This window comes from Eumetopias jubatus, unplaced genomic scaffold (genome assembly GCF_037043125.1).
Source record: "Eumetopias jubatus isolate StellerSeaLion01/CBP00866 unplaced genomic scaffold, mEumJub1_p1.0 scaffold_8, whole genome shotgun sequence".
NCBI lineage: Eukaryota > Metazoa > Chordata > Mammalia > Carnivora > Otariidae > Eumetopias > Eumetopias jubatus.
In genome coordinates this window covers 133,408,633-133,550,110 of record NW_028274814.1, presented here as the reverse complement: position 1 = coordinate 133,550,110, position 141,478 = coordinate 133,408,633, and the positions used below count along the sequence as shown (strand labels likewise).

Below are 141,478 nucleotides of genomic sequence, written 5' to 3'. Positions count from 1 at the left end.
CCCTCTCAGCTCCACACTGACTGAGCCAGTGCCAGGTATCAGCGGGAGAGACCCTGTAATTAATTTTTAAATTTGCTATTATCATGCATTTAGGCAGCGGGCTGACGTTCCGCTTGGTTTTGACCTTTAAAAATGTTACAAGCAATATCAGCTTTTCTCCAAAGTGAAGGACACTGACCCAGAGGCTATAAAAACCACAACCTCTTAAGCTGGCAAACTTCCTTTTAAAGTTTTCTCATTTCCCTTTATTTTACTTGTCATCGGTATAAAAGAAACCCACAGACACACACACCCTTTGTTTTTTTTTTTTTTTTCTAGAAATAAAGTGTACGTTTCCATCCTTCCTCTTTTACTCCCAAAGTAGCTGTCACACTTTTTTGTGTGTGTGGTGAAATATACGTAACACAAAATTCACCATTTTAGCCATTTTTAAATGTATAGTTCAGTGGCATTAAGTATATTCATACTGATGCAGGCTGCCTGGGTCCAAGGACCCAGAGGGGGTCCCACAGGACCAGCCAAGAGGGTCTTTGGCTTTGCACAGGATAGAAATTAAATGTGTGCCTAGAGGAAGTAAGAGTAGAGTTAACTGAAGACAGAGAGAGTGCAGATACCGAGTGTCTGGGAGACTCAGAAAGGAAAGAAGAGAGAGTCTCGTCTCTGCACGGGGACTAGGGTTTGTACTGAGGACGGTGGTCCAGTGCCCTGTGTTCTCAGGCATCCAGGAACAAAGATGCGTGTTTAGGTGTCCCCATAAGTCACTTACGCCCGGAGCCAGGGGTCTTGGTGAGTCAGCGGTCTTGGAAAACATTCATGACAACGCCACCTGGTCACTGCTTGGGTGTTATCTATTGTGCTGGAAGTCTCGGACGAAGTCATTAAACCCTTGACTTTTACGAGTAGGACATGCACTGTCTGTTCTGGAAGGCATGTGTGAGGCGGGGGTGCAGGTCCCAGCAAGAAGAGGCAGCAAAAAATGCAGTCTTTCATGGGGTCCCCTCCGTTTCCCTATCTCAATATTGTGGTGTGACCACCGTCCACCTACAGAGCTTTCCCATCTTCCCAAACCGAAAGTCAGAGCTCACTAAATGAGACTGCCCCACCCCCTCCCCCAGCCGCTGGCGACCGTCATTCTACTTTCTGTCTCTGTGATGTTGATTAGCCCGGGGACCTCCTATAAGTGAAATCATGCGCTATTTGTCTTTTTCCGATGAGCTTCTTTCACTGAGTACCGTGTCCTCAAGTTTCATCCATGTTGTAGCTCGCATCAGAGTTTCCTTCTTTTTAAGGCTGAATAATATGCTATTGTATGGATATCTCACTCATTTTTAAACAGTAAGAGACTCTCAATGTCTAGGGTTTATGCACTGTTTTTCAGTTTAGAAAAGTGTTTTTTCCACACGTTATTTCATTTGATCCCCAACAACATTTGGACATCAGCACAAACACCCCGTGTGGCACGTGGGGCTGCCCTAGGCCGCCACCCCGAGTGGAGGAACAGACTCGAGCCCCCCAGAGCCCTGGTCTCCTCCTGCCTCCGCCCCAAGACACCCTGGTCTCCAGTGCTAAACACAGGACTTACTCTCCTGTTCAGGCTGATGTCCACTTTCCATTTTACTTCATTCCCCGCCTAATCGGCTTCCAGCAACGGCTCAGACAAGATCAGGGTAGTGATATAGTCTCATTTCCAAAAAACCCACTTTGAGACAGAGACGGAAAAAAAAAAAAAAACCCACCCCAATCCCAGTCTCCCCACTGTGAAGCACCACGTCTGACTCCTTCTGGCCTTTTTATAGGAGATCAGAATGACCGTGAGGGAAACATGACAGAAGGAAACTTCTTACTTACATATAAACACTCAGGTGAGACCGTAAAGCTGGAGCAGAAGCACCTCAGGCCTGCACCAGAGAAAGCCAGCAAAGTGACAGAGGCCTTTGTTGGCCCAGCACCTAGGGTGGGCCGGGGCCTTTCTATCCAGCGTCCCCACTGGAAGGGAAAGTCCGCCCCATCTTAAAGGCAGACACACAGGCAGGAAACCACACGGATGAGTATGGCTGTTAAGTTCCCGTTTTCCTTCCTCAACACAAGGCCCCCTCTGCCATCCAGCAGGAGGAGGTGGGACAGAGAAAGGAAAATGAGACCACTCTAGAAGTCTAGCTTTGGGGTGGGGGTCAAGTGCAGCTGGAACCTGTGACAAAGCTCCTTTTACTGCTGCCTCCACGGGAGAGAGCCTGGGGACCCCTCCTCGGAGACAAGATGCTGAATGGCATCCCACTCCGGGCTCTCTCCTGGACCACTTTCAGGCAGGAACGTATTGACGGTCGTCCCGAGCACAGTGATATGTCTTCACCGAATTGAAATAAACCAGGGGTATTTCCTGAGTGCTTCTGCTAAGTGCCAGGCTCAAGGCTCCGCACCAAGGACACCAAGACGAAGGTGACCTGTCTGTGACCTTGAGGCACAGACTGAAGCCAGTTCCTTCCTGATAGCACGCGGTGGGCTGCTCTAGAAGCAGCCGTGCCAAGCTGGGATGGAGTGACTAATTCTGCCAGGGACAGGGGCTTGCAAGTCCCAAGCAGAGCTGCTGTTTGAGCTGAGTGCTCCAGGCTGGGCTCCACCAGGTGAGACGAGGGCCAGCCCAGGACGGAGGGCACGGGGGTGCAATTGATGCGCAGAGCGTCTACAGGAAGGGGCCAGCTGGTGAGTGATAGGAGATGTTCTGGAAAGGCAGGCCCGTGCATCATCTGCAAGACGCTTTAAGACAACAGACTCAGAAGTTTGGACTCCCTCTTGCAGGCACTGGGGAGCCAGCACTGGTCTGGAATGAGGGGGAGTTAAGGGCATGTCGGCACCTGCTGGGCAGCCACGGGGGAGTGGGGAAGGAGGTGACGTTAGGGGCAGCAGCTGGGAAGGCAGGTCACTCACCCCCACCCCCAGCCCCACCGAGGCGGAGAGGGCGGGGCGGGAGAGGAGATGGAAGATTGTCACCGAGTGCTTCTGGGGCACAGATGTGTCCTCGGTGGCGGCTTCAGGCCCCCAGCGCAGCGTGTTTGTTAACAGCCTTAGCGTGCCGGGGCTGCAAAGGCTCGGTGCACTCCAGCTGATTGAGGGCTGGCTCTTTATTGCCCGTAAAATACCAGCCGGGGCTGCACGGTGGGGAATCAGGAGGCTTTCAGATGAAGCAGAAAGGCCTGGCCGGCTGGGCCCAACCTTGCAGGAAAGCTTCAGGGTGTCACTTGAGGGGTGCAGAGCAATTCTCTGCCTGACCCGCCTGCAGGGTAGCCTGAAATGTCATCCTGCGAGCCTCATTCCTCTGACATTAGGTATTTCCTTGCCAAGAACGAAGCATTAGAGGTGGCATTCAACTTGGCCCCCCTCTTGTCCTCCTTAAGCTCTCGGAGCCTCGGTTTTTATAAGGAATTTGCCATTTTCCTTCATAGTGATAAGACCTAGGTCCTCCAAGGTTGGCATCAAAAGGACTTGTCTGGGGCAGGGGCAGCTCTTTACCACATTTCACCTTGGGGACGGTTGGTTCCCTGATCCTACCGCCACAGGCTCACTGACCTCAGTGCATTCCCCCCTTTTAATGCTCCAAGGAGAGGCGGACACTTGCCCCTTTGCCCAAAGCCTGAGCAGGTGTGACAACTGGAAAATAATGGAAGTATAATGTGTGACGTGCCTCGCACAGACCAGGTTACGCCACACAGATTCATCTCTGGGTTGTAGACCCTGTTCTATTTGACCGAGTTCCTAAAGAAAAGAGGCTCAGTGACATTCTTCAGCCAATTCATATGGATCCCAAAATCTGATGGCCTGCATCTCTTTCCAGTTCTGGGTATAACGACTTCATGTGGGCAGCTTAAAATCGGCCATAAAATTATTTGCACCATGGAAATTGGCCAACACTACAAATCATGATTTTTTTCTCCCCCAAGAGCTTAAACACACATCAAGCTGTGTGTTTAAGACTTTTACACTTTGTACTTCACATCCCTTACTGTATATATTACTCACCTCAATTAAAAGGTAAAGATCGTGCACCTGTGTGTGTGTGTGTGTGCGTGTGTGTGTGCGTGCGCGCACATGCGCACACACCAGGAAGTTCTCTCCACCTTCCTAGGATCCCATCTCAGCCCACCTCCTAGGAGCTCACACCTTCCTAAAAGTACAAACTCAAGAAAGTCCGCCTCCTAAGCTCCAGTTTTCTGAGGATATACACTGCTCCAAATCATTTGCCTTTAGAAACACCCTCTCCATTCCGGAGACACGGACTCTCCCTTCCCTTTACCCAGAAAGGATGAATTTGTTCCACAAAGCTCAGTAGAATGCCACTGTCAACACAGGAAGAACAACCACGTGTGGACACAGGATGCACGGAGAAGGCTTTTTATAGGGATAATTGGCTATGCTAATAAAATTTGAGGTATAAACGGAACCCTGTGTGTAGAAGGGTTCTGTGGTCCTTGGTAGGTGCCCAATAAATGTTTATAAAAACCAAGCAAGCAAGCCCACACATTTGTCAAGGACTCAGGGGTGCAAGGCCCCATGCCGGGTTGGGACAAGGGTAGCTAGGGACAGGGCACAGGAACGAGCCAGTACCAGCACCAGTGCCAACAGGGGCTCTTAGCCCTAAGCAGAGAAGCTGACTCTGCGTTAGTAAGCAAAAACAGTCGTGTTGAAAGGGCACAGTTGGGAGGGCTGGAGCTTCCAGAAACACACCCACACTACTCCACACCATACCATTGGACTGGTCCAACATGGAGCTTGCTGTCAGTGATCCTGAGATCCTGCAGTCACACACAGCCACTTCTGCAGCAAAAACAACTGACAGCAGAGAGAAGGGCCCCCAAGTCAAAGTGTGCTCTGCACCCCAGCTGCAAGGGAAGCAGGAAAGGTGAATTTCCAGTTCTTTCAGCTCCTTTAGGGGAGATGGTCTTCTCACCCTCTACTCCATCGAGATTCAAGAGTGCAGAATGCGGGGCACCTGTGTGGCTCAGCTGGTGAAGTGTCTGCCATCGGCTCAGGTCATGACCCTGGGGTCCTGGGATCGAGCTTCACTCTGCTTCGGACAGTCTGCTTCTCCCTCTGCCATCCCCCCCCCTTGTGTTCGCTCTCACTCGCTCACTCTCTCTCTCAAATAAATAAATAAATTTTTTTTTTTTTTTTTTTAAAAGAGTGCAGAGGGGCACCTGGGTGGCTCAGATGGTTAAGCGTCTGCCTTCGGCTCAGGTCATGATCCCAGTGTCCTGGGATCGAGTCCCGCATCGGGGTCCCTGCTAGGCGGGGAGCATGCTTCTCCCTCTGCCTCTGCCTCTTTCTCTCTCTCTCTCTCTCTCTCTCTCTCTGACTTTCATGAATAAATAAATAAAACATTAAAAAAAAAAGAGTGCAGAATTCTGTAGCCATAGGCCTGGGTTTGGGTGGCCCAAGTGAATAAAGATGTCCACCACACCAGCCCTGCCTTCCTTGGCCTTCAGGCCTGCGGGGGCACCAAGCCCTGCACCATAGTCCCCCGGGGCCAGATTGTGCAAAGGGGGGCTCGTGTTCCTGTTCACTGCTCTCCCCTCCCCACCTTCAAACGCAGGATCTAGGATGCACAGAATATGAGCTGGCTGCTGAACAAGGGGGTTCAATCAAGAGGCTGCCCAGACTGATTCTGGATCCTAAGAGGGGGCACCTGCCCCACAGAGAGCGGGGCCAGCCTGCACCAGTCACTTGCACTCATTTGTCCGAAATCCTGGGTGCCGGGCCCTGGAGCTGGGGGGATGGGCACTGTTTCTCGAAGTCACAGCAATCGGACTGGGCCCAGAAGGAAGGTGGGATGTGGGGGGAGACAGGCAGACTGAGTGGATGAGGGGGGACAAGAGGGGAAGACTGGGTGGTGGCCCAGGGCTGGGGAGCCAGAGGCGGTCCTGTCTCCACCAGAAACCGGGTTGGGGACCACCGTCACATCGGTCTGCCTGCCTCCGGGAGCCTGGGCTTGTGGCTTGCCCTGCTCTGCACACACCGGTCATAACAATGACGAGGACTCCATGGTCACTGAGTGCTTCTAGGCTGCTGGGCGCTGTGAGGCCAGTACGTCACCCAGTGATCGGCTCTTCTCACCCATGTTTAATAGATAAGGAAACTGAGGCGGAGGGCTCACTTCACTAGGAAGTCCCAGGCTCAGGATCTGAATGCCTTTCTTCCATCCCAGAGCTGGATGCTCTGGGGCAGGCAGGCCTGGCGTGTGCCGTGGAGGTCCAGATGGGTTCTGGGTGTGGGGGGAGAGTGGGGGTGGGGGAGCGTAGAGAGGCTGGCGTGGCAGGACCCCAGCCACAGGACTTCCCAGGCTGCGGTGATGTCTGGGTCAGCTCCTGGGACTCACACGAGAGAAGGCGGCCAAGCCTTGGGAGGAGCTTGTAAAACGGGGATAATGGCCTCACAAGCTGTTTCTTCGGTTACAAGAAGCGATTCGTATAAAACGCCCGGCAGAGTTTCAAGATGTATGAAAACACTATAGCTACTTAAGAAATATTAGTTGAGGGCGCCTGGGTGGCTCATTTGGTTAAAAGACTGCCTTCGGCTCAGGTCATGATCCTGGAGTCCCGGGATCGAGTCCCACATCGGGCTCCCTGCTCAGCGGGGAGTCTGCTTCTCCCTCTGACCCTCTTCCTTCTCATGCTCTCTCTCATTCTCTCTCTCTCAAATAAATAAATCTTTTTAAAAAACAATAAAAAGAGAAATGTTACTTGAATGTGGTAAATCTAACCAAGTCCACCCAACAAAAATAAATAAGTACCGCATATTTCTGCTTAACTATGCCCAAGCCTCTCAGGGCCGTGGGGGTGGCCACGGGCAGGGAGAAGGGGGAGACCGTCCCGCATGTTTGCACAGGTAACGCACTGAAGCCCTGAACAGAATGTACTCATGTTTATCCTGCTTTGCAGTTACCTTTATTAAAAATCATGAATTCACCAATTTCTTCTGAATAAATCTAGTCCTGCGAGCTCAGGCTCTGACCCCACTCCATAGCAAATGCCCCGATCAGGCGTGCAATTCCCAAGCCCACCTCTTCGATCGTGTCTGCTGGACACGGAGGCAAATGGCCACAGCGAACCCGTGGCCCAGGGTGGGGTGGGGGTAAGAGTTTCCCAGGGAGAGAACTCCCAGGCCTTCCCCCCAGGCCCCTCCCTTGCTTCCTTTGGACCCCTCCTTTCTCAAGGGCACCTAGCGGTCAAGTTCATAATGCCCCCCGGCCTCTGCGTGGTAAAGACACATTTAGAGGAAACAGCAAATCTTTTCTGCAAAGGCACCACCTCCCAGGCCACATGTGGTCCGGACAGTCCCTTAGGGCTCAGTCCCCCAGACACAGATGCCACCAAGCAGGCCTCGGCGAGGAGTCACCATTACCGTCCCTAACCAGAGCTGGCATCTAGCTTTAGCATGCCCTGTGCCACTGAGTCACAGAGGGCAGGGTAGGCTGAGGCCTCCACTGGGTGAAGCGAATATAAGCTCTGGGTCCCAGCGTCCCCCAGGACCCGTGCGGCCGGCCCTGGGGTCCTGCACCACCCAAGTGCAGAACCAGGGCTAGCCACGGTTCAAGCAGCAGTGAGCTCCAGCCCCTAGGGGAATGATCAGAGACAAGACACGGCCCTGCACCTGCTCGCTCTGGTGTCCACCGTGTGGGGGAGGGGGGCCCTCAGCATCTCCGAAAACTAGCACAGACCGGAATCAGACGGTCCTGGCTTCCAAGTCCCCTCTTCTGCTGCTGCCCATTGTGTCAGGTAGACCCCAGGCTCCACTCCCTCGACCCTCAGCTTCCTCGTCTGTACAACGGGGATCCTAGCAGGGCTGGTGACCCGCCACCTTCGGAGGAGTCAGTGAGCTGACGTGTGCACAAGGCACACAGTGTGCGCGGGATTCTATCCTGACTGCTCGCAGTCATGTGATTATTTCTGCAGCCTGCTGGTCCGTGTGCCTGCATGTGCAAGGCCAGCAGCCTGCTCCTTCCCTCCAGAAGGGTACCAAACAAGCTTCGTTTGTTGTTCTATTCCATTTTTAATAACTGCTTTCCAACAGAGGCAGAAATAAAAAGAGGAAAAGCAAGAGGGTTTCCAGTAAGAATTCCTTCCCAGCCTCCCAGCCTCTTCCCCACAACCCTCTCTGCACCCGTGTGAGGTCACACCCACCCCGCCCGCCCCCACTTTTCCTTACACAAGCTGTTTGTCGTTTCGCAAAGCAGATGGCAGCCCTCTCCCTCCAGGGCGCAGACCCACTTCATCGTCTCCAAAGGTGCCTGCCCACTGCACTGTGGGAGCGCGCCACACCTTGTGTAGTGTTTCAATCCCATCGTGATGGAAATTTAGGTGACTTCTATGCTGTAGTAAATGGCTTTGTGTATTTGTGCAAGTAATTCCTTGGAATAAAATCTTAGAAGTGGAATTGCTGGGTCAAAGGTCACATGGGCTCCCTGCTCCCCAAGAGTCAGCCCACAGCCCAATGGCTCCACCCGGCCTGTCCACTCTCCTGTCTCCAGGAGCCCTAGTGAGGGCCTCATCAGCAAGCCCACCCATGTGCTGATGCTCGTTCATTCGTTCATTCATTCATTCATTCATTCATTCGTGATCTCCTCCGTGTTGGTGCTAGGGATTCATAGAAGGCCTGGTCCAGCCTTTGGGAGCTGCGGTCTTAGGTTAAGACTTCTGTGAAATCCCCTGGGAGACACACACACACACACACACACACACACACACACACACACACACACTCTCACACACGGCCTCTGTCGCTCCTGGGCTCCCACGATGAACTGTCTGCATGTCTTTTTGTGCCGAAGACGCACCTACACACCTTCCAAACAGATCTGCTCTGCGCCTCGTGGCAAAACGGGTCCTCCCTCCATTCCAGGAGACAAGGCCTTGTCCACCCCGATCACACTGGGGCTACAGGGACTCCCGTCCCGGGAATCTGGAGACAATGAGATGGCAGGCAGCCGGTGCTGGTCCTGGGGTCTAGAGGTGGAGCTGAGAAGCCGAGCCACATGCAAGGCTCAGTCACAGGAGAGCAGAAACGGCATTGTCTGTCGCATGAGCACGGAGCTGGCATGCGGAGAGGGGCAGGAGCTGAGCGCAGATATCCCAGAAGAAGCCAGGAGAGACGCCCTCTCTCGTTGCAATTAACTCCCGGGATATCACCCCCGCCCCCCGATCCTGACAACAAACTCACTTTATTTAAACTGGGTCAAGAGAGGTTTGCTCCTTCCGATCCAACACACTGACTATGACGCTTCCCTCACCCGGCTGTGGGCTCCTGGGGTGGAGACCAGGCTGTCCCCTTCTGCTCATCCCTCTGGTGCTGACAGCTGTCCCCACAGGAGCATCACCCGGACCCTGTGAGGAAGCGCCGAGCCCATTGTCCCCTGGAAATCAGGACACTGAGGCCAAGAAACGACAGGATCAGGTTTCACCTTGGGTCTTGACTCTGAGTCCATTGTGGCCAACACCGATGTTACTGACTCGAATCCCGTGTCCCCTCCACTCGTATGGAGTTGCCTCGAAGCCCCAGTCCAACCCCCTGGACGAGGTGTGCACCCTGGTTCCCTCTGTGTCCTAGCAGTGGGGAGGTTCGGGGTTGCACCAGTAGCATTTCTGAGAAATGGAAGGAACACAGGAAGGACCACGCTGCCGTCCCCTGCTGGGACCTTGAGGCCGAGGGGTAATGAAGAAGAGGCAACCCCCGGCCTCACTGGGGAATGCGGTTTATCATCCTTCTGCGGCTCTGCAGTGTGGGAACAGGGAACAGCATGTCTTAGAGGGGCACATTGTGGCTGAGGTTTATATCAGTTAGAAAATAAACAAGTTTTCTCCCAACATGATATTTCACAGCCTTGTCCCCACCCAACACTGCGAGGAGCGCAGGGATACCTCCAGGGAAGATGGCAGCATTCGAGGCACATATGTGACCCTTGTGCTCAGGGATGACATCTGGATCCTTGTCTTCATCGCTCATGGGCTCTGAGAATTTGGGGGCTACTTGCTCAGGGGTGGGGGTTCCAGATGGCTCTGCATTCTGGTGCCCCTGGGGCCTCTCCCAGGCCCCCTGATGAGAACATGTGATGAAAACTAAGATGATGAGACTCTCAGGCGGGTGTGCTGAGGGACAGGGACTCTCGGAGCTGAGTGGTCCTCTTTGGTGGGTAAGAAGATGCCAGCTGAGAGCAGCCATAACCAAGTGGGATCTCGGAGGAAGGGCTGCTAGCCAAGGTGGGCTTCAGTCCCCTTTTCCTTGAGCACAGGGCCTGGCATCACCCCCTTATTCCCTCAGGACAGCTGGTCTCCAAGGAGGGAGGCAGCAGAGCAGGTCCCTGGGGGCCCTCTGGAACGTCCACCTTTCTTCAGGGTCCCAGCTGGTGCTGGACAAACCTCTCACACTGGTTTGGAGGCTCCGTCTGGATGGAAGTTAGGGTCTGTCTGGCAGCAGGGGCCCCAGGAGTTGTGGGGTCAGGGGGGCCTCGTGGGCTGGTATTTGGGTAGAGCTAGCATTCCTGGGGAGATGCGACACGGGGGACGGATCCAGAACAAGCAATTACAAAACAGTGTGCTGAGAGCTGGTGGAGTTTTGTAGTTTCTGGAGGGCTTCCTGGAGGAGGAAATGCCACAGACACTTCTCGTAAAACTAGTTGGCGCTCATCCAGGAAAGCCCAGGAATTTGGGGAGGGGAGGGCATCCAGGCCAAGGGACTGGCATAAGCAAAGGTGGGAAGAAGAACAACATGAGCCCGCCGCGTGGGGTACTGTGGCTAGCGTGAGTTTTCAAAACCGGGAGCAGAGAGAAGGTTGGAAGAATGGGCAGAGGGCAGCTGATGTCAGGGAGGAAGGATACCAGAGACATTCAGGGGCCAGGAGGCAAAATTCTCAGGGCTTGAAGCTCAGTTCCCTTTGGCTCAGGGTCTGAGCACAGACAAGTAGAGGTCGGGGCAGGTCCCAGAACAGAGGTGGGCTTCAGCCTGCAGGTGAAGCAGCACTGAAAGTCAAGGGCAGGAGGCCTGGGGAGAGCAGGTAGACAGCCAGGCAGGCCATCACACTCAGAGCCTGGGGCAGGGAGAGGTCCCCATGGCTATTAAACCTGGTTACTGATAGAAGAGCATGTAGAACCTTCTCTAATGATGGCTACAGGCTGTCCCCAGAGGCCTTGCTTCTGGAAGGTAGGGTGTCGCCAGTCAGTGCCGGGTAACAGAAATGCCATTAACATAGAGCTGTAGTCCCAAGAATCTGCTTTCATATTCCAAAGACAGAAGATAAATGGCCCTTATCATTTTTATGTAACTGGTGTCACCGACAAAGCAGCGCTTGGAACCACCTGAGCTGCCTTTGTACTGTTTATTAGGCACTTCAAGACCTTCCTCCAGGAAGAAGACGAACCTGGGCTGAGAAATGACTCCTCCTTTAACGTGGTTCAACTCCACAGGATCCAGGTGGAGATGCTCTCGGCTCCAGTTAAAACTGCCAGGCAAGTCTGAGCGCCGGGCGCCTGGGCCTGGCTGGGGTGGCAGTATCGGTGCCCCCGCCTGCAGGAAGCAGCGTCCCCAACTCGCTCAGTGGCTCAGCAGGCAGCCAGTTGCTCCCCGGAAGGGAAGGGGTGGGCAGGAGCGGAAGGGGCGCAGGCTGAGAGGATCAGTCTCACCCCAGGGGCAGGATGATGATCTGATGATGACCACTGTCCAACAGCGGCGACGCAGGATGCCGAGGCCAGGAGAGAAGCCGGGCCCAGCCCTAGCTGCCGCCCCATTGGCAGACTGGGCCCCTCCACCCAGCACCCTCCCCTCCTTTCCGGAGGCAGGCAGGGGGTGGGTGGGCAGGAGCCTGATCTTGGCTGGGTGAGGCTAATGGCGGGGGGGGGGGGCGGAATCTTAAAGCCACCCCAAACTGGGCAGGGTGGCTTCAGGCTCAAGCCTGGCATATTTGGGGACCTCTGCGAAGGTCAGAACAGGAGTTGCCAAGCTATTTCCATGTTCCAGACAACTTAATCAGGACGCAACCCATTCTCTTCATTACAGACCTAGGTCCTGGTCCATCGTTCAAACTAATGAGAAATCTTATTTGGACGTGTTAGGCTTCCCCCATCCACCCCTCACATTTTTTCATCACTTTCCCCCAAAGCCTTGCCTGAATGCAAATCTACCGGGGGCGGTGGGATGGGGGGGCCCCCCGCTTAGCATGCCCATCAGCTATGTTGAGTGCTTTACCCCCAGATCCGCTTAGAACTCCGGGGAGCCCAAGCTTGCCCCAGGAACCCAGGGCTGAGACCCGCTCTGGAGGCAGAGTTGACGCTGTACTTCTTTCTCACTCCCTGTCCCTTGAACACTAATTTTCACGGGCAAATAAAAATCCCATGAATGAATAGTTCACATTCCAAAGGCTGCTGTCAGCCAGCAAGAAAATTGCAAAGGTTGTTCTGAAGCAGAAGGCCAGGAAGGGGAGGGTGGGGGGTGGGGGGGCTGGGGGCTGGGGGAGGGGGAGGGGACGCAGGCCCTGGCGGCTGGTCTGGGAGGGGCCTGGAGGCGGGCAGGACCGGAGGCCGGATCCGACTGTCCAAGGAGACAGCAATCAAAGCAAGTTGTGCCAGGGGCCCATAGAGACCTTCCCAGGAAAGCCGTTTTTGCCTAAGGAGGACGTTTGTGTTTTTCAGCCCGATGGTCTCAGGAGGACCCAGGGAGACAGTCCGTGCCAGTCCTCGGAAAGCACAGGGCATATCTGAGCACCTACTAAGGGCTAAACCGGACCCAGTGTTTGACGTAACTTTCGCTCCCTGGACACTCAGCCATCTCGCTGCAAAATGGGGAGAACTGCCTCCCGGGGCTTCATGAAGACCAAGTGAAACAGCAAAGGGCTCGCAAGCTGTTCAGGGAGCTGGCAGGTGGGAGGAGGCCCTGCATGGGGCCCTGCAGCCCGTGCTCCCCAGGCCCCCGCACCTCCTCCCAGGCGTCCCCAGCTAGCACAGCCTGTGCCCACTCGGGCTGGGCACTGAGTCAGAGCCTGAGTCACAGGCTGTTTCGTCCAGTGAGGAAGCTCTCCTTGGCACACGCCGTCCGGTTACTCAGCAGGTGACCCTGCGTGGGGGCAGCAGCTGGTGATTAGCTTAGGGAAGCTCAAATGGTTCACCCAGGACAGCTATGAGTCCCAAGGGGCAGCACACTTCCCCGGGCTCCGGGGTGCATCTCAGAGATTTCTGGAAACATGGCAAGGAGGCAAGGTCGGCCTCCCAGTGCTTTCCCCACGGGTCAGTCCATCAGGGACCCTGAACAGCTGGGCTCTGGAGTCAACCTGCTCCATGTTTGAATGCCTGCCCCGCTATACACCTGCCGTGGTGCCTGGCTTGCCCCCCACCCCACGGGTGGGGAACAGACACCTGCCCTCAGGGGAGAGGGAGCCCCACGCTGCACTGCAGCTCGGCCTCAGACAAGTGTCTTTCGTGGGGGCCCCGGCAGCCCACCGATGCCCAAGAATTAACCCTCCCGGCTCTGGTGGGGATTAGGTGGCCCAGAGAGAGGGGGGCCATCGCACAGCCAATGAGGACTTCAGGGAAATGGTCTGGGGCTAACTCCCATGAGCCCCCCTCTCCCCCCGCCAGGGCCGAGCTCCTCTCCCACGTGTGCCTCCCATACCCGGTCAGATCCTCCCGCATCCAAGAAAGCAGGCCCACCTCTTCCTGCCAGAGCTGGCTTCCAGCCTCGACAGATTTCCCAGCCAAGGTATCGTTTCTGAAACACAGCTGCTTCAACCCATTACTCCTCATTACTCCCCTGAACTGTGCTCTGCAAAGCTTCTCCTCCTCCACAGTTGTGCCCTTCAGAGGTTGGCAAAGGGACTCATTTCTTGCTCCGATAGGGGTCCCGCAGCCAGGAGCCTGGGGGCTGCTTCTCCTGGAACCGGGACATCTTAAGCTCATTGGAATCAGTTGCCTGTGATGTTCCGCTGAATCCCCCTGCCTGGCAGCTGCCAGCTTTAGTGAAGAGGAGGAGCAAGAAGAACTTCCTCGGGACTCTACAGCACACCCCAGGGGCATGGCCTTCAGTGTGGAGACTGGAGCAGGGGGGCATCGGGAGTCTGGAAGCATGCCAGGGCCAAAGAGCCCATGTTTAGAGATAGCGCCTAGGCGGTAGTCCCTGGGGAGCCCGACGTGTCCTGCACAAGGGGCTGTAGGACCGACTGAAGTCCGGCGCCAGGCCTGGCACCCAGGCAGCACTCAGGAAGGCCTACTACCTACTGAGAGGTAGAGGAGACGTAGTAACTCTGGTGAAGAGAGAAGATGGTGTGTGTGTGTGTGTGTGTGTGTGTGTGTGTGTGTTGGTTGTGTGTCACTGACTTCTTGGGGGGATTTCTTTAAGGTTCATAAAGTCAGTTAGGTATCCAACTAAAATTGACTCAGCATCTGCTCTGTTCTGAGCAGGTAACAGTGAAAACACAGTCCTTGCTTGATGAGGTAGGCATGCCAGAAGGCTTCCCGGAGGAGGCATGTTAACTCTGCAACAGACTGAAGAGACTCGGGGACCGTTACGCTAGAGCAGTGGTCCTCAAACTTTGGTCTGGGACAAGCAGCACCCGGGAACTTGTTGGAAATGCAGCCTCTCAGAACACATCAGCCACTCTGGGGTGGGTCCTTGGCCACTCCGCCAGCGACAAGCCCTCCAGGTGATTTGGTGAGAACCACTGGGCTGGGGTGCATTCCCACACCAAAGTCCTGGGAATTCTCTCCTTTGGCTATGAGTTTGGGGCCTAGAAGCACTTTCCAGGTGAACTATCCAGGTGCTCTATCATCCTGCAGGCTGACAGCGTGCATTTTGGGAGCAGGCAAAGCAGAAACATTTGTGAATGAATTCGATATTCCGTATTTCTTCAAAAAGCATCAGGATAATCATCATGGGAAATACCAAAATCTCGTTGACATTTTATCCATTGTACCCCCTCACTTGGACATTACTCTATAAATCACTGCCCCTTTGCTCCCCGTTCTTGCCTCTGGGACCCCCCCCCTTCCTCCAGGAGTCACTAGGCTTTAGAAGGGACTCTCGCGAGGGGCCCTGAGAGCTGCACTCGCTTGCCTTTGCCTGAAGGTGTCTTCCTCCCGGTCCTGAAAGATGTTTTTACTTGATGCGGATCTCAGTGGCCAACTGTTCGGTTTGTTTTCGTCTTTGGCGATATTACGTTCCAGCTTCTGTCTGCCATTTAAGTGTGGTTCATATTGTCTGTTCTCTCCGGCTTCTTGACAAGTCTTCTCCTTGCTGTCCTGCAACCCGTGATGGATCCAATTGTGGAATTTTTTCTTTACCCCTTGCTTGGGATTTATTATGCTTCCTGGATTGAAATTCACATCTTTTATCAATTCGGGAACATTCTCAGCTATGACCTCTTTGAATCATGACTCTCGTCCATTCTCTTCTCGTTCCGGAACTCCAGATAGATGGGCCCCATTTCTTTTTTTTTTTTTTAAGATTTTATTTATTCATTTGAGACACAGAGATACAGAGAGAGAGAGAGAGAGAGCATGAGCAGGGGGCAAGACAGAGGGAGAGGGAGAAGCAGGCTCCCCTCTGAGCCAGGAGCCTGATGTGGGGCTCGATCCCAGGACCCTGGGATCAGGACCTGAGCCGAAGGCAGCCACTTAACCATCTGAGCCACCCAGGTGCCCCAGGCCCCATTTCCTTTTGCTCTAACCTCCCACCTCCTAGCCTGCGATTCCTATTTTCTGTATCGTTTTCTTCTGTCCTGCTTTACGCATTCTGGCCACTGCCTCCGCCCCATCTTGTCGCCCCTGATTCCCTCCTGAGCTGGGTTTATTTGCTGCCGTCCAACCCATCTGTCCCTTGGGTTTTATGTCTCAGTTATTGCATTTTTCATTTCTAGAAGTTCAACTTGGCTCTTTCTCATCTCTCTCTGATAACTTTTATAGTCTTTTTTTCCCTTGTCCATGGTCTCAATCCTTCTTTCTTTAAATATTTTTGATTTGCTGATTTTTATTCTAGTCGGGATCATTCAAACATCTGAAGTCTTTTGATCTAGTTTTGCAGGTGTGGTTTGGGCTGACCGTGACTCATCGTGGATTGTCTGCCCCTGGGTTTTTGCAATGGGAGACCGCGAGCCTGCTGCTGTGCTTCAGGGACCCAGGGGGACCCAGAAGAGGGGAAGGTGCCCCAGCCGTGTGCAGGGGTGTCTGCCAACCCAACGCCACTTTAGGGTCATTCATTGGCTCAGGGTTTTCTGGACCACTCAGTGGACAAGTTTGGACCCCAATCCGCAGTGAAGGTCAACCTGAGTTGACACACTCTTAGGAAGGAAGGTATCTTTATCTATCGCAGACGCCAGGACCAATGAGTGTCCTTGTCTTTCTTTGTAGTTTGGTTTTTAGAGTAACGGTCCCAGCTTGAGGTGAGGGTCTCACTTCCTACTCTCAATCTTTTATGAGCTCAAGACCAAATAAGGTCTTCAGTTCCCTGGGTTGCGGTTAAAACCCAAGGTTCTAGGCTCCTGTTCCGGGCAAATACCTTGGGGCCCCGAGAGGTCAACATTTGCTTCCTATTCTGGTATCGGCTCACCGGTCATTTCTGGCTTTTAGGAACTTCCCTTCCTTCCTTGCAAACTTAGCTATGCATTGAATAAGGTTTGTGGTAACTGTTCCTGCATTTTAGGTGTTTTATAGCCAGAGAGTGTCCCTTCCCCCCACCCCCTCGCCCCCAGCAGATCAGACTGTAGCAGAACTCTTCACCAAACCATTTCTTCTTCCCTTGGGGCTCACAGCTAGACCTTATCCCCAGCCCCCCGCCTTGCAGCTAAGCACGGTCCCCTGACCGTTTCAGGGCAGGCCCCCGAAAACTTCCCACACGATCCTCAGGGTGAGGATGGCAGAGCCCCACATGGATGCGCCCGCATCCCGAGTCACTGCTGGAAGAACCCGTGCACCGTTGCAGACACTACATGAGCGGGGACTGAGGCGTTTACCCACCGTAGCTGTCAGCATTATTCACACCAGTCCACCACGGTGCCAGAATTCAAGTGCCACTTATAATTGTTCTGCAGTTTGCCATTACACACATCATCTTTTCAGGGCTTAGGGACTTCAAGGGTTTTTACCTGGCCCAGCTCCCAGGAGGCAGGACTGCCTGTCGCAGAGCAGGGGGAGGGGGAGTGGCTCTCTGGCATTGCAAATGGGATGATGGCCTGATCCTCCTTCCTTTGCCTGCCTTGTCAGCACTTCGGCCCAGGCCCTGTGCTGGCCACCAAGTCCCCAGACCACTTAGATGTGGCCCGGCTCTCAAGGAAGCCCTAGGTATTGAGGACATAGCGGCGAACACAGGCGACCCCAGGACAAGGGGATGACAGATGCAGTGGGGCTGAGAGCAGGGGCTGTGGTCACTCAGGCAGCAGCCCATTCAGGCTGAGCTTCCAGAGCCTGTCGGGCTGGACCAGCGGTACCAACAAGCACGCTGGGGACAGAGAACAAGATGGGCCTTGCTTTGGGTGCACGCGAGGGAGACTCTAGGGGCAGCCCAGCCCACCTCCACCAGCGCTCCGAGGCCTGCCCTATGCTGGAAAAACTCATCTCTACCGACATACCTTGTGTGGCAGCTGCTGGAGTCTTCGGGCCACCCGCTGTGCAGACATGCCCTCAAGAGGCCACGAACCTCGAATCACGGCAGAGTGTTCTTCCGGGAACAAGAACTGGCAGCAGGTGACATTCCCGGGCCAGGGTCTACAGCGACACAGCAGGCCAAAGGACTGGCATTGGGACCCCTACGCTGGGCGGGGCACGGCCTGCAGGAACGAGGAGGGGTCTCTGCTGGGAGCTGACAGGCACACTGCCCTCTCTCACTTGCTGCCCGGCCTCCTCGACCGGACCACGGTCTCGAGAGCTGCTCTGCCCCCCAGACTCTGAGGGGCTGTCCCTGTCCTTCGGCTCATCGTCACTCACTTGCTCGGGGGATTTCGACACCTATACCACGGCAACTCGGAGGGTCCCAGAGAAGAGGGCCAGGAGGAAAGCTGTGGGAGCCAGACGAGGGTGTGGCTGATCCCACAGACAGGTTCAGGGCCGGTGTCCGGGAGTTTGCACACTCGAAAACAGAAAGGAGGGGCGGGAGAGCCCGCTCAGGCCGGGAGGACAGCACAGGCAAAGGCAGGGAGCTGGGACAGGCCCCAGTGAGTCTGGGGAGTGGTCAGGGCCTCCAGGCACGGTGGGGGGCAAGGGAGGGTGAAGCTGAGGGGAGAAGCTGAGAATTCTGCACTGTGTTCTGGAACGTTTCACCCACCCCCACACCCATCCTGGGTCTGACTCCCACCCACCCAAAATTAAATATCTGAGCAGCCCCCACACCCATGGGAACTGTAGGAATGGAAGGTGGAGGAAGGCAGAGGCAGCCTGCCCGACCTCTCTCCAGAAAGAGCCCAGCTGAGAGGGGCAGAGCAGAGAGGTTCTGCACGCCTGCCCCAAGCATCACCAACTGCCTCAGGACATGGACCATTAGTGGATTGTGCCTGACCAGCATCCACCCCACAGCGACCCACCCGGGAGGCCAGGTTCTGGGGAAACAAGGTGCCACTTAAAAACCCATCGTTTCCTTCTCCCCTCCTGTCCTGCCCCATGTTCCACGCGCAGGACGTAAATCCCAGAGGGCGGAGGAGGCCTGAGCTGTGGGCGGGAATCGTGGACCCAGCTCCATCCATTGCTGCCGATGGCGGCCCCTGGGGCTCAGGGTGCAGAGTCCTTGCCACACCCCGATTCCCTACAGCCTGCACCAGCCCTCTGACCTGGATGGGGACCTACTTTGGTCACTGCCGGACACTCCAGAGAAAAACTGCTCCTCCTCCGGTTACCCCAGTTTGGAGTAGAGCCTCTGGGTTTTTAGAATTGAAGAGCAGTGGGAAAGCTGTGAACACAGGTTAGCCCATGAATTAGACTGTTACGGATACTCGGAAGCCCACAGACACCTGGGAAGGATGGTTTCTTTTCATTTACATTCTCCTTAGGTCCCGCAGAACCAGCCAGAAAGAACAAAGCCCTTAGCATTGGCTCATCGGGGCTGGGAGTCCTGGTGGTAGGCCCCGGGCAGGTCACGCTGCCTCTCTGAGCCTCCACCTCCTTGACCACAGAAGTGGGAACCATGACACCCACTTCTCCAAGCTGACGTGAGGGCGAAGGGCTGAAAAGCCCCAGGTACACCAGAAATGCATGACCAGCTTCCAGTCCCTGGGTCAGCCCCTGCAGGTGGGCCTCTTATCCCTTCCTCTGTCCCTGCCTGGAGAAGCGTGTGGGGACATGGGACACGCAACAACGAACGTTATTTTGGGGGCGTGGGGGGTGGGGAGGAATTTCAAGTGGGGGGAAACAGCCCAGTCATGGGCCATGCTGTTGTCCTCTCCCGATTCTCTGAACTGGCTGAAACATGGGCTTAAATGCATATTTGTGGGGACTGGTGCACTCAGGGAAGTGTTTCCTGTGCCTCATTGATACTTTTAAGAGCAGGAGCCCAGAGGTCTTCTTCTCAGGCCAGGGCTGCGGACGGCCTGAGCAGCCCTCGCCCCTGTGAAAGAAAGGACAGAGGCGAGGCCCCCATGGAACCCAGTGGGCGGTGAGGCATCTTCACCTCCACATGCGGGACCCTACCACATGGGAGTGAGGCACCCAGGAGCCCCGGGCAGGCATCTGAGCCACTGACCCGGAAGAGAGGAGTCCAGCCTCTCAGGGAGGGCAGGCTGAGCCAAACGGCGCCTCCCGGCCACCCCTGCTGTGCACCTACTCTGGTGGAGGAAGCAGGGTACAGAGGTGAAGTCCACGTGCCCAAGTGTCCACAAGCTTCTCGCAGCTACAACGCGGAGCCTGCGTAAGATAGCACCTTGAAAAACTTAGCCGCTGTTACCTGATTTCATCCACAAGGCAGTTTGCATCTCCACATCAGAGACTGGGAAACAGAGGCACAGAGAGAAAGGACACCCCCAGGCTGACACAATTCTACCCTTCTGAGCACTCAGACCTGGGCAAATCCCAGCTCTGCCGCTTGCTCACTGAGGGACCCTGATGGAGTGGCTCCCCCATGCCTCGGTTTCCCCATCTGTAAGTTCGGAAGCATCATTGTTTTCTTGCACACTGGCTATAAGAATGAAATGAAGTCATGCCCATGAAAGAGCCCCATCGGGTACCTCGTACAAAACCAACCTTGATTAGAGTTACTATCGAGCCACACGCTATTATTCAAATGTTCTCCCATGAAGCACTTTGTATTTGCTAAACAAGTGATTTTTTTCCAACATTTTACTATGAAAATTTCACACACACAGCAAAGTCGAAGAATTTTTAGGGAACGCCCATATACTATAAGGGTAGAATTCTACCATTTACATTGAATCATCCTTGCTTTATCAATATCTACCCATGGATCTACCTTATTTTTTGATGCATTTCAAAGCAAATTAAAGACATCAGTCCAGTTCCCCCTAAATCCTTTAGCATCTACTGTTTTGGATGTGAAATTTACATATAATGAAATGCACAAATCTTGAAAGTCATTTGAATGTTGACAAAGGCACATACCCGTGTCGCATAAACCCGCGTCAGAACAGAAGACATTACCATCATCCCAGAAAGATCCCTCATGACCCTTGTCAATCAGTCCCACCTCTACTCCCAGGAGGCAACCACTGTTCTGATTTTTTTCCACATTAGAGTAATTTGCCTGTAGTAGAATTTCCCATACTAGAAGACACGACTTCGTAACGCAGTGCAGTATGTACCTGGATCCATTACCAATGGCTACATGACAAATTACTGCGAAGTTCAGCCGCTTAAAACAACACATTTATGATTTCACTGTTTCTGAAGGCTTGACTTGGTCCTCCGGTCCCTATAGCCGCAACCGGCTTATTGGCTGGGGCTGCAGGCTCACTTCCAGGCTCGATGGAGGGAGACCTGCTTCCAAGCTCACTCAAGTGGCTGTTGGCAGGCTCAGTTCCCCGAGGCTTGTTGCACTGGGGGCCTCATCCCCCCCTGGGATGATGGCCAGAGGAAGGCACCTTTCAATTCCTTGTCGGGCGGCCTCTCCATAGGGCAGCTCACAACACGGCAGCCGGTTCTCATCAGGGGAAGTAAGTGGTGTGGGACAAGAGGGGACCTGCTCGGTGGAAGCCAGAAGCTCTTTGTGACCACCTCTCAGAATGACATCCCCCGGAGTGAGCCCTGCCACCCAGCTGAACTAGCTCAGGTGGGAGAGCATTTGGCTGAAGAAGTGACCTCCCGTTACATTTGCTATTCATTGGGAAGAAGTCATTGGGTCCAGCCCACACTCGAGGGGAGGGCATTACACACCCTGGGGACCAGGAGGCAGGGTCTTTGTGAACCAGCCGACAAGCTGCCTTCAGCACTCTCAGGAGGGACACCACGGCCCGCCCAATGCCAGCCAGATGGGCCTTCGTGGCAGCCCTCTCCAAACGCACATCTGGCTCAGGGAGGTGACCCCGGTGCCCCACTTGGGTCTGTGTCCCTCACCGAGGCCCCTGTAGGAAGTTGCTCCTCCCTCACCCAAAGCTGACCAGGGCCTGGAGGTCCTGACCTGTGCCTCTGCCTTCCTCCCAGGAAGAATGCTTATGGGGACCACCCCAATCGGGGTGCCCTGGGGTGGGGGTGAGGAGCTGACCCCCTCCTACTTTTAGCTGGCAAGTCCTGATGGCTCTATTTGTCCAGGAGACTGCTCGTCCTTTTCAGCACCGGCACGGGGGCTGTCCCTTCATTGGCCCAGGGTGGGTGACTCTGGGCCATGGTCGCTCAGTGGGCTGATGGCAGGAGGGACTCTCATCCCAAGTGCCCTTACCTTCACAGGAGATACAGGAGGCAAGACACAAATGCCCCATATGAGGACAAAGAGCCCAGAACTAGGTCTGGTCTGTGACTCGCCCCCGGCCTAGCTGGAGAGGAGCGCAGGCTCCCTGCCGGGGACTGCGGGCTCAGAGAGCCTGGACTGGGGGCTTGGCCCGAGGTGCGCTTTCTGTTACTGTAAATAGGACAGAAGTGGCCAGGGAAGGCAGCAGAGGATCAGAGGGCCAGCCAGAGAGACAGATGGACAGAGAGACACAGACAGAGAGGGAGGAGCGAACAGCAGAGACACCACAAGGACAAGGGCGGGAAGAGACTGAAATGAAGTGGACAGAGAATGTCAGCTGCAGCCCCTGGGGGGGGACCTCCCTCCAGCACCCGGCTCCTGCTGCCACATCCTCCAGCGGCTTACGTCTTGGCCTGAAGATAAGGAGACCCCAGAAGCCACCAGCCTGGCCCCCTGCCCTGCCACGGGCAGCAGGAGCTGGCTCGGGGTCCCCAGGCAGCTGCGCGGGGTGGGGGGGCTGATGAGACCTGAGCCCCTGGGAAGAGGGCACAGCCCGGCGGGAGCTGCCACCCGCCTCAAGATGGACGTGTCAGCATGACGGGTGTGGAGGGAGGTGTCTCGGCCCAGGAGCTCAGAGACATGAAGTACCACCTCTCTGTTCTCCCAGAATCGACCCAGTCATTTTGCGGCTGTCCCCCATGCCAGGTGGATCCTCTGCCCCTTGACTGCGGGCCCGTGGCCTCAGCCTTTCTAGACGGGTGGTTCTTGGCCAGGAGGATGCTCCCCATGGCCACTCCCCTTGGGCCCCAGTCCCCACCCGCGTGGAGCTCAGCACTCACCTGCTGGAGGGGCCAAGCGTGCCTCCTGCCTCCCCTCTGCCTTCCTCCCTCCCCAAAAACTCACCGAGCTCCCCTTTGGGCTTTTGGAAATAAAAGCCAGGAAGTGTGAAGCACCGTCAGGGAAAGCCACACACCTCCCCTGAGGCAGGAGAGTGCCAAAAAGACAGGGAGGAGAATGGAAAGGGGGGAAGGAAGCCAAAAACCCCATTGGTGAGCTCTCCTAGTATTTGCCCGGCCTCACATCCAAGCTAGGAGCTCCGCGGGGTACAAAATGGTGCAGTGGCTGCGGAAACAGCAGGGCAGCTCCTCAAACGACTGGACGTGGACTGACCACGCGATCCCACTCCTGGCCGCGCACCCAAAACCCTGAACGCGGGGACTCGAGCCGACGTCTGCGCGCCCGTGAGCACGGCAGCCTGACTCCTCGCAGCCGAAGGTGGAAACACTCAGGTGTCCCTCAGCAAAGAAGCAGAACCTGGCCCGGGCCGGCCCGTGATCACTCAGCCGTAAAACGGAAGTAAACGGGCACGTGGTCCAACCACGGGTGGACCTGGAGGACGTGATGCTCGGTGAAGTAAGCCAGTTGCAAAAGGACGAACCGCAGGTGCTTGCACTTCTGTGTGGTTCCTGGAGGCATCAAGTTCATAGAGACAGAAAGCAGAGTGGGGGCGGGGGAGGGGGCATGGCGTTGCTGTCTGCCGGGGACCGGTTCACTTTGGGAGAATGAACAGTTTTGGAGATAGATGGTGGTGCCCGTTGCACAACATCGTTTGAGTGCTAATGAGTGTAAACTCAAACATGGTTACAATGGTAAGTTTTAGGTGTATTTTACCACAATACAAAAATATACGTGGCTCATTTAAAAACACAGGGAGGAGCTGAGTGAGAGCGGAGCGTGGGGACAGCCTGGAGTGGCAGGATCAGAGGGTGTTTCCCGGCGCAGAGACCCGAGGGGCCCTGGCAGGGGGACAGTGAGCAGCCTTCCAGGGCGACCAGGGCAGGCGTGTGGGCGGGGTGCGGCCCACCTCTACCGCCCACGGCCCGGGCGGGTCTCTTCCCCGCTCTGATAGGCTTGCCAGATTCAGCCAATAAAAGTTCAAATTTCAGATAAACAACAGATTACTTTTTAGCGTATGTCCCCAGTATGGCACACTTTCACTAAAAAAATTATTCGCAGCTTAAAATTTAACTGTGAAATTCAAATTTAACCATGAGTCCTACATCATCTGTCCACCCTCCTGCCTGAAGGGTCGCTGACGCCTCCGCATGGCTATGTCCCTCTCCTCCTTCAGGCCTTGGCTCACTGGACTCTTTCCCCAAGGGACCACCCCTGACCACCCGGGTGGAAGGACCCCCCCCCCCCAGGCCCTCCCTGTCACACACATCACCTGCTCCGTTGCCTTCCTGGCACTGGCTGGGCTCTGAGACAGCCTCGCTCGTGTGTCTGTTTGCTCTTTATGATACGTCCCCCGCGCTGAGACGCTGGCTCACGGGGGCCAGGACCTGCCACTACACCCCGGCACCTGACGCGGGCCTCGCACGTAGCAGGTGCTCAACAAATACCTTCTGAAGGTGGCCTGGGGGCACTGTGGGTTTGCCGTGCTTGCCCACCCCGCCACCTCCCACTGTCGGCGACCTGGCCACTGTCCTCTGAGGCTCAGGGCTGCCTCTGTCCAGGAAACAGCCTCGTCAGCCGCCCTTCCTCACAGGACCAACCTCCTGCCCATACAGTCCCGAGGCAGCCACGTTCCCATGGCAACGGCAATCCGAGGTCACACAGCGCTGGAAACCAGAGGAGGCCTCCCTCCTGGAACGCCACCACCGAGTCAGAATCTAATTTTCATTACAGCCATAAGAGTTGTTTTGCATAATGGTACATACATTAATACCTAACATGCCAGTGCCTGTTTGGTTAAAATTCATGAATTCAGGTCGAAGTAAAAAGGCTGATGGCTGAAGTTTTTCATTCCCTTAAAGTGTTCTTAGGTGGTTGTTGTTTTTAAGTCATTCTCTCTCCTTGGCAGCAACTTGCTTTTAATCCCATTACTAACGGGTAAGGGAGAAGAAAACAAAGCAGCGCTTGGCTCCCCAGGGCCCCAGCGGCTCTGGAGGGAGGCGGGGCCATACAGGTGACGGTCACCCCTGGCACCACCTCCCCGTGTGACCCAGAGCACACCATTCTGTCTCTCTGTGCCTCAGTTGCCTCTGGTAGAGAATGAGGGAAGGGTTTAGCTGGTTTTCAAAATCTCTTCTGCTCCTAAAACATAAGCACATAGCTGACATTTGCTGCGGCTCAGCCTGGCACCAAGCTCTGGGCCGGGAGGAGGGGCTGTGGTCACTCCCTGCGGCTGGGGCTCAGTCAGGAAACAGACAAAGCCATGGAGCAGCAGGGGAGGCTTCCTGGAAGAAGTGACATTTGAAATGAGGCCTGGAGTAAGTGAGAGTTAGCCAGGGGAAGGGGAGAAAGGGAACAGGTGAGGCTAGCAGGTGGGCCTGGTCCTACAGAGCACTGGGTAGAGGCTCAGGTGTTCAGGGCCAAGGCAGCGTTTAGACAGACTTGGGACAGAGAGAGTAAAGCGGGTGCTCACTCAGCCAAGGGGCGACCACCACGAGGCCTGTGTCCCCCAACACTGGTCACACGAGCAGTGGGGCCCGGGCACCATGGGCGGGGCCCACGTGGAAGGAACGACAGGCAGGGCCACACTGGCCCCAGCGCCCAGCTGGCTCAGGACCCACGAGCTACTGTTAGTCACCTTGGCATCCTCACAAGGATTAGCGGGGGGAACGAAGCCAGGGCGTGCCGGAGGCCTCTGGTCTGTCAGCTGAGCGGGGCCCTACACACCTGCCTCTCCCGACCCAGACCTGGGCCCGCCCTCTGGCAGGCAGCAGGGCAGGGTGACAGGCAGAGAGAGAGGCCTGGGCTGGGGGTAGAGGTGTGGGGTGGGCAGCACACGGGTGGTCCTCAGAGGGAGGGAAAGTCCTGGAAAAGGACAGCAGAGGGCAGGATACGTGGAGTCTGAGGTGCCAGGTGGGGGAGTCCAGCAGCTCTGTCTCAAGAGGCTGGGAGAGGAGGAGCTGGAACCAGGGGATCTCCCCAGGAGCCAGGGCTCCACGGGGAGCTCTTGGCCCCAGATCCCCAGCTGGGCGGCGAAACCAGGCGTCACAGGTGAGGAAGGAGGCTCAGGTGGGTAGCTGGCTGGCCCAGGGCCACGTGGTTCAGACAGGCCTGGGCCACACTTGGACTCGGGCCCTGGCCTGCTCTGTAGAGGGCCTGCCCTGCCCCGCTTTCTCATGTGAAAATGGGGGTACGATCCCTGTCTGGGTGAGGCGGGCGGCCCAGGAGCTGGGGCCAGGCCTGCTGTCATGGATCTGGGCACCGCAGCAGGTACACACGCTGGGTGTGCACGAGCCTCCAGCTCTAGCCTCTCTCCTGACGCCCCACTGCTTTGTCTACAGGAAGGCAGACGCCCCCCACCCCGCCACCCCAGTAGAAAGGCCTCTAAGGCATCCCCCTGAGACACCCGGAGCAGGAAAGCCCAGGGCTCTGAGCAGGATGGCACTCGCCTGGAGCAGAGTGTCCGCGTCCCTCTGAGGAACCTGGATGGTGATTTCCTGATTAGCTCCAAGAGTGGCAGCAGCCGCCAGAAAGGGATCACTAGACAAAGACGAGGAGCACAGCGGTGAGAGGACAAAGGGTGGCCTTGGCTCGGAGTGGGCGGGGCCTCAGGGATGGAGGTGCGGCCCGGGAGCTCATACCTGATCCCGAGGTACCCCATGTCCCTGCCCAGCCGCACCCCTGAGGAGGAGAGAAAGGACACATAAGGGGGCAAAGGTGACGAGAGTCCCAGACGAGACTGGGGGGGATGGGCAGGCCCTCCAGCCACCAGCTGGGCTGTTCTGCTCTCACAGCCCGCTGATGCCCAGTGTCTGGACCTCTCTGGGCTTCTTGCCTCACGTAGGAGGGCAGCAATGACAGCGGCCCTTCCCAGGGACAAAAGCCCAGGCCCCGTGTATTCCCTCCTCCCAGCAAGCTCACAGCAATCTTCCTCGGGCATTTTGTCCCTTTCCTGCTCTTAGGCAGGTGCATCATCCCCAACCCTGGATCCCAGAGTTCAGGCCTGGCCGATCAGAGCGTGGCATCTCAGTGGCACATACCCAAGTCAACTGATGAGAGTCCATGGACTTGGCCGGACTGTCAGGGAGGGAAGCTTTCATTCATGGGGGGATGGGTAGACGGACCCTAAGCCTGGGTTGCCAGAGGCCACTAGGAGAGGAGGGGAGTAAATGTAGAAGGAAGCAGATCCAAGAGGTGAAGAGAGACTGTGTCCTAGTAACATAGTTGGAGCACTTGACCCAACTACACCTAAAGCCAACACCATCTCTTGAACCACTAAATTGTTTCCTTGTTTTTTTCTTTCCTCTCTTTTCCTTCTTTCTCTCTCTCTCTCTGGCTCTTTTTTTCTTTTATTCTTAAGCTCATTCAAGTTGGGCTTTTGTCCTTTGCAGCCAAGAGAGTCCTAATAATACCCACTATGTGAATTCTGTTAGCAGCGCCAAAAGTGAGTCAATTATTACTCCTGTGTGACCCTCCCACACAGGCCCAGCATCTTAGCTACCGAACCCGAGTGTGAGAGCCAGGGTCTGCCTCTTCCCCAGCCCAGCAGACCCCAGCCCTGAGAAGATCCTCCATGGGGTATTTTTCTAGGTCCCAGACACCCTAAGCCCCACAGCTGGAGCATGATGGAGAACCTCTCACCAACCCATCCCGGGAAACCCCCAGCTCAGCCCCCACCCTGTAAAAGAAAGAACAGCACAGGCACATGGAAAATTTCTGAAATAGGCTTCTGGGTTTTTATTCCAAACCACATGGTGGCAGCTACCACTTGGTTTCTCCATGCCCGGGCCATCTGGGCCAGCAGGGACCAGCGCCGTCAGCAACTAGGAGAGAAGTTCATTCACACACCACAGAAACTGTACAGCCACTCTGAGTGCGATAGTCACGGCGGTGGGGTTGGGCTGAGGACTTCCTGGAGGTGGCAGCCTCTGCCTCCTCCCCAGGCCCTAGCCAAGCCCAGGCTCCACCAAGAACACCGATTATTGCACAAAGACAAAGAGAGTATGTGTATCTGGGCTAAAGAGCGGCTTCTAAGACCCTAAGCCCTTACACAGCGCAGCAAAAAGGGCCGGAGGTGGCCCTAGAAACAAAGGTTCCAGGGGAAGGATCTAGGAGGAAGACAGGCCAACGGGCTGGTACTGTGCACACTTCATCCTTTAGGGAGCTGCCAGGTACAGAGAAGTCTGGGCAGGGGACAGGAAGAGGGTCCGGCCAGGGCAGGCCACGGCCCCATCAGGTCTTGGGTCCATCTGTGCAGATGCCGAGGTGCCTGCCAACCACCACTCCATACGGCACTGCAAACAGATGGATTGGGGTGTCCCGCACCGAGTTCCCCACTCTCCCTGGGGCCACATCTGTGTGAGTTAGGGTACGTTTGTGCTTTTGCGATGAACGGGTCACAGGATCAGGAGGGCAGAGGGGCCATTCAGCCAACCCTCATCCATTTTGGCTTGTCCTAGCCAGCCGACCACGGCTTCCCTCACCCCCTAACTCCTGTAGCTCCCAGAAACAAAGCCCAGTGCCTGGGAACAGCATCTGGAGCCCCCCTCCCTCGGCCACAGCCCCTCCCACCCCTGAGCAAGCTTCCCTCTACCTTCAGCTGTTCCCACCTCTAGACACACCCTGCTCTGTCCTGCTCGGCTCTGCTGGGGCCAGTCCCTTTGCCTAGACCGCCCTTCCCATGCGTCTGCTCATTCTGGGGCCACAAGGTTGAGGATAAAGGGATGGCTTCATGTGGGACACACCAGGGTGTGTTCCCTGCCCAGGCACCTGTCACCTGGTGACACCGGAACATCACTTCCCTGGTCTGTGCCTGGAACAGCATTGCACACTGCTCGGGGCTACCGAGCACATTAAGAGGACACCCAGGCCCAGAAAATGGACACTGTTGACAGGTGTCAGAAGCCAACCCCTTGAACCCCAATCTGTCCTCTACTCGGTCTTTCCAAGTCCCATGCCCCTCTTCTGGGTTCCAGCACACACGTCCCCCCAGGAACGTGCTGACGAGCACACCTAACGTGCACGCAGCTTCCGCTCCAGCCACCACGCCTCGGGCCCAGGGCCGTACTGGGAGGGACGGTGAGGCAGAGCTACCGTTGCCCTCCTCTTCCCTGGATAAGCACCCCCATCCCAAAACAGCACGGCAAGGGAAGCCAGCACAAGGCTCGCGGGAGCAGGCAGCTTGGGACCCAACCGGGCTGAAGAGCCGCCAGGACCATTAGAGGACAGGACCCCAGGTCCAGCTGCTCCCTGAGAGGGGGGCTCTGACAACCCTCCTGGCTGCCAACCCAGGAGGGGGCTCAGGGCTCGGGCATCACCCTGGTATCCACGCAGCGGCCCACCATCTGCACTTCTAGAGGAGGAGAGCCAAGCTCCAGAGGCCCAAGGGCTGACAGGTCTGACCACCACGCTGGCCCAGCTCCACGGTGCCGGCAGACTCACACACAGCTTTCGCCTTCTGAACCCACCCCTTCTGACCACAGGGTGCACTTTTTCATACCCCACATACCCAGGTTCTGGCCCCCTGCAGAACTCCAGGGCACTGAGGCATCCTGAGCTGGCCACTTCAACCCCTCCAGGCCTCAATTTCCTCCTGTGGGAAGTGGGCCTGCTCACCCTTCCCCACTCCCCGCACCAGCTCCAGAGGGCAGGGCTCTGCAGACCACAAAGCCTGAGTCACTCGCTGCCTCCTCCCTCTGCCGCAGTGCCCAGGCCCCAAAAGCCCAGAAGGTACCCGGAGCCCATGCAAGCAGCCAACCCCCCCCAGGACCACTCGCCAGCCTAGCCCGAAGGCAAGTTCTTTAAGGTCAGGGTTTGGGACCCAGGACAAGGCCCCCTCTGCAGGGCCCCACTGAAGCCATCTGAGAAGATCTCACAAAGGCAAAGGGCCCAGTTATTGCTGAAAGTGTAGCGCCTCCCAAACTTGCAGGATTCCCCACCCTAGGACTCCACCTGCCTGCAGACCGCCTCTACCACTTCTTTAGAGTGACCTGAAATCCGCTCACTTTTGAAGACTTCCCCTTGACCTAAGCAATGTCCGTGAAATCATGGGTTCAATGTACTGTTTATTTCCTAATAAATACTGAAATAAATGCATAACTATTCAAAGAAAAAATTCCCATCTGTGAACCCATTTGGGAAGCACTGCTAGAGTGAAACCTGATCTGCAGCTTGGGAAAGTGGTGGCAGTAGGGGAGCGAGGTTGGTCCCAGGGCTAGGCAGGTACCCCCACCCCTGCTTAGAATCAATTATTGAGTCTGCTTTCCCCTGAATTCCACTGGAGGGGGCAGAGCTTCTCAGGGGCCACGGGGGAGCACGAACTCCCGGAATGACCATGGCTCAGGGCCCACCTGGAGGATAGATAAAGGGTGTAAGTAACCACCACCACTGCATTAGCCCAGGGCGCCCACGGAGCAGCCTGACCAGCACGGACCAGGCAGGTACTCTTGACTTCCAAGCATCTGCATGCCCTGCTCCGTACCCTTTACCCTTCCTCTCTCCTGCTGCCTCCATGCCTGCCCTCAGCCTCCCTAGGGGGCAAAGCCATGGCAGACCCCCCCTACCCCTGGAAGTGCCCTGCCTACTGGCTGAGCCCCCTGCCCAGCCTTGGAGCTGCCCTCCACCCCCACCCCTGCCCTAAGAAATTACAACTATTCACCCCTGATTTTCCTAAAGAAAGACATCTAACTGGTTGACTAAGAGTGTGCTCTGGGGCATCTACAAAAGACTGTTCACAACAACTAGACAGTCAGGAACAAGACAGACACCCCAAAACGTGGGGGGAGGATCTTAGCGGTGTTTTGGGGGAAAAAAAAACACACCCTGAATTTCACCTCTTCTGAGCCTGTCTCCCCAGCCACAGGAACTTCAGAGGCCTGAGAGCATCTCACAAGGTACTCCCAGCCCAGGGGAGATACCAAGAAGCTCAGCTGCTGACACCCCAGTTGGACCACCTGCCCTGGGGTAGGTAGGTCTGGCCTGGGTCCTAAGCATCAGGCAAAAGCCCTGTCGGGGAGCCAGCCCGCACCCCCCCACACCCCCCCCAACTTTAGCACTTTCTGGAAATCATAAGCTCTCAGTAAAAAAAATAAATATATATGTCTGTCTCTCTATATATATGCATATATATATGTATATGTATATGCACGGGAAGGACCACGGCTGGGGGCCACGGCCGGGGGCCACGGCCGAGCCTCGGCTAACCCAGACCCTGCTCAAGCCCACCCTCTCGGCGGCCCGGCGCTGGCTGGCCCCCTGCGCGACGCCCAGGTTGTGGCCAAAGTATTGCTGCCTGCCCGCCTGGCTCCTGAGGTAAAAGAAGGTGAGACGGGGCGTCCGGCTGGGCCCCTGCAGCCTTCATCTCTTCCTCTTGCTCGCCGCGTCCCCCGGCTGCAGCTCTCCCGGGGCCGGCTGCGGCTCGGGCGCCGAGGGGGAGCCGCCCGCGTCCTTGCTGAGCTCCGCGGCCCAGGAGGGGCTCCGGGCCAGGCCGCGGGGCCGGGCGGGGGCGCGCGGGCGGCCGGGGCCGGGGCCGGCGGCCAGGCTGCTGGTGCTGCTGAACCTGCGGGCGGGCGTGAGCCCCGGCGGCGGGGGCGGCGGGCCGAACAGGGACGTGAGCGACAGGCTGCTGAGCGTCTCCGAGTGCTCGCTGCCCGCGCCCCCGCCGCCCGCGCCGCCCCGGCCGCCCGCGCCCTCCTCGTCCGAGGGGTCCATGGAGTCGTGGTGGGTGCAGCCCGGGCTGGTGGAGCCCCCGCTGCTGTGGCTGCGCTGGTGCGCCCGCAGTCCGCGCAGGCTGAACAGGCCCCGGCCCCGCAGGCTGAGGCGGCGGCGGGCTGCGGGCGACAGGCCGGCTCGGGGGCCCAGGGAGGGGGCGGGGGGCCCCAGGGCGCGCCGGGGACTGTCGCTCAGGGTCAGGCTGTCCTCCAGCGTGGTCTGCAGGCTGCCCGCCGAGCTGCTGCGGCTGGCCTCCAGCGACGTGTCGCTCCCTGTGGCCTGGGGTGGGGGAGGGGGGCAGCGGTCGGGTGGGTGTCCCCTGGTCCCGGTCCCACCGCTGGGGCAGGCTGTCCCTCCCAGAGACACGGGCAGGCACATGCAGCTCCTCCGATTCCTCAGGAACTCCCTTCAGAATACACCCAGGACCGCACTGCTTCTCCCCTCCACTACGCCACCACCCGGCCGAGCTTCTGGGTGGCCCACACGGTGGTCACTGGCAGTGGCCTCCTCCTGCGCTCCCGGCCCTATCCCGCTCCCCGGTGGTCTCACTTCAACACTCACACGGTGGCCTGAGGACCCCATTCCAGCCCTCTGGGACGGTTCTTCCCACCAGCCTCCCTCCCCCTTGTCCCCCTCCCCCCAGGGCCCCCCAGCCCTGGCCACTGCTGCCTGGAAATCTCTTCCCCAGACATCCACGTACCTCACCCCTCACTGCCTTCCCAGAGCCTGGAACTGCTCCCCGCATAGCCCCTTCCCGGGGCAATGTTCTCCCTACCATGTATCACTCTCAAATAGACTGCTTTTTATGGATTTATTTTGGCTTACCATCTCTCCTCTCACACCCCTGCAACACATACACTGAACAGTACATTGTAAGCCGTGAGACAGGGACTTTGTACTCTGTTGCCCGCTGTAGCCTCCGAGCCTCGCACACAGCCTGGCACATAGGTGGGACCAGCAGTTGGACTAGCTCTGGGCCCAGCTCTGCTTCTGCCATAACGGTGGGAGCTGGGGTAGCTCCTGCTTCTCCCTGAGCCCTGGTCCCCACCCACAGCGTGGGGCTGTTGGCTCTGCGTGGCCTTTCTGCTCTGCACTCCGTGCCCTCTGCATGCCCAGGAGGCAGCCCTGACCAGTGCAGTACAGGGGGCCCTGTAGGCCAGACCTCCCATCCGCCAGACCTGCCCCTCCATCTCTACCTGGACATCAAAGGCCCCACTCAGATGTTCCCCAGCAGGAAAGCTCCTGGAGACGGGGAGGTGCCCATACCTGCCGGAGGAGGCTGCAGTTGACACTCGGCGACCGCAGGGATGCCCAGGAGCCCTGCAGGGCGATCTTGGGGAGGGTCCCAGTGCCAGGGCCCTTCTCCTGCCCTTTCTGGCTGGCAGACACGGCAGGATGGAAGAACTCCGCAGGCATGGGCAGGAGTGGGCTGGAGGCATCCGGGGAGAAGGGCCTTGGGGGTGCAGCTGGGGAGGGAGAAGAGGGGGCTGGGGAGGGGGCTCGGGCTGATGGGCCCCTGGCAGGTACGTTCAAGCCAGCAAGCACAGGGCTTCCTAACAAATTGGTTGTGAAACCGTGGCTAAGTCTCCCTCTCTGAGAGTTGGCATCTCCATTGCGAAAGCCAGAAAGAAATACTGAGCCAGCCACTCTGATTCCTGGCCACTGGGCAAAGACAAGCTTTTGGGGCCAGTGGACCCAGGCTCAAGGACCCCTGGGTTCCTTCCTCTTTGAAACAGGGACCCCAGGCTGGATAGCTTGAATGTCCCCAGCGGGGGGAGGAGGGGTTCCTGTTCTATGTCGTCTTATTATTTAAGGAATACACAAATGAATGGTTAACTAAAGAGGATGGGATTTTATTCAGTCAGAATGGCTCTTGGGTCCTGCGCCCTGACTCTGGTCCAGGAAGTCCGGGGTCTTGGCACCTCAGCCACCAAGGCCATTGGCTTTAGGGAGAGTCCTTAGAAAAGCCACTCCACCCCCAGCACCTGGAAGGGCCTCAATGCCAGGCCTTCCAGAAAGTACCTGGGGTGGGCTCAGGGTCTTGGGAGGTCTCTCTACTGCTAAGCTCATCTCTCTGCTCTCTTCCCCAGCCAGTGCTATGGAACCAGATTCCCATCACCCTCCAAGAGGACTGGAAGTGAAGGTGAGCCCGAGTGATGAACAAGGAAACTAGGTCCTCTGTCCTCTGCCCACAGCCCAGCCACAGCCCAAGGCACAAACATAGGGTGCTGAGGGTAGGGCCGAAGGATAAATTTCAGGACATTTTACAACAGGCTTTCTGTTGTTCAGAATCACCTTGTATGAAGATCTGTGGGATAAACACCTCTCAAATTCAGCTCTAGAAAAATACAATAATCTGGCAGTTTTTCTTCTGCTTAATGAGAGGTCTGTGTGACCTGTTTCCCTTTTCACTGCAGCTCCCAGGAGTTCAGCATGAATCTCCCAATAGACCAGCTTGCTAGATAATTATTATCTCACCTCTTGGTATTATCTGGCTCTTGATCTTTTATCATTGTTATATCAGACCTGAGAGTTCCATCTTTTATTGTCCGGTAACCATCTGGTTCTTTCTGGACTCAATACAATTGTCTGGGCAGAGACACTAAGAAAAACACTCAGCCAGCCCCTCTGAAACAGCCGCCAGAGATCGGGGCTGTGGGGAGCTGGTGGGGGCTCCCCCCTCACCTCGGTTGCTCTCCTGTTTCAGCCAGGACCGGACGGGGTTGGACGGGACCGCCTCACTCTCCCACAGGACAGTCTCAGGATCCGATGAGGCGGCCGTGTTGGACAAAGGGAAGAAGCATTCGCCCACCTCTCCTGGGTGCATGGGCTCAGTTGTGTCTGGCTCACCCTGCAGGAAAGGGAGGCGGGTTAGGGTGGTGGGCTTTACGTCCCTGCTCCACAGCCCTTTGCTCGGGCCACTCTCATTGTCCAAGATGGCCCTCTCCTCGCCTCTTCCACCTAGCCAACAATGGTCATCTTCCAAAACCCAGGTGAAAGGGCCCCACCTCCAGGAAGCCCTCTCTGGTGTCCCAGGCAGGTTGCAGTTTCCTGCTCACTCCTCGCCTGGCCCTGAGATCCCAAGGGTCTTCCTTGTCTCTGTAGCCAAGTGCCTGGTACAGACCCCAGGCCCAGCGCGAAAGTCAAGTCCAGGTTGGTGAAGGTATCAGAAGATAGGTGGAGCGGCGACAGGGGCTTCCCTGTGAGCAGGATGGTGGGCAGGTCCCTTCCCTTTGCTGAGCCACACACCATTCACAAACATAAATGAGAGAGTAAGCCCTCCTTCCTGGGTCTGGCACCCCGAAGCTCCCTGGCAGTCCTTCCAGCACTCCCTGGGCCCAGCCTTTCCTCAGCCCTGCAGCCCAAGGTGACCCCTGCCCAGCAGACTCCTCCAGAGCTGCCTCAGGGACCCCTTCCAAGGCAGATGGACCCCCTATGACTTGCTCTCTGAGTCTAGAATAAAACCCAACTACACCCGCTGAGGCCCAACCAGGCCCCAGAAACGGGGCATGCCAACCTCCTGTGTGGAAGAGCACGGGGGTGCAGGGAGAGGCAGGAAGGGGCTGGGAGGGGGGTAACAGGAGCTACCAGCTGTTAGGGGAGGGGATGCAGAGGGCAGGGAGGGGATTGATGGAGGACAGCCCCGGGGGACGGTGGTGCCAGACCCAGGCTGCCCTGCAGTCTAGGGGAAAGAGGCTCTCACAGGCAGGGCCACCGCATTCCTACCTCAGGCCAGGCAGTGCCCTCCCCCTCCACAGCTCCTCTTGGCCTTGAGGTCACTAGCCCAGTGGCAGACACAGTCTGCCATGTGCCCAGACTGCCTTAAGTCTGCCACGTGAACACAGTGGCCCTTCCGGGTCTCCAGGCCTCCTGAGACGGCCCACCTCAGGGGCAGAGCTTGGGGACCAGCCCCAGGGCTGGCACCCCTGTTCTGCCATTCCAGCTGTGTGAGGTGAGCAAGCCGCTTCATGCCTCAGAGCCCGCATTTACTCAGGTGCTAAATGGGGCCAAATCATCCCTGATGCCAACAGCGGGGAGACAGACACACTGAGTGCAAGTAACTGGCACACAGTAGGTGCTTGCATCTAGTGCCACTCTCCTCCATTCTCTTCAGCCTCGAGCCCCCCCGCCCCGCCCCGCCCCACCATGAGTTTGTCCTGCGTGGGACAACCCCCATCAGATGGATAAAAAATATCCAAAGAAACAAGGAGTGGCTGAGGCCACTGAATGCCACGACTGGGGCCCTGGCAGGGCCTGTTGCTGTGTGACTTCAGGTCAATCACTCCACCTCTCTGAGCCCCACTGCCCTCATCTGACCAACAGGAAAGAAGAGCCTGCCACACAGCAGGTGCCGCTTAAATTTTGGTGCACTGTGAAGAAGCAGTGTCAGCCTACAAGGACAGCCCCACTAGCCCACTGGGACCGCTCACCCTGCTGTCTTTGCGGCCGAGTGGGCAGGCTGTGGGGTCCTCAAGACTCAGGTCATCACCCAGCAGGATGGAGGAGGACTTGTCTGAGTTCAGGGAGAAGGCCTCCGTCTCGGCCAGCTGCACCTGCAGGGAGAGGTGGCCACCCCAGGTCACCCCGGGGGCTGGGATGGGGCAGGCCTGGTCCTCCAGAAAGACACAGGCAGGTGGTTAGAGGGGCACAGATCTGCTGAGCACGGACACTATGCCACCACGCCCAGGGGGCCCCGTCTGGGCAGGGGGTGCGGGACGCACGATGGTGTCACAGTCAGCAGGGTGCTAGGCTGGGGCTGGGCCCGAGGGCAGCCTCATTGCCGTGGACTATGACCTCCCAAGCTGGCCCACTTGCCCCCAGGCCCAGCACTCCTCGAAGCTAATCAGCCTTGGTCAAGTTGGCCCAGGCTCTTCCCTTGGGCTGGCCCCTACCAGGCTTCACGCGGCCCCCGCCACGAGGTGCCAGCTCCCTCCAAGGCTGCCATTACCTCTTGCTTGTCGTGGTGACACTTCTCACAGCCGGCAGGCGAGGAGTAGTGATGGAAGATGGAGCCAGACAGGTTGTCGATGATGGTCAGCTCCCCCTCCAAGGAGTCCTTGATGATTAAAGAGACGCTGTCCAGCCACAGGTTCTCCTAGGCGGACGGGGACGGGGTGGGGACAGGCGGGATTATCGGCCGGGTCCGGGGGGGACTGCGGGGTGGGCGGGGCCCAACCCCCTCGTCACAGGGTCACCCCTTCAACCTGCAACGGAGCTGCGCAGGGCGGGGCCCAAAACGACCCGGGTCTCCGCCTGAGGCCTCGGAGGCCCAGCTGCCCCTCCAGCCCCGTGGTGCCGCCCTCTGCACCCCTGCCCACCTGGGCCGGAGAGTAGCAGCGCCGGCACAGGCGGCCCTCGGCGTCGCCCCCGCCGCCCGCCCCGCCCGGGCCCCGGCCAGGTGCCCCCGGGGAGCTGGCGGGCGGCCGCGGGCTGGGACCCAGACCGTGGGCCATCTCGAGCTCCAGCTCGGCGTCCATCTCGGCGTCCTCCTGGGCCTCCTTGTTGCTGTCGTCCAGGTGCTTCATGAGCACGGCCACCACCACGTTGATGAGCACGAACTGGGCCGTGAGCACGAAGCTGACGAAGTACAGCGGCGACACAAACTGCAGGCTGCTCAGGCAGCTGCGCTCATCGTGGGTGCAGTCCCGCAACGTGTCCTGCGCGCCCGGGGCCGAGGCTCAGTGAGGGGCTCGTCTGCGGAGCCCCGCCCTGCCCCGGCCCGGCTGTGCGCCACACAGAGCCAGGGAGCCTCCGCCTGCGCGAGGAGGAGCGGGGCCTGCAACCCCTGGCCCTGGGCTGTGGGCCCCAAGTTCCCCTCTGACCCTAGGCGGGTCCCCAAGAATCCGAGCACTGATTCCAGAGCGGCAGTTAGGGGTCGACAGAGGACGCTTTCTGGGCTCATCTCCACCTCGCTGGGCTTCAGAGCCCCAGGCAGGTCCCTCGGCTTCCCGCTGCCCTGCACTCCCCTCCGGTGTGCAGCAGAGCGCTGGGCGGGAGCCCTAGCCGTCAGGACCCTGGCCCCCAGAACACAGCCTGCTTGCTCCCTCCCCAGCCTGCCCACGGGTACCTTCATGATCCCATTCCAGTTGTCGCCGGTGGAGACCTGGAAGAGCGTGAGGAAGGCCATGCCGAAATTCTCAAAAGTGGCATGCCGGCTCATGCCCTCACATGGGTTCTCATCATTGCAGACTGAAAGGCGAGAAGAGGTCAGCCCTGTCCCACTGCAGAGTCCCCTGCCCGGCCCGCCCTGCACCAGGGCCTCCCAGCCTCATCTCAGGATCCCCAATCCTTGGAGGTGCGTGTGGACTGTGCTCAGCCCACAGATGGAGAAACTGAGGCTCAGGGAGGGGCACACAAGCCAGCGCTCAGACTCTGGCAAGCCTGGCTCCTCCCCTCACTCGTGTATCAGGTCCTGAGAGAAAGGATGCAGGGGTGAGGGCCAGCCCCCAAGGGAGCCTGGCTTTCTGAAACCAACCCTGTGCAGGGCTGGCTCAGCATGGGCTGCGTTGCCCTCAGCCTGTGCCCTGCCCGCTCTGCTCGCTGGGGTGGTGCTGGCTCAGGATGGGCACTGGCACATGGGGCCAGAGGGGGGGCATCCTGGGGAAGTCAGACAGCTGAGGTCCGCTGCACAGGCCTACCATATGCAGGTGGATCCGAGCTAGCATCTCTCAAAAGCTACTACCTATCCCGGGGGAGGGCGCCGATGGCTAAGGGTCACCCCTCCGTCACCACACGGGCCTGCTGTGGGGGCATCTCCCCAATACAGAGACCCTGATGTGACACTCTGCTGATGTCTCCAGCCTCCCCACCCCGCTAAGGCCCTCCTCCAGGCCCGGTCCACCCCCTCGCCAGCCCAGGCCTGCTTGGGGAGTCACTCACCCAGCTTGCCAAACAGCTCCACGCCCAGGGCGGCGTAGATAAAGAAGAGCAGCATGAAGAGAAGACCCAGGTTGCCCACCTGTGGGGAAAAGCGGGTGGGGCCAGCCTGAGGGTCAGGCTTTGTGCCCAGGGCTGCTGCTACCCCGCAGCGGCCCCCGGGGGGAGGCCAGGTCCAGCACGTGGCACAGAATAACAAAATGCGGGCAGAGCCTTTCCCCTGAGCCGCCGGTTTCAAGCACTTCTGATTCATGAGCTCGCTCACTCCACACGACGATCTATGAACTACGTGTTACCCCATTCTCAAGATGAGAAAGACACACACTGAGTGGTGAAGTGACTTGCCCGAGGTCACACAGCTAGTAAGTGGGAGGACTGGGATTCAAACGCAGCAGGCTGACCCCATGAGCACAATCGCTCCTCCACACAAGCGTGTAGTAGACCACATCCCACAAACGAATGCAGAGAGCGAGGGATGGGGCTCTCGGCAACAGTGCTGCTTCCTCCACAAAGCCTGCCTGGATCCCTCCGGGACGCAGTCTGACAGTGGGAGCATAACCCGTGGGTCCCTGTCACTGTCCTCTGCTGGGCTGAGACGTCCTTGAAAGGAGGCACATGGCTGGATTAAGTCGGATCTGCCTCCTCCGGCCAGCGCGCCCTGGCCATGGAGGGAAGTGAGCAGAGGAATCACACAGGATTGTGAGCCCCGGAAGCTTCCTGCAAACCCAGCCACCCCCATCCCACTGCTCTTGTGGGAACAAAATGTCCCAGATTATAAACCTATTTCAAATTCATCCATACGCAGAAGACCACCTGTAACTCATGCTATGGATAAGATAAGGCTCAAGCATATTCTTGCCCTAGAAATGGAGTAACTCCTGGAACCCTCAGAAGGCCTGCATGAACAGATTCAGCTGAGGGTTTGCATTAATTGTTGAAAAGTAAACCATGTTAACCACAACTTCCTAATGCTTCTCTGCTCTAGAGGAGGATTTCCTTCTGAGCTGTCGTACATTCATACCAATAGTGTCTGACTAATTAAAAGATGCTCTGGTCATTAACGGTACAAGCACTTACTGAGCACCTACAAAACCAGGGAGTGAGCAGAGCCCTGGCCCTCAGGTCAGCTTCCCACCCTCTGCAGGGCCGGTGAGCAGTGCTTCTTAACCAGGGTGGACCTCACCTTCCCCATCAGTCCCTTCTTCCACCCTCAGCATCTCCCAGAGCCTGCACATCTGCAGCAGCCTCCTCGTTGGCCTCCCTGCCTCCAACCTCTCCTGCAAGCCACTCCTAAAAGGCAGCTCTGCTTGAGGCCTTCCTTTCCACTGATGATGCCCGCTGCCTACAGGATAAAGCCCGAGTTTGCTGTCCTGACATCAAAGCCCTTTGTGACCTAGCCCCGTGGACTCCCTCCCAGCCTAACCTTCCCACCCCAGACTCCAGCCATGCAGAAATCAGACTCCATTCGCATATTCTGTTCCCTCTGCAGGGAAGACCCTTTCTCTGTCTCCACCTGGTAAATGCCTCTGCCCCACCCTCAAAGCCCAGGTCACAAGTCACCTCCTCTGGGAAGCCTTCCTTGTTGCCTCCTCCCTCTGCAGGGGGCAGATCCTGGTGGGAAGTGTCATTTTCATAGCACTTCACACAGAATGGAGAAAATGTCCGATGTCCATATGACAGCTAACAGATTCTGAGGGTAAGTCCCCCATGCTACATAGTACTTGGCATGCACATCTCTTGAAGTGCTGATGTGACTGTAATTACTATCCTGTTTCCTTCTTGAAGCTGGGACCTCCTGGGCATCTCCGTGTGACAGATTCCTCCGAAGGGATTTCATGTTAGGAAGAACCCCATCTTTTTGAATGAACACCCCTGCTTGCTTTCCCTCCAGACCTGATGAGAGCCGTGTCGCTTTCCCTTTGTAAGGAGGCTGCTGGGACGCTCGCAGCAAGAGTGGACCTCGCTAGCATCCTTAGCCCGTGTCCCCGAGAGAATTAGCTTTGTTGCCACCTTCCCAGGGCTGTTAATCTTTTATCCTCATTTTTATCGTGCTGGATTCATGCCCTTTATTTTAAGATGCCTAAAATTCCTGGAGACTAGATGAGTCATCATGAATAAATGAATGTGTATGAGACTCGCCTCAGAGCAGAGGCCACCCTGAGGGGAGGGAGAAGGGGAGCCCTAAGGGGTCAGGACAGTGGGGGAGGGGAGGACTGAGATTGCGGATTTCCCAGGAGGATGAAAGATGCACCCTCTACGGCCCGATCCTCTCTCCCTTCCACTGGCCAGTGGGATGGGGGTGGGGAGTGGGGTGCTTTCCTACTTCCTAGGGTTTCCACCCAGGTCAGGGTGTCATGCTATCCCCACTAAACAGGTCACATCTGAACCTCCCACTCACATTACCACCTCCTTCTGCCGAGCCACCTCGAGTCCCCTGTCTTCTTCCCTGATTTCCCCAAGGAGTGTCAGGACCCCTCCCCTCCTCCCCACATTGCCCGGAGGCATCTGGCCTTCCCACTAGCCTGGAGACTCCTGAGGGCTGGATAGGGGTCCTCAGAGCCCAGCTCAGAGCCAGCTCAGAGAGCAGGCACTGTGAGCACTTAAAGTCGGGAAGAAAGAGGCAGAGGGGGCCCTTTCCCTCTGTCACAGCCCCGGGCTCAAACCATGTCTCTGGAAACAGGATTCAGCCCCGGCTCTGGGCAGGCTGGAGAAGGGACGTCAGGGCCTGTGAGACACCAGTGACAGCCAGGCAGGCCGCCAGAAGGAAGAGCTCTTACCTGGGGCAGAGCTTGCACCACCGTGTCCAGGAGGGCCCGCATCCCCGTGGCCATTTTCAACAGCTTCAGCACTGTGGGCGAGACCCAGCCCGGCCCACTCAGCCCAGGGCAGTTGGTGTGTGCGCGTGCGTAAGTGAGGAGGAAAAGGGAGAAGCCGGAGGAGTGTGTGAGCAAAGGGGACAGCTCTGTGATGCCACACCGTAAGAACGTGGGTGCTGCTGAACAAGGGTGTGCACAAAGACATGCATGCACAAGGTGCGGGTGTCCGAGAGGAGGGCACACGCACACAGTGGGACCAAAGTGTGTCCGTGAGCACATAATTCACCGTGATAAGACCAAGGTACCTGAGTGCCCACATCTCTCCCTTCCCTCTGGCTAAATAAAGAGGGCCCCAGTGTTCTGAGCTGAATTTCTCCACACCCTCCCCACCTGGGAACCTAGAGGCTTCAAGCTGTTGCAGGTGGAGGAGCAAGAGAGCAAGAGGCACCCGAGCCAGCACTGAGGCGGGAGGTTTGTGAAAGGAGTGCAGGCCCACCTTCAGGGTGAGGGGGGAGCTTCTGGGGGAAGCGAAGGTTATAAGAAGCATTGAAGACTGTGTGTCCCAGCCAATGTTGGACACATGCCCGTTAGGAACTAGAGTTACTTCCCGGTGTCTTCCCAGCTGCCCTGAGTTCCTTTCATCCCAACCTGAGACTGGTCCACATGGGTCATGGTGTTACAAGGAGGCGGGGGAGCAATGTGCTGTACAGAGCGGTCTGTGGACAGGGGCGCATCAATGTGTACACATGGGGCAAGCGTGTGTGGCTGGTGTGTGCTCCTCCTGGATGCTGTTCTCCCTACTCAGCAGGAAACCCATCATGCCTACATGCCTACATGCCTCTCCCCCTTGCCTGCCCCCCACCCCATTCCTGGAGTCCCACCCTTGCCCCTCACCCCGGGCGATGCGCAAAACCCGCATGATGCGGATGATGGTGGGGTTGATGGGCAGTGCTGCGTTGATCTCAATCTCCTCCAGCGTGATGCCCATGACCGACAGCAGCACAATGGCCAGGTCCAGCTGGTTCCACCTGCTCAGCCAGGGAGAGGAGGGCAGGAGTGGGAGGCAGGGTGAGGGGCACTCTGGTTTAGGAATGCCTAGGTTGGGAGGAGCTTCCCAGCTCTCCACCCTCCTGCTGTGGCCCACGGGGATGTGTGGTCACCCTCCCTACTAGCCCCCCACCAGACCCCACTGGCTCTGGCTCCCTCTCTGCCCCCCACAGCCTCCAATCCCTCACGCAAGAGGCTGACCAGGCTAAATAAACATCTCTGGCCTCCTACAGGGGAGGAGGAATAAGCTATGACTTCTAGATTGGAATCCTGAGCCAGCTGCTGCCTCCGTGTGGCCTTGGGCTAGTCCATCTTCTCTGAACATGCCCTGTTTTGCCTGTGGATTACAGAGGACCCGTGAGAGATGAGCTGAAGAGACATGGGAGTGTGCCCTGCATCCATCAGGTGCGACCATAATCACTTCTTGTTCAGAGCTGTAGGCAGCACCTGGGGGCCCCTGGCTGTCAGTGCCCACTTATTGGGTCCCCTCCTCCAGCTGTTCTAGGCTTCCCCAGGGGTCAGGACTGCTTCCCCATCCTGCAGCCCACTCCATGCTGTCCTAGCCCAGCCAAGCTGCTCACCGATCCTTGAAGAAGCGCCTCAGCCCAAACGCTACCAGCTTCAGCACAGCCTCCAGCACAAACACAGTGGTGAACATGTAGTTGCAGTACTTGAGGGCTGTCTCCAGGGACTATGGAGGGCAAAGAGAAGCAAGATCCAGACCCCATGACCTGCTCCCCACTTTCCTCCACTCAGAAAGTCTCTGCCTTTTAAGGGGAGAATTTAGTCCATTTACATTTAGTGCAATGGCTTCTATATCTGCTTTTGTTCCCTCCATTTTAATTAACGTGTACTATTTGTTTTACATTGCTATTTCTTCTTCCTTATTTCTGCTGATTTGGTCCAGTTACCCCTCTTTGGAGGCAGTATGAAGTAATGGTTAGGGGTCACGGTTAAGAACCAGGCTGCTTAGCTATGAATCCTGGCCCAGCACCTAGTCCCTATTCACTATGTGACCTTGGCCAAGTCACTTGACCTCTCTGAGATTTAGTTCCCAAATCTATAAATGGGGGATGATAACAGTACCTACGTCAAAGTGTTGCTGTACAAAGTAAGTGAGGTAATAGTCCGGCGCTGGGCACACAAGAAATACTTGGTATTGTTACTCTACTTCTTCATGTTAATTTGGAAGTTCTACAATTACTGTTCATTCTGCTAATGGTTGCCTTCCTTTTCCCTGCATTTATAATATACCTCTCCTGTCATTTAAAATTAAGATGCCAATTCCTCACCTGCAGGCTCAGCTTCACCCTTCGTCTCCCCAGCTCCAATATGTTGAGGCTTTTAGAATGCACTTGTCCCTAGATGCTCCTCACATGCCCCTCACAAGTGCTGCTGGCAACTCACTTGAGAATTGGTCATTCTTCCCCATGCCAGTGTTTGCCTCCAATGGTCCTGCCACAGGAATGCCCCTCCCCCAGGCTCCATGCACGCAGGCAGTAGTGGAGGCCACCTGGTAGGCCTTGAATGCAAATCTGAGTTCCAGTCCTGGCTCTGCTACTTGTAGGCTGAGTAATCTGGGCAGCATATTTCCTCTGAGCCTCAGTTTCTTCCTCTACAAAATCTGTAGAAAGGCTCCTCCCCCACCTTTGGTTGCTGTGAGCATTAGAGTTAATATCTGTAGTGTGTCTTTCGGAGTCACGTCACACACACCACTGCCACTGGAACCCATGTTCAAGGCTGGGCCCAAATGTCACCTCCCCACTCACTGGGAACAAGTGACATTTCCCTTTTCTCTCATTTGTCCTACCGGGCCATGAGCTTCCTGGGCACAGGGACCCGAATGGGGGTGCTGCTCAGACCCTCCTGCCTCACCCTTTCCCCGGGGTCCTGCCTGAGGACCCAACCCTACCATGTGACCTCAGGCTGGGGCTGGGCCCGGGGCTCACCGTGGGCTGATTGTAATGCTCCAGGGACATGGTGACCACATTGAGGCAGATGATGAAGGTGATGAAGATGTCCAGGTAGTGGCTGGTACACATGGAATGGATGAGCAGCCGGGTGGGACAATAGGTGGCATAGTAGGGCAGCCGCTGGGCCTCTGCAGGGTAATGCGGGGGGGAGAGGGGGATGGCACAAACCACAGAGGGTTGGGGCCCAGGTGGGGGAACAGAGCACAAGGAGGGAATAGCACAGGGGAGGGAGGAAGCAAGGGGAGAGATGTCAGAACACCCCAGGCCCTGAGAGTCAGATTTAGGTCTCCTCTGCCCAGCCGGGGGGAGGGGGGGGCAGGGCACACAAGGGAATGGGGTAGGAGGTGGGGGAGGGCAGGACAATGACTGTCCCCATCTACCCCAAACACGCCCAAGGCAGGGGCTCTGGGTCTGCTGGGGGGAAGACAGGGGGTCCCACAGCTCAGGCCTCCACATCCAGGCCTTTGCCCTCAGCTGAACTGAGCCACCAGGGGGTCACCAGTGGACTTGGTGGACAGCAACAGGCGATCAGGTCACCTGGACAGGGAGATTCTGCCCAGGATCGACCCTCTGTTCCCTTCCAGGCCCAGAGGCCCAGAGGCTGGGGGCAGACCCAGGCTGGGCCGTGGCACCAGGAGGACCAGGCGCAGACAGGACGGGCAGCCGGGAAGGCCCCTCCCTCCGCAGCCGCCCACTCACTCCGGCGCTTCTTCTCCAGACGCCTCAGTCGCTTCTCCTCTCGCCGCCGAGCCTCCTCGGCCTCCTGGTGCTGCCGGCACTTGTGGAAGTTCTCCACCACGACGCCCACAAACATGTTGAGCACGAAAAAGCTGACGATGAGCAGGAAGGAGATGAAGTAGAGCAGCATCCAGGGGTTGTGGTTGGGCACAGGCTGCGGGGAGCAGATGGGGCTGAGGCAGGCGGGGTGGGGCACCCCCGTGCTGAGCCTCGGGGAACCCCCTCCCTAAGCCCACCCCAGCTGTAACACCCTCCCTGACTCCCACTGCCCTCAGCTAAACTCCAGCCCTTGCCCTGGCACACACAGGGGCCTGACGACCTTCCAGCCCTGCTGAGCCCCTCCACAACCTCCTGCCCTCAACTCAGGACTCCCTGAACATGGCGCTCTCTCATCTCGGGGGCCTGCTCTGCTGTCCCTCTGCCAACTGGCTCAGCCCCTCTCCTGTTCCTGCCCTTGGTTCTAGACGCACAAGGCTCTGACCTTCCATGCAGAAACCAGTTTAACATGCTCTCGCTGCACAGCAGGGGGATTTGCAAAGCAAATGGCACATGGTTTATGCTACCTAAGAGCGGCTTAGTGGCGGAAGATTCAGGCTAGGATGGTGAGGCGTGGGCCATGGCTGACAGGGAGAGATCCCGGGGGCTCTGGGTCCTGCTGATGCCAGTTTTAGACAACTGGGCCCCAGAGACACCATGTCCCTCCCCAACTGCCCTCTGCCCTGGCCCCAGCCCACCCCCACCTGTTGGTCCACAGCGACAGCGTCCAGTCCATTGTACATGATGTTCACCCAGCCGTCCTTAGAGGCCAGGACAAAGAGGGACATCAGGGCCTGGAAGACACAGGAAGGGGAGGGCCTGCAGTGGTAGGTGCAAGCAGCTCTCCATCTTTCTGCCTTCAGGAGACAGAGAGACAAAGAGGCCTTCCCTGAGAATGACAACAAACCATTCCTGAGGACCTACTACGTGCCTGCCATATATTCTGCAGACACTGCTGCAAGTGAATGAGCACTAGACCAGGAGTCCTGGGTTCAGCTCTGAAAATTAATTTGAGAAAATTCATGAGCTCTTGTCCCCTCGCCCACAGAATGTAGCTAATGCTTAAGTGCCTGCAGGCCAGGTCTACTAACACTTTAAACTAGAAGGTTGCTGACAAACATGAGGGGCCCTGCCGTCCTCACCCCAAGCAGGCCTCTAGCACCTGAAAACAGGAGCTTACGTGAGAAGTCAGGAGCCCTGGGCACCGCCCAAGCTCTGCCACTCACTGGCTGGGTGACGTGGGGCAAGTTCCTCAACTTCTCTGGGCCCCAGCTTCCTTGTCTGTAAACGGCAATAATTACCCTCACTAATGTGAGACTTTAGCTGGAAGGAATGCCCAGGAGACACCAGCCAAGGCTCTTACACAGATGGCAGGCCAAAGCACGCTCATGTCCCCTCAACAGGACTACGGGCTGGTCCTGCAGCAACAGCAGAGTGCCTCGCACATTGTAGGTACTCAATAAAGGTTTTCTGAGCTGGACAGCACCATCACTGTTCTTGCAGAGCCCCGACCACCAGCACGTTGACCAGAGGTCACACACCCCATTCCAGAAGCTCCCCCATACTTCCAACACACTTGCTCATTTGTTGTGGCCCAGGGCCCTGGGCAGGGAAATGGGGTTCTGGGATGGGTCTCCTGCCCCACAAGGGCCCCTACTTCCCATCCCCCAAGGTACAGACTCCTCCTCTTCCCTTCCAGGTGGGAATGGTTCTAAGGGCTGCCTGGAAAGGACTCAGGCCCAGGAGGAGGTCGGAGCAAGGGACACAGAGGGAGCCCTCGTGGCCAGGGAGGGACACGAAGACTTCACATGCCAAGGGGCAAATGTGTCTGTGGGCCCTGGGATCACAGAGACCTGAAGTGCAGAGCCTGGGCCAGGGAAGCACATAGCTGCTATCATTTCCCATTTACAGATGAGGGCACTGAACCGCAGACACTGGAACTTTCCTGAGTGGCCCAGCAAGCAGCCAAAGACTCTGGGCCGTGCTGTAACTCCCCCATGTGCGCGCTGAGGACACCTTACTTCTGGCTCCAGGGGTGTCAGCCTGGCATCAAGCATGCCCAGAACGGGAAAGGGCTAGGGATGCTCCATGGGAACAGGGCCCGGGGCCTGGCACTGAGCTCAGGGAGTCGGGAACAAGCTCGTGAACTGTCCCCACAGGCTTTCCCTCAGCTTCCTGGAATATCTTCTTTTAAAAAACCTCTGTTTTATCAACCATTGAGTTGTTAACAACTTGAAAGGCACTGCTTCTGGAAAATCTGCAGGGGCTAGGGGAGCTCCTGTGTCCCAGTTCCTGACCCCCTTTCCCTGTCCACTCGCTGCTTCTCTATGGCCCCATATCTCCTCTCCCAGAGGGCATGACGAATGGGATCCCCTGGTCATGTGAGATGAGAGTTTCAATGGCATCTAGCCAGAGGGTTCCCGGCAGAGGAGCAGGGCACAGGCCCTGGGTCCCATAGACCTGGATCCTGTTCCCTCCTTGTGTGACCTGGGGAAGGCACTTCCCATCTGATTATACCTAGCCACATGGCTGGGCCCTCAAGAAATAGTAGTTGTTGGGGTGCGGGGGGTATAAAGCTCTTTGGAGGCAGCCCACTGTGGGCTCTCATCTGCGGCACTACCCAATGGGTCTCCCCAGTAGGGCCTACCCAGTAGGCCCCCAGGAGAGGGGACCAAGGGCAAGGCAGGAACTGGGCAGGAGGCCTGCCTGCCCACTGAGATGGAGAGCAGAATAGATGGGTGCTGGGAGAGGAAACCCACCCTGGGCCAGGGGCTTGCTACACTCTGTTACCACTGCCTGCCTGGTAGGCCGTCACATTCCCATTTTACAGATGAGGAAACTGAGGCTCTGAGGGCCCACACCTACAGTAAGTGGCACAGAGTTGGGATTCACAACCAGGTCTGGCTGTCTCTAAAACTCCTGTCAGGGTCCCTGGGGTGGGGGTGGGGGAACCAGTGTTCACTGAAACACCTCCTAAGCACCACATACTCCTGAGATACTCTGCACTCAGGATCTCTAAGCCTGTGAGGTGAGTTCCACCCCTACCCATTTTGCAGAAAACAAAACCAAGGCCTAGAAAGGAGAAATCACAGGGTCAGTCCTGGCAGAGCAGGACCAGAGCCTGATCTGTGATCCCGGGCTGTCGGCACTGAAGAGCTTGTACCCCCATCCACTGGTGGGGGGAGGTGCGGGGGGGGGTCAGGGCAGGGGTGCACGGACGGCACTCACCTGGCCCAGGTTGTCAAAGTTGTACTTGTGGTGGACCCAGCGGTAGTTGGCGGCCACGCAGTCAGAGCGGTTGGTGATGTTGCGGGTGTCCACACCCAGACAGTGGTAGAACTTGCCCTTGAAGAGCTGGGGTGGGGGGAGGACCACAGGGTTAGTGGACCGTCTGCCAGTGCTCCGGGGGTAAAGGGATGCAAGTCAGAAAAGGGACCCGCCCCGCAGGGGGCCCTTCCTCTGTGCATAACCTGGACCAAGCACTCGACCACACCATCTCACCAAGTGCCCCAACATGAGGTAGGGCTACTCTCAGCCCATCTCACAGATGAGGAGACTGAGGCCCAGTGGTATTAGGTAATTTTCCCCAAAGTCATATGAGGTTTAGGAAGGGGCAGAGTCACTGTCTGTCTGATTTCTGGGCTCTTCCGCAGACCTCAGTCCTGGGGATGTAGACAGGGACTCCACGGGGGAAAGTTGCCCGAGAGAGAAGTAAAGGGACCCTCTCTAGGGATCCAGGCACTCTGCCTGGAAGGGACAGGGCCACTGTCCACATGGAGTCCACATCTAGCCCCTCCTGCCCAGGCGGCTGTTACAGATCTCTCAGCAGCCCCAAAGGACGCCTGTGCCCGGAGCTCCACTGCAGCTCCAGCCCCAAACACAGGACCAGGTGAGGAGACTGCGAGCCTCAGCTCAGGACTCAGACAAGGAAGAGGAAGGTCTCAGTTGCAGCTCAGACCCTAGAGGGCCCAGGGCATTCTGGCCATCCCCCTGTCACACGCTTTTATGATGTGCCTCATGGCTCCTCCCTGTCCAGCCCTAAGGTCCCATCTTATTCCTGGGCTCCAAGCCAAAATCCGAGTTAGCTCAAGGTCCTGCCTGTGTCAGAGACTCTCCATCATCTTCACCCCCAGAGAAACTGGCCCCGACTTCTTAACTGCCCTTCCAGCTCTCTCCCACCTTGGCCCAGCCCACCGTCTGGCTCCTGTCTCTGGGCCAGTCATGGCTCCTGAGCTCGCATCCACACATGTGCCCACCCTCCCCTGAAACACCTTCCACCCGCCCTGACCTGTGGAATCACTTCTCCTTCAAGGCCCAGTGCCCAGGCCACTTCCTCCAGGATGCTTTTCCTCTTGCCCCCAGCCCAGCCCTGTGTTTCTATGTAGCTTGGAGCCCCATGGTCCCATTTACCCAGGCTTCTTTGCGCTCAGACGTTTAAGTCTGTGTCTGCCCCTCTCCCTGGACTGGGAGCTCGCGGCTGGCAGGACCGTGGGTGCTCTACCAGGGCCACCTGAGCCCCCAGGTTGGTCAACACAAGGTCGGGAGAGTTGAACAGGAATGTGGAGCCTTTTACCCGACCACGAAGCTCACCCCAGTGCCTGCCCAGCCTGAGCACCCCTCACCTGCACCCCCAGGATGCCGAAGATGATGAAGAAGGCACAGCAGATGAGGACGATGTTGCCGATGGGCTTGAGGGAAGAGATGAGGGTCTCCACTACCAGCTTCAGACCAGGCGCTCGGCTGATGACACTGGAGACAGACAGGGGCCAGAGGCACCATGAGCCCACACCATGTCTGGAGACGGCACCCACTTTGCCCAGAATCACCAGGGCAGAGAACCCCAAACCCCAGATCTATATGCACAGCAGTGCACTATGCCCTAACCCCAGACCCTTGGGGTCCACACCTCACCATCATCTGGAGACTGAGGGCCAGAGATGGCAATGAGCCACCCGGGGACACACAGAAAGTGGGTAGCAGTCCTAGGGGGCCCCCTTCAGCCTGGCCTTTCCAGCACCCTCCTCCCACCAGGGTTTCCAGGCTCCTCCCCCAGGAGCAGCATCAGCAGCCTGGTCGCTGTCCCCACTAATCTGGCATGTGCTATCAGAGGGCTGAGTGGATAAGGAGGGCCAGAGTGAGGGATCCACTTAGACCCCAGGAGCTCACTAGACAGTGCAGGGATTCCCGACATCCGCGGGGGAGTCCTCACCGCAGGGGGCGTAGGGTGCGCAGGAGCCGCAAGACCCGAAGGACCCCTAGGATCTTGGCTCCCCCGGCTGAGGCCACGGAAACCACGATGTCGATGATGGACACAAAGACTAGAAAGCCGTCCAGCACGTTCCAGCTACTGCGCAGGTAGGCCTGCTCACCGAAGTACAGGCCCAGCGAGACCACCTGGGGGCGGGGCGATGGGCGGGGTCAGCCGGACTCGGCGATTGGAGACGGGGCGGGGTGTGGCCAGCCTCAGCGAGGGGGCGGAGCGAGGTCAGGTGGGGCTGGTGGGGACCTGTCAGGCAGAGGGCTGGGCGGATGGTCTGGCAGGGAGACACGTGCCCCACCGCCCCCTGAAACACAGGCCCAGCGGGCCACCCGGTTCCCTACTCCCCGCACTTCTGGCAAACTCAATTCAAAGCCAAGCGCTCTGGGAAGCATCCGGGAAGGAATCCTTCCCCTGAGTCCCCCACCTCCAGCAGGTACCTGCATTACATCCTAAATGTTTCCCCACATTAGCCTTTCTCGCGGGATGTGAGCTCCTGGGAGTGAGGACGTGGTTGACCCCCTCTGGGTCCCCGGAGCCCAACCTAAGGGCTGGCACCTAACAGGGATGGGCCTCCTGGGCCCCCGGTGGAATGTGGTTGATGGGCAGGTGAGTGACAAGCTTTCGGAGAGGGGCCCAAGCCAGGGGTCCCAAGCTGGGGGTGGGAGAGGGTCCCGGGTAAAGCCTGGAGTTACCTTCAGGGTCATCTCGCCTACAAAGATGGCTGTGAAGATGTAGTTCGACACTGTAAGGAAGATACGTTCCTGGAAGAAGAGAGCTCTCGTGGGCCCAGGGACTCCCAGAGCTGCCCCGTCACCCGGTCAGCCTCTCGCCTTCAGCCAGGGGACACCCTGCTGCTACTTCACAGTCTTGGGAGGCATCCGCCTCCCCAGAGCTCCTACCACACCTCCCTCCATGGTGCTTGGGGTTGGGCCTGGCTGAGCTCTCCTAGCCCCCTGAGCCCGGCACAATGTCCCAGTGCAGGCCCTGGTGGCCTGCCCCTCTGCCTTGTCCCTTGCCCTGCCCGAAGGCTGCAGCCACTCACGGTGCTGCCAGCCTCGATCTGAGGCCTCTCCAGGGCGATGGTGATGCAGTTGAGAAAGATGAAGGCCAGGACGACATAGTCGAAGAGCTTGTGGGCAATGATGGTCTGACACAGGACTCGGAACCTGGGCGGGGTAGGGAGGGCACCCCATGAGTGTGGGACCCAGACACACATGGGGACTGAGATGGCTAGAGGAGCTGACATCTCTCTTCTCTGGCCACACAATAGGTGGTGATTTCATGTCTGCTCGCCTAAGCACACGGCAAAAACTGGCACCACAGGATAAAGGGCATCGACCTTGCCGTGGCAGTCAAGGCCTTCCAAACACTGGTGCAAATCTCTGAGCCCTAACCTCCAGCCACTCGGACACACACTCCCTGATACCCTCCACTTCTGCCCCTGGGGCCTTCCCTCAGGCTGCTCCCTCTACCTGGACCAGTCTCCACCTCTTCACAACCCATGCTTCACCTACTAGAATGCTATCTGCCTCCAAAACCCAGCACACAGGCCTCCTCCTCCTCCAGGGGGCCTACTGATGCCCCCTCCAGATGGGAGCACCCCAGGCTACTTGAGGATTTGTCCAACCTGGTGCCAGCACAGGAATGGCCTAGACTTGGAATCTAGAACACGTAGATCCTCCCCCTCCCTGCAGACCCTCCACCACTGGACCAGGAAGGTCCTCTGGGGTATAGAAGACCCTCCACCAATAGCCTTGACTGGCTTGGCAGAAATCTCTCCCTCCCAGACATGCCAACCCCCTACTCTAACCTCACACCAAGCCTGGACTTGCCCACCTGTTCTCGGGGGAGAAGAGGTAGACAGACCAGTCCTCGCGGACCTCGCACCAGGTAGGCTTATAGACGTCGATCATCTTGCGGACCCGGAAGCACAGGGTCTGGCAAGGCAAGGATGGAGTGCGGATGTGGGTCAGCGCTGCGCAGAGCTGCCCATCTCCGCCCACTCCGGCCATATACCAAACTGGGGCCACCTGATGAACTGCGAACTCTTCCAGCGAGACTAGGACCCTCGCCCCACCCAGTGCAAGCGCGGAGAGAGGGCCTCTCCACCCGCGGCGGGGGGGGGGGGGTGTCCCTCGCTGGGGCGAGCAGTGCCGGCCCCGCCCCCTGCGCGCTCTCCTTAAGGCCGGTCCCGCGCTAGCCCCGCCCCTCAGGCCCGCCCCCTCTGCCCCCGCCCCGCCCCGCCCCGCCCCCCCCCCCCCCCCCCCGGCTCTGGCCCCTAGGCCCTCCCCCACTCACGTAGTCGATCTCCTCCTCGTCCTCTCCGCGATCCCGGTGGTCGTCCATCTTGGTAAAGACATCCTTGGCGATGCTGGGCATCCTGCCATTGCAGTCTTCGTGCCCGGGGGCCGGGCCCACCGCCCGCCAGGCCGCTCGGGGGTGGGCGCCCACCGCAGGCACCAGCTCGGCCAGGTCCATCGGGTCTCTGGTGTCGAGGGACAGCGTCCGGCGGTGGTGGCGGTGCCGGTGCGCCGGGTGGGGACCGTGGTGCGCGTGGTGGGCGTGCGGAGCGTGCAGCGGCGCGGCCCGCAGGGGCCCCTCGTCCCTGGCGCCCTCGCAGGCCCGGGTGCCGCCGCCACGCTCCGCCGAGAGCAGGGACTCGTGCTCGGCCGACAGCGGCTTGTGCTTCAGGCTGTTCCAGCTGGAGCGGCGGCTGGCCCAGGCCCCGCTGCGGCCCCACGGTCCGTAGTAGGAGCTCCGGGAGCTGGACTGGAAGGAAGCCACCACACACACAAGCCGCTGTGGTGACTGAAGGCAGCCCGCACACCCGCTGAGGCCCTAAGCGGGCCACCAGCCTGGCTAGTGGGTGACAGAGCAGGCTAGGCCCCAGGGGTCCTCTCCCTGCCCCGCTCTCACTCTTTGACATGTGGGCACCTCTAGGGTGTGGCTACATCTCCTCCTGCCACCTCACTTCCCTTGAGGAAGCTACAGCAACTTAGGGTGGTCTTCCTATTTCACAGGTAAGGAAAAAGGTTGAGAGAGGGATGTAACTTGCTCGTGGTCACACAGCTCGAAAATGGCAGAGGCCAGATTTGAGCTCTGGTATGCCTGACCCCAAAGCCCAGCTCTTTACCTACACATTGTGGCCAAGGTAAAACCCATTTCTTTGTAAGGGACCTATTGCACTCACTACTCATTCATTCATTCACTCATTCATTCTTTGTTGCCACATCCTACTCTGGCACTGGGCATCCACGAACGCAACAGACAGGGTCCTGGCCGGGTTCTAGCTGGAGAGTCTGGTCCCCTAAACCTGGGTACCAGCCTGAGGCTGGACTGACAGGCACTTCTCCCCAGGGTCCCTCACCACATGCCCCAGCAGGGAGCACCCATCCAGAGCACCCCACAAGGACTCACCAGGGAGCGCTGGTCATAGCTCATCCTGCCCAGTGACATGACACTGCTCTTGCGAGAGCCCAGGGCCACCAAGACAGGGTCCGGCTGCAGCGAGAGGCGGGGGGCAGGTGCTGCAGCCCCGGTGGGGCCCAGATGTCCGCCCAGCGGGAGATTGGGGTCCAGGTGCCCATTGGGGGTCATGGGGATTGGGCAGAGCTTGGGATCTGGAGGGGTGAGACGGACACAGAAGGGGGGCAAACAAAGAAAAGAAGTCATGAGACACAGAAACAGGGATGGGAACAGAAATAAGAGTCTTTCTGGGGAAACCTCCTCCACCTTCTGGGTTGGACCCCATGTCATGTGCCTCTCCTCCACCCTTCCTGGAGAGCGCTCAGCTTTTTTTTTTTTTTTTTAGGTTTTTTTATTTTTGTTCAGTATAGTTTAGATACAGTGTTATATTAGTTTCAGGTGTACAACAGAACAACTCGACAATTCTATACATTGTTCCTCAGCACTCATCATCTCAGCTTTCTTTTGGGGGCGGATCCCTTGTCTCCTGTGTTGAGCGCCAGCCCCGAGCTGCACCCAGCCTGGGAACCTCACTCCTGGACCCACTTCAGGAAGCAAGGCAAAGACGGTCCAGCCCAGTTACCAAGGAGGACACCGGCCCTGGGTGTGGGGAGGCTTGTTCCAAGCTGCCCAGTGGTGCCAACAGGACCAGAACCCAGGTGTCCTGAGGCCTGAGGCTCTTCCCAGCAGGCCACACTGTGGAGGGGTGAGGGTGAACTGCAGCTCCCTCTGTGGCTAGAATGCAGGAGGGCTCTGAATGTCACCGACCTCTTTTGGGGGATTTGCCAGTTTCCATTATGAATGTAAGCAAACCACAGAGAATTAGCAGTCTGGGAGCCCGGGCTTGAGGGGAAACCCAGTGCTGTGCCCCTCGCCCGCCCGGATCTCTGGGGAAGGGTTGTGGTCCCCTAGGTGCCAGTGGAGACTCGTTTACCTCCACCGCCATCCAGGCCCTCCTGTAGCTTTTCAAACTCCTCCATGTTGGATGAGCTCTGGTCCTCGTCCGAGTAGGAGCGATTGGCGTCACCCTGGGAGACCATCCCTCTTGTTGGAATGCAGATTGGCTCAGCCCTTCTCTCCCTCTTGAATTTTTCACCCCCATTTTACAGATAGGGAAACTGAGGCTCAGAAAAGGAAAGCAAGAAGCGAACGAGGACCTGGGCCATAAACCCACATTGGCCTGACTGAAGGTATCCCCTAAGCCTCAGAGAAGGGAGGAGGCAGGATCTAGACCTTGGGGGGCTTTAGAATTTCAGAAATGGCGAGACCTAGTCCCACACCCTGGGGGGAGAGGCAGGGATCCGAGATACAGCCTCCGTTTGCATGCTTCCTGTGATAGGAAGCTCACCACCTAATTGGCAACCTCCTCCTTGGGACCTTGTTACCGGCTAGATGTTTGAGTTGCAGTCCTCCCCTATCCAGAATCCCCCACACCCAGTCTGGCGCAGACCCCATGGGGGTGCTTCCTCTGCCAGGGCTGCAGTCACCTCTGCCTGGAAGCCCTCCACCAGGATGGCCACCAGGAGGTTGAAGAGCACATAGTTGCCGAAGGTCATGAGGGCGACAAAGTAGAGGGAAGCCCAGGGGGAGGTGGAGGCCATGCCATTGTAGAGGACAACGTTCCAGTCCTCCTGGGTGAGGATCTGTGGGGGAATCGGGAGCACAGCTCAGCCCTGGGGTATCCCCAAGCCCCAGCCCAGCCCGAGGACAGATGGAATCCACCAGGTGGCAGAGCTGCATGTGTGAGGAAACAGTCTCAGAGGAGAATCCCAAGGTGCCCAAGCCTTGGGGTGGGAGTTGGAGGGGCAGGGATGGGCACCAGGCATTCACTCCAGCTCCCAGAGCCGGTGCAATGCCAGCCCGACCCCGCACCCGGACCTGTCTGCTGGGGTCCGGAACTGAGGGGCCTCCTTGGCAGGGCACCCCCCTTCTCTGGATCCTCTGAAGGGCCACCTCCGAAAAGCAATGCAAGCAGTGGTCCTGGGAGAAACCCCTTCCCCTGACACACAGAAAGACATGCTGTCGCTCACCTGGAACACTGTGACAATGGCCCAGAGCAGGGAGTCAAAGTTCTTCCTGTCGGGGACGGTGTCTCCCGTGTCTGTGCGGAGGCTGAATTTGCAGCCAAAGATGTGCATCCCGAGGATGCTGTGGGAGGAATGGAGGCAGCTCAGGGACCCACCCACCTTGTTTCATTCTCAGAACCACCCGGTAGGATGGCAGGGGGCAGCACTGGTTCCATTTTACAGAAGCGAACGCTGAGACTCAGAGGGCAAGTACTCGCCCCGAGCCATTGGGGATTAAGTGGTGGTGTCAGGATTCACACCCAGGTCCAGAGTGTTCCCTGGAGAAGCTCGACCTGCCATGCTCCCCCAGGCTCCGGCACGCGTGGTGCCCGCGGTGGGCAGGGCTCACCTGAAGATGAAGATGAAGAGCATGAGCAGCATGCAGAAGGTGGCCACGTTGTCCATGGTCTTCATGAGCACCACCAACTGGCGCCGCAGCGCGGGCATGAAGCGCACCAGCTTCAGCACCCGCAACAGCCGGAAGGTCCGCAACACCGACAGGCCGCCGTCCGCCTGCCCCACAATCTCCCAGATGCTGGGAGGGGGCAAGCGGGGGAAGGGGGTAGAGAGAGGCAGGAGGGTTTGACAGAGGGCGGGGAGGAGAGGAGGGCAAAGGGAGGCCAGGGAGGACGGAGAGACGGACAGCTTCCATTCATTCATTCGTTCATCCCACGAATAACATGTTTCACGGGTCACTGCTGTGCCGGGGCATGCTCTAAGTCAGGGGCTCCTGACCTGGAGTCCATGGACACCCGCCACGAGAAGTCTATGGCTAGAATTCAGGTCTACCCGCTGACCTCTTTTTGAGATTTAACATTCTTTCGGTTATGAATGTAAATAAGCCACAGAGAACTAGCAGTCCCTATGACTTTCTGACCAGTCAAAATCGCGGATAGTTTTATATAACTGTTGATGTACATATCTCCAAATATTACTTATACTCATCCTTTCTTGGGAACGATGGTAGTCACAAGACCTGCCGCTAGATCTTGCTATTTCATGCGTTAATCTAGAAGTGCATATATTACTGAATGACAGATGTTTAAATATTTGATAACCGTGCTTGGGTGTAATTGATTTCCTTTGTGCTCTTACACGCTTTGTTTCCCGGCCGGGGTCGGTGCCTTAGATCCCCCTCCATCCCCCCCCAACCCTGGGACTTCTGGGCCCGAAGCCTGCGGTGGGGGGGTGGGGAGGGCAGGGGGCAGCACCTGATGATAACAATGATGCTGTCAAAGATGTTGTAAGGGTTGCGCAGGTAGTCAAAGAGCCCAAAGGCAGCCAGCTTCAGGAGCATCTCCAGGGCGAACATGCTGGTGAAGACCACGTTGCAGATCTCCAGGATGTTGGTCAGCTCCTCGGGCTGTGGAGGTGTTAGGACACAGGACAGGGACCTCGTCAGGCCAGAGCACAGTCATGAATCCTCTCTGGATGCCCATGGGCTCCAGGGCCCCCAGGGAGGTGGGTCAGAGTCCTCGCTGGAGCACAATGGCCTTGAGAACCTTACAACGCAGCTGCATCTCTGCTGCCCTAAGAATCCACTAAGATGGTGGGACCCCACCGGGCTGACCTTCCACACATTTGGAAATGACGCTGGTACCGTGTGCCCTCAGGGAGCTATCGTGACACCCATTTTACAGATCAGGACACAGCCTCAGAAGCTGACTTAAGGTCCCGTGGCCTGATGCAGAGCAAGGCAAGAAGACAGGCCAGTCATTGCTAGAAAGTCCCTGTTTGCCCATGACCCCATTTAGGAAGCACTTACCCCATGCTGGACCTGTCCTTTGAACTTTACAGTTCATCTTAATCCCACACAAGACCCCATTCTGCAGAGGAGGAAGCAGGTTCAGAGAAGGCCATCTCCCTGCCTTCGGCTGTGGAGCAGGTAAGGGCCAAAGCAGGATGTGAACTCAGGCAGCCCGGTTCCAAGGCTTCCGCCCTTCACCCAGGCATGTGCAGACCTCCCTCCTGAGCCTTCCCCACTCTCCCCTTCCCCGGCAATGGTCAGCTCCGCATTGTGGGTGGCTGGAGAGCACCGTGCCATGCGAAGAGAAGAAAAGGACCGTGCACCACAACGGCTCTTTCCTGTACTCGAGCACCCTGGTCGATGGGGCTTACTCCACACGCTTCTCAGCGGAAGGCACCAAAGCCCAGGGAGGGCAGGGGTTAGAGTCACCAGCTGGTCAGAAGGAGACTAATACCCCTGGCCAGAGAGCCACCCTCTGACCCCAGACATGATTACCTCCTGGTTTTTAGCAGCAGGTGACACCCTACAAATGGAGCCTTGTGAGCAACGCTGGTATATAAAACAGACCACATTCTGGGCCATGACTAGGACACAGGGTTCCAGGGGCACCCCTCCCCACCTCAGTTTCTTCATCCATAAAACGAGGGAGTAAAATAAGATGACATTCATTCCGGACCTCTCCACCAAAGCACCATGCAGGGCTCCAGCCCCTCTTGCATGAGCCCGCTAGCACTGTGAAGTGTCTGGTTTCTGCTCCTCACAATCTGCAAGGCACTGCTGGTGTCTCCATTCCACAGGGAAGGACACGGAGGCTCCAACAAGTGAACTGACTTGCTCTGAGCCACCCAGCCAGGATGCAGCTGAGCCACGCAATCAGTCTCCAAACTGCTCTCTGTGGACACACACACACACACACACACACACACACACACACACACAGCCCACCGTGCCTTCACCCGTTCCCAGGGTTCATGCACGCCACAGGTCCGCTGAGCAGTCACTACAGGCCGGGTGTGCGCTACCCGGGGCAGCCAGTGGTGAATGCATCAGGACATTGCCCCTGACCCCAGGAGGTGCGGGCTCTGGTGGCAAAGCCCCACACCCAAGCTGACCAACACTCGGCCGGTGCTAAAAACAGAAAAAAGTTGAGGGTGCTTTGAGGGAACAGCAATCCTGCAGTCAGGAGCAGCTTCCTGGAGGAAGTAACCTCTCAGCAGAGACCCCAAAGCTGAGAAGGGGAGCCCAGTGACGGGAGCGGGGGGAGAGAAGGCGTCTAGGCCGAGGGAGCAGCCAGAGCAAGAGTGGGGAGGTGAGAGAGCCGCCATCTGTCGGCGCCCCCAACCCCAGCCCAGCCCCTCCACCAGGCGACAGGGAGCCTCTGGGGACTGTGATTCCATTTGGGTTAAAAGAAGAGGACAAAAAAAAAAAAAAAATGCAACCGCCCGCTTCCAACTAGTGCCTGGGAAACCTAATAAACCTGCCAGGTCCTCTCAAGCCCAGAGAAAAGGAGAAGGCCCCATTTCCATCCGTAATTACATTTGACTCACAAAAGGGCCCTGAAAGAGGAGTGGGACCCTAAGAGGTGACCTCGGTGGGGAGGGGCTGGGCCCAGAGGCTGCTCTGAGCCACCAATTTCCCAGCCCACCAAAACGACAGGGGCGGCAGAAATGGAAAACAGGGCCGCTGACGGCAATGACCATCACCCCGCTCTGGGCCACACATGCGGCGCACACACTCCTGCCCCGCAACCGATGCGGAGCTGCCGCTCTCCCTCCGGAAAGGTCACCTCTGGTCCCCCACCCCCCAACTCACAGCAGCCGTTTCTCTAGTCAAGCGCACACCTGCTAATCTTTCTCTAATGGACCATCCATCACTCCCGCCAGCTTTTTTCTGGGAGAGAGAGAGAGCGCGAGCGGGAGACAAGCAAACACAGACTATTTTGTATTGTGAGAGGGAGGTGGGAGGGTGTGTGGAGAGGGACGGGGGCAGCCATGGGGGAGATGGACAGACAGAGAGACAAATAAGGCCACGGGGAGGGAGAGGCAAAGGTGGGGTGTGCAGAGAGGAGACCGGGGAAGAAAAACACACATGCAAACATGATGAAGGACCAAGATCGGGACCTTGCAGGAGTGGGTGAAGGAGCCAGGACCGTGAGAGACAGCAGGCAGACAGACTGCCAGGCAGTGGCTTTAGAGAGGCGTCTGGAGGCGGCAGGGACCACCCCACCCCCCTCCCCAGCAGAAGAGGGGGCGACAAAGGGCAGAAAACCACGTTGGGCTGGAGGCAGGAGGGTGGAGGGCAGGTAAGGAGGGGCTGCAACCTGGAGGCCCAAAGCGGAGGGAGAGGGACAGGGGCCCGCTCCTCCGGGCCCGACGCCAGGCGTGGAGGCACGAGGCTGCCCAGCCTCTGGCCATTTCTGCAGGGGTAAATAAGGGTCCTGCCGGGCAGGAGCCCCTCCGCTGTACCTGATACCACACCCCCCTGTGGTAATGACGGCAGCTGGTGTTAAGGGTCTCCCCCGCACCAGTGAGCGCCAAGCACTTTCCACGAATTATCTCATCTAGACCTCAAACGTATCAAACACAGTATCCCCATTTTATAGACGGGACGCTGAGGCTCAGAGGGAAGTGACTGCTCTGGGCCAGGGCCAGGGCCAGGAAGTGGTAGAACGGGACCTCAATCTGAATCAGAGGAATTCTCCCTCCGGCCTGCCCCCCTCCCATGGCCCTGACAGCTTCAACTGCCCCACTTCCCTGACTTGAGCTCCAGTTCAGCATACAGACATGTCATTGCCCTGCTCACAAGCCTCCTGTGACTCCCCACTGCCTGGAGGACAAAGCCTGCCTTAAGATACTTTGTGGATAGACAGCACCCCCAGCCTCCTGAGCTGTCTCCTGCCCTTGGTTGCACATCCTTCTCGAGGGCTCGGGTCCTTTGGGGGAAAGCCTGTGCTCCGGGTCCCTGAACCTGTCCCTCCTCTGTCTCACTGATGAACTCCTAGTCAAACTTCAGGGTCCATCTCCAGTGCCACTGCCTCTGGGAAGCCTTCTGTGACTGCAGCCCATGTTGGCTCTCTCCCCTAAGCCCCCAAAGAGCTGGAATGTTGGGCACTAAGCCAGCCCAACCTCCTCTTCCCAGAGTCATGCCAGACTGGCTGCAGACAGGAAAATAAATGATGTTTTGAGCCATCCCCTGACCTGGAGGCCTTAAATGCAGTCCCCTGGGAGCAGGGGTCAGTGGACATGCCCCCACCTACCCTAGGAGGCTGCGTGCACCCCGGCCCTGCTGCCCGGTCAGCCGAACCCTCTGTTTCTTGTTGTCCAACTCGGTGACCATCCTTCAGTTCCAGGATGGGATGGGGCTGAGAGCGGCCTTGCCCAGCTTGGAAGGAGCCATGCGCCTCGAGTACCGGAGCCATGCCTCCCCCTACCCAGGCCTCCCCACTGCCTCCCGTCTGCATTGTGGAGCCTCCACCTCCGCCTCAGCATCCTGGAGCCCTGCTCCGACAGTTGCTCACCGTGTCACCTGGGCAAGCCTCAGTTTCCCCATCTGCTCTGGCCTTGCCTGCCCCATAGGCCTGCCGTGAGGGTCACAAGGAATGTGACAACACATGACAGTGGGTGATGAGGGAGGGATCTGCCCCCCCCAAGCTGACCCCTCCCCACCTGCTTGTCATGTAGCCTCAATCACAGACAGTTTGGGGCCTCCCCTCTCTTCCCTTGGGCTACTCAGGAGAGCAGACTTCAGCCCCGTCTAACCACCTCATGGGTCACAAGCAGGCCTGCATGACCCCCCCTTTACCTGTCACCTCCTCCCAGGCCAGTCCCTGCAAGGAACAGCATCTTTGCCCATGAGGAACCTGGGGACGTTGGGATCCCTTGTGATTGGGGAAGCCACAGCCACCTAAAGGCCAGGGGCACCCACAATCTTAGCTCTCGTCTGAGCGCCCGTGACCACAGAGGCAGGGGTGGCAGATGAAGCAGGAGAGCAACCCACAGGCTTCGCCCCAATCTCACTCCCTAGCACCCCCATGGCCGTGCCAGGCTCCCTGCCAGGCCCCCCTGCCCCCCCCCGGCAATGCCCCCCCCGCGGTCATCACCCCCGCAGGAAAGGGGCTGTGGGCGTCCACCCGCCTTCTCCTCCCGCTCCTCCCCGCTCTCCCCGCATCCCAGCGGCCCTGGGCCACCTCTCTCTGCAGGCACCACCTCAGACAGGGCTGCTCAAAATAAACACGGGGGCGGACCGTTTCCCCGCCAAGCGGCGTCTGGGAGCCAAGGGGAGTGGAGCAAACACGCCAGCCGGCCCCCAGCAGGCCCTGCGCAGAGCTCAGCAGAACAATGCCTGCCACTCAGGGCTGCTTTAAAAAGAACAATTTTTTTTTAAATGCTCCCTCCCCCTCACCTTTTTCTTTAATTAATTAATTTTTCGAGGCTCCAGACGGCAGAAGGTAACCTCACCCCAAGGGTGGTGATGTGAGGCTCAAACAGAAGATTCAGAAATGGTTGCAAATCAGTGAGCACCTACTATGTGCTGGGCTTCCTAATTAACCCTCCCGCCACTCTGACAAGGGTCCTTGCGCCCATTTTCCAGATGGAGCCACCGGCTGGGGGAGGCCAAGGGACTTGCCCAAGGCCCCCTGCTGGCCGGTCGCGTTCAACCAGGGAAGGAGCCTTGGGGGGGCGGGGGGCGGGGGGCGGTGGCAGGAGGCGTGTGGAGTAGAGGCTGGGCAGGGAGCCCCTGAGGCCGGGCCGCTGGACAGGGGGTGAGGCTGTGACCCAGAGAATCCCGACAAACAGACCTCTGACAAACTGCCCTGATCTGCAACGTATGCCGATTTCCATGGTGTAAATACTCCCACCACGGCCAATTTCAAGCTACCAACTGTTTAAAAACAGGCTTTCGACATTCCTGAGTGTTAAAAAATTGGCTCTCACAAGCAGGTTCCCACAAGCCCTGGTGGGAACGGTGCCCAGGCTCCACTGCGGCAGCACCGTGACAAGCCCCCTCGGTGCTACTGGCTCAGAAATGAGAGCCAGCGCCCCAACATCACCTGGTCCCCCATGGGGCCTCCTTTTGGAACCACTGGCCTAGCCAGGCTTCTGCCCCCCGGCAGGCCTAGGCCAGGAAAGGCCAGAAGTCTGAGCCCTAGGCGAGGGGACTCTGGGCTGCCTGTCTCCCCAGCTTTACCCTGCAGCCAGCCTACCCCCCCCAGTCCTCCCCAGAGACCTTTTTAATTAAGCCAGAATGGCTGGCAAACCAGCAGCTCCTAACAGTGTTGCCACAGCCCCAGGAGCCGCATTTAAGAAAATTGAACAGAGCCAGCGCTTGGCGATCTAATGAAGAGGGAAATGGGAGTGTGGCCCACCGCGGGGTGTGGCGGGTGGGTGGAGGGGCCGCCGCAGAAAGAGGGTGGCACGAAGCAAAGGGGGCCCTCGTTCTAAGCCCTGAGGGGTGTCAGTCTTGCCACAGAAAGATGTGGGTGCAGATCCGACCCCTCACTGGCTGTGGGACCTTGGGTCAGTGACATCCCCTCCCTAGGCCTCAGGGTCACTAGCTAACAAATGGGGTGCCCTCACAGGGCTGGAGCAAAGGTCAAGGGAGGGAACCCACCCGGGGGCTGGGGGAGCCAGAAAATGGTGTTTTTTCAAATAGAGCCAGGACTTGTCGTGCAGGCTGTCACCCCAGGGTATGATCTATATCCTGGGGACATGGGTGCTAGCCCCTCCCCCCAAGCCTTCCATCCTGTGTCCCTACAAGTGGCCTCTTATCTCTTAACGCACCCTTCCTGTGCTCCTGCCACCTCTTCCACGTGTTTTCCCCCCTTGGGACCCTGTCTCCCAACTCTCCTCACCCCCAAAGCTCCAGCAGTATCCCCAATGGCCCAAGGGGCCTGGGACACACCATTCAACTCAGCCAACACCCACTCTGTGCTCTACACACCCAGCGCCAAGGACAGAAGAGACCACGGGGCTGGGGGAGGAGCGACACGGCACAGTCTTTGCAGGGCAACCTCGGGGCTACTCTCAGTGCCTTGGGGCAGTGTGGAGGGCGGACTAAGTGGGGGGGCATCGGAGACAGGAGGACGCCCTGCCGGCTAAAGGCACTGCCCACAGAGGAGCCTTGGCTATGCGAGGAGAGGTCTATATTTTGTGCCAAGGGCAATGGGGCACTATGGCAGTTTGGGGCAGCGGAGAACCCAACCTTGGGAAAGATCACTCCAACTGACTGGGGGAGAATGGACAGGTGGGCTCACCAGGAAAGGCGGCAACTGGAAGTCAGGTTTGGCCGGGACCGACAGGGGAAGGTCTGTGGGTGCCTGGTGTCCAGGCTGAGCTGCTCAGGAGAAAGGAGCTGGATCTGAAGGCCGTGGGCCCAGTACTAGAGTGGCCCCCCTCGCTCACTCGCTCACCCAGCGCGCAGACCCCCAGAGCTTCTCCCTCCTCTGGGCTGGGCCCAGGGTTGGGCTACTAAGGCCACAGGGACGAATCGGACCCAGTCCCAGTCAGGTGGGAGACAGCCACACAGGGGGCCGGCCTGGGCCTAGGCACCCAGCCCTCCCTCCACGCCCGTGCCCAGCCCTGCACCCGGCGCCTGCCCCCACTTGCCTGCTCGTGGTGCTCGATGCCCATGCTGACAGTGTTGACCAGGATGGCCATCATGATGCCCCGGTTGAAGTACTTGCTGTCCACAATGCCTCGGAGCTTGGCTCGAGTCTCCCGCCACACAGCCCTGCACAGCCGGGTGGTCCCGTCTGCCTGCTCCTCCTCATCCTCCTTCCCGAGCCCTGACGAGGCCCCACCGTCGCTGCTCCGGGCTCCGTCCCCATCGGCCTCCTCCGAGCCACCACCTGAGCCACCAGAGCCCGAGCCCTCCTGGCCCGAGTCGGTGCTGCCCGGGCCCGAGGGCCGCCGGCTCGCCCCATGTTGGCAGCGGGGGCAGCTGGCCGGGTCGGAGGCCAGCATGGCAGAGATGGGCTGCACCAGCGCGTGGGGCGTCGGGTCCAGGGGACTGTGTTGAGGGCACAGCTCTGCAAAGCAAACACAAGGCAGGGGTGTTGCCTCAGGTCCCGCAGGCTGGAGGGTCTCAGAGGCAGCAGTGCCTGTCCACACCAGGCCCCAACCTAACCCTGGGACACAGCCCCGTGTGAGGGCTTCAGGCTCCTGGGCTCCAGGCTCCGCCTGGGGCCTGTGGTTCCTGGGGGATCGGCTTCACCTCTCCAGGCTTTGTCTGCCCCCGTGTAAAGCCAGGACTAGGAGCACCTCCTTGCAGCGCTGTGGGGAGGGTTCTACGGTGGCTGCATGTCGTGTGCCGGGAACAGCGCCTGGGGCACACGTGCCTGTCATCCGGCCTTGCTCCATCACTGCCTGACCTGAGGCCCAGCCCTCCCACTGTCCTGCTTGCTGACATCGGAGCTGGGGAAATGGCTGAGGAACAGCTTCTAGAAGAACCAGGCTGGTATAGAGGATGGACGCCCCTCAGGGGGAGCCAAGGTGGCCTCTCCATCTTCCATTCTCCTACCCTTATGTGCGGCTTGTGTCCCAGGGAGGGAAGGAGGCCAGAGCCCTGGGCAGGGGCAGACCCTTGCTCTAGAAGCCCCCTGAGAACTTCCCTCCTCACAAGCTGAGAGTGGGGGCTGGCTCCTGGGGGAGAAGGCACAGCAGGGAGTGGGGGTCAGAAGCTTTCATCCCCTTTGATGCCCCAGGGAGAGTTTCAGAAGCCCGGGCCAGTCTCCGACCAGAGTTCTGTGATCTGTGAACCATTTCAAACAGGTGTCATGGAAGTTCTTTCTGGGTGGTTTGCTTTCTTCTTTATATTTGTCTATATTTTCCTAGAATAAAAGTGTTTCGCTTGTGTGACCCAAAAATAAATAAATAAATAACATTAAAGGGAAAGAAAAACATGTAATGCCTACCCTTCCTTTCCAGACTTTGCCTCCAAATATCTCCCAATGCCCCGGATGAGGCCCCTCGGACTCATTTGTCCCCAGGACTCATTTGTCCCCTGGAGCCAGGGTGAGGCAGCCAGAAGCCCAGGGAGGGGTCATTCCCATCTCAGCAAAGCCCAGCTCAGTCCCACTTGTACATGGGGCTGGGCCCCCTGAAACTTGTTTCCCGGGGAAGGGGGAAGGCATGGAGGCCCCAGGGCAGGGGGCACGTTCTCCCTCCAGACCGCCTCCTGAACTTCCCTCCACACGGGTTCCCTGGAGAGAGTGGGGCGCAACAGCAGGAAGCCCCTCCCTGCATCACCCAGGAAAGCTGCAAGCCAGCCTTGCCCAGACCCTGGCTCCCCTGTCCACGTGCTGGGCCAGCCCACGGGCCACCTGGAGCCTCCTCCAAGACCATGCCTGGACGGCTGGCGCCCGAGGATGGGTGGGCGGCAGCTCTGAGCACCAGTTCTCCGGTTTGCCTCCCAAGAATCTCAGATTGCCAGGACGTAAGAACTGCGGGAGCAGGGCCTGGGGGTGGCTGACTCCCACTGCGCATGAGCCTCAGCCTCAACTTTACAGAGCAGGAGCCTGAGGCCCACAGAGGGGCCCAGGCTGTCCAAGGTCGCACACTGTGCACCTGCACTGGGGTTCAGACTTCCATAGCACCAGCAGGGGGGGCCATCTCCCGGGGCACATTTGCCCTCTGCAGGAGCGGGAGCATTCATTTTTCCCCTGGAGGCGGGCTCAGCAAACCCAACTCTGACATTCCTGATGCTGTTTTTATCCCTGACACACCATGTGACCTTAAGTGACTCCCTTCATCTATCTGGACCTTAGTTTTCCCATCCGAAAATGCGATCATGTTACTTGCTTGGCCCCCTTCTCAGGCTGTTTTCTAGAACAGATGAGAAAATGAATGGAGAGCCCTTTCTGAGCCTAACAGCCCAGAGAGGGAAGATCACAAAATGGCACAGGTGTCCCTAATGCACCACACCTTTGCAGGGTGGGGGCCACAGCCCTTTATGCCAGGTGGCCGGTCGTCACTGCTCTGGCGTGCTAGCAAGCATGGGCGGGGGGGGGGGGGCAGCAGGAACACGGGTGGGAGGTGAGGCAGGCTGAGTGGAGGGGAGTTTCAGGGCTTTACCAGACAGGATGGTGAAGGGGGTGGAGCCTCAGTACATGAGACCACACACTGGGATCCAAAGGGAATTCCTCCAGGGGGCAGGGTGCTGAGACCCCCAGCCCAGGCCAGGCCCCGGCAGGTGGTCAGGAAGGCAGCAAGAGAACAAGGGGCACAGACTGGAGCTCCCCAGGGAAGACCTGGGTTCTCCACCTGCCGGACAGCTCTGCTGACACTGAGGCGATGGTCGGGGGGCGGGGGGCACATCTGCCCGCGGTGCCGGTCGAGTCCCCTGCTGGAGGCACACGAGGCCTGAGTGGGGCGCCCTCGAGGCCGCGGGGGGCGGGCCACTTACTGTAGTGCCTGGGCTCCTTGGCGTGGGGCCCGGGCTTGGCGGGGGTGGGCGCCCCTGGGGCCGGGGCCTGGCGCCGGCTCTGCAGGGCCTGGTAGAGGCCCAGGGCCCGGCGCCTGGCCTTGCGCAGGATGTGGCAGACGTACTGGAAGATCTCCTCGTAACAGTCGCCGGGCTCTGCGTAGCTAGCCACCGTGCTGGAGGACAGGTAGCGCTGCCGCTGCTCCAGCATCAGCCGGTGCTCCCGCTGCTTGGTCTCCGAGAACTGGGTCGCTATGACAACGAGGCACAGGTTGATCATGAAGAAGGAGCCCACCTGTGACCAACGGGAGGAGAGGACAGGGACAGGAACAGAGGGGACAGATTGGTGTGGGGCAGGGAGGCAGAGGTGGGGGAGAGGGCAACGAAGAGAAGGAGAAAGAGAAACGGTTGTTGGGGCCGGGGGACAGAGATGGAGCCGGAGTGACAGCGGCGGGGCCAGAAGCGGAGGGATCCAGAGGCAGAAAGGAGGACGGGAGGGGGAGCAGGGACAGACCCAAGACACCAGACAGGGACGGGACAGAGCCAGGAGGCAGACAGCCAGAGACGGCCAGGAGAAACACCGAGAGGGAGTGACACAGGCTCAGAGAGTACAGGAGCGGAGGACACGGGAGACGCAGAGCGACGGGGCATGAGGAGGCAGGGAGAGAGAGAGGAGCGGAGGGTGGAGGGCCCAGAGAGACGGAGAGGCACGGGCACAGATAGGGACAGGAAAAGATTGCTGAGGCCTTGCTCCGACAGGAGGCCAGGGCCCCAGGATGGTGGTGGCCCGGGCAGCTCCCCAGGCCCCACTGGGACCTGCTTCCAAACCCACCCCCCACCCAGGCCCTCAGGCCCAGGGCCACGGCCGCCCCCCAACCTGGGACACCAGCACAGAGGCTGGGGAGGGAGGCCCAGCCCCGCTCAGGCCATCTAGGCCCTGAGCCCCACCCCAGCCCTGCCCTCTCTCTGGCTTGACTTTGGCCTCAGTGGGGCACCCAGACAAAAGAGAAGGTTCCTTCAGAAAGCGTTTACGTGTGGGGCTTTATCCATGCTTGAATGGAGGAGGTGGGGAGAGGCTACCTGGTTAGTACTAGGAATCCTGCCACCTCATGACTCAGGGCCCAGTTCCAGTGGCCACCACGGGGAGCAGAGCCCTTCCTGCCCTGGTTTTCCGCCCCTGGCCTTTGCTGAGCCTTTGAACAGGATCCGCAGGCCCTGCCAGCAAGGGGAGTGGCTTCTCATGCTCCTCCAGGCCACCCTCCTGCAGGCCCCGGCCCTAGCCACTGATTCACCCTTCCCTCCTGTCCCCCAGGCCACAAATAGGGAGCTGGGCTTCCGGGGTTATGGAGCGGGAGGAGGGTTTCCTGGCTGGAAGACTCTGGAAAAATTCCCCAGTAAGAAGATGCCCCTCATTGGCTCTCTTGGTCATGCCTTCCAGAAGCATCTCCTGGGGCCCTGCTCCGCACCAGGCCTGTATGAGGGGTCACCAGGAAGGAGAGGGCACAGCCCCTTCCCTCTGGGAGCTCACACCTGTCAGGCTTCTACCCAGCCTGCCTCCACAGCTGCTGCCCTGTGGCCCTGGCGGCCCCCCCATCCCTCTGGACCTCCGTTTCCCCATCCGTAAAGCTGAAGGCTCAGGGAACACAAGCTTGAGACATTTCCAATCGGGGGCAACACTGGGGACCTGAGTCTGAGGGCTGAGGACCTCTCACCTCGCTGGGGCTCAGGGTCCTCGCCTGAGGAACAGAGCAGGCAGGTGGCCCTGTGGGGCCAGGGCTGTGCAAAATGACAGCATGGTCACTCAGGCTCTGCTCTCTGGGCCCTTCCCACTGCCTGGAAAATCTCTGCATCCTCAGCCCCCTACCAAGGCCCCTTCTCTTATGACAGGGACACCTGGGATGCAATAACAGCAGCAGGAATAGGAGCAGGGCACAGTTATTGAGCGCTTCCTGTGTGCCAGGCCACAGGCTCTGTCCCATCGAATCCTCCTGAGAGCCCATAAGCCTAGGTGCCATCACCGTCCCCTACTTTACTGCGGGTCGGGGGAGCTAAGAGGCTTGCCTTGGGTCACGCTAGGAGTCACCAAGCCCACATTCCCACGCCTAACTCTGTCCGGAGGGGCAGACCACATTCTCCAGCCCCTCTCTGAAATTCGAGACTCCTCTAGCAACCCCAGTGGTTGGAGGTGCCCCCCCTCTCAGGATTCTGTCCACTTCAAGGTCTCTGCGTGAGGCCCCCTGCCCAGAAGGCTCTCCCCCTGGCTGCCCACCCAGAGCCCTTAAGGATCAATTCTGGTATCACCTCCTCGGGGAAGCTTCCCACTCCCCCAGCTCTCCTCCAAGCTAGATTAGAAAAATCCTTTGGGCTCCCTCAGCCTCTCAGGCTTCCTTCTGTTACAGCTCCTAACATGCTGTCTGGTCACTGTCAGCTGTAGCCCATCTGCCCACCCCCCCACCCCCACCCCCAGACTGAGCTCCTCAAGAGCAGAGCCGGGCCCACCTCTGTTCCCAGTGCTGGGCTCAGGGCCCCGAGCAGTGCAGGCTTCCCCGGCTGTGCTGCAGAAATGGACAGACTAGTGGGTGAACGACAATGCTGAACGTAGCCCGGACCCCTCTCCTTTTATCTGGCTGTCTCCTTAGGAATCCAAGGCCCCAGCCTCCCCAGGAAGGCATCAGAGCCAAGTCAACAGTGGGTATGTGTCAGGTCACTTGCCAGCTTGTTCTGAACCCCCAGGTCAAGGTCCCACCAGCTCAGAATGGGGTGCTGCCCCAGAGAGCCAAGCATGCCCTCTCCCACCACCAGGACGCCAGAGAACCCAGCCTCAGAGCAGGCGGGAGTCAGGCAGCACTGACTCTCCTGGGAGTGAATCACCTTGACATTTGGGGGATTGTGCTGTGGCTGAGGCTGCAGTCAAGCATGACAAGGTGGATGTGCTGGCTTCGGGGAGACTGTGGGGGAAGGCAGGAGGGGTTGCCGGCTGGGGAAGGGCCCTGCTCTGTGAGGCAGAGCCCCGCCTCCACCCCCAAGCGACCCCCACAAGGCAGAGCTGCCTGAGAGGTGGGAATCCCTCCAAGAATTTCAGGGAGCCCCGTGGGGAAGCAGCCCCGGCTTCCGTTTCAGGCCATCTCCTCTTCCCAGCCTGGGAAAAGAGGAGTAAGCTGGAGCCCTAGAGAAGCTTCTGTCCAGGGGCTGCACCTGGCTAAGGTCAGGAGAAGAATGCATTCCCAGCCACCACAAGGCAACGAAACATGAGGAGAAGTGACTAGATGGACTTAAATGCCCAGAAATGAGAAATGAAAGCGATAGAAAGTGATGGATGCTTCCCGCCGCTGCCTTGATGAGTGCCTTCAATCACCCGCTGCTCGGAGGCATTTAAAAATTGCCCCTCCTGGGGAGCCCGGCTGGCTCAGTCAGTGGAGCACGAGATCTTGATCTCCGGGTTGTGAGTTTGAGCCCCACACTGGGGGTAGAGATGACTTAACAATAAAATCTAAAAAAAAATTGCCCCTCCTGTTCCCTCCCACTCAGCTCTCCTGGCTCTGCGGGGTTCCCTGGGGACCCTCCCCGCCAACGCCATCCCTGGCCCAGGGGTCCTTGAGCTTGCCCAGAAAGCCCCAGCTTCCCTGACACTTACTATGATAAGCAGGATAAAATAGATGAAGTTGTAGAAGGAATGAGCATCCATCACATAGTACATGATCTCCACCCAGCCTTCCAGAGTAATCACCTGCCGCCAGAACAGAGCAGAGGAGTGAGCCTGAGACAGGAAAGGCAGGACCCTCGGGCAAGGCAGGCAGCAAATGCAGCGCCCCAGGCAGAGGCCCTACTGTGTGCCAGACTGCTTTATACACATTCTCTCCTGGACTCCTCACAAGGCTCAATGGGCCAGCCATCCTCATCCCGTACACACGTGAGGAGACGGAAGCTCAGAGAGGTTAGAGTATTTGCCCACGGTCAGCCAGGAAGGTGGGGGGAGCCAGACTTAAGCCTGGTCCCTCTTGCTCCAGAAGCCCCCCGTCTCCAGTCTCCCCCTGCACCAAGGCAGAAAAGCTGGAAGCCGCGGGCCCTGGGCTCCAGCCCCAGCTCACCAGCTGGGCCATTCTCTGAACCTCAGCTGCTTCTTCTTCTTCTTCCAGCACATGGGGCTACCAGCCTACCCAGTAGGCAGGGCTGGGGTGCAGCTCGGCTGAGCCCAGGAGTGTGATGAGGCCCATGTGACTGTTGCCCTGTTCTCCTTCCCAGAGAGCAAGGCAGAGCAGCCTCGGGCACAACAAATGCTGGGCCCTCCCCAGCACTGTCCTCTTGTTTGCTTCTGGAGCAGAAGCCCCTGCGCAGCCCACTCACCATCTCAGGGCCGAGGGTCTCCAAACGCGGCTGCTGGGCTGTGATCACATCACATCACACCTTGCAGCCCTGACTTCTGTGATCTCACTGCTCCCCAGAGCAAAGCCCCAGAGCAAAGCGCAGCCACCCTGCTAAGGCCCTCCCGTCTCCTTGGGCCTTCTCTGCCACCACCCTCTGCTCCAGCCCTGTTCTTCCTTCTGAGGGCAGCGGGAAGGTGACCTTGACCAAGCACTCACTCCACAGGCTGACTGCTCTGCTCACTCATCTGGTTTCTTCTTCTCAGCCACTCAGGGTAAGAGAGCCGTTATTACCCTGACATTAGAGGTGAAAAACTGAGGCAGAGACATCAAGCAGTACACCCAAGGTCCCACAGCCCTAATTCCCTCAACATACCCCATCCCTGTCCTCTGCAATGCCCTGGGACCACGCAAGGCAATAAAGCCCTTTGCACACAGTAGCAGTAACACTGCTTTGTGATGGGGCACCTGGGTGGCTCAGTAGGCTAAACGTCTGCCTTTGGCTCAGCTCATGATCCCAGGGTCCTGAGATCGAGTCCCCTATTCCTTGCTCAGCAGGGAGCCTGCTTCTCCCTCTGCCTGCCAATCCCCCTGCTTGTGCTCTGTCCCTCTCTCTCTCTCTCTCTCTCTCTCTCTCTGATAAATAAATAAATAAAATCTTTAAAATAAGAAACAAAAAACACTGCTGTGTAAGTGTGTGTGTGTATATACACACATACATATGTAATACATGCACTGAGGAAAATGTATTTCTTACCGACTAATCAAAAGAACGGTCCAAGAGACCCTGCCCAAACAGACAAACAGCTCCTCGGAGCTCTCTGCACAACCCCGGGGCTTCCCTGCACCCACGCCTTTGCTCAAGCAGTCACCTCTACCAGAAACATCTTTGCCCCCACATCCTGAGCGTGGGCCTGGCCTGGTCCGCCCCTCGAGCAAGGCATGAGTCTGGCCTCTCCCCTCTACAAACAGACCTCCCCGCTGGGATCCATCTGCCCCCAGGCCACCTGAGATTCCACAAAGAGCACAGGCTTTGGGGTCACCCGGACCTGGATTAAAATCCTGATTCTCAAGGGCGCCTGGGTGGCTCAGTTGGTTAGGCGACTGCCTTCAGCTCAGGTCATGATCCTGGAGTCCTGGGATCGAGTCCCGCATCAGACTCCCGGCTCGGTGGGGAGTCTGCTTCTCCCTCTGACCCTTCCCCCCTCGTGCTCTCTCGGTCTCATTCTTTCTCTCTCAAATAAATAAATAAAATCTTTAAAAAAAAATCCTGATTCTCCATTAAATAGCACGTGATCCTCAAATAGCTTGCTTCCTTTCTTTCGAACCTCAGTTGCTCTGCCTATAATCGGGGCATGAGGATGCCCACTGTGCCGGCAAGCAGGGCAGATGTCAGCGAAACGCCTAGCACAAAGCCCCACCTGCCAGAGGAAGCTGTTTGCTCCACCCCTCACCCCCCGCCCCGCCCGGCTTCCCAGGCTCCAGGCACAGGGGCCGGTGCCGGGCCTGAGCGGCCTCACCTGGAAGATGACGATCCACGCGTAGCCGATGTTGTCAAAATTGATGGCACCCTTGTGGGGGTTGGCACTGCCTGTGCGGCACACATTGTAGTAGCGGTTCCAGTTGACACAGAGCCCGCTGGCGTTGAGGTCCTGGCGCCCTGCCCCGAAGTCATACACATCATCCTTGGACAGGCAGCACTCACGGCCCTGCTCCTTGAGTGGGGGGATCTCGTGGCAGCCCATGATGCCATTGTCCCCCGAAAGGGAGCAGATGAAAGGCATCTCGTCGTCCTCCTCTGGCTGGTAGTAGGGGGGCAGGGCCACATCCCCTTGTCTGTCCACAGGGGATGGTGGGGAAAAGAAGAGAAGGGGAGGGGTCACCACCAGGAGGAGCAGAAAGGGCAGAGGTGATGTGGTGTGGCAGAACTGTCCCAACAGGTCCTGTCTTTGCCTTCAGGCCTTTGCCCACCTTGTTCCCCCACCTGGAACACCCTTCCCCAGGGTCGAAAAATCTCCCACTGACCCACTGTGGTCAGCTCCAGGGTCCCCCCCACCCCGGGGAGCCTTCCCTAAGGGCTAGTCCTCGGTCCCCTGTGGCCAGACTGTGCCCTGCACACACCCCCATATTGCTCCTGGGGCATATGAACCCAACTTCTCTGGGAGGCTGCAGCTCTGTTAGGGCAGGGATGAGGTCTCAGCCTCCCCAGTCCCCACACACTCTTTGGTCAGCCCAGAGTCCATGCTTAATCCACAACTGCTGATTTTTACTGATCCAACAGATGAGGAGCTGATCCCCTGCCTGCCCCACCCCTTCCCATCTATGTGACCTTGGACTGTTAACTTCCTCTCTCCAGAACTCAATTTCCTCATCTGTAAGACAGAGATGACAATCACTGCCCTACCCATCCTGTGGGGCTAAACAATGATTCGTTCCAATCCAATCAAAATCCCAACATGTTTTTGTCTGTGGAACCTGGCCTGATGGTTCTAGGATTTATCTGGATGGGAGAAGAGTCAAGACAATTTTTTAAAAAAGGAGAAAGAGGAGTGGAGTCCAACCCAAGAGAGCAAAATACAACTACAATGACTACTAGAGTGTGATATTGCAACAGGAACAGAGAGATTTGTAGAACACCACAGAGCACAGGGACAAACCCATACATAAAGCAGGACTTAGTCTATTAGAGAAACACCTTTTCAGATCCATGGGGAATGGAAGAACTAAATAATAAACGGTGTTGAGATAACTTATATCTGTTTGGAAAATAATAAAGCTAGATCCCTACCTCACACCATATACAAAAATGAACTTCTTGAAGACTTGGTATCAAAAGAAAAAACAGAACGTCAGTTATCTCATTAATTATTTATACAGATTGCTCATTTAAATAATAATCTTTTGGGGCGCCTGGGTGGTGCAGTCAGTTAAGCGTCTGATTCTTGATTTTGGCTCAGGTCATGATCTCAGGGTCCTGCGATCAAGCCCCATGTCAGACTCTGCTGGGCGCAGAGTCTGCTTGAGATTCTCTCTCCTTCTCCCTTTGCCTCTCCTGCTCTCTCTGTCTAAAATAAGTCAATCTTAAAAAAAAAAAAGAATAATCTTTTGGATATATTAGGTTAAGTAAAATATATTACAGAATTTAAAATAATAAACTTCTGGTGGATTAAAAATAATAAATGCAACAAACATAACCACAAAAATATTACAAGAGAACGGGGAACATTTTTGTTAACTCAAGAAATATAGGCCTTCTGGATAAAATACACAAAATCCAAATGCTGCAAAGAAAAAGGTCAAGATTGACTATATACAAATGTAAAATTTCTTTCTTTTTTCTTCTTCTTTTTTTTTTTTAGAGAGGGAGAGGAGGCGGTGAGCAGAGTGAGAGAGAGAGAGAGAGAGAGAGAGGGAGAGAGAGAATCTTAAGCAGGCTCCATGGGCAGCATGGAATCCGACACGCGGCTCGATCTCACGACCCTGAGATCATAACCTAAGCCAAAAGCAAGTGTCAGACACTTAAGGGACTAAGCCACTTAGGCACCCCCAAATGTAAAATTTCTATGAGACAAAAGAGAGCATACTAAGTAAAAAGATAAGCAATGAACTGGGATAAAGCAGAGGTAGGCAAGTTTTTTGTATAAAGGGCCAGACAGAAAATGTTTTTTGCAGACCATATAGTCTCTGAGCCAATTACTCAACTGCATCATTGTAATATGAAATAGTCTTAGGAAATAGGTAAGCAAGTGGCATGGCTGTGTTCCAATAAAACATTATTTACAAAAACAAGCCAGCGATTGCCACTCCCCTGGGATGAGTCCCGCCAACATGTAACACAAATAAAAGAGGGGCGCCTGGCTGGCTCAGTCGGAAGAGCATGTGATTCTTGATTCTGGGGTTGTGAGTTCAATCCCTGTATTGGGTGTAGAAATTACTAAAAATAAATAAATAAATAAACTTTAAAAAAACAAATAAACGATAATTTCAGCATATTAAAATCACCTGTAACTCAGTAAGAAAAAGAAAAATAGGGGGAAAAGTAGGTGGAAAAGGACATAAAAATGCAAAGAAAAAAAATTCACAAAAGAAATAAAAATGGCCAATGTACTTGAAAAAAAAAGGGCCAATATATCAATATATAGAAAGAGATGCTCACTTAACTAATAACAGGAAAATGCCAACAAAACGACACCTATCCAAATGGAAATGTTTCAGGGTTGATAGTACTGAGTGTGTAAAAGAGTGAATGCAACCAGACATTCGCACACACTGTTGGTGGGACTGTGTATTGATACAACCTTTTTAGAAGGCAATTTGGCAACATCCATCAGCAATTAACATGTACACATCCACCCCAAATACAAACGGCCACCTGACAGTCATAAAGACACCACTGCAACTCCACAGAGAAAGGATGGACTTCTCAGTCAATGGGCTGGGACAATCGAATATCCCTATAGAAAGGAAATCTTGACCCCAACCGCATACCATACTAAAAATTATTTGAGATGGAATACAGACCTAAATGTGAAAGATAAAATGGGAAAGCTTCTAAAAGAAAACATTAGAGAATATTTTCAGCACCTTGGGTTAAGGAAAGATTAAATTGGACACAAAAAGCAATACTAAAAAAATGATTGGGGGGCACTGGGTGGCTCAGTTGGTTAAGCGTCTGCCTTCAGCTCAGGTCATGATCCCGGGGTCCTGGGATCAAGCTCCATATCGGGCTCCCTGCTCAGCTGGGAGCCTGCCTCTCCCTCTCCCTCTGCCTGATGCTCCCCCTGCTTGAGCTCTCTCTGTGTTAAATAAATAAATAAAATCTTAAAAAAAAAATTGGTAATCTGGACTTCATTACAACTAAGAGCTTCTGTTCATCAAGTAGCACCATTAAGAGAGTGAAAATGAAACAGGCTGGAATAAAATATCTGCAATATATTTGTGTGTGTATATATATATACATATATATATATGTACGTACATATATACATACATATACCAAAGAATGAAAATTTCCAATTTATATATGTATAATATATATATACATAAAATATCTGCAATTATATATATATCTGCCACCAAAGGATGCTAATCCAGAATACAAAGAACCAGCCGCTACAAATTTATAATAAAAGGACAGCCCAATCTAAAAATGGCAAAAGACCGTGACAGGCACGGTGTAAGAAGATGCACGAATGGCCCATGTGCACGTGAAAAGTACTAATCATTACTAGACATCGGGCAGTACAAATTAAAACCACAATAAAATACCACTGCCCTCTCACTGGAATAGTTAAAATTAAAAGGACTGACAATACCAAATGTTGCTAAGGATGCCGGGCCCCTGGAACTCTCACACTTTGCTAGCAGCCATTTAATGCAACCAATTTGGAAACCCATTTGACAAAATCTACTAAAGCTAGACGTACGTGAGCCCTTCACGACTCCATTCCTGGGTATTTACCCAAAAGAAAGCATGGCTCTGTCCACCGAAGATATGTACAAGAATATGCATGAGTCAAAACAGCCCAAGAAACCAGAAACAGCCCAAATCAACAGTGGAATGAAAAAAATAAGTACTTGTATATTTGCTCAATATCTACCCACAGCAACAAAAAATGAAAAGCGACTGCCACCCGCAAGCACGTGGGTGAACCTCAAAGACACATTTCGCTGAGCCAAAGAAGCAGACACCCAAGGGGGCTTCATGTATGATTCCACTGAAGGAAACCTCAAAAACAGGCAACACAAATCCATGGTGATAGCGGTCGGAATAGTGGCTGCTTTGGGGTGACGGGGATAGGAACCAGCCAGGGGCAGGAGGGAGCCTCCCTGGGTAGCCTTACACAGAAAACTTCATTAAGCTGTACACTTAATAGTTGTGCCCACTACTGAATGCCGTTTGTATCTTCACCAAAAAAGTATAAAAACAGACATACACTTTGACTAGCAATTATGAGCCTAGCCATTGATTACGTGTGTATATAAGGATCACAAGCGTGCATGATGCGCTTTTGTATGCAAGAGCAAAACCTTGGAAACCACGCAAGGTCCATCAACAGGGGCTGGCTAGATGAACTGTCGTTTATCCGTCTATCCGTGGAGTAAGAAACACTGGTGTGAAAACACCCTCAAGCTACACTGTCAGAGCAATTCGCATTTTGAAAACCTGTCTGGAGGGCACCTGGGTGGCTCAGTCGTTAAGCGTCTGCCTTTGGCTCAGGTCATGATCCCCGGGTCCTGGGATCGAGCCCCGCATTGGGCTCCCCGCTCGGCGGGAAGCCTGCTTCTCCCTCTCCCCTCCCCCTGCTTGTGTTCCCTCTCTCGCTGTCTCTCTCTCTGTCAAATAAATAAAATCTTTTAAAAAAATTAAAAAAAAAGAAAACCTGTCTGGGATGTGAACAGTCGTGTGGGTGCATGTTAATGCTTAGACAGAATCTGGAAGAAGGGACCAGGACCAGACGCTTTGCAGAGGACACCAGTCCTGGGCTCCACATTCTGGGCCCTGCCACTTCCTAGTTGGGTGATACTGTCCTGATTCTGTGCTCAAGAACCCCCAAACCGACCATTTGGGGTCTCCCCAGGGGCTTCTGCTCCTGGAGGGATGCCTGGAGCACGCTCACCTGGGGCAGGTCACAGAAGGCTCTGCAGGCGGGGGAACCTGAGTTTGAATTCTAGCTCTGACTTTGTCAGGCTTGCCCTAGAGCTCAATACTCCGCTCTCAGCCTCGGTCACCTGGCCTCCACATGGGGTCAAATTTAAGCATTGCCTCAGTCACCCCTGGTCCGCTGGGGCACCTCGTCACTGTTAACCAAGTAAATAAACCAGTCTAGAGACGCTCAACAACCAAGTAAAATAAACTCACAAGTGAGGTAATTTCAAACAGAGACGGTGCCAAGAGGAAATCAAGCAGGATAATGCAATAGGGTGTCTGGGAGTGGGGGATGTGCGGGGGTGAGGGAAGGCCTCCAGCAGGGTGGTGACACCGGGGCTGTAGTGGGATAATGAGAACGGGGTGGCCACGGAATGAGCTAGGGGGGAAGTCCACATGGGACAGAGGGGTCCGGACATGTCCTGAACCCCCAAAGCTGAGAGCTCATACCTGCACGTCTCCATCTTTGAAGGCCAGACCAAGAGAAGCAGGTGCCCCCTCTCCTGCTTCCTCAGGGCCCGCCTCTTCTAAGTGATTGACACAGGTGTAGACCCCCCACCCCACCCCCCACATGGCCCTTTCCACAAGGGTGCCCTTTCTCTGGTCTACCCAGGTACCCCACTCGTCCCCGTAGCAATGGGCAGGTGAGCCAGGCCCCTCCCCAGTCCTCACCCTGGCTCTCTGGTTTAGCTCCATCTCCATAACAGACAGGGTGCGAGGGAGAAAGCTCAGCCCACCCTGGGCAGTGTCCCCCTGCCTCCTGCAGACATCCTCGGCCCACGAGAGTCACCCAGTGGAGGCAACTGTGACAAGTTCCCCAAGGGCAGGAATTCCATCTTCTGCTGGGTCCTTAGCACTAAGCATGGGCTTGGCAAGAGCAGCCACTTGAGTGCTTTTCGTGGAGTGAGAGGCCGAATGAACACACTCCCCTAGTTCTGCCTCCCCGGGGCCTGGCACAGGGCAGGAGTGCGCTACCTCACAGTAAAATGGTAGTATGCTCCCGTCCAGACGCATCTGTGTAGGTATGCGCACTCAAAGACGCGGCTCATCCCTCACCGCGGGGATTCCATAGATGTGAAATCTCTCAGACAACTCAACACAACTCCTCCAAGAGCCAAAGCTTGACTTCTGTTTAGATGGCTTTGGCAATCGCCTCCCTGAGGGTTAGCCCGCCCACCTGCTCATCAGTGCATTTGCCGACTGAGAGCTGACCTTTCCTTGATGACTCAGAGTCACCAAGAGGAATGTTTGTCATTGGGCCAGATCCTGTGTCTGCTTTTGAGGTTTCCTGTCTCCCTTTTCCCTGTTGGCATCACGTCTGCTCGGGTCTTACCTGTCCATTCCCCTGGTATTAAGTAAGAGTCACTAAGAGCTGAATTAGCATCTAAGGGCCTGTTTTAGACTAGGACTTTGTGATGCCCATTTTGAGACCTCCGTGGCCTTTTGTGCCCCTTTTAGTGTCCAGCCATTCATGGGAGACCCATCCGACCCACCAGCTCACCTGAGCACATTCCTTGACTTCTCTGCACCACTCAGGATAAGGGTTGGGACCTCAATGGGGAGACCTAGCCCTAAAGCATCCGGCACCACTCCCGCCCCAGGCAAAGCTGGCTGGCAGCCACCTGGATGGCGGGGGCTACACTCACATGGTGAAGTTCTCCTCCAGGAAGCAGCGGTTACGCAGCAGGCCCGCCCAGAGCTGTACACCAATGATGCCAAAGATGAAGAAGACAAAGAAGCAGAGCAGGAGGACATTCCCCAGCATGGGCAGCGTGTCCAGGAGCAGGTTCACCAGGATCCGCATACCTGTGAGTGGGGGAGGGTGGGGAGACCGTCAGACTTGGGAGGAGAGGTCCCAAGAGGAGAGAGGGAGAGCAGGCTCAGAGAAACAGAGAGAGGGGCACTGGGACGGGAGGTGGGGACACACGGGCAGGGGCTCCTAACTGCTCCCAGCCTGCTCAGTGGCCATTGGACAGACGTTCTCCTTGGTGTCTGCCCTTCCACCCAGAGGCCATAGAAATGGCTCTGGGCCCCACCACACTTCCACCAGATTCTGGATGAATAAGCAGCTCTTGATTTATGGAGCACCATTTATGTGCTAAACCCTCTTCTGGGTAATGCACAAATATGATTTCCTCCAACCTCCATGACAACTCTGTGAGGCTGGTGAGATTCTCCCTATTTTATAGAAGAAGCCACTGGGGAGGTTCACAGAACTAAAGCTACTCGCCCAAAGTCACACAGCTGGGAAGCAGCAGGGTCTGGATTTAAAACAGATGTCCCAACACCAAGTCTGGCATTCCCCCCACAAGCCCCAGTTACCTGGCAGCCTGGGACCGAGGGTGGCTCATCTCACCCTGCCCAGAACCCACCCAGATGAGCACACTAGGTCCTAATGAATGTGTCCCAAATGTCCTTCACCGCTGGGGCAGCCACTGGTTCCAGCCCGAACTGCTCTGCTGACCCACCCCGCCACATGACAGAACCAGGCTGAGCTCTTGGACAACCTGCAGGAGAGCCCTAGCCAGCGGTGGACTCAGAGCTGGCCTGAGAGCAGAAGAGACCTTTCCTTCCTGAGGAATAGCTGCAAAGAACCAGCCAAGCCAGAGGCAAGAAAAGGAGAAAAGGGGGAATGGGAATGGAGACAGGAGTCCCTCTGTGTGTGTGGGGGGGTGTCAGGGTGACTGAGGGGGGCTTCGGGCGGGTATGGGAAGGGGAGCAGAATGCACCAGTTACATCTTGGAGGGGCCTGACATCCTGAAACCCAGCAGGTAGGAAAAGAGAGCCTGTGGAAAGCTTGCAGTCTCTGATTTAGAGAGATCAGCGTTCAAATCCTGCCATATTTCCTATGGGACCTTGAGCCAGTCCCTCCTCCTCTCAGCAAAGGGGCCCAAGAAGACAGCAGCCACCCTACAAAAGTTCCCCAGCTCCAGGGCCACACCCAAAGCTCAGCAAACCTGGTGCTCCCAGCCCACAGCTTGCAGCCCCACCCCCCACACACTTACCACCTTTCACATCTACCTCCCCGTCCTGCCCTTCTGCCCCTCCTGCCCTGCCCTGGACTGATCCACACCACCAGCCACACCCTCCGTGCCCTCTCCCTTTCCACAGGCTCAGTACCACCCCCAGCCCCCGATCTGTGAAACTGACCTGCTCTCCCGAGTCTGGGTGATGTCATCCATCAACACGACCTCATTACTCATCTGTATGCCACCCACTCCCCCTTGACTCCATGAAGGAAGATCCAGCCACCCTGGTAACTGGAGAATCCACAGAAGTACAAACCCCAGGCAGACGGGTCATCTCTGTGGTTTGGCCCGGCCTCCTTTCCCGGTCCTACGAACACAGCCCCATGGGGCACGTGGGTGGCTCAGTCAGTTAAGCATCTGCCTTCGGCTCAGGTCATGATCTCGGGGTCCTGGGATTGAGCCCCAGTCGGGCTTCCTGCTCAGTGGGGAATCTGCTCCTCCCTCTCCCTCTTCTCCTCCGTCCTGTTTGGTGCACACGCTCTCTCTTGCTTTCTCAAATAAATACATAAATCTTAAAAAAAAAAAAAAAAAAGCCCCACTCCCCCATTCCAGTCCCCGTGGTTTGGCTGGGCTGCCATGGAGATCACATGACCTGGGCCTGGCCAATCAGCACATTCTGTTCCCCTAGCCCCAGGGGTTGGTCCAGGATGGGCATGTGACCCCAGCTGGGACCAATGAGAGTCAGCCCTGAGACTTGTGCTGGACCTACAGAGGGAGGGAAATGCCCACTTCCTGCAGAGCTTGCAAGCCGGGGAGAGTTACGCCTGGAGCTGCTGAGACCGCTGCTGGGACAGTCTTGCCTTAGCAGGGTAGTGCCTGCCTACAACTGAAGCCAGCCCAGGGAAAACAGAGCCCAGGACAGAATGGGGGCAATTCCTGACAACAGCCTGGAAGGACTGCAGGAGGTCTGTGAACCTTGTGAAATTGCTACAAAATGTGCAGGTATGACATCATGAATTTTTCTTGGGAGAAGGTCCACACAAATGTCTGTGGCTCCAAAGTAGGTCAGGAGCTGGTAGATCACTCTTGAGTGCATACCTTCCAAGATCCTGGGAGGTTGGATTCTACCTACCTCTCTAGCTTAATACCTCTCTCTCTCTCTCTCCACCTACGCCTATTCTCTCTCAATACCAAATTATTTGAAGTTCCCTAAATATACCATGGGATTTCACATCTTCGTGCTTTTATTCATGCTGTTCTTTCTGGAACATCTTTCATGTCTCTTATGCCTGGCAAATCCCTGTTCAGCCACCACAGCCCAGTTGAAACTCTACTTTCTCTCTGTAAAGCTCTCCCCTACTCTTTCTCACTCCATCCCAGGTGGAGTTCATACCTTCTGCTCTGCTCTGCTTCTGCTCTGAGCAATCTGAGCGCCTCTGACCTAGCCTAGGCTGCCTTATACAGTTGTATAGGTTGTATACTGCACAACCTTGGAGGCCCCATTCACTAGGTAGTCTTCTAGCCCTAGTGTATAATTACGTTTACCCTCCTGCCTCTTCCACTGGGCTGTAAGCTCCTGGGAGCAGGGCCTGTGCCTGCGTCAGCCTCCTCAGAACCCAGTGGGTCCTAGCCCAGAACAAAGGCTCAGCCTGCATTTATTGAATGATGTGATAAGTCATGAGCAAAGAATGGAAGATTGGAGAGGGAAGGATGAAGAGATGGCAACAAGGAGAACAGGGATCCTCTCCGGATTTTTACTTATTCCAGGGGCGATGCTAAGGTGGTTGTTAATGAGGGTTATTATTTGGGATTTGCTTCACGAGTTCTGCGTGGCGTGATTCCCAATCAATAATTAATGCCTACCCCATCATCCCTCCCCACAAAACTAGGTCAGCCTCCTCCTGGGAAAGGCAGTGGGGCTCCCTTGCAGGCTGCGGCCTCCAGTTGAGAGCAGGCCAGGGTGAGTGAGGGCTCAATACCCCACCCCCAATGGGGTAGCCAAGGGTGTGCGGGGGAGGGGGGCGAAGAAACAGACCAAGCACCCTTGCAATCCATCCAAATCCACCCAAATGTGACGTTAGCCAGTTGCAGGCCTTTCTGGTGCCCCATCGTTCACCCGCCCATCGAACACTTCCAAATGCTGTTGCCTGCTTGGCACGGTGCGGGGCACGGGGAATCCAAACATGAACATTCCCGCATCTCAGCGCCTCAGAGCTTGCAGTCCAGCAGTGGGGGGACGGGGGACCACAGTGTTGGGAAGCACAACCAAGCCTGGGGAGTGGTGGCAGCTCTGGGCACCTTCCCAGAGGGACTGACTTGAGCTGGCCCTGAAGGATGACCGGAGCTTGTGGCAAAGGCACAAGGGTATATGACCATTCAGAGAGTGCATCGCAGCCACACTTGGGGGTGGCTGCAAAGCGGAGTCTAAGGAGTGTGGGGCCCTATGCTAGGTGACCGGTCAGGGAGGCCCATGGGCGAGTCCCAGCAGGCGAGCCCTTGGATGGGGCAGTCCTAGAGGACAGGGACAGAGGCAGGATGCATGCACTGGCAGCCAGCAGCCATGTGAGAACAGGCTGGGTCAGAAAGGCCCCGAGGAGGCAGGTGGCTCTGCCCAATCCCAGCCTGGCTGCTCGTGGCTGCTCTCCTGGGCCCAGCCTTTGTTGCTCAATTAATTACATTTCCCTTGTTCTCCAGGATATTGAAATTCTGAAAGGCTCCTCAAAACCTGCTCAGCTGGCTTCCCTGAATGGCAGCCCATTCCCCCCCTCCCCTCTTCCCTCGGCCGAGCCAGGCCCCAGCTCACTCCACAGCCCTCCCTTGGGCCCAGGGAGTCCCAGGGCCGCTGAGCCAAAGGCATAATTAGCTAATTAGGGACTCAGAACGAATCCATCGTTTCCGTGCCAGGGAAAAGGGGCCACAGGATTAGGGAGTCAGGGAGGACCCCGAGAGACCCCGGCTAATCCTCCTTTTATGCCCACAGTCAAGTAATTAGCTAAGGCAAGTCGGACGGTTCCTCTCTGCCCTCAGTTCCCCTGGCACTGGGCGCAGGAGGTGGAGGCAGAGAGGAGAGGGTGAAAAAGAAATGGAGACAGAGGACAGAGATGGAGAGCAAGAGAGGCGGAGACAGAGACGTCTGCCTCAGACCATCCTTCCTACTCACACCCCTCTACACCTATCCCCCCCACCCAGCCCTCCTTCTCCAGGCAGTCTTCTCTGGTTTCCACCCCCAGTTAGTCATGAAGCCGTCCTGCCTCCAGTTCCCCCCAGGCTCTCACTCGCCATCTCTTGGGATGAGCTTACGTGGTTCTGCCTTCTTAGTGTGACTTTTTTTCAGGCCTTCAGCCTGGGGTAGAGGCCAGGAATAGGCTCCAGGCAACCCCATGAGTGTGGCTGAAGGCCCTGCTTCCCCCAGCCAAGAAGGGAGAGAGGACCCCAGAGTCCCCAGGACACCCAGTGCAGTCTCTACTTTGGTGAGTGCCCAGAGTGCCAACCCAGGACAGGAGATGTGGGTGCCAGTCCTGGCTGCGTAGCCTTGAGACAGAGCTTGCCCTCTCTGGACCCCAGCAGCCTCATCTACAGAAGACAATCCAGCCAGCCTCTCAAGAAAAACACAGGGTCAGAATACCTCGGAGGAGGAGCCCCCAAAGGCAGAAGCTGCCAGCAGTCCATCCATCCCCACGGGGAAAGTCCCCACCAGCCCCAACCACAGGCCCCAGCCTCTCCCCCCAGCCACACCTCCCTCTGTCCACTAGGCCACACCTACACCTGCCGCTCCAGCCAGCCTGGAGATGCCCCCAGCATCCCTACCCCTCACCTTCACACACACTCTGCCCCCACCTACATGGCCCCCCCCCACCTCCGCCACGAGGGTTCCCGTTACTATTGGGCAGTAGTGCCAGGTCCCCTCCCCAGGGCCACCGGGCTCCAGGCTGGTGTGACAGAGCCAGGCTGATCCCCTGCCAGCCCCTGGAAAGCCCTCACACACACTCACAGGGCCATCTCCCCTCCTTTCTTAGACCTCAGCTGAGTGGCCGTCTCTCCCGGTCGGTCACCAGGCTGGGCTGGTACCCCTGCAGTGAGCACCGCTGCCCCGCCCTCCCTCTGTCACAGCACTTCTGACGCTTTTGGCCTTCATCAGTTCATGGCTCTACCCACAACCCTCCAAAACGGACAGTGTCCTGAGCATGAGGCCCCTAAGGAGTGTTCTGCAGCTTCCAATCCAGCCCAGGGCCTGGCCCAGAGTGGTTCCCCTGAAGGATGGCCATGAAGGAGTGATGGATGGGTGGATGGAGCCATTCAACTAATATCTAGTGAGGACCTACTATGTGCCAGGCACTGTTCTAGGCTCTAGGGGTGCCATCTGTTAAAACAAACAAATGAATAAACAGACAAAGTCCCCTGCCCTCCGGAGGTGGACATTCTAGATAGAGGGAAGGGAGACAGAAAACCACAAACATAATAAATAAGTCTGTTTCCTCATTTGTCGGGTGGAAAGTGTTATGAAAACAGCAGGTGGAGGAGGAAAAAGGGATGGGGAGCGCCAGGCTGGGCCAGGGTAGAGTCGGTATGAACGGGGCCAGGAGAGGCTGGCCGGCAAGATGATACAGGACACAGACTCACGGAAGCTGAGGGCATCAGCGGCGGGCACATCTAGGGAAGGGCTCTCCCAGCGGGTCGAGCAGCCAGGGCAGGCCCCGGGGGTGGGGATGAGGCAGGCACACTCAGGGAAGAGCCAGGAGGCCAGCGTGGCTGGAGGGAAGTGAGCAAGGGGGGCATGGAAACAGGGCTGCCCCACAGGGGCCAGAACTCGGGCCTCTGTTCCACCAAGAGTCCCGGGCAGAAGGGAGACGCGGTCTGAGGAGGGTTTGAAAGATCACCCCAGCTGGGGGGCAGCATGGACTCTGGGGGGGCAGGGTGGAAGGAGGAGACCTAGAAGCAGACAGCCTGCAGGATGGCGTAGGATCACCTGTGTGTCACCCCCGGCACACGCACACACATCTCGGGGTGAGGGGCCCAGCCTGCAGGCTCCGAGGGTGGATGGTCATATAGTTGCTGCTTCCTGCGGACAGCCCTGCCTTCCCCGGGGGACAGAAATCGGGAGCGCTAGGGGGGCTCCTGCTCGTGCCTCCCCATGTCCTCCCTGCCAGACGCTGGGCTTCCTGTGTGACCCTCGTGGGGACTGGGTCTCCCAGACATCTGTCCCTCCCCAGTCCGCCCCACCCAGCCATCGCTCACCTGCCATGATGATACTCCACATCTGGCTGGGTCCAGATGACAGTGATGGTGGAGGATGGGGACATGGCTAAATTCTGGAGCTTTCGGAAGGTCAAGCAATTGATGGGAGGTGAGGGATGGAGGAAGTGAGGAGTTGGGGCATCTCCACGGTCTGGGGCCTGAGGCCAGAGCCATGGAGCAGCCATCATGGGGACACGGGACTCCGTTTGGACACGTAGCGTTTGGAGTGCCTGGTGGACATCGATGTGAAGGCATTTCATAAGCTGGCGGGGTCTGGGGTTAGGGGAGAGGAATGTGGCCCAGGAGCATCAGGTGGGTGGCCTCAGGGTCCAGATAGTCTCTAGATGGCACTTAAAGTCGGGAGCTCGCAAGGAGACAGAGGGCAGCTGGGCAAACTGTTGGAGCTGCTCAACCTTTTCACCCCTTTTCACTGGGGACCCCCTGACCAGACCCCCTGCTCTAAGGGAGCCGGGGGCCCTCGGTGGCTGTGGGGAAGCTGGAGGGAGAGGGAGGGGGCCGCACTTCCTGACGGGCATCTCCCCTGGAGGTCCGGGCCACTGTCTGCAGACGGGAGCTGTCTGCCCAGCTGAGTGCAGCCGCTCCGCCAGGCCAGCTCAAGTAGAAAGCGCCCGGACCTGCACCGGCCTCTGCCAAGGGCACGGCCCGCAGCCAGGAGAAAGGGTGCAGGGCTGAGGGCAGGAGGGGCCGAGGCTGTGGCTGGCCCTGGGTCTCCCCCCACCCCCGCCCCGCCCGGTCTGGCTAGGTCAGCGGAGGGTGCTGAGCGACCGGGAGAGGCCGGCTGCGTGCCCGCCACTGCCAACGCCAACTAATCAGGGGCACAGTGGGTGCCGGGGCGGCCGGGCCAGGCAGCATACGGCCATGCTGCCGCGGACCCAGCCTCCAGCCGCAGCCCAGCGGGGAAGGGGCCTGGGGGCTGATGAGGGGGCCTCAGTGCCCACTCCTGAGCTGGAAACAAATGCCAGCCAAGGAGGGTGCACCCCGACACCCTCCATCCCAGGAGAGTGCTCACGCCCTAGGGGGTGGTCCTAGCCCCAGTCCTACGGAAGGTCCCCGAACCCACTGTGGCCCAAAGAACTCCCACTCGTTCTTCAAATGTCCTGTCCCCCCCTTCTATGTAAAACCTCCTCAAAGTACACGTTAGTGACCCTTCCCCTCAGCCCCCTGCTGCCTCCATTAGAGCCCGTGTCGCACCAGCCCACAGACCCGGGCTTGAGTATCTATCTGCTTGCAAAGGGGCTGCGTCTAAACCTCCGTGGCCCCCTAGTGGATGCTACTTTGGATGAATGAATGAATGAATGAATGAATGGCTGAATACATAGTAGCCCACTCCCTTGACCTGGTATCCCGTCCAGCAGTGGCTCCCTCCTGATTTGTAGAGTAGACTTTGAGCTTGACGGCGGGGGAGGGGAAAGCAGCTTTCGCCCCGCCCCCACCCCCAGCATTTCTCCATCCACACACTTAGCTTCTCTTCTTGTTCCCAGGTCAGGTTCTCGCTAGATGTTCAGGCCAGATGTTTTCCCACCTACCTCCATCTCTTCTGAGAAGGCAGCAGCCCCGGGGAAATGGGGCCCCTCCACCCCTCTTCCCTCCTCTCTCCACCACACTCCTGCCCTCCCTTCCTTCCCCGTGGGGGCTGCCAGACCTTTCTCTGGGAAGCCCTGTGGGTGCCAAGGACAGTCAGCCCTGAAGTCCAAGGTATGGCCCTGGGGTGGGAGCCTCCTTCAGCTGCCCCCTAGCCCCAAGTAAACACACACTTTAAGTGAAACTGCTGAGATTTTCACACAAACTCTGTTTCAAAGTGAGTCTCCCAGCTTCCTTTCCAACAGATGCCTCTCGAGGCAGGATCCAAGAAGGAATCCTGGGGCCTTCTTCATCTATCCTCAGCATGGCTGGCCTAATCACGACCCAGCTGGGCATGAACCGGGGCAGAAAGGGCCAGAGCAGGCCTGGGATGAGGGGCTAGGTGCCAACCATGAGCCCAAAGCCCCTTGGCCTGACGGGCAATCGAAGACGTGCCTGCAAGACCAGGTCATTCAGAGACTTCTCCTTTTGAAACCAGGGCTCTGAGGATCTCTGAAACCAAGAGTCTAGGATTCTGAGGCTCGATGAGTCTAAGATTCTCCGTGACTTTCAACAAGGCTAATTCCTAGATCCCAAGAGTATAAGAATCCCACACAATCAATGTATGATACAGGCACCTGCCAGGAGCGGATGTTGTGTGGACATCTTGTAGCCCCGCAGTCTAGCAAAGGAGGGCTGGGACCCCATTTTAGGGATGGGGAAACTGAGGCCTGAGAGGTGGAGCCACTGGCCAAGATCCCAGGCGCAAACCCGGGTCTCACTGCTCTGGCTGCTGCCATCTGTAGCCCCAACACCAGGACCCTCCCTCCGTGAGAGATGCAGGGAGGGGGCTGGGCGCTGGGCACCTGTTCTGTGCCTGGAGTGCAGACGAGCTCACGCAGAGATGCTACGTGCCAACCTCACTGTGCAGATGGGGGCCGATGCAAGAGCAGAACATTTCCCGAGGCGCCAAAGCTAACTAACATGGGACCACGCTTGGAATCCTGGCCGCGATGCTCTGTACTAACCAGTGTGCCTCCCTGCACCCTGCCCTGACTTGTCCCTGTCAGGTCGCGCAGCACCCAGCATCACGGGAGCTCCGTGCTCTGCCAATGAAAGGTGTTCAGGAAGGGTCCTGAGGGCCTCACTTGTGCTTTGACCCTGGACGTGGGCAGGGGCTTTCCTGATGCCCTGCAGACGGTGTGGCTGGCTGGGGCGCTTACAAGTTCTGGGGAGAGGAAGAGGGGAAGTGGAAAGGAGTCCAAAGCCCTGGGGTCGTGCGAGCACAGGTTCAAATCCTGCCTCTGCCCCCGGCCAACTGGGCAGCCTGGGGCAGTTTACTCAACCTCTGTGTGCCTCAGTTTCCCCATCTGTAAAGTGGGCATCGTAACGGTACAACCATCCTATGGCTATTAGGAAACAAAACGAAGCAGCCACGTAAAGCCCTTGATGGATTTTAGCTATTTATCATTCTTGGTCAATCCCTAGAGGAGGTGGAGAGTTTGCCTCCCAGCCGGCCCTGCCGTGCAGCCCCCTGCCCAGCCGACACGTCCTGGACGGTTCTTCCTCTCCACCTGCACCTGTAGGTCCGTCTGCCAAAAACGCCCTCCCCGACCCTCTGTGTGCTTGGGGATTGTCTCCCCAAATCAGCCTCTGCAAAGGTGCCCCGATGCCCCTGCCCTCTGTCCTCCATGTTCCAGCACCTTCTTCCCAATAGTAACACCTACTGACCACTTACAGCACACCGAGCTCTGTGCTGAGCTCTTCATGCACGTTATAGTATTTTATTCTTACAAAACTGTAGAGAAATTGGTATTATTAGGCCCATCTTATTGTTGGGGAAATGGGGGCCAGGAGAGGAGCATGGATGCCCAAGGTCCCACAATGGTCGAGTGGAGGCCCTGGGATTCGAACCTGGGCCTGTCGGTGTAGAGCGAAGCTTCCGTTCCTGGTCGCACAGCTGGGACCTGACAGTGGCTTCCTCCATAGCTCTCTGAGCTTTGCCTCCCTGCCTGTGGGCCCTGCCCGGGAACATGTCCTCCACCTCTCTGCATCGCCCCCACCCCAGGCCCAGCCCAAAGGCCCCTGCGCAGCAGTGGATGATTGCTGAACCAGGGACCTTAAGCCGGACAGGGCTCTGCGGGCGGGCAGTGGCCCAGGCCAGGCTCAGCATCCCCAGCAGCTGCCCCTGAACTCCCCAGGCCTCACTCCCTCCCCTTTCCACAGCCTGGGCTGAGGTGCGTGATGGTCAGTCAGGTAGAGATGTGGGCCCGCAGCTCAGATTCAGCTGGCTCAGAGCCTAGCATGACTGCCTTGGTTTCTTACTGGAGAAAAAAAGGCACTTTTTATATTTAAATGGCATGGCCAATGGGCTTTAGGAAGCACTGCAACCAGCTTACTGGGGTGCAGGCCTAGGGTTGCCCCGTGCCAGGATGGGGCACTTTTAAAGATCATCAGCCCCATCTTGCCAAGGCCCAGAAACGGACTGTGGACTTATGAAGGCCACAGCAAGGAGCCAGAACCCAGCCTCCTGACCCACAATCTGGTGCTTCCTCTCTCCCTCCCTCCCTCCCCAACCTTCTCCTCCATGCTGTGCCTCCTTTATCCATCAAAGGCTGAGTGGCCAGGACAGAGCCCTGCGTGGTAGGGTGGAGGGACATATTTTTATAAAGTTTGTAAACAGCACCGTGACTGCCAGGTGCCCCATCCATCCTGGACAAAGTTGAGAACTACACATCGAATCCAGTCCTCCCCTTGCTTTGTGAGAGTAGAGACACTGAGGTCCAGAGACACCAAGGGACTTCCTGGGTCACACAGCAGGCTCCTGGCAGAGCCAACAACCAGAACTTGCATTCCCTGACAACCCAACTAAGTCTTCCGGGCTGATTGTGCTGAGGCTTTGCAGCCATTGCTATACGTTTTCAATTGCAAGGAGCTACCCACTCTCCAGGGTTTTGCAATTAATAACCCATCATTTCACTGTTCCTGGCTCTCTAGCCTGCCATCTAGTGGCAACACTGAAAGCTACAGGCTATTGTTGAAAAGAGCAAGTCCCAGGGCAGAAGAAACTGTATAAAGACAAACAGGAGGACTTGGAATGTTTCAGGGAAACATCTAGAAAAAAAGGAGGCAACCAACCAAATCTCTCTAGGAGGCACTTCTAAGAACTTGTGCCCCCCCCCCATGCCACCATTCCCTGGCGACTCTGGGCAGAGGACGTGGCACCTGGGACCAAAAGCAGCCCCTCCCATAAAGGAGGGGATGGACCAACCAACCTGCTCTAACAGCCTGAGGCTCCTATTAACTAAATTCCTCATGAATATGAATTGATTTTAAGGTCTCTTTCCAACGGGAGCGCAGGATGGTTTCTAAGTTGGGGGAGGGGACACACTGGGTATATTTTGGCTCCCAGAGGGTCTGTGCTCCCAACACTCCCCCAGGCCAGGTTCTGAGACAGCGAGATTCCTTCTGTCAGCTGAGAGGTGCAGTCAGCTCCGAGCAGGAAACCCAGTCCCCGATTCTGCCTGCCTGGGCCTCCCGGTCATGCCTATTAACTAGCAGGCGGGAGGCCCCTGAGGAAGGACACTTACTCCTCTCGGGGCACTCCGGGCCACACAGCCTCCCAAATTGGAGACTTCGGGGACACAGGGCCCATCGCTGCCCTTCTCCAGAGAACCAGGCAGGCTGGTGCTGGGGACCGGGAAGTGACCTCCACAGCCAGGAGCTGCCTAATGAGCTCCTCACTCAGTGCCGCGGGAGAGGGAGGAAGGGGGGGCCAGGGAGAGACACAGGCACCACACATCCCACGTGCACACACACGTACACACACGTGGTCTCCTGTGGCCACAGAGCCCCTCATACCCACACGCACCCACACATAGATGTACAGAGACCCCCCCCCATGGAGAGAGACCCACACCCTATCCCCTCCCCCCCAGACCTTCTCTTCTCAAATGTCCCGTCACATCACTGTTCCCAAGACCTGGAGGTTCAGAATGCAGGATGGTGTACAAACGCCTGTGTGTGACCCCCGGCATGTGCACACACATCTCTGGAGTGGGCTCTGTGGCCAGGGGTGCAACGGTGGCCATAGGGTGGCCGCCTGGGACAGCAATGGGGAGGGCTGGGGGGGAGGGGGACAGAAGAAATGTGGCCCCTCCCGTGCCCTCCATCTGAGGTTGCTCAGGCCACACGCTGGGCTTCCCCAGTAACTACCCAAGGTGAGGCCTGGGACTTCCAGGCATCTGCTCTCTCAGTCCCGCCCGGCCCGGACCCAGCCATCACTCACCCACAGTCCTGTCCTAAGGCCAGCTCGCCCCAACCCATGCTCCTCACTCTTGCCAGGCGTTTCCAAAACACTCCCCGGCCTGGTTAATCCCCAGGCCACACTGGGTCTCAGTTCGGACACCTTCTTGGACCACCAGCCCCCCACCCTCTCCATGTCATGCCCCACGTGCTCCACGATGCCTGGACACCTCTCTGAGCACCGACGGCACTGTGGCCCTGGCACGGGACAACCGCTCAACACACTTGCCCTGTGTGTCCACATAACGGGCATTTCTTGAGCGACTTCCATGTACTAGGCATAGTTGTGGGCACTCTATGAAGGAAGTCCATCTCGTGGCCAGTTTCCCCAGTAAAGGGTGGTGGGGCATGAGGGAGGGGAACACACACTGTGGCAGGTATGCTGGTCAGACGCCTGGGCTCCAAGGTGCCTGCTGTGTGACCCTGGACTGCTCACGGCCCTCTCTGGGCCTTATTTTCTTCATTTGTTCAATGGTCTAAAGATGGTTTTGAACTAGGTAATCTTTAGGATCACCTTGTAGGATTGGTGGGGGTGGGAAGGATAGAGAGAAGCTGGCACCTCCCCACCCTGCCCCCAAGGGAGTCTCCCCAGAGCAGCGGGAGGGGACCAAGGGGGAAGCGCACTGAACTGCTCCTCCCCACACCGCTCACAGCTTTGCTCCTCACCGCTCACCCCTCTCCCTCCCCTGCCTCCCCATCCTTCCTCAGGACCTTCAGAGTAGTGTTCAGGGCTCCCAGGGTTCCCATCATGTCAACCTTCACGGGTGGGGAGGTGGCCCCATATATGCGCCCCCAGGATCCCCTCTGTACTTCGCCCGGCCTGCCCATCTCAGAATGAAGCTACCATCTGGCCGCCCATCTTGCTCCACAAATATCCCGGGGCCTGCACTCCACTGCCCTAGCAGGCCTGCCCAGAGTCAGGCCAGCCCCACGGGCTCTCACCGCGGACGGGCTGTGGAGAGGTTGGCTGGGTGGAGCAGGTGACAAAGCCCCAAGGCCTCAGGACTGAGAACCGGGGGGCGGGGAATGAGAACCACTCTGACTCTGCAGGAGGAAGAGGTGCCAGAGGACCTGCCCTCTTCTGCAGACAGGGAAACCAAGGCTCGGGCAAGGAAGAGAAGCAAGGGTTCGGAGAGAGCCAGGGAAAGAGCGGGGCTCAGGGCAGACGGAACGCTGCGCAGAACCCTGTGCTGCCGCTGAATTGCTGTGTGACATCACGCAAACCGCTTCCCCTCTCTGAGCCTCACCCAGGTTGTCAAGAGGATTAAGTCAGCCATCAGTATGCCAAATGCCACAGAGGAGGTGGGCAGGTGCTCATAAAACGTCCTGTCCTTCCCTGACAGGGCTGAAATCCCACGCGGGCCGAGCGCTCCCTGCCCGTCCCCCATCCCATTCCTAACTCAGGGTAGCAAAAGAACAGTGCTCGGGAAGTCAGGAGGCCTCTTGGGCAAGTTAATTCGCATCTCCAAGTCTCGGTCTTTTCACCTTGGGAAAGGTTTTCCGTGAGGACAGCCCACCTCCCTCACAGAGGGATTGTAAGGCTCACGAGAAATCATGGAGATGGAAAAGCTCTGAAAACTATGAATCTGGGCAGACGTCAGGGCTTGTTATAACATAACTTTTCAACACTGGGCGGGTGGACAGACAGATGGATGGGTGGCTCCTGATGTGGGGCGGGGAGGTGCGTGGTCGGGTGATGGAGCTTGAGTCCTAAGTCAGCGCAAGTGAGGGATCTGGGGATCCCCTCCCCAGTGAAAGGCGGCATGATGCTCTCCCTCAAACTAAGCAGCTTCTTTTCACACGTGTGTCCCCCTCGACAGCCACCCCCCACAAGGAGCCTTGTTGCTGAAAAGCCAGACTCCCCCGAATGCTGCCATTCAAGTTCTTACGGGACTCAGAGGTACCAAGACCTCCCTCCAGCGTCTTCAGGCCCAAATACCGGCCCATGAGCTTGGTGGGAGCAAGACCCACATCTGTCTGGTCACTGAAGGATCCCCATGCCCAGCACAGGCACTGGAAGGTGCTGGCCAGTCTTGTCCTAGTGCAGGAATGGCTGGGGGCGGGGGGGGGCCCAGGGGGGCAAAAGGGGGGAACCAACTCACTGGGCACACGGTTGATGGCTTTGAGGGGCCTCAGGACACGCACGGTGCGGATGGCCGACAGGTTGATGTTCTGAAGGTCCAGGGAGTACTCGACCATCCTGCAGAGAAAGGGGGGAGAGTGAGGGACAGAGCAGGAGGGACACTCAGGGCCACGGACCAGGCCACGGCCATCTAGCCACCCACGCGTGCCCATCCGTGCCCACAGCCGCCTGGAGGGGAGAGGTAAGGAATGGGGCCAGAATCCCGGCTATGGCCCAGTCAGCTGTGTGGCCTGGGCTGTTGCCCCTTCTGTAAATGGACCTGGTGGCATCTGCCTCCTACCCTCCTGGGGATTCCAAGAGATGCAGTGGGGGGGTGGGGGGGCAGAGGGAACGGAGAAGCAGAGCCCTCGGGTCCCCACTGAGTGCCCAGCACTGTGCCAAGTAGCTCTTGCCCTTGCTTCCCCAGCAGCCTCTGAACCAGGGAAGGCGAGCAGGGGAGAACAATGGAGGGGGAGACCCCCGGCTGACCCCAGGTGGTGACCAGAGGGCAAAATCACAGTTGCAGGGTCAAGTCCTGGCTGCCAGCAGAGGCCCAGAGCCGAGCCCCCAGTCCCTATATCTCCCCGAGCCCCCAGGCCCCCAGCAAGCCTAGCTTAGATGCCCAGGTTTACACATGAGGAGAGGAGCCAGAGAAAGGTGACATCGCATGGCCCAGATCACCCAACCAGGCCCACACCACACCTGCCCCTCCCTGTCTGCTCTCCAGGCCTCTGAGCCCAACCACAGGCTCACAGCAGCCCAGGTATCACAGGCCCCACCTCCGGGGATGTCACAGGCACACTGTATTTCACTTGCAGGAAAAAATCCATGCTCTCCTGGGCACGCTCCCTGCAAGGCACCCAGGCTCCAGCCTCACCGGCTCACTGCGCCCCCATGCCAAGCGTTTGCACCCACCATCCCTTCTGCCTGGGATGCTGCCTCTCTCATCTCTGTCCACTGAAACCTTACTCATGCTTTAAGCATCCGGGCAGATGCCCCTAGAGTCCTGGAAGTTTTTCCACACCAGAGTCTGCGATGAACCAAGCCAGTGTGGGTGCTACAGACCCAAGAATGACTCAAAGCTGGCCTCAACCCTCAGGAGTACCCACTGGAGCCAGGGAGAGACCCAAAGGCAGAGATGAGGCCTCATCAAACAGGTCCACCCTCCCTCTCCACATGCAACCGGCCCTGACACGCCTTAGAGGCAGTTTTTCTCCTCCAGGAAGTCTTCCCAGATCTCCACTGGAGGCAGATCTCTAGGGTCCTCTCTGTGGTGTCCTGGCTTCCATCAGATCCTACCTGCTCAGTTACTGCCTGTCCCTCTTTCCCCGCTGAAGGACGACCCCCCCCGCCCCCGCACCGGGCCTACAGCCTCGGCCTGACCTCCCCCACCCCCCGCCCCGTGCTGCTCACCAGACCACCAGACCCTTCCTCCCCCTCCCCGCCCCCCCCCATCCTCCACCCTGGGGCTCCACCTGTCACTCCCATCAGCGGGGAAATGAAGGCTTTTCCTACACACCATGCAAACCTGTCCAACTGTTGTGAAGCCACCGCCCCCTCCCGCTGCTGGAAGAATAGTTGAGTGAAAGCTTCTTTGCCTGAGATGCCTCCATCCATCCCCCAGCTTTCTGGGGCACAGGCTCTGGCTCCCATGCTCTCTCTCGCATGCAGAGTCACACACCTGCACACAGTCGTCGGTGCACACACACACTCACTCCTTGGACACCCTCATCCACACACACTCCCCCACCAGAGCCCAAATTCAGAAGAGGGGGCGTGACCAAAAAAGTGACAGAGAATTAGAACTAGAGATGGAGACCTGGGGGACCAAGGAGGGGAGGCAGAGGAGGAGGAGGGAGGGGGAGGGAAAGGAAGGGGGAGGGGGGAGGGGAGGAAGAGGGGAGAGGAGGGGGAGAAAGAGAGAGGGGTGCTAGGGGCAGCAGCCTGGCAGAGAGGGTGCTGCAGGCTGAGGCCGGCCCGGGGGCAGTGGGTGAGGACAGAGGGTGATGTGTGAAGGGGCACCGAGGAGGGAGTGGAGCTGTATGAGGATTCCGTGTGTGGGCGAGCCAACTGTCATTTTTGTATTTTGTAGAAAGAGCTCTCCAGGCAGCCAGGGAGATGTGTGTGATGAAGGCACTGTGGGGGCGGCACACACAGGCACACAAACAGGCGCTCACACTGGCTCGGCACACACACACAACACACACACACACACACACACACACACACTCACACTCACACCCCAGGTCTAGGAGAGCCGCCCCAGCTCCAGCCAGCCCCTCCCCGCCCCTCCCCCAGCCGCCCTCTTCCTTCCGCCCTGGCTCCCTCCATGCTGCCCCTGGCTCCCTCCATGCTGCCCGCAGGGGCAGCACCATGCCCTGGGCATAGCTGGGCCCCCAGGGCTCCGTGTGTGGTTTGCTGGGGGTGGTGGGGTGGGGGTTCCCAGACTCCGCCAGGCTGAACCCACTGGGATCCTTTGTTTCGGGAGCCCCAGGGCACACCTGCTGAGCTCTGGCAGGTGACAGCCCAGGATTGGTTCCCATCCCCACGAAATCTCGCAATAAAAATAAATAGATGCTTCACAGCCGGATGGCTAGACAGAGAAAAGCACATGGTGTTTGAGGCCTACTGCCTGCCAGGCAGTTCTCATTCCTTACCTGCGTTAACCTGTTTGAGCCTCCCCAATACCTGGAACCCATCACACTGTTCCCCACACTCCCCTGGACCAGGGCCCCCCCACTATGGGTGCCTTCAGGCCAACCCTGCCTATCCCCTGGCCCTGCCTCACACTGCTCCAGGGGCTCCGTGTCCCCCCAAGTAGAACCTGTGGGAGAATGGAATGACTGGTTCTTAATTAAGGGAGGCTGCGCACTGCCGCCCTGTCCCGGCCCCTGCCCCGCGGACAGGCCGGGACCAAGGATAGGAAACATCTACAGATGCCCAGCCCATTCAGGCTCAAGCTTTCCCTTTGTGTTTCTCTAAAACAAGGAGGGGACTGGCCCCTGGGTTCTGAGTGAGGTACAGGGTGTTGATGAATGTCACCAAGGCCCATGATTAGCCAGAGTTAGGAAGCTTTAGGATCTGAGCACCTCTCAGATCCCAACCAGCTCATGGGAGGCTGATCAGACTCATGCCCGTCTCTGAGGTGGACTAAAGCAGCCACTGCCTGGCAGGCCCAGAGAGACACATTGGCCCAGCCCCTTCCTTCCCTTCCCCCTGACGCGACCCTCCAGGTCTTCAGTGAGGGAACACACCTTCTGCAGCCTACTGCAAAAATGCCCCTGAGACCTCATCACTTGCAGCCCTCAGGGTGTCCACTGAAAAGCTCCCATGAGAAATTTCTTGAAGGATTTAGTGTTAGGAATCTTAGCTCTGAGCTTCCTGGCAGTCCAGTCAAAAGAGGAAAGGTGATGAGTTACTGAGTTATTAGCAGCAAGAAAGATCCTTCCAGGAAATCCACTTGCCTAAACATTCCTCCCAGGTTCTAACCCTCTCTTCTATATTTCTACTTGGGGATGTTATATTGCACCTTATTCTGGAGGAATAAGACAGGGTATAAATGCATTCAGTGATAAAGAACACATAGTAAGTGCTCAGTGAAGAATCCAGGCGTTCTCATTCTTCTCTGAGGGGAAGAGGATAGAAAGGCGGACATTGGACAAGGATGGAGAGAGATGGGCAGAGCACATAGCTAGGAGGGTGGAACTGTGGGTTTAAGTCTGGAACTGGAACCACACTGTCCTAACAGTGACTCTGTGTACCAAGTTGGGACAGTCTGCTCACAGCTCCCTGACCCCTGCCTTAGTCCGGTCACCGTCCCTCTCTCCTGACAACCACAGCAGCCTCCTGACTATTCTCCTGTCTCTTGCTTCCTCCCCACCCCACACCCCTTCTTCAGTCAGCTAAAACTTCCTGAAATTCAAATCTAGCTGTATCACTCCCTGACTTAAACCCTCAGTGGCTCCCCATTGTCCTCAAAACAAAGCCTATGCCCCTGACCAAGGCCTACAAGACCTCCAGGCTGGCCTTCCCTTTCCCCAACCCCTGCTCCTACACCACACATCCAAGACATCATCACCCTAGGCCTGTCAAGCTCCCCAAATACACCCTGCTCTTGCCCCCTTTCCTTTGCTCAGTGCCCCTTCCCGCGTGTTCCCAGAGTTCCTTCAAGACCACCTCCTCCATGAAGCCCCTGCTCACCCCCTCCATACACCTCAGGCTGAATTGACCCCTCTCTGCTCTGGCTTATTCCACACTCTGTTCATACCTCCTGCCTAGCGTGGGTTCCCCCAAAGCAGACCCTGAGCCAAGAGCTCTGGGGGTGATCCCAAGGAGTGTGGCAAGGGAGGGGAGGAAACAGAGGAAAGCCAGTGAGGAGCTACTCATGAGAGGATCACTGCTGTGGATAATGGGGGCACAACCGGTACCCCCTGAAAGACTGTGTGGAGTGGGCCTTAGAATGGGACCAGAGTGGGGCGAGGCTGGCCATGCAGCCCCCTCCTTCTGTGACACACCCCCGCACCGGCCCCACACAGCAAACAGGAGGCACTCAGGGATCTACTTAGCATGAATAACACGAGTGACAAAAGAAGCTACCTCCTTCCTCCTCCTCCTCCCCTAGATGACAGCTGTGGGAGACCCCCCTCCAAAAAGGAGAAGGTGAAGAGGGTGTCACTCTATGGGTGAATAACCACTGGGCTGACTTCCCTCGGGCCCCAAGTAAGACATCACTTATGGGAGTGAGAAATTAATTCCTAATTACACAGTTACTTTATCACACAGCTTTCGGTGCTAAAAGTCTAAAAAAAAATCAACAAAAACCCCCACTACCTCCTGCCAGCTCCCAAGCGCCTAATTAGGTAAGTAATTTTGCTTTAAAGCGAACACTTCTGTCCTGACATCACCCCAGGAAGAGAGTAGCTGAACCCAGTTCCGGGGCTGTCCTTGAGGAGAGGGACTCGGTTGGGGTCATTCCAGAGTGGGCTGGGAGAGAAGACATCTGCTCTTCAGGGCACGACCCTACCTGTTCCTGCTGAGGAGCCTCCCTCCCACACCCCCAGAGTACACCTCTCCCAGGAGAGGCCCAGAGACCCAGGCCCAGTCAACCAGCGGACACCATCCCCCAGCCACCGTGACTAGGTCAGGATGGGCATGGGACCCCCAGGTGGGCCATGAGGGGCAGCCCGGCCGTTGAGCTAGGACAACAGGGAAGAGGGCTCTCCTTGGCTAAGCGACTGCCTGGAAACCCTAAGGCGCTAACGGCCATCTTGCCTCCGTGGTGGCCTACGAATTCTGCCAACTCAAAAAAAGGCTGAGTCCAGAGCTGGAGAGAGGCAGGATCCTGACCATATGGTTTGAGCACTCCCTCTATCCGAATCCCAGATCTGCCCTCTGCTTTTTCCAGTTCCGTGAGCCAAAACATTCCCTTTGGGGCCTTGGCCCCATTTGCCTTCAGTTTCTCTCATTGACAACTCAGAGTCCTGGCTGATTCAGAAGGGTTTCCTGACCTTCCCCATGGTGGGATTATGGCCACTGCCAGATTTGGAAGCTGAGGCTCAGAAAGAGCCCAGATCACACAGCCCGGGAGCATGGGATCCGGGAGCTCTGCCCAGCCCGCCCCCCTCCCATCAGGCATCAGGCATCAGGCCAGCCGCCTTTCTGGCTCCCAAGCACCCCCCCCTCAGCTGGTCAGGTGGCCAGGAAGCCCACCACACATGGCAGTACACCGAATAGGTCCAGCACCCCCGGGGGCAGTTTTACCCAGTGGTTAGAGCATGGAGCCTAGATCCCAACCCCAGCTCTGCTGTGTGACCCTGGGCAAGTCACTGACCTCCCAGGGGTGGGGGGAGAATGAAATGTGCTCCTATACGGATTCAGTCCTTAGAACAGGGCCTGGCCCCGGGGTGCCTGGCTGGTCCAGTCGGTTGAGCATCATGAGATCAAGCCCCGTGTCAGGCCTGAGCTCAGCGGGGAGTCTGCTTGAGTTTCTCTCCCTCTCTCTCTGCCCCTCCCCCCGCTTGCACACACACTCACTCTCGCGCGCTCTCTTTCTAATAAATTAATAAATCTTAAAAAAAAAAAAAAAAAGACCAGGGCCTGGCCCAAGGAGGAACCAAAGAAGCACCAGCAGTTCCTTCCCGTCACAGCCTCATTCCCCTGCCTCAGCTCACACCTGCCCACGAATCACACATGCCTGCTTAAACCCCTCCCTGAATCCCGCCTCCTGAGAAAGCCCAGGCAGGAAGGGCCTCCAGAAGCTCTGACGTGGCCCCAGCACTGTCTGCCACGTGCCCTGCCTTCCAGGGGCACCTGCGCATCCCATGCTCCCACAGTGCACCAGGCTTTTTCCAGGCTACCTGCCTTTGCATCTGCCAGTCCTACCTGCGCTTTCCAGATCCCACCCCTGAACTGAGCTCGCCTGCCTTGTGTCCCACTGTCCTCTAGGAGGGCACCTCTGGCTCTGACGTGTGCTCTGTCGTGTCCCGCTTCCTCAGGGCAGGGGCGGCCTCAGAGTCCCAACTGGGTCCCCAGTGTCCCAGCCCAGGGCCTGGCTTAGAGGCGGGCTCTCCATGCCAGCTTGTCAAACACAGAACTTGAGGGAAAAGATCAGAAAAAAGAAAAAAAAGCTTGGAGCTGACAAGAAGCAACATAAAATGACTGAGATTTAACGTCTTTCCGGGAAATACCCCTCCCAGGAGATGATTTCTGTGTGTTGCTGATAAAAATAGGGTGTTTCCTCAATCTTTGCAAGGGGACCACGGGGGCTTTCTTAAAATGTAATTTAAGATGTAGCTAATGGAAAGGAAGCTGAGATGCTGGAAATGGCAGATCATCTGTCAGGAGGCAGCTCTGTGATGATTCAGCCTTGCTCTAGTGGATAACTAGACCACCAGCCTACACTGCTACCCCACACTTAGCACACAGTAGGTGTTCAGCGGAGGGAGGAAGGGAGGGAGGGAAGAAATAATGGAAAGAGAGAATTAGGGAGCAATCACTTTAACCCTTGTCCTTGGCCAGCACTTCTGATTTACAGGTCACTTCTACCCACACATCCTCACACAAATCCTATGAAGCCGGAAAACAGGGGTTCTTAAGCCCATTTGACTGTTAAAGAAACGGATGCTCTGAAACCAACTCAGGCCAAGTTCAGAGTCAAGGAAAGATGTGGGGGCCACAAAGTCAAAGGAAAGGCTGCCTACACAGCCCCAGGCAGGTGGGATCCAGGGTAGCCCTAGGGACCGCAGCAGCAGGAGATCCCACATCTTCTCTAGACAAGGCTCCACTCAGGTGACAATACTCCAGTGACTCTGTCTCTGGGCAGAGTTGCCACACAAATACAGGATTCCCAGTTAAGTCTGAATTTCAGATAAACAATAATACATCATTTTTAAGTATAGGTCCCAAACACGCCTCATGATGTCTGCTTCATGAAATTTAGCACGGTTACACCAGCATAGTCTGGGCAGGATCAGTGGACACAGCTGCTGGGAACCAGACACAGACACTTTGGGCTCTACCAGACTTTGGGCGTAAAGGTCCCTCTCAGATGACCCACCCGGCAGCCCTCTGAGGGCTGATGAAGTTGCCCACGTCCTCAGGGGCAAATGGACTGGAATATTTTGGCCTCTGAAAAGGTAAAACCCCTCATGCAATGAGTCAGCATGGGCTCTGGAGCCAGCCGTATGTGAGCGCATCCCGGATCTGGCCCATACAAGCTGTGTGACCTGGGGCAGACTGCAAATGTCTCTGAACCTCCGTTTCCACATCTGCGACATGGGGTTAACCACCTTCTCCCCCAAGTTCTCGGGATTGTGAGGACGTAAGAGAGCGCAGCGCAGTCAGTAAACACTACTTCTGCTAAACCAGCTGATTTCTGCTGATGTCTGCCTACCCAGAGCTCCCTTCCTTCTCCGCTCTTTGGGAAAGAGTCCTGGCATTTTGCAAAGTCTACCCTCCCCACTCTCAGGCCACGTGGCGTGGGTGGGGCCGGACTCGCACCCCGTTCAGGGGATGGGCCCTGACTCAGCTCTGGCCAATCAGAGCACAGCCTCATCCCAGCCGCAGTGATTGGTCCAGGAATGAGCACATGACCCACGCCAGCCAATCCAAGTCAAGGAAGCTACCTTCCACACTCCTTGGAGGGACTGAAAAGGAAGGTCCCCTTTCAGTGAAGCCAAGAGAGTGGGCTCTGAGCCCGGAGCTGCCCTCTGCCACCCGCACCCCGGGAGGAAAGCTGCCGGGATGTATGTCAGCACAGAGTAACGAGCAGAGCTGTAGGATGGAAGGACACAGTGTCTAGTGATCTCTTCCAGGATTCTAGATCAAATGGGCCCTGAAGCCAGAGACCCTGCGGCTTTCAGGAAAGGAAATGATAAATTTAAACTAGGATGGGCAGGTTCCTGTCCCGTGTAACCGAGAGAGGCCTTCCTGGTTCATGATTGACTGGTGTCCGGCTTGTCAGCCTGTGGCCTGAGAATCTGATGATTTACCCCTCACCCCTCACAGCATGTAGCATCTTGTTTCCATGGAAACAAACCTAAGCGGTTATCATCGCTCTCATCCACTCTAATCCACAGCAAATGAGAAAACCATCCACCCCAAGGTTCCCACTGGAATCTTCCCAGGTCCACACCCACCCAACGCCAGTTCAGCTTAAAGAAAGTGGCCCCACACTTCGGTGGCTCAGTCGGTTGAGCGTCTCCCTTTGGCTCAGATCAGGATCCGGGGTCCTGAAATTGAGCCCCACGTTGGGCTCCCTGCTCAGCAGGAAGTCTGTTTCTCCCTCTCCCTCTGACCCTCCCCGCTGCTCATGCTCTCGCTCTGGTGCGTTCTCTCTCTCTCTCTAATGAATAAAAAATCTTTAAGAAGGAAGGAAGGAAAGAAGGGAGGGAGAGAGAGAGAGAGAGAGAAGAAAGAAAGGAAAGAAAGAAAAGAAAAGAAAGAAGGAAGGAAGGAAGGAAGAAAACGGCTCCAGATAACCCCCCCACACACACACAGCTCCACAGTGCCTGGGCACAACAGATTCCAAACAAATAATCCATGGAGACTCCCCCTCCATGCTGGCCCAGAGCCAAGCTCTGGGGACTCTGGGATGATGAGCCAGCCTCAGTCCTGCCCTCAGAGCACCCAGTGCTTGGAGTAGACAGACCTATAGAGCCCAGGATAAATTAGGATGTAAAGACGTGAAGACCAGGAGGGTGCCCTGGTCTTGCTGACATAAGGAGTGCTTCCCTGACTCACAGATGATGCACACAGAGTCATGCCGGAGGGAGGCCAGCTCCAAAGGCTTCTGGAAACAGCCACAATGATGACACTCTGACACCCATAACCACAGCCCAGTCTGTGAGCAGGGACAGGCCTCTGCACAGCCTGCATGGGTTGGATTTGACTTTAAACTTCTCAATAGATCACACACCCTGCCCCGTCAGCCCAGGCAGAGTCTGGAGGCTCCAGCTAGGCTTGGTAACACGATAGGGCCACAGCTTTGGCCAAGAGCAGAGAAACTCAGGCCGTAGGAGAGGAATGTGGCACATTCTGAGAGTTGCCCACATAATGTGCACGCTTTTTCCAATCCTGCCTGGCCCCAGGGAACAATTCTTGGTTGATTGAGCCAAATTCAATGATGTTTTCTATTTTCTTGGCTATCCCTGCAGCTAAAGATGGCCACAAGACCCAGCTCTGGCCAAGTGTGCTAGCACAGGGGAAGGATCTAGGAAAGAAAATGTCTTCCTGATCCAAGTGGACACTCGCAGCTGGCATAGCCCTGTTTCCTTTCATCCTTCCTTTCTTCAATGCAAACACGAAGCCCACAGCTTCAGCAGCTACCTTGTGACCATGAAAGAAAGGCCTGGAAAATCACGGACATAGCCCCCAGGACACAGAGCCATCATCAGCATCCACCAACTTCAGAACTTCATGTTATGTTGGAAAAACACCCCAGGATTTGCTCGAGCCACTGCTGGTTGAGTTTTCTATTACTTGCAGCCAAGTACATCCCAGCAAGTTACACAGAACCAGGACTCAATCCCAGCCTCTGGAGCCTAGCTCCCTGGGTTCACCTCCCGGCCCTTTCCCTTACCAGCTCGTGACTGTGGGCAGGTCTCTCCCGGTTACGGGGCCTCATCTGTGAAATGGAACTGACCACAGTCCGTCCCTCACAGAGCCAGTCTGAAGATTAAACCAGACAATGCACAGCTTGGGCCCACAGTGAGTACTTGGCAAACAGTAGATGCTCTTACTTTTTATCACATCCCTGGATGGAGCCCAGGAAGATTCAATTCCCTCTGCTTTCTAAAGAACCACGGATGGGCACTTCAGACAAAAGGAACTCTCAGCAAGCGACTGCAGAGGGGACGTGCCTGCCCGCTCTTTTTAGAAAGCTCTAGTCCAGGGTTGAGGAACAATTGACATTTTGTTTCCTAAGAGCCTATAAAAGTCAGGGTGGGCAAGCTGTTCCCTGTGTGCACTCACTCACTCAGGAGAAGAGATCCCAGGGTGTGATGGACACTGACCAGTCCCTCCTTCTCGCTCCCTGGCTAAGGGCCTGAGTTACTAACATTACTACTATTTCTGTTAATATTTTTAACGATGATAGAAATTCTTAGCGGGGTGTCCTCACGGTTCTGTTCACGAAGTACATCTACCTGTCATGAGAATTAACTCAGATCCTGGCCCCAGATCAGAGAGGGGGCCTTCCTCATGCTTCTTCCCTTTCCTGGGGTTCTCAGGACTAGGAACGGTCATCTCCACTTGAAGCACTCCCAGTCAAGGGCATCTTGAGGGCCAAATGAACGAGAGCACCTGCATTGGGGCCACCCGGGCATTTGGCTGAAATGCAAATTCCTAGGCCCTCCATACTCCCTGGGTCTGGATCCTTGGGGTGAGGCCCAGGAATCTGCACTGTAACATGTACCCCAGAGATCCTGTTGCTCCTTGAACTTTGAGGAGCACTGAGAAGGGGTGCAAGGCTGTGCATGTGTTTGAGGAGTGGAGAGGTCGGATGCCTGTTCCTGGTCTGCTCATGCTCATCCCTTAGCGGCTCCACTTTCCTACATCGAGGCCCTCTCTGGGATGCCATCACAGCTGGAAGCTTTCAAGGGCTTTCCGACTCAAAGCAGCTCCTGTTCTCTGCACTCATCCAAGGCAGCGGTCCACACCCTTGGCAAGAATCAGCCTCATTCTGGAGAGGTCCCTGCAGGCCATTCCTCCAGCCCTGGTTCACCTAGGAGAATCATCATTGGAATTCCTGGGGAAGCTTTTAACAGAAGTGCCCAGGCCCCTCCCCACAGATGGCAATGGCCATTCATGTTCTTGGTTAGGGGAGGAGGTAGAATTACCAGCACAATGCACCGAGGGAGATACAGAAATAAAGAATATCTCAAGTTCAACAATAATGCCATTGAATATTTCATGACCTCTTAATGGACAAAAGCAGAAAAGTGGTTTAAATGAGACAGTGAGGTGGGTTCAGCTATAACCCAATGCTTACTGGAGGTTTGTCACACACTGAAAGAGTCTCTAGTGAGGTGCCACAGGACTCACTATCCTGAGCTGATCAAGCACAGGAAGTAAATGTAATGAGTGACTGAATCAGGACTCCAAGAGATCACTGTAAGATAAAATTAACAGCAAAAAACGCAAAGTTTGGTACTTGGGTTAAGTAAAGGTCAGCTGTGTTTAGTTCCAGGATGGGAGAGACCTGGCTTGGAAAGTGAACACAACCAGGGGGTGGCAGGGAGCACAGCCACTCAACAGGTCACCACGTGGCACTGGGACCAGGACAACCCATTCTCTCTGCCCCATGAGCCATCATTGGGAGGCTGGGGACCTACCCCCAGCCAGGCACCACGGGAGCCTCGCCTATCCTTTGACAAATGGTGGCAGGTGTTGAGGACATTTCATGTAAAGAAAGGGAGGGCGCCTGGGTGGCTCAGTCGCTTAAGCATCTGCCTTTGGCTCAGGTCATGATCTCAGGGTCCTTCCAAACTCTGAAGGACTGTCTTGAGTCTGTCAGAGATGCCCCCGCCTGCAGGCCCTGGGCCCCCTGTGCAATCAGGCCCCCGCCCCCCTCTCTGTCCTCATCTTTCAGCACCCAACCCCCCCCCTCCGGGATCCCTAGGCTCCAACATCCCCCTCAAGCCCTTCCCCAAACAGCCCCTGAGGCCCTCTGCATTCTGGCCCCTCTACCCCAGACCCCCTACCCCCATCCTCCACCCGGTCAGCTCTTACTCACCGCCTGGGGCCTCTCTTCTTCAGGGAGCATACGCCGCCCCGCTGTGTCAATCAGGTCCCTGCTCCACAACCTCATGGTCCTCTACACTTCCTTACAACAGCATCCATCTCAATGTAGAATTTACTTAGCATCGTATTCTCTGTTTTAGATCTGTTTTCTAAACCATAAGATCACAATGGCATCTGTCTCGTTCAACCCAGGGCCCCCTTACCCCTGTCTAGCACCAGGCCTGGCGTGTAGCTGGTGCTCAATAAATACTGATTTTGTAAACGAATCAGTGAATGAATGTTCCCATCAGATAGGAGCTACAGGAAGACAAATTCAGCTCAGTGAAAGAAAGACTCTTCTAGCACATCGGGCTCTCCCCATTTGGGATCTGCTGCCAGGTGAATTCCCCACAGCGACAGCTTGTGAGCAGGGGCTGACTGGATGTGAAGAGGAAGGCTCTGACCTCGAAGGAACCTTCCAGCGTGGAGATTGTCTCGTCCACAGCTTGAAAAAGGAGTCAGTAATTTGGGGAAGGGGAGGAGCAGGAAGGAAGAAAATGTCCGTGGGATGTCAGGCCCATTACTCGGGGAAGCATAACATTTATAGCACCAGGCCAGTCTGGGACTGGGGGACCGGGCTCTGGAGCTTCGGGCTGTGGCTTCTCATCCTGCCCTCTGCCTCCACACCCTCCCGAGGCACAAGGGACAGGGAGGACCTTGAGAAGAAGACAGGTCTGGGTCACCCCGGTGTGTTCATGACTCTAACAAAAAAGTCTCCAATGAACCTGCCCCCAACCAGGACCAGTACATAATGTGTGGGACCTGTGCTAAATGTAAATGCATGGCCCTCCTTCAAAACTTATTAAGAATTTCAAAACAGTGGTAACAGAGCATGAAACCAGGCACGGGGGGGCCCCATGTGACTGCGCATGCGTGCAGCCCTCGCTCACCCTGCCGCCCGCCGCCCGCCCCCCCCCCCCGCCCCGCCAGGGGTATGCTGGCCTACGGACCCCACCCAAGGGCAGAGACAAGATACCAGAGACCTGGGGCGCCTGGGTGACTCAGTTGGTTAAGGGACTGCCTTCGGCTCAGGTCATGATCCTGGAGACTCGGGATCGAGTCCCGCATCGGGCTCCCTGCTCAGCGGGGAGTCTGCTTCTCCCTCTGACCCTCCCCCCTCCCATGCTCTCTCTCTCTCTGTCTCATTCTCTCTCTCAAATAAATAAAATCTTTAAAAAAAAAAAAGATACCAGAGACCTCACCAATCCTCACTCTGCTCAGCTTGGATCTTCATTGTCTTAATTTCTAAATATGAGCAGAAGTGGGAATCAGTAAGCAAGAGAGACTCTTCAAGTCCAAAGGGCAAGGTGGGGATGCTCATAGGAGGCATTGAATGGAACCAGCAAAGCAAATGCCTTCCCTGAAACAGGAGTCAAGAAAAATTATCCTAAAACTTGAACATAAGGCACAGGGAGGGCAGTATTTCTCACAATGTGATTTTGGAGCATTACTTAATAGACCCAGCTAAAGATTATTTCACTATCTAGGGGAATATACCTTTGTTTCATTCACTATTTACGCTTAATTAAAGGTCTGGCTGCTGTGAAATCAAGTTAAGCTGCAGTTTTGTAAGTGATTTCTACACAACAGAAAATATAACCCCCAAAGTTATGGTTTTATGACCCTGTAGGTCGTTAACCAGCTTTAATTCCAACCTAACTCTCTCATCCCCACGTTTTCTCTCTAATACCTGTTTTCCTATTTCTGCTGATTACCATCCTGCTGGTTCCTCATTAATGAGATGAATAAATCACATGACTTTTAAGATTTGTGTGTGGGTCACCTTTTTTGTTTAACTCTTTGGAAATTATACTTTGACTTCAAGGTCAGGAGAGGACTGTTAAGAAGCCTACTTAGTATCCATAAGATGAGAGTCGAATGAATATTGCATCCATAAAACAAGAACGGGTCCAAGAAACCCGGGAACAAGAAACCATCTTGGGAATTCATAAGACGCAGGGGAGACAAACGATTCCAGGAGGGACAGTAACTGGAGGAAAGGACATCATTGGTGATTCAGAAGACAAGTCGAGGAATTCTCCTCTAGTACAGATGAAACCTTTGAGGGAAAAAAGGATAAATGCAGAGAATAGATACAGGAGGGAAATATCCACTTTGTGGGACTGCCAGCAGGCAGCAGAGAAAAATGGGCAAGAACCAAAAAAGCAATAAAAGAGATTTTTTTCTGACTAGAAGGAAAATACCAGTTCTCAAAAGCCCCACAGGAAGCAATCCTACACCTAGACGTGCCCTAGTGAACTGTCTGAATTCTGAAGGTAAGGAGAAAACCCTACAAGCTTCTGGCAGGGAAAAAGCCAGAAAGAAGAGTCAGATCTGTCCTGGACTCACCCGCAATTCGAGCTTGTGGATTTGAATGGGACCACATGCAGGGCTCCGAGGAGAGAAATTATGACTCCAGAGCGGTGCAGACAAAAACTGTCCTTCGCACAAGACGATCAAAGGAATGTAGGTTTGGACAGGCAAGACTGAAAAATGACACTATCCAAACACCTTGTCTTTAAAACAACAACAACAACAAAAATGACTTAAGGATGGCCTCCAGCCAAACCAAAATGAAAAGGAGAATGAAGGACTTGACAAAGGGAGTGGCACAGTTCACAAGAAACCATACAAACCCAGCACAGCTTCCAGCAAGGTCCACGTAATTTGTCAGGGTGGCTGTGAAATTGAACTCTGTTCTTAGGGAAGAGTCCTTAGCAGAGGTGTAACATTTTTTTTAAAACACTAGTGGACAAATGATTTCATTTCAGAGCATCCTTGTGGAGTTCAGCATATACTTGGTGGTGCTGACTGCCCATCTCTGCCATGTGCCTGTCCTCCCTCCTTGCCCCTTCCCAGTGGCATCTTGCACACACGCCCACTGACACACATAGACATACATGAATACTCACACTGTCACAGACACTGACGCATGCACACTCACATGCGCACCCACAGGCCTCCAGCGTTTCCCTCTCCCCTCTATCTCTCCCCCTTCTCAGTTCTGCTCTGTTGACCCATTACTGGGCACGGTTAACCCCTGCTTGTCCTTCAGCTCTTGTGTGTCACTTCCTCAGGAAAGTCCGCAAGCCCCCAAACCGCCATGCTGGCTCAGAGATGCTCTCAGAAAACCACAACGCTTTTCCCAGAGCCCTTGTCTCTGTGTGTGTGGTACATTCACCTCCATAGCTGTTGGATGCCTCTCCCCACACAGTAGTTGGGAAGCAAAAGGCCTATTCTGCGTTTGCTGTCCTTATACCCCATACCTGGGACAGTGCTGATGCTTAGGAGGAGCCCATTCAACCCCTGGCTGTTAGATGAATGCATGAGCCCGGTTTGACCCAGGAAAGCAGGAACAAGGTACAAAGCAGGGTCCAAGATGCTCCAAATGGGCTAAACTTGTAACCTGGCTTTTTTCTGACTATAGCTTGTGTCTTGACAGAAATAACCACAGTTTGGAGTCACACAGTCCCTGAGTCTGTGCTCTATCTCTGACTTGCTGAGCGATTTAGGGTAATAAGACAATAGCTAACATTGATTGGGTGCTCATTTTGATAGAGTCATACTTATCCCCATTTTACAGATAAGGAAACTGAGGCTTAGATTAAGTCGCTTTCTCAAGGTCCTACAGTTAGTGTGAAACAGACCCAGTATCAGCCGACAGTGCAGGAGGACACATGTCTTACCAGAGAGGTGAGGAAGTTCTGTCTGTCCAGGCCATCCAGCAAAGAGCCATCATTCCTCCCGCCCCAGGGGTCCAGGAAGGCCCTACCCAATGCAGCCTCATCATTCTCACCAAGAAGCCTCACCAATTGTTTAAATTATGTCCGGTGTGCACTAGAGGCTACCTACCCTGCCATGACGATGAAGAAATCCAGTCGGTTCCATGTGTCCCCAAGGTAGCACTTCTTGCCAAAAATGCCCAGGGCCACCATCTTGAGCACCATCTCCATGGCGAAGAAGACGAAGATGAAGTCATCAAACACCTGCAGGGGCAGGAGGAAGGCAAGAAGCAAGGGACAGTATGAGGCTCTGGAGCAGGACCATAGGGTTGGAGCTACAGTTTGGGGTGGGGACAAAGGCCTGGACATGAGGGGCCTGGAAAAGACCTGGGAACATCTCCTCTTGGGCAGGAAGAGAATCTCAGAGATCCTGGTCCAATGGAGTCATTTCACAAATGAGGAGACAGAGGCCCGGAGAGGGGAATGAAGGTGCCCAAGGTCATACAGCCCACTCTTTTGTTCCCAAAAGTCAGACCTACTGACAAGGGCCCCAGATGGGGGCAGGGCAAAGGGCTCTCGCTAATAACAATGGCCAAGCACTGGGCTAGATATCTGACCTGCATTCATTCCCTAATTCTCACAGCCACCCCATGGATAGCCCCCTTTCAGGGGCGGAAACGTACTCAGAGAATTCAAGAGACTTGCCGCAGGTCACACAAGAAGGTAAGCGGCAGAATCAGAACTGACATTCAGGTCTATAAAACAGACCTGACCCCCCTCCAGGCAGGTTTCGGGGCTGCCTTCCTCTGTTTAGAAAGAAGGCCCCAAATGCGTCCCTAAGCATGGGCTCAAGTGAGTAGATATTTCCTGAGGACAGGGCTGGGTGGAATTCCTCTTTCCAGGATCAGTGAGGGCTATGGTCAATTCAGTTCAACAAACGGCCCCACTTCCTGTGTGCTGGGACAGAGGCTGGGTGTCACTGACATAGAAAGAAGTCCTTGATGAACTCACCAGCTGGTTGGGAAGCCAGCCTGGTACCCACTGAAGCTAATCGGTTCTAACTCCTCCCAGGGGCCTGAGGCTGGCTGAGGAGCTTGTCACCCTCTCAGACCCAAGACCCACCACCCCAGAGATTCTGATTCTGCAAGTTTGAGATGGGCCAGGTCTGAATCTTTAACAAGTGCCCCAGGGGATTCTGAGACCCTGGGCTGCTCAGGGGCTGGTCAGAACTGCTGAGTCCTGTGGAAACACAGGAGGCAGAAGGCAACTCCTCCCAGGAGGAATCTGGCTTTCCCAGGGAGAGGACATAGGATGAAGATGTTTATACACATCTGTAAAATAAGTATAACCCTAACATCCTGCACTACGGGTAGACAACTGCTGCATGGGGTCATGGCAGGTACCCAAGGTTAGGCCCCCACCTGGACCTGGGAGATGAAAACAGGAGAGATATGGGAGGCTGGCTCCTGACAGGAACTGACAGCAAGTAGGGACCTTGGCCTTCATTCCAAGAGCACCAGGGAGCTAAGGGCAGGCTTTGAGCAGAGGAATGTCAGGGTCACTTGAACTCTCTTGGCAATGGGGCAGTATGGTTAGTCTGGGGTTGGAGAGAGCAGGAGAAGACTTGGGGAGGCACCTAGGTCTGGGAAGATGGGGGCCTAGACTAGGGCAGAGGCTTCAAAATATAGAGGGGTTGGAGGGGAGAAAGGATCAAGAAGGGGAATGGGGAAGACCAGTTCGGAGTGATGAAGAGGACAGCCAGTTGAGCGAGGGCAGGCCAGGCGGTGGGCAGGAGCGCCCCAGGCAAGGCAAATGGGCGGGGTATGGCAGACGGGGCGGGGTATGGCAAGGCGGGGTATGGCGGGTAGGGCGGGTGGGCGGGGCGGGGTAGGGAGGGTGGGGCGGGGCTAGTGGGCGGGGTACGGCTGGCAGAGCCGGGCGGGTGGGCGGGGTAGGACGGGAGGGGCGGGGTGTGGCAGGCGGGGCGGGGCGGGGCTAGTGGGATGGGTACGGCAGGCGGGGCGGGGTAGGACGGAAGGCGCGGTATGGCAGGCGGGGCGGGGCAGGGCGGATGGGCGGGGTACGAAGGTAGGGCGGGGTGTGGCGGGCAGGGCGGGGCAGGGCAGGCGGGGCGGGGTTTGGCAGGCAGGGTGGGGCAGGGCTGGTGAGCGGGTCTGGAGGGCAGGGCGGGGCTACTGGGCGGGATATGGCAGGCGGGGCGGGGCTAGTCGGCGGGATGGGGTGTTGTGGCCGGGGCGGGTGGGCGGGGTACGGCAGGGGGGGGCTGGTGGGGGCGGGGCCGCATGGGCAGGGCACAACAAGCCAGGCAGGGCCGGCCGCCTCACCTGCAGGATCTTGCAGCGGTCAGACAGGCAGTCCATGTCGTCGCAGGGCTGGTACATGCCAAGTGTCACGCAGTTCAGCAGGATCACCAACATGCTGACACATTCAAACCATGTACACACCGAGTCAAGGACAAAACAGTCGGGAAGACTGTAGCCAAGGGAGGGCTGAATGCACCCGGGATTATAATACCCCACCCACCACAAACACAGGCATACACCCCACTCCCCTCCAGATGACCCCCCTGAGCAGGTCTGCGCCCAAGTTTTCAAAGACCTTGGAGACCAAAGAGCAGCCTACGCATCTCACAACAGACATAGCCGCGGGTGCCAGACCCACCAGAGAACACAAATCCTATGAAACCACCACTCGCGAGGACCCCTCCCCCATTTCCTTGCCCCAGCCTGAGTGTTCCCTTCGGGGCCAGGAAGGGAGAAGCCCACAGACGCCCAGCTGGCAGGCCATCTCTGGACTATCCCTGCCTGTCCACCTCTGACCACCTCCCTCTGTCATTGCCTCCCTTCTCTGACCACCTCTCCCCACCCCTGACCTATGCCTTCTCCATGTCTGCCCCAAGCCTGGAGCTGGAGACTGCAGAGGGTCTGTGCAGTGTGGCTGGGATGGGCTGGACAACCCTGTCCTTCCCTCCTCTTCCATGGCCGGGGTTAGAACTCATCACCGGATTTTGGAATATCGGAGCCTAGGTCCTCCCCGGCCTCTGCACCAAGAGGGATGGAACTCAGCCTCCACAGGCCCGGCCAGGCAGAAAGTCTCCTGCAGCCACCAGCTGCAGGGATTCTGAGGCACTTTTATGTCCTAAAGTTGTCTGGTTGGCATGCTTGTTGTCTTCATCCACAGCTAGAACCTCCTTTCCAAGGGGACAGGGGTTTTGCATTCATACCTCTAACAGTGACAGGCATCTAGTAGGAGCTCAGTAAATGTCTGGTGCATGAATAAGTAAATCTCTATGGGCCCTGTCCATTCTGATATCCAGTGATTCTTACGTGTCTCCAAACGAGAACCCCAGCCCCTTGCTCTAAGCTGGGACATAGCCACACTAGCCAGACCCCACCCACGGGGGGTGAACACCTCTTCTTGCCTGATGGGAGACGGACCTGGTTACCCTGGCAACAGCCTCCCTTTCATCCCCGGGCCCTTGCTCACCTTGGGATGCTGCTTTCCTTTCTACCTCTCCTTCAGACCCTCCTTGCCCAGCCCTGCTCCTTCCTAGCCCCCACCCCACTGCCACTCTCCCGCCACAGCCTGTAATTAACGGCAGTCCCTGCCAGGGCCCCCTTCTAGCCTGAGCACTGCTCTGAGCAGCAGCTTCGTCATTAATTAACTTTTTTGAAGTTCAAGCGTTCTAATTACCAATGAACATCCCCCACCCCCCTTGCTTTTCCCCTTGCCTGCCACACTTTCTCTCCTCCCAGCTTCCTCCTCTGCTTCCTCTGCCCTCCCTGCCAGCTTCAAGTTCAAAATGCACTTAGCAGGTCTCTCCCAGGAGCCCAGAACCCCCACTTCTTCCTCACCAGGGCCCTGAGTAATGGAGGTCAGCAGGCCCATTGTACAGATGAGGAAAATGAGGCTCAGAGAAACTAGGGGCCTCACCTAGTCCACACAGCTGGGAAGTACCGGAGCTGAGATTCATACCAGTCCTGCTGGACTCCAAGGCCAGTGTTCTCCTCTGTGATACATGGCCTGTCTCTGCCTGTGACTTCCGCCTCCCTCCCTGAGGCCTCAGACCATCCCCAGTGTCTCTCACCTGGACCCTGCACAGCATCCCCCAGCCTCCGGCTCCGGTTTCTGCCCCTCCAATCTGCCCCACAGAATCACCAGGCAAGTGCTGTGCGCCCAGTACTATCCGAGCGCTTTGCAAGCATCACCTCAGTTAATTCTGAATGCTGTTGTTAAGTCCCACTGAGAAATGAGGAGCCTGAGACACAAAGGGGAACCTGATTTGCCCAAGGTCACCAGGTGGAAAAGGACAGAGCTGAGATTCAGAACCAGAGCCTGCTTTGCTTGCCCCCAAGCCATTTGGCCACAGCCAGATCAATCTGCCTGAAGCGCAGCTCTGATTATGCCCTTCCCCTGTTCAGAAACCTTCTATGGCTCCTCCACCCTCCTTACCCTGACACCCAAGGCTGCCTACACTCTGAACTCAATGAATTCTTCTGGCCTTACCTCCCACCAATTGGGCTTGGCATGCAATGAACTTCTTGCTGTCCCCAAGCATACCTCTTGCATGCACTTCCTTCTACTGTCTCTACCAGGCAAACTCCTACCCATCCTTCACAGCCCAGTCCATTTGTCCCTTCTTGAAACTTCCCTTGAGGCACCTTTCCCCATTCACAAGGTGGTGGCTCAGCCTCCTCTCTGGAAGTGCTCCCTATCCACATGGTCTAACTTGTACCACAGTAATGAACTTGGCAGTAACCATGACTACTGTGTGCCAAGTCCCTAGGGACATGGCCCTGGCTCTCATCACAGCTCACTGGGGGCAGATGGGGAAACAGGCCTGGAGAGCTGGAGTGACTTGCCCAAGGTCACACAGCCTAAGCCCCCCAAACGACCTGACTCAGCGGGGCCCAGAGCCACTGCGTGGCGCTGCTTCTGTTGTTACTGCACTGAGTCCCTCGAGGAGGCAGAGGGAGTGGCTTTCACCTCTAGCTTGCTCAGCTTCAGACATTCAGAGGTGGACGGTCTCAGCCCTGCCCCGAGGCACTCAGGGAAATCCCAGATGGCAGAGCCTGGGCCCTTTCCAGGAGCCTGGGAGGCTCAGAAGTGAGAGCTGGTATTGTTGCCCAATTCTGACATGCACCCCACTGGCTCGGGGATAAAAGGCCCCAGCCCTCCTTGAAGCCAAACCAGACCACGAAGCGTGGGGAAGGAGATTGTCAGAGGGAGTCGAGGTCTCTGGGCTGTGGAAGTCCATGGCCTGGCCCAATGCCTGATGTTTCCACCATTAGTCATAAGCAGTGAGGAAATCTGAGAGCACAGTCAGGCATAACTCTGGGGTTCTGGGACCATTTGAGGGAGGACGGAGTCCCCAAGAGGGCGGTAAGGATTTCTAGGTAACAGGGCAGGCCAAGACTTGAGTGCTGGCTCCACGAGGGCAGTCTTCAGTGCTTCCCATTGCCTCTCACAGCAAGGCTCAAAGCCACCTGCCTGGCACCTGAGGCTGTGCAGCGGGGACCCCGTCACTTTGCCTGCTCCATTGGCCAGAGGGACCTCCCTCACAGAACAATCCCACCAAGGTCCTCAGGAAGCGACTAATTCAATCCCCAACTGCGCAGATGGGAAACAGAGGGACAGAGAGTCTTCCTTGCAACACCGTGAGCCAGGAGCAGAAGGGACCCTCAGACCACAGACTCCCCGCCCACAGGGGTCCCTGAGCCATGGCTGGATTTCAGACAGACACCCAAACCCCGTCTCTCCCCAAAGGTCCAGGCTCTGCATGTGTAGCACCTGCTCAGCACAGCCCCCACATTCGACCCAAGACCGGCAGCCACGGGCACCTCTGAGGAACAGGGACGGGGGAAGAGATCAATGGCGACCCAGCTGGGCTTCCTTGGCAGAGAAAACCTTCCCAGACACCCACCCGGCTGGGGGAGAAAGAAACAAAGGGTCCCTGGGGGCTGCAGAGTCACCCCCACCACACTACCACCCCACCCCCGGCCCCAGCACGTGAGGCGCAGCCCCACCTACAGCCGGCCTCCCCCTGCTCTGCTGGTGGCGCCTCCGGTGGTCTTCGGAGCCCAGCAGTGAATCAAGGAGCATATACTGAGCGTCCACCATGTACCAGGCCCCGGGTTAGCAGCAGTGACGAAGGTAACACTGGCAAACCTTTCTCAAGCGCTCTTGAATGTCTGTTTGTAATGGAGCTTTCCAATCAAACAGCTCGTACTATCTCATTTAAACCCTACAGCAAGCACGTGCAGGAGGGGGCCCAGACGCCACAGAACACAGAGCCTGTGTAGCCATGCACCGGGGACCAGGGCTTGGCACGTGGTGGGCAGCAGGGAAAGCCCTCTCTTTGTCACCCTCTCCTGTAATAGGACCCAGGGTCTCCCATTCCTTGGCTTGCGGGGGGGGGGGGGGCAAGGGGAAACAACCTCACCAGCAGAGGACTGCAATCCCCTGCTCGTGTTACCTGCTGACTACCTAGTATGACCTTGAATAAAGAAGAGATGCTATCACAGCCTTTCGGACCGTGTCCGCCTCCCGAGGGCCGAATCTTCACTAACAGCCTTTCAAAAAGAATCACTCAGTTCAGGCCAGGCAACGCAGAGTTGCCCCCAGAATTTCAGCAAAGTCCCCTAAAACTGGCAGGGACTATTGTTATCCCCATCTTACAGATAAGGAAGCTGAGAAGGAGTTGTGGCTCCAAGGGCTCCAGCCACACCCATCCAGGGTCACACAGCTGTTACGTGACAGCAGCAGGATTTGAATCTGCCCCCTGCTGACTCCTAATCCCATGTTCCCAGCCACGTGCCCCGCCACCCCCAGGCACAGAGCCTGGAACACGAGAGGCCCTCGACTGGCATGTGCTCAGTGGAATATCCGCTTTTTCCTTCTCACCCACATTGTCTCCTCCCGATTGGGCCGGGGTCACAGGCGGCCTGGGAGTCAGGAAGGATGACATTCCGCCCCTGTGGCCCCTGCGTGGCTGGGAGGAGGGGCTATCCCATGAGGAGGAGCTAATGGGAGGGCAAGTCAGCAAGGGGAGGATGCTGATCTCAAGGCCCCCAGTCAGTAAGAAGTCCAGCTGGACCAGAGTCATCACTCCACCCCACGTCCCAGCTGCTGTCTTGAAAACTGGAGGGACAGGGTCACCTGGGAAGCCAACCAGGCCGAGGGTCTCCTCAAACCTGCCACTTCCCAGAGAGAAGAATGACCGGATGGAGGGACAGTGCCTGACGCCCCAGCAGGCCCCTCAGGGCAGCCTCCTCTCTAGGAGCCAGAGCCCGAGGCCAGCACGGTTACCATGGTGACCACCACCCTCCATCCTGTAGGCCCAGATGACAGTCACAGTTTCTGTAATTCGGAGGGCTCTGGGAGGGGGGTGGGGGCAGGAGTGCTGGGTTTGGCTGAGGCAGCCAAATTTGTTTTTATTTTTGTCAAATCTGAAATCTGATCCATTTCCCAGGGTGCACCTCAGTTGTCTAAATAAATCAAGTGGAAGAAAGGGCTGGAAGCTGCATCCTCCTGGACCAGAGAGGCAGGGAAGGAGAGCCAGCCCCAACGTGGGGGTACTTCCCTTACTGGTCCTCAGTGAGTCCCAGGATAGGAGCGCAGGCCTCCAGTCTTCAAAGGCTGAGGTCTGACATTCCAGATCCCAGTTCTTAGGACGGCTTCTACATGGCCAGATCCACAGGCATCCACGGAGCACCTGTTGTATACCTGGGCTGTGCATCAGGGCTCGGAGATGAACTGGGCTTACACCTGCCCTGGAGATCCCTAGAGCACATCCTTGTCCTAGGACCTGGCTGTGATGTGTGGCTACCATTTCAAATGTCAACGATGCTCTAGACCCTTGGGCTTCAAAGAATATATCCATTCACTAATTCATTAATTGATTCATTTGACTTGTCTTTATGAGCAAAAGCCACTGCTTGGCATCTATTTTTTTTAAGATTTTTATTTATTTATTTGACAGAGAGAGACACAGCGAGAGCGGGAACACAAGCAGGGGGAGTGGGAGAGGGAGAAGCAGGCTTCCCGCGGAGCAGGGAGCCCGATGCGGGGCTCGATCCCAGGACCCTGGAATCATGACCCGAGCCAAAGGCAGACGCTTAACGACTGAGCCACCCAGGCGCCCCGGCATCTATTAAAGTGAAACAGAGGCCCCTGTTAGGAGCCAGCTGGGCCACTCCCGGGTGCATACCCTGGAGAAATTCTGACAGAAGTCCACAGAAAGGCCTGTGCCAGAAGGCTCATAGCTCTGTTATTCATAATGGCCCCAACCTGGGAACAACCCAAGCATGCATCATCAGGAGAATGAGTCGGGCAGCAGATTTCAACTAGGGATGATTCTGACCCCCAGGGGACATGTGGCCATGTCTAGAGACATTTTTGATTGCCCCGGGGGGGGGGGCAGGGCACTGGCATCTAATGGGTAGAGACCAGGGACCCTGCTAAACAAACATCCTGCAATGCACAGGACAGCCCCACCACAGAGAATTATCCAGCCCCATGTGTCAGCAGTGCTGAGGCTGAGAAAGCCAGCGGCACATCCATTCGATGGAATACTCCCCAGCAATGACAAACAGCAAACCGCTGACATGTGCGACAGCTGAGACGAAGCTCACCAGCATAATGCCAGGTAACAGAAGCAGGACACCCAAGAGCAAAGTGTGTGAATCCAATTCCATAAAGTGAAAAATCAGGCAAAGCTAACCCTACAGTGAAGGAGCTCAGAGCAGCGGTGACTTCGGGGGAGCACCCATCGGAGGTGGGGGACGGGGGAGCTTCTGGGGTGCTCTCTATCCTTTGGAGATGTTCTTGTTGGCCTGAGTGTGGTCACCGGAGTGTATTTATATGGGAAAATGCCCTGAGCTGGAAGCAAAGATTTGTGAGCTCTGCTGCATGTACACCTTACACCTCAATAAAAAGGGCAACACAGGGGCGCCTGGTGGCTCAGTCAGTTAAGCTTCCGACTCTTGATCTCAGCTCAGGTCTTGATCTCAGGGCTGTGAATTCAACCCCCATGTTGGGCTCCACACTGGGTTTGGAGCCTACTTTAAAAGGGGAGGCGGGGGGACAACAAAAAATGATGAAGGACAATTGCTCTAAGGAAAAATAAAATGCAACAATAAAACCACACGAGCACCTGCTGGGGCGGCCACTCTCACAGACCCCACCCCCCTCGCCGTGTCAACCTTCGTCACAACCCTGCAAGGGACAGTGTGACTGATTTGCTCAGGCCACAGCTAGTGAGGGGTTTGAACCTCACACCATCCTATCCCCTGTTTATTTAAAGATTTGTTCCTCCCGGGGCGCCTGGGTGCTTCAGTCAGTTAAGCATCCAACTCTTGATTTTGGCTTAGGTCATGATCTCAAAGTTGTGAGATCGAGCCCCACATCAGGATCGGGCTCCTCGCTGGGCATGGAGCCTGCTTGGGACTCTCTCTCCCTCTCCCTTTGCCCAATCTCCCTCTCTCCCTCTCTAAAAAAAAAAAAAAATTTGTTCCTCCCATGCCCATAGCAGCCTCGGGAGATAGTGGGTTACTATACCCACTTCACAGATACAAAAATAAAGGTCCAGATACTTGCCCAAGGTCACACGGTGGTTGAGCTGGGACAGAAAGCTGCTCCATAAAGTGGACAGACTTGCTGGAGAGATGGTCCTAAGGCCTCTTTGCTTACATGCCTCCAGCAATGGGGAGCTCCCCACATGACACACAGCCCAGCCTGGGCTAGACTGGTTCTGCTTATATGCTAGAGTCTCCGTGGGCTGAGAACCCTTACAGGGGCAAGATGAGCAAGTGAGTGCTCCCTTCCTTCCTTGTCCCTGCCCCCAATCCCACTTCTTAGAGGCCCCTTAATTTGAGAACTCATTGAATTTGGCCAAAGTCTCTGATTCCCAGATGCCCAGCAGGCCTCGGTGCCCAGTGCAGACAGCCGGAGTGGGGGAGGTGAGGGAACAGGGGCTGCCAGCTTGGAAGAGAACCCAGGGTGGATGGTCCATGGGATGAGAACTCCAGCCAAGGAGGCTTCAGCCCCTGCTGATGAAAAGGGGAGGGCAGGGCAGACCGCTGGGGCCCAGGGTCCCACTGTCCGGGGGCTGGCCCAGCCTCAAGAGCCCACCCCCAAAGAAGGTGTGCCGCGGGGAACCCTCCTGGAGTCCTAGGCAGGGGGTACTCACAATGTCTTGGATGTACCCCCTTTAATGTCAGCTATCAAACTGAGTGTGGTCTGTCCTGGCTTCTCACCACCAACCAGGCTGTGCTGTCCCAGGGCAGAGGGTATCCATCCCTCTCTGTGCCCAGAGCCCTACCTGGAGCAGCTCAGAAGGAGTGAGGTCCCCATCACCTGGAGGTATCAAGGAGCATAAGGAGGAGTTTCTGTGCTGGAGGGATTTGCAGCCTCCCTTCCCACCCTGAGCCCTCCTCTTCTCCCTTTTAACATCCATCACTCACTACTCCTTTATTTGGCAACCCCTCACCGAGACCCCCTCTGTCTGGCCCACAGTGGCTCTGGGAACCCCACATGAAGAAGATGCAGTCCCTGCCCTCCAGAAACCACAAGCAGACACGCGGTGGAGACACGGACAGAGGGTGATGATATTCTCGCTTGGTCTCCTGGGGGCCTGTCCCCCACCACACGTCTCCCCTGCCTGCCAGTGACCACACACGTGCACGCGTCCACGTATGCACTCCCACTGAGCGCCACAGCCCTTTGGGCACCTGCACATGCTATCACGCATGCGCACCCTCCGCCTCGCCCATCTGGCCAGCAGCCCTGGGCACGGCCGGCCCACTCTCCTGCAAAAGCAGTTCTGAGGCTTCCCCGGACCCCCTGGGGAAGTTCACGAGCCCTTTCTCAGAATCATGTTTTTAATGCATACTTTTTTTTTATGCCTAGAATTAGAAAGGAAGGAAGCCAGTTATGTTAAAATAGTTGTCAAAACATTTTTTTTAAAAACAGACTTGGGATGGAGCGCCACATGAGCTTCATAATCAACACGATGAAGAGCCAGCGCCTGTGGCAGGTCTGATGTGTGCGGCTGGAGAGCAGTGATCAAGTCCACAGCCACCGCGGGGTGACGGATGATCAGTACCAGTGAGTCGCAGGAACTGCCAAAAATCACACCCTGGTTTGTTACCTCTGTTCACAACAGAAAGAAACGCTCAGTTTCACTCAGACACCAGTGAAAACAAACGTGCAACTTGTCCCCTTCCAAGTTCAAGGACCCCAGGTGAAGACCCTCATCCTAGAAACTCTCTCCTCCTTGGGCCCCAAGGATACCACAAGGACCTGGGCAGGTCCTCCTCCCACTTCCTGGCTCTGTCCCTCAAATGTTGGCCTTTCTCAGGCTCCCCACCCTCTGGTCTCCCCTCTCCTCTCCTTGACCGCACACCCACTGCCACGGCCCCAACTCTGGCGATACGGTGGTCGGCCAGCGGACCAGGTCCGGAATCTGTCCCAGCCCGAGGCCGACTCACTGCTGAGCAACAAAGACGCCCCCTAGGATGTCTCTGGGGACTTCAAAGACATCATAATGGATTAGGGCCTATCCTCCCCAGATCACCAAATTCTCTGCATTTCCCACCCCAGTGAATGATGTTCCCCAACCACAACCAACGCTAGAAGTTGTCCGGATGGGAGAACCCTCCAGAGGTTCCCTCCCCTTCATCGCCTTGTCCCTCTCAGAGATCTGTCCATTTCACCACCTCAGTCTCTCCCCTCCACCCACAAATCTGCACCTCCACCCAGGCAGGTTGTACTCCCTCACCCCTGACTCTGAAATAGCTTCCTCCTCCAGCCTGGCTTCCTCTGATAAATCCTCCATGCACAGCCAGAGGGTTCCTCCGGAACCAAAAGCCTTCCGTGGCTTCCCACCGCCTTCCGACAAACTCCTTGGCTTGACACTGAAGGCCCTTTGTGTAAGTGCTCTTGGTCAGCCACATCTCTATCCACACAACCTCCACCTCCAAACCTTGCTTGCTAGGATACACTTCACAGAAAGTTTTTCTGCACACCTACTATGTGCAGAGCTGAGGGCCAGGGCCTAAAGAACAGACAGGTATTAATGGAATGTGGAGCCTGCCCTCAAGGAGCTCATAGTCTAGAAGGTGAGGAGAACAAGTCAGGTACAAAAAGCCTTGTAGACAGTACAAGAAGAGGGCTTAACTGGACAGTGAACATGTGGCAGGGTGGATGGGAGATAGGGGCAGGTGTATTGATCAACAAGTATCTGCCAAACAAGTGAATGGGTGGATGGTCGGGAAGGGGGGAATGAATGCATGAATGTAAAGGTTAGGTAGATGGATGATGGGTTGATGGGCAAATGAATGGATGAAGAGATGGAAAGATGGATGGATGGATGGATGGATGGATGGACCGAAGGACTCGTGAGTGGGGAGATGGACGGGTGGGTGCATGGGAAGGCAGTTGGAAATGTGACATTCTAGTAAATGGCAGCTCCGGGATTCAAACCCAAGTTTATATGACCACAGGAAACCTTCAGGTGGGGACTCAGCACTGTCCTCTCTTCCTCCTTCAGAAACTCCCCCTCTCAGTCTCCACCCTCCTTGCCCCAAGACCCATGCTGTGCCCACACTTTCAGAGCTTCAAGAGATCCCAGGGACCACCTAGGCCAGGGTTTTTGGCATTTAGGACCTGATAATTCTTTGTCGGGAAGCTGTCCCATGCATTGTAGGATATTTGGCCTTTATCCACTAGAAACCAATACAACACCCTCCCCAAGTTGTGACAACCAAGAATGCCTCCAGACATTGCCAAATCTAGGGGCAATATCATCCCAAGGGAAAACCACTGATACAGCCTAACCTCCCCCACCCCACAATTTTATAGATGAGAAAACTGACACCCAGAGAGGGGTGACCTGCCTGAGGTCGCGGAGCTTGCACTTAGCAGAGCCCAGACTGGACCCTGGGGGACAGCCAATCCCCAATCATCTCCTCACTCAACGTAGGGGTGCGGCTGAGAGCCTCTCCTGCCACTCTCTGGGGGGAAGCCAGGTGCAGACCTTGGGTACCCTACTCTCCCCACCCCCACCCTGGCCCTCTCCCCGCCAACACCCCAAGCCCTCGCATTCCTATAGCACCTCGCAGTCAGCCGAGCCTTCTCATGCTTTCTCAGACAGATAGAAACTGTCGTCCAGAGAGGTCGAGCTGTCTGCTCAGCGTCACACAGCAGGAAGTACCAGCGTCGGGATTTGAACTTGGGGAGAGAAGGGGGAGACCAGAGCGCAGCTCCACAGGGCAGACGGGGCCAGAAGTGCGGAAGGCAGCCCCACAGGAGAGCTGGAGTGAGATTAGCAAGGAGACATTCCGGCTGATTAAAAAGACAGATCGATTTCTCTCGGAGAGAAACAAACAGGGCCGTTTGTCTCCCAACAGGATGGCGAGGCGGTCCGAGGGAGGTGGCAGGTCAAAGCTGGCTACTGACACAGACGCCGAAGCCCAGGCAGGATGGACGAATAAAAATCCAATCATGTTTTAAATGCCCCCAGGAGGGGGCTGACACTTCATTAGCCAGCCAGCCCTCTTTCTAATTCTCCTGCTCACTATCAATTACAACTAGCCTCGCGGTCAGCTCTCACGGGGCCGCGCACACCCTGGGCTCCCGCCCAAGCCCCCCTCAGCCGCTCCGGCCCTGGACAAACACTCCACCTCTCTGGGCCTCTCTAAAGCTGCCTGAGGGGCTGGGAAGATGGAATGCTCCCCCCACACAGGTGGTCCCTAGTCACTGCCAGTACCCTCCCGGTGCAGTCTCCCCCTTTGACCTCCAAATCTGGACCCCAGGTGTCCTTCAGCCCCCACCCCGTTCCTTTCCCAGCCCACACACCAGGCTGTTACCAGCATCCCGGGTGACCGTAGAGCCCTTGACGAGGCACTTCCCTCAGCGGGGCTGCCAGCCCCCTCCCTCCACCTCTTGCCCATCAGACACCCTCCTGCCCTGGCTTGGAGGCCTCCTTCTTCATCAGAAGTTTCCTGCAGCATCCCCAGTTTGGACAGACTGACCACTCCATCCTCCTGGTGGCCACGGCCTCCCTGAGGGTCCCTCCGCCCAGCCTTTATCCCACTTTGCTTCACAGGAGTATGATGTGGGTCTGGCTCTGCCTCACCCATCAGGCTAGGGACTCCTCAGGGTCACCACTGAAGATCCAGGCCTGGTATTCCGAGGCTCCACCCAACATGGCTAAACAGCCCAAGGGCACCTCCACTCAAGTGTAGAACAGTGGCCAACACTGTTCTGAAGCTGAGCTACAGAAAACACTTGTTCAGTCAATCAATCGATCGATCATCAACCATCAATCAACATTTGCTTCAGGAGTCTACTGCTTGGTCTCCAGGTCTCTCTCTCCCTCAAGCATCCTCCATTCTGCTCCAGGAGTGACCATTCTAACAGATGAATTTACTCATATCCCATCCCTGCTGGACACCCATCAAGGGCTCCCCAGTGCCCGCAAGATCAAGAACAAGCTCCAAACTGGCATTTGACACCTGCTATCCAGCACGTGCCTCACCCTGTTCCAGCCACACTAAACTCACTGTTCTCTATACTATTCTCTCTGCCTGGAACACTATCCCACAACTGTGCTTCTGGAAAACTCCTACTCATGCAGCAAGACCCAGGCCAAATGCCCCCTCCTCCGGGCAGGCTTCACCAATGCCCCCAGGTTGGATCAGAGGCAGCTTCTTCACCCACAGCTCTCTTTACACAGAAATCCCCATGTGAGGGGCGCCTGGGTGGTTCAGTCGTTAAGCGTCTGCCTTCGGCTCAGGTCATGATCCCAGGGTCCTGGGATCGAGCCCCACATCCGGCTCCCCGCTCTGCGGGAAGCCTGCTTCTCCCTCTCCCACGCCCCCTGCTTGTGTTCCCTCTCTTGCTGTGTCTCTCACTGTCAAATAAATAAAATCTTAAAAAAAAAAAAAAAAGAAAGAAATCCCCATGTGATGGTACCAGAGGTTGCCCTGAGGGTCAGGCCCTCTCTGGCCCAGCCAGACTCCTCCAACTGGCTGTCCAGCCCACCCTGCTGACCAGTCGAGAGTGTGACAGCCCCTCTGGCTACCAGAAGCATCCCTAGGGCACAGCTCGATGCTGACTTTTACTTCTGAGAAAAACAAACCTTCTCTACACCAGATGGAGGGAAACGGACAATTTCCCAGACACGTGTTGCTTCTTCCAGCAACACTGGCCACCCATCTGGGCATTCTCATTAGCCCCAGGCTGAAGGAGGAGGGAATACCCTTCCCTAAAGAGCCCCTTCCCCAGCCATGAGCAAGCCATCAGCACCGGCAGGTCTGCCCTGGCTGTCTGATTACTCAACATGTGCCCCTGGGCAAGGCATGCTCCCTTCCTGGGCCTCAGGCTCCCCAGCTATAGAATGGGGGTTAGCAAACTCCCGGCCCTGCCACCTCATGGGAGTTGCTGAGAGAATCTGAGAGGCCAAGGCAGGCGGGGAAGCACTGAATGAACTGGAAAGCGAGACAGGAGCCCATCAGTGCCAGGCCCAGGCTGGGCCACAGAGTGAAGTGAGAGCCCCAGGCCATGCTCTCTGGGGCCTCACTCAGATGGAGGAGACAAAGCCAGCCACAAACAATTCCCCTGAGGCAGGAAGAAAGTTGTAGGATAAAGAGGGGTCAAGAGAGGAAGGAGCTGGGGATCCTGGAACACTCCCTGCAGGGAGGGGCCAGGCAGCTGGGCCTGGGGGACCGGTGGGATTTGTCGTGGAGGCAGGGAGCGGGCATCTCGGGGAGGGGGGGGCAGACCCAGCAGAAGCCAAGGCAGGGAAGGAGGGCATGTCAGGAAACATCAGCACTCGTTTGGGCTTCAGAACAGGAGCATGAAGGGAAGAAGCAGGAAGGTGGCTGGAGGACAGACCAGGGGGAACCATGGAAGGACCCAAATCCAGCCAAGTGATACTATTCTGGGGGTGACAGGGAGCCCTGGGAGGTGTTGGAGTGAGGAAAGAATGAGTGAACAAATGAAAGAAGGCAGGCAGGGAGGGAGACAACAGCCCCTCCCGGGCACGCAGCACTCTGTGGGTGACAAACCCCTTCCACACAAGGGGGCCCCAGGAGCCCCTGAGGAGGAACGTGAGGGAGGGGGCAGAGATTGGGTCCAGGGCGGAGGTGACTGCCCATGTGGCACAAGTCCAGGCTCCCGGGTGCTCTCTTCACTGTGCAGGGGAAGGAGGGCATGCCCCCTTGTCAGTGGGCATTTGGGGTGAGATCCCAGGAGCTGTCTATTTAGACAGAAGAAGATGGAAAAACTCAGCTGTTCCCAACAGCCCAGCCACAGGGAATGGGCTCAGGCCAGGGGGGATGGAGGTTAGATTAAGGCAGGGCTTCCTGATAGTTAAAAACCCTGAGAAGGGTCCTAGAGGCCTTGATCTGGTGCAGCAAGACTGAGGGAGCATGCCCAGAGATGGGGGGGTGGCCCAAGGGACTGTATCGGACACAGGGTGATGGGAGGGGGTCTTGCTGCAGGTGACTACCCCCTTTTCTCCTCCACCACATTTGGGGCTCCCCAGACTTTCTCTTCCTCCCACTGCCCACCCTTCATGCCCTCCCTCCCCCAGAAGCCAGCACACCCCATCCTCACGCACCACCGAGAGCCTCGCTCCCTGGCAGCCTGGCCCACAGGTTTCTCAGACCATCGTCAAAGACTGGGGGCCCAGGTGGCACTACCTTCAGGACCCTTGTCAGGGTCCTGCCACCCCAGGTGACTCCCTACAGCTTCCCCATTGGCCCCAGTGTGCCTACAGCTGCCGCTCGGCACTTAACTGTTGTAGGAGCCCAGCCAGGGCTTGTCCTGGAATTGTCACTTGACCTCCTGACATTCCCAACTGGGGGTTGCTATGGCCCCACCTCACAGATGAGCAAACAGAAGCTCAGCAAAGGCAAAGGCCTCTTGGCCAAGAAGCCAGGAGTAGGTCTGCATTCACACTCATGCAAGCCACAGTCCCTGGGGTCACCGGAGCCCTCTCCCAACACCAACCCCAAGGCACCAACCCCTGCACCTGGACCCCCCTCTCCAGGCCCCACCAGCGCCCTGGGCCACCATCATTCCTCATCACCACCCGACAGGTGCCTTCTTGGGAGGGGCCGCCGATCGACGTCTCTCCCAGGGAGTCAGAGTCACCTTCCCTTGCACAAAACGGTCATAGCTGTCAAATGATCTTGTCAAATGATCTCATGAATGGGTGAGAGACAAACAAGAGCCCATTCACCTCCAGCAAACATGCTGAACCCCCAGAATAAACAGCACAAGGCTTGAGCTATGATGAGACTGCGGGCCCTGCCCTCTTCCTGCCCAGTGACCGGCCAAGGTCAGAGGGTCTGCGCGGCTGGGGTCTCAGCCAGCTGGACTTCGAAGCAAGAGCAAGCAGGGGGCCGGAGCCAGGCAGGGGACCAGAAGCAGACAGATGAGAGCCCGGGCCACAGCCACAAGCACAGAGCGAGGGAGCCCAGCCACAAGGAACACAGCGCTGGGTGTTCCCCAAAGACAGCACTGAGATGCTTTCCAAGGAGGGCCGGAAGTGGGTTCCCCACCAGCCCCTTCCCAACCTCACTGGCCAACTCTCCCATCCTGCAGACGGGGAGACCGAGGGTCGGGGGGGTGGGGGGAGTGGGGGTGACGGATCCAAGGTCACAGGCAGCTGGTGTCTCCTTCGTCCCAGCCTGGCCCCGCAGAGGCCTCCTTCACAGCCCACTGGCTTCCCACCGTGTATGCGCCCCGGAGTGCACCCAAAGGGAAGGGGGCTGCACACCCTTCAGGGGACGGCCCCAGGCAGGCCACAGAGGTGGCTGCCGGATGTAGATGCCGAAACCCAGGGAGACCCTCCCCGCTGCCTCCTGGAACTGCGGAGCAAATCTCCCCGCCCCGGGTGGAGCATGGAGAACCGGGCGCTTCTCCAGATTCGGCAGGTGGCTGCAATGTCCTGGATACAAGCTGAGGCTGGGGATTCAGAGAAATCGAAGTTTTCATCCCAGCTCTCCTACATCCTGGCTGTGCGACACGGGGTAGAAGTTACTCAACCGCTCTGAGCCTCACCTTCCCTGTGTGGGAAATGGGGCTGTCACAGCCCCTCGGGGGGTGGCTACAGGTGTCAAGACAGCAGAGCGTTGAGCACCAGGAGTGCCAGCCCTTAGTATCACCCCGAGCCCCTCCCCTGTGCTGGACACGCTGCTGGATGCTTCCAAGGAGTCATCTCTAATCACCTGTAAACGTCCCTTACAGAGCCGGGAAAAGCAAAGCTCGGGGAGGGAAAACCAGAGCAAATACAGCCCCCCACGGGCCCTTCTCCTACACGCAGCCGGGTAGGCTCCCAAGAAAGACTCCCACATCGAAGCCGGGGGAGGAAATAGGTAGGTTTCCAGCTGATGGGTCGTGCTGCGGCCGACTGGCCACGTGTCCGGGGCTGAGGGCGTGACAACCGAGGGCGTAACTGGCACAAATTTCCCTAAGTAACAGAGATCGATGATTTTCCCTGGAAACAATGTCCTCTGAAGGCGTTATGTGCTGTCTAAAGGCTTGATGCCTAACGTCTCGTTGCATCTCCCACGAGCAGAGCGTTTGCTCGGTGATCCGTGAGGCCCGGTGCACCTGTGAGCGCAGCTGATAAGCGTGATAACCACATGGGCGGCAGTGTCTCTAGTCCTCAGAGCTCCATGTCCTCACTCGCCTTGCGTACTGCCTGATCTTCAGTGCACTCCTGAGAGGGGGGTACCACCACCCCCATTTGACAGCAGGGAGCACGGGCCTCAGAGAGGTTAAAAAACTGGCCCATGGGGGCGCCTGGGTGGCTCAGTTGGTGAAGTGTCTGCCTTCGGCTCAGGTCATGATCCCAGGGTCCTGGGATCGAGCCCCGCGTTGGGCTCCCTGCTCAGCGGGGAGCCTGCTTCTCCCTCTCCCTCTGCCCCTCCCCCCTGCTCGTGCTCCTTCTCTTCCTCTCAAATAGATAAATAAATAAAATCTTAAAAAAAAAAAAAACTTGGCCCATGATCACACAGCAAATAAGAGGCAGAATGAGCCCCTGGGTCTGTCTGACTCAGGTCCCCAGCATTTTCCACATGCCACCTACCCATGAGTCAAACAGCGGGACCAATCCCCCAACACTTCAGACCCGGAGACTTCCCAGCTGAAACCCTGGCTGGCAGTGTGTTGTTCAAGGCCCAGACCCGACAGGGAGTGGTGCGGACATCTGGGCGAGCAGCCCTTTCCCACCCGGCTCACCAGCCCAGCTCTCCAGCTCAGCTCAGTCCCAGGAGCCTCTTCTGGCTCTCCAGTGAGTCAGGTGGCGTCGAGCTGGGTAAGGAGCCGAGTCAGGGAGCACCAGGTTTCAAAGGACAACTGGCTCTGAGCCAGGGCCCCTCACACAGCAGGGACTCTAATGCTCAGGACAGTCTTTCTGAGCAGACCCTGCCATCCTGCCCTGTCCCGGCCCTGGGCCTGCTGGGCCTGATAGCTGCTCCGGCTAGCCTGACCCTGATGCCAACACATCCATCATTCCTTTGGGTTCTGGATGGGAAGCAGAATCGTGCAGAGTCTGGGGATAGGAAAGGTCATTTATGGTTGTCACAAAGATTCGGGGCCACTGCCTCCTAATATTTAGGGACCAAGAACACCAAATATCCTGTAATATGCAAGTCAGCCTGGATCACAAAATACTGTCACACTCAAAATGGCAACAGTGTCCCCACCGAGGAGCACCTGCTTAAGCATTGCCCCTTCCTGGAGCTCCCTCCCAAGGAGGAGGCAGGGGAAGGGAGGTTTCTGGCCAGGGAAGAATCCTAGAGCCCTCAGCACCTGATCAAAGAGACCCACATACACACCAAGACCCTAAAGCCCGACCTGAGCGTACCTACAGTCAAGTCTCTGATCCAGGGCCCCTGCTGACACTAACCAAGGTCACCTGGGCCTGCATTTGCAGAGACCTGCCTTGGCCTCCCTCCCACGGGCCCAACTCAGGCTATGAAATCTGGGCGCTGAACCATCCTATTCACAAAGCCTAGAATCTCGCGTCCGTGGACTTCCAAACACATACCATCACAACCGCCAAATCTCAGACTCACGCCCTCTTTGAAACACAGAACTTTACAGACTTTGAAATCACAGAGGCTTGGAATTTGATTGTCCATGAGCCTTACATTTAAACTCTGAACCCCTGAGACTCAATCACAGAAGCTTCTAGTCCGAGAGTCCCAGACCTGACACTTCTGAGGCCGCTCCACTCTGGAGTCATCAGATCTTTGGTCTAGAAGGGAGCTCAGAAGCGAGGCAGTCAGTTCAGGCAGAGACCTGAATCGCCTGCATCCTTCACCCCAGCCTCAGCAGCCTCTCTCATGGGGCCTAGGGAGCCCAACATGCTCTGAGCAGCAACCAGTGCTGGGGAGCCCCTCCTGAAGGCAGGGGCTGAATTTGGCAGCACGCCTCCCCGAGGCGGCTTCCACACGCTTGGACCCAGGCTCTCCCTGAGACAGAGGAGGACCAAGTCCTCCTCCCTGGGGGGCCAGTTGCTCCCACCCCCAGGCTCCCACATGCACTGAGGGTGGAGCCCAGGGGGATGGTGAGGACAAAGGCCAGAGGACCCCAGGGACTCTGTTTTGCCCAACACACCAGAAATGTGGCAACCTAGAAGGGTCTCTGTGGGCTGCCCAGTGACCAGGGCCCAGAGTACCTAAGGTCAGGGGTAAGGCCAAGTATGGCTGGCACCCCAGGCTCCCAGGGCTGGAGGAGGCCCTCTCATCCAGGCCCCTCTTTTTAGGTAGAGGCACTGAGGCTCAGAGAGAAGGAGCTGCCCAGAGTCACACATCTAGTTTACGGTAGACGGGACTCAGATGCGCTCTCCATCCAAGGGCTTCTGAGACACTGGGGCCAGCTTTGGGCTGCATCTGCCCAGCCAGATGCTCCAGAGCCCGTCAGAGGGTGAGCTGGGTCACACTCCCAAGCCAAGGTCATCTGAGCCATGCCTCTGCCTCCAGCCCAGCCCAGATCTTGACTGTCTAGACCATATGAGGCTACTTTACCAGAGAGGTAAAGTAACTTTCCCAAGGTCACACGGCACCCAAATGGCAGAGCCAGAATCAGCCCTAGTCCCACCCAGGCTAGGTACCTGTGACATGGTTCCATCGTCTCCCTCATCTTCCAGGGAGGCTTTCTCTTCCTCAAAGGCCCAAAGCTCCTGTGGTCTCCCTTTTCCTGGCCTGGCCACCCCCCAGCTCACATGCTCCTAAGGTTCTCCCGACATACTGTACTAAAACTGTTCCCATGGATGGTGACTGCATCCCCCACTCTTGGCAGCTCCTCAGGGCAGACCAGCTAGCTATGTTTCTCTATCCTCCACGATTCCAGGGCTGATGTCAGTGAGCGCTGGGTGAACAAACTTATTGAACAGACCCTCTAATCATGCCTGAAACCGCCTGAGCTGTCCTACAGAAGGAACACCTGGCATTTGGCCCTCCATCCAGCTAACGGCACCCAGAACCACACTCCACCCACTGCAGCAGAGACCCTCCAGTTTCCAAGGTCATCACCCAGCCCTTCCAGAGCAGGGAGGCCAGCAGCCCTGGGCTCTGCATGGTTGCCTCCCCCAGCCTTTCTGGGGGCCACCTCACCACACCAGCTGCCATCCCGGGTAGCCCAGGGGTCCAGAGCTGGACTCAGGTGCTACTCAGCGTGGCCTCAAACACTGGCAGAGACTCTTTGGCTTGGCGGGCCCCCAAACCCAGAGGCCACCATGTCTAGGTCCCAAAGCCTCCTCCTCACTGGCCCCCAGCCCCCAGCCCAGCCGTGATCCATTTCCACGGCACAATGAGCAGTCAGTCCTTCTAAAACACTGATGGCTCCACATCACACCCTGCTGTAAATTTCGCCTGATCCCGTTGCCCTGAGAACGTCGGCCAGCTCCTCACTCAGCCCTGCGAGCCTCCCTCTCCCCCTCCCCCTCCACACTGGCCCTCCCTCCTCCACTCCAACCACAACAAACTGCCTTCAGTTCCTCTCTTCTCCAGGCCTTTGCTCCTGACACACCCTCCTCCCCACCGCCCTCTCCACCTGACTGCTCACTGCTGGAGACTCAGCTCAGACACTGCCAATATGCGCCCAGTGAACACTGAAGGAGCATGCGCCGGGTGCCAGGCACCGTGCTGGGGGGCTGGGGTCCAGCAGCAAACCAGACAGGCTCGGTCCACGTCCCGCTCACCTGACAGGACCCTAGAGGAGGCAAATGTTACATTCAGAATGCCACAGCTAGGGAGTGACAACAAACAGAGAGGCCAAGGGGGAATCACGGTAGGCTGCTCTGAGGAGGAGACACGCTGTGATTTGAAGGATGCAGTGAAGGATTCTGCCAGGTGAAGAGAGCAAGGAAAAGCATTTCAAAAGGAAGAGCCTGTGCGAAGGCCCTGAGGCGTGCAAGAACACAGGAGAAGCAGCTGGTAAGAAGTAAGGTGGCCCGGTGGGCTGGGTTAGGACTTTGCGAAGGGTCCAAGGCAGGGGCCGGCCAACACGAGCAGTCCAGGGGCAGCAAGTGGAGGCAGGGAGATCTGTGAGGAGGCTGCTTACTGCTGCCTCGGGGTCCACGCTCACAGGGTCCCCATCAGGCTCTCATCACCCTTGTGGCCACTGTCAGGCAAACGGCCCAGTCCCTGGGAGCTGAGCCACGAGTCGGGGTCTGACCTAACTCGGCATCCCCAGTGCCAGCGCAGGCCTGGGGCTCACACCTGAGGACTTCCTGAGCCAGCCGGGCACCGGACCAACCCCCGCAGTCGTCAACAACTTCCAGAACGTTCAGGTCAGCAGGATGCCAGGTCCTCATCAGTCGGCCTTCCGTGCCCCGATGTTCCCCCAGACCCCCCATCTGAGCTCACCAACCACCACCACCGCCGTGGCCTCCGAACCAGAGGGCACGCAGGGCTCCGTCAGGGAACAGCTTGGCCCCCCCCACACACAAAGGATATGGGTTACACACCATCTTGATGCACCAGTTCCGGGGGCTGGTGGTCTGTCGCAGACAGAAGAAGGCAACAGGGGCCAGGTCCGGGTGAGGGACTTCAGGATCGGCTCCATCCAGGGGCTCCTCCAGGCCTGGAGGGGAGGGAGGGGGGCTCTGGGGCCCCAGCTGCTCCGTGACTCCAGGTTCAGCTGCTGGGGCAGCGGCAGGGGAGGAGGGCGGTGGGGAGCTCTCAGTCTCAGCCATGTCTGCGCTGAGCAAGGAGCCCTGGGGGAGGAGGAAGGGCAGCACGTGGCAGGGGCTGCCTGGCATCCACCCTCCCAACCCGCCTTCCCTCACAAGGGGACACAGCCCAGACAGCCCATAGGCCCCTCGCCCGCACGCTGCCACAAGGATTAGGAGAGAGCTGAGGGCCCCGATGCACCCGAGTTGGAATCCACTTCCAGGGAGGGGTCCTGGGGCAAGTCTGGTCAACCCTGCGCAGCCTCAGTTTGGGGAGATGAAGAGTGAGAAGAATAAAACCTACCTAGAACATAGTTATGGTATCATTTGGGTTTTGTTATGTTTTTATGAGACTACAGTTGTATATTTACTACATAGTCAAAGACAAGAAAATTTGCAAGAAAAAAAAAGGGAAGTTACTGTAAAGTCAGACATCATCACCAGCTTGACAGGCATTAACAAAGGAGAGGTTGGAGGGCTGTGAAGCTGGACACCAAGGGAGTTGGGCAAGCCAGGAGGGAATCACGGTAGGCTTCCCTGAGGCAGTGACCCCTGAGCTGAGACCTACGATGGAGCCCAGGGATTCCCCCCTACCACCTCACAAAGGTGAGAACTCAGGCACCCTACACATCAACCTCTTTGCTTTATAGCTGGAGAAACTGAGGCCCAGAGAAGGGACAGGACAGACACACAGCCCGGTAACAGCAGAAGGAAAGCGCCACCAGGGCTGGCTTCCTGGGAGTGTGACCAGTGCGGCCACCCACGGTTCCATGCTCAGAAGGGCCCTGCTCTGGGTTTAATGCTCGGCTGTCACCAACTTGAAATTCTTCATAATTTGTGATCGGGGGCCCGCACATTTTCATAGCTGCTCCTGACTACAGCTCAGGGGGACTTGCACATCCCGGTCTCGACTGATGCTTCCAACAACCCCAGGAACACTCCCATGCAGCTGGAGAAACAGACCCAGAGAAGGAAGTGGCCACCGAGGCTAGGGCACGCTCCCATGCCAGAGTCCCAGCACTGGCCCTCCAGATTCGGGGATGACTGACCGTGGCTTTGCGTGGCCCCCTCTACACAGCCGGCCAACGGTGAAGGAGGAAGGACAGCCACTCGTCAGGGCCTGCCCCCTCCCCACCCCATCTGAGAGGCCCCCGTCCCTGAATCGTCACGCCCTGGGGTCTTCCCGGGCCCTAGGACCCTGACAGGGCCGGGCTGGGCAACGGGAGTTGGAGAAGGAACCTGAGCCCCGGGGCTCAGCGCACTGCTGAGCTGCCCAGAGCTGATGCGTTTGGACATTTCTCTGGCTCCCGGGGGCAACAGGCGGGAGTTGGCACCTCCTGCCACTTTACCCGGCTGGTCAGGGAGGCAGAGTTTTCTCCCAAGCTCCAGGCTTTGCTCCTGGTTCCAGAAAAACAGCCATGGGCCTTACATAAGCTTTCAGGCGACTCGGCCTGCCACGTGTCAACCCCTGGGCTGAAAAACATCCTCCCTGGGGTGGTTCCGGGCCTGCCCACCGCAGCGCCAGCCTCTGAGCCCACCGTGCCTCGGCCGGCCCCTCGCTTCTGCCACGCTGGACCTCCTCTGGTCCTAGAGCACCAGCTGCCTCCTCCAGACCTCTGCTCACACCCTGCCCCCTCCCCGGAACATCGCCTCCTCCAGCTCGCATGCCCTGTTCCCCCAAGGCCTGACGATGCATTCATCTGTCCAGGAAACATTTCCTGAGCACCTAATATGTGCAGGCACTGGGTCGGCGCTGCAGCTATGCCAGTGGATGAGGCAGACTTGGCACCAACTCTCATTCGGCTGATGCTCCAGCAAGGGAGAGAGACACACGAGTCAATGAATTTCTCTCCCTCTGGGTTCCAGAGCGCTTATCACCACCGAACATACCGTATAATTTATGTATTTATATCTTTATGATTTAGCACCTATCTGCCCAACCTGAAAGAAGGTGGTAGGAGAGCAGGGACTGTGGTCTGCTCCACTCACTGCTGCACCCCCCCCCCAGTGCCACGACAGTGCCAGCAACATACTAGGTGCTCGACAAATAGTCGTTGAATAAATTAATAAAATGTGCTGGGAAGTAAACAAACAAGGGAGCAAGACGGGAAAGCACCTTGTCGAAGGAAAGAGACGCCGAAGATAAAAATAGGAAGCAGAAGGCCCCAGCCATGCCATGCGTGATCTGTAGGACGAGCACTCCAAGTAGAAGGAACAGCATGTGCAGAGTCTGGGAGGCTGGAACGAGCTTGGTGCATTTAAGGAAGAGAAATGAGGCCAGTGTGCCGAGCCGAGGGCAGGAAGGGGGTGAAATGGAGTGTTGGGCAGCCCTGCTGTGACCCACGGAAGGAGCTTGCGTTTTATTTCAAGTGCAACAAGAAGCCACAGGAGGGTTTTATGCAGGGAGTGGTGTGCTCTGGTCTGTGTTTTTAAGCCAGCCCTCTCGAGGCTGAAGGGAGAGTGAGTGGACAGGCAGCGGTGGGGCAGGGAGGGCCAAAAGGAGGTGGGAAGGATGGGTTGGCCTGGCCTGGGATACTACTGGAGGTGGGAAGAATGGGGTGGATTTGAGACATGTTTTAGAGGCAGAAAAGCCTGGCTCTGCATTGGCCCCAATGCCACCCCACCCAGGACCACCAAAACCCTTCCTGCAACCGCATGGGTGCAAAGAGTTGCCGTGGCCTCTAGAACCACACATGACCACCCCTCTCCTCGCTCTCAGCTCCGCCGACTCTGTCCTAACTTGTTTTTTGCCTCACTTGGCCCTGTTTAAGGCTGTCTCACTGTTGTAGTCCTTTGTCCCCACACCTCTCCAGCCTCACTGTGGGACTCCTAGAGACCACTACTGCCAAGGCCACCAGCCCCAACCCTCTCCCCATGCCCACCCAGCCTCCACCCTCTGACCTGCGCCCCAGTGCCCACCCAGCCTCCACCCTCTGACCTGTGCCCCAGTGCCCACCCAGCCTCCACCCTCTGACCTGCGCCCCAGTGCCCACCCAGCCTCCACCCTCTGACCTGCGCCCCAGTGCCCACCCAGCCTCCACCCTCTGACCTGCGCCCCGGTGCCCACCCAGCCTCCACCCTCTGACCTGTGCCCCGGTGCCCACCCAGCCTCCACCCTCTGACCTGCGCCCCGGTGCCCACCCAGCCTCCACCCTCTGACCTGCGCCCCGGTGCCCACCCAGCCACCACCCTCTGACCTGCGCCCCAGTGCCTACTCAGGGCACCAGCCTCTCACCTGCTCCCTATAGTCCCAATTCCCTCTGCCCTGTGCCTGAAGCCCTGCTCCTGTCCCCAGCTGCCCTGCTGCCTAGGGCTGGAAGCCCTTGATGGGTTGGCACCTGGGCCCCCCTGGGCTCCAACCTGTCTGCAAATGGAGCCTCACAGACATGAGAGGACTGGCTTTAGGTGACAGCACTGATGGATTGAAACTCAGGTCCCTCTGGCCCCAGAGTTTGAGCTGCCTCCACATCCTGGAGCCTCCTCCCTCTAAGTACTCCCAGGGTGGGGCCACCAGGCAGTGGTGTGGTGACTGGACTGGCCTCCGTGAGCAGGTGCAGGGGCAAGAGCAAAACCCCACTGGGTCTGGAACACACACACTCACTCCTGACTCCACCAACCTCTTGGAGCCTCGACCTTTTTCTCCATAAAGCTCAGCCCTCCTCCTGCCTGCATCAGCAGGCCTCACATGATGTGGATGGGAAGGCTCTCTGAGACCCATAAAGGTAGATGTCTAAGCATGCCTGAGGCCAGCAGTGCCATCTCCAGGGGCAGCCACACCAGCCCTCTCTCAGCCATAACTACCACCACCGCCACCATCACCACTACCAGCATCACCACCACTACCACCAGCATCATCAACACCATCACACTACCATCACCAGCATCACCAACAACATCATCATCATCATCACCACCATCACCACTACCACCAACATCATCACCATCATCACCACTACCATCACCACCACCAACATCATCATCTTCACCATCATCACCACCATCACCATCACCACAAACAACATCATCTTCACCATCATCACCATCACACCACCATCACCACCATCACCACCAACATCATCACCACCATCACACCACCATCATCACCATCACCACCACCACCATCTTCACCATCATCACCACCATCACCACCATCACCACCAACATCAACATCACCACCATCACCACTACCATCACCACTACCACCACCATCATCTTCACCATCATCACCACCATCACACCACCATCACCACCATCACCACCAACATCAACATCATCACCACCATCACCTCTACCATCACCACCACCACCAACATCATCATCTTCACCATCATCACCATCACCACCACCACCAACATCATCATCTTCACCATCGTCACCACCATCACCAACATCATCATCATCACCACCATCACCACTACCATCACCACCATCATCATCATCACCATCACCACTACCATCACCACCATCATCATCATCACCATCATCACCACCATCACCACCACCACCAACATCATCATCATCACCATCATCACCACCATCACCACCATTACCACCACCACCATCATCATCATCACCACCATCACCACCACCACCACCATCATCATCATCACCATCATCACCACCATCACCACCATTACCACCACCACCATCATCATCATCACCACCATCACCAACATCACCACCACCACCAACATCACCACCATCACCACCACCACCAACATCACCATCATCACCACCATCACCACCACCACCATCACAGCATCACAGAGCCTCTGTTTCTGACTCTGGGCCAGGCAATGAGCAAAGGGCTTTCTATGCATCATTTATGTCAATTTCTACCACAGCCCCCTAAGGTACAAACCATCCTTATTTCCACTTTATGGAGAAAGAAACGGGCCCAGAGAAGTCCAGCGGTGCCCATCATCACTCAGCTCGTATAGGGCAGATTCAAGGTCCCAGTTCAGGCCTGCCACTCCCGAGGCTAAGCACCTAACCTTCACAGACACCACCCTGGGACAGACCAGACCTTCCCTCCCAAGCTCAGTCCCCAGACAGTGCCGATAGAGCTGCTGGTACAGCCAAGACCCCCAGTGTGGACAAAGACCCTCCAAGTCTGTGGGGAAATCTGCCTCCCAGAATCTTCCAGAGCCCTTGGAGCATGGTGTGGAGAGGCCTTGTGTCTGCAGAGCTCAGAGCCCTGGTGGAGAAAGACCTGAGGCCTCTCCTGGTCGCCCCAGGCCCTGTGTGAGAATGTGTGTGCGTGCACGCGTGCACACGCGCGTGCACGCACACACACATATGCATACATGTGTGTATGTGTATTTTGTGTATTCCCCAGCACACATAAGCAGATAACTTGTTTATTCCTTTACCAACAACCACACGTCAGCTAACGTCGCAACTAGGAGAATAAGCAACAAATTCATTCTGGAAAGAGTAGAATCCAGGAATCTCAGAATCAGAGTATCTTAGAATCACCCAGAACCTTAGAGGCCCAACATATTAGCTACAATAACCTCGGACTCTATAGCGTGGCATTTCAGGGCACAGGCTAGAGTCCAGCTCTGACACCACTCCGCCCCGGCACCCCACTCAGCCCAGCGGTGGCCCGTGGTGAGGACGAGACTGTGCCGGACTGCCGTGAGGATGGAGTGGGGTGACACCCATGAGCACCCGGCTGCACCACCAGACACTGGGCCAGCGCACAGCAGGCCTGTGACGGTCTCCTGTGCCTGTGAGTGCCGTTGGCTGCGGAATCCCAGAATCCCAGAATCCCACAACTTCGGACACCAGAGACAGAGGCCTGGTTTTCGACTCGAATGGGCCCCAGATCTCCACACGGGGAGTCTCTGAAAAGAATGGGATCCCCAAAGGGGCGTGGTTGGTCACCACATGCTCATCAGCACAAAGATCACACACTCACACGCATACTCACGCTCACACACCCCCATCGAGCCACACAAACACACTCACACACTCACAGATGTACACAACCGAGCATGTACGCTCACACTCAGACACACACACACACAGTGTTTGCTCACACAGACCCAAACACGCACCTCACACACTCATCATATTTACACAGACACACACTCACACACACACAACGCCAATGCACAGCCTGCATCTGTTGGCCTGTAGAAAAGTCTTTGCGAGGCTGCGGGAAACGTGCCTCCCAGAATCCTCCAGCCAGCATCCCAGAGGCTCTGGAACCCTCTGTCTGCTCCCTCTTCCGCATGACAGCCCTGCAGATGCATGACAACAGCCCGCCCACCCCGGAGCTTCATCTGCCCCGGGCCTCTTGTCACCAGCTCCCTCAACCACTCCTTGGGTGACATTTCCAGATCATCTACTCCTTGGGACCTGTCCCCAGTCAGACTCAAGTTTGCCTACATTCCCCTGCAAGGGCAGGACCAGACTAGCACCGAATAATCCAGAGTAGAGCAGAGAGGTCACCTAATTCTGCAGTGGGGTCATCTCTTGATGCCACCTGGGAGCCCCAGAGCCTGGGTGGCAACCCAATCAGACTGCAGCATCTAGGGTGCCTGTGGTCCACTGGTGCCCTCAGATCCTCTTCAGAGAAACTGCAGCCCAGGCAAGTCTCCTCTAGCCTAAAGATGAATGGCTTAAGGATGGCCCCAAATGCATGACCTGATGCAAAACTTGCTGTGGTCTGCCCAGCCGAGCCTGCACACGACGCAGTCATCTTGGTCCTGTCACCAAAATCAACAGCCAGCCCTCCCAGCTTTGCAGTGTTCAATGAAGTGGATCAGAACCCCTTCCCATGATGGCTACCAAGAGTCATAGCCAACATTATTAGTTGAGAACTTACTGTGGGCCAGGGCCTTCATTACAATCCAGAGAAGTAGGTGTTTTTACTCTCTCCACTTTACAGGTAAGGAAACTGAGGCACAGAGAGCCTAAGGGATTTTCCCAGGGTCAAGGGCTACTTAGTGAAATCCATGTTACCAGTTAAAGAGTCATCCAGACTGCGCGGTGGACAGGACACTGCAGCACGCCCACCCCCACCCCCACCCCGGTACCTGTCCACACACCTGTCATTACACATTGTCACTGTTTGCCAGCTCTCGGCCTTATGACTAGTGCCAGCCAGCGACACTGTATTTGAATCTCCATCAGTGTGTTTGAACATTTCCCAGCAGGCGACTCTGATGATCATTTTTTACTCATTCTGCGGTAATGAGGGCCTTGGGTCTTACTTCAGCGGAAAAAATGAGAGTGAACGTGGTCCCTGGAGGGAGGGGGGGTTGTTCTAGAAGGGAGAGCACTGGGTCAGGAGTCTCAGGGCCCAGGTTCGGGTCCCAGCGCCACACTCACCCCACCACCCGGCCTCACCAAGCTTCATGTCCCCTTGTATAAAAGGCAGAACGGGACTCCTTCGCTACCTCACTAAAGGGATAGCAAACAGGGGGAAAAGAACTGCAAAGTACCTTCGTGAAAGAAAAACAGCTTCGGTTCACTGCACCAGGCCCCATGCTAGGCGCTGCAGAGACACATCTAAGCCTCACAAAAATCCTTTAAGGTGAAAGGTATTGTCCCACTTGTGCAAGAAGCTGATTCCCCCTGTGATGCTAAGTGCCCTCCCTCTCTGGGCCATGCCCATGATCCTGAATGTTCTCATATTTCCCCCCCTTCCCCCCCTCCCCAGGACAAGAGCTGAGTGGTCCAGGGAGAAGGCCTAAGTCCCTGGACCAACAGAGACCTGCCTGGGGCCCTCACAGCGCATCAGGGCCAGAGTCAGTGATGAGGAGAGAGAAAAGCCTGACATTCTTCTCAAAATGCATCATCAGTGAGACCACCGTGGCCAGAGTCCAGAAAGATGGGGAATTGGCAGAGGCAGGGCCTCTGAGCTGAAGGGAGAAGGTCTGTGAGGCAGGGCCAGGTCTGTGCTGACTTCCAGCCCCAGAAGACCATGGCCTCCATCCTGGAGAAACCACTTCCCTCATCCTCTCCTGCTCAATGAGCCCCCCCCCCCAAGCCCCTCACACTTGTTCAAGGACATCCAAACACCTGGTGATTTCAAGCCCTCCCCAGTCTGCACCACCTACATACCAAGCAGAGCCCCC

At 56.8% G+C, this 141,478-nt stretch overlaps 1 protein-coding gene across 1 annotated transcript; it reads right to left on the bottom strand.

Annotated features, from left to right (window-relative positions):
• Nucleotides 1-30,434: 30,434 nt before the first annotated feature.
• Nucleotides 30,435-133,412, bottom strand: CACNA1I (calcium voltage-gated channel subunit alpha1 I). Its single transcript, XM_028115684.2, has 36 exons — nt 133,174-133,412; nt 112,519-112,630; nt 110,304-110,437; nt 94,153-94,250; nt 79,607-79,766; nt 72,832-73,147; nt 70,585-70,677; nt 66,933-67,245; nt 64,136-64,557; nt 56,995-57,146; nt 56,133-56,318; nt 55,748-55,865; nt 55,205-55,360; nt 54,652-54,745; nt 53,670-53,872; nt 52,551-53,021; nt 52,089-52,189; nt 51,295-51,418; nt 50,945-51,013; nt 50,202-50,386; nt 49,615-49,741; nt 48,221-48,346; nt 45,697-45,786; nt 44,918-45,110; nt 44,195-44,346; nt 42,827-42,936; nt 42,093-42,226; nt 41,160-41,230; nt 38,386-38,464; nt 37,574-37,695; nt 36,825-37,163; nt 36,455-36,601; nt 35,937-36,059; nt 34,192-34,357; nt 32,773-32,972; nt 30,435-31,785 (listed from the first exon to the last, which is right to left on the bottom strand). The coding sequence occupies exons 1-36, from the start codon at nt 133,410-133,412 to the stop codon at nt 31,153-31,155; spliced, it is 6,558 nt and encodes a 2,185-aa protein (XP_027971485.2). The 3' UTR covers nt 30,435-31,152.
• Between the last annotated feature and the right edge of the window lie 8,066 nt (nt 133,413-141,478).

Coding starts and splice junctions, on each gene's coding strand:
- CACNA1I (XM_028115684.2), bottom strand. CDS start 133,412: ATGGCTGAGACTGAGAGCTCCCCACCGCCCTCCTCCCCTGCCGCTGCC. Junction 42,227..42,826: donor AGGCGCTTCTTCAAGGATCG/GTGAGCAGCTTG, acceptor CTGGCTGAGCAG/GTGGAACCAGCTGGACCTGG. Junction 37,696..38,385: donor GGAGCTGTTTGGCAAGCTGG/GTGAGTGACTCC, acceptor CTCGCCTTTCAG/TCTGCAATGATGAGAACCCA.